The sequence below is a fragment of the Linepithema humile genome, chromosome 3 (assembly GCF_040581485.1).
Source record: "Linepithema humile isolate Giens D197 chromosome 3, Lhum_UNIL_v1.0, whole genome shotgun sequence".
Lineage (NCBI taxonomy): Eukaryota > Metazoa > Arthropoda > Insecta > Hymenoptera > Formicidae > Linepithema > Linepithema humile.
Genome location: NC_090130.1, coordinates 13,363,325 through 13,472,202, shown reverse-complemented (window position 1 = coordinate 13,472,202; position 108,878 = coordinate 13,363,325). Strand labels below are relative to the sequence as shown.

Here is a 108,878-nt window from a genome sequence, read left to right as displayed (position 1 = left end):
AACAATTAAATACTTCTCCTTATTTGTGTACAAAAAAATAATACTTTATAGTGAATTTGCTGTTTTTTTTTATGCTGTTTTATATATTGTTTTTCCGTAATCACTAACAAGCGCACAACTTTAAAGCGTAATATGCACTGACGGGATATGACAACGCGCTGCGCTATAAATGCGCTTGAAATGCGACTATAAAAGTGTAAAATAGAGAGGATGCCTTGGCAACAACTTTAGTAAACTTTGTTCTTTGATCAGAACATTTTTCCGAATACTTCATAACATGCTAATCTTTATTTCTAATTTTATTCGTTTTATCGATTACACAAGCGCGACACAAACGATGCGTTATGCATATACAGGGTGTCCCATTTAACTTGAGACAACTAAATATTTCGAAAAATAAGCATTGTACGAAAAAATGTCCCAAATAAACTTTTAATATTATCAAGGGGGACGTCTGCCTGTGTAAAAATTAACCCGCCCCCACCGCCTCTTGGGAGTGGGGCGGGTGGCAACTTTGAAATTTTAAATGGGAACCCTCATTTTTTATTGCAGATTCGGATTCCTTGGAAAAAAATACGTAAGTTTTGTCCGAGACATTTTTTCGAATCGTGATAGATGGCGCTGTAATCAGTGAAAATTAGTTTTTGCCATTTTCTCTCACCATCGGGGTGCTTTATTTCGGTGAGTCCCCTCGCCTCTCACTATTCAATTACAATAAATGCTCGAAATGATGATCTTCCATTTCGATGCATTTATTAACTCGAGCTTGGAATGCTTGTACACATGTAGAAAGTGTATCTGGCGTTATTTGTGCGCAAGTATATCTAATACGTTCCACCATGTTTTCTCGAGTATTTGGTGCTTCTGTATACACTTTTTCTTTAAGGTAACATAAAATTATTTCAACTTTCAAAATTATTTTAACTTTCTTTTCTAAAGATAAATAATCCATTATTTATTTGCTGAAATAAAGAACGCGTCCGTAAAAAAACAAGTAGCTAGCGTACCAAAACTATGAGGCATCTACATATGTAGTAAATTTCTGAAATACTGAAAATACTGAAAAGGAGAAACAAAATAAATGAAAGAAATTAAGTCAGAACAATTCTTCAATAACTGGATTCTTTAAATTTCAAGTCAAGTAAATTTCAGTAATATAACGATGAAATATAATGAAATGGCGATAAGAGCCGTTGGATGTTAGTGCTAAATTTTAATTTTTCTTAAAGAAATTAGTAAATTAGTCTACATGAGACAGTTAGATTGTACACCGATCTCAGATCGAGATACCTAAATACATATATATATATATATATATATATAGATAAATAGATACACATTGTATATATAGATACATATATATATGTATATGTATTTTACTTTATCTAATATGTAATTAAATATTTTTTTCATTTAAATGTCTTTGATCATTTAATTAAATAAGACCTCACGTTCCTCTATTCCTTAAAGATCGCACACGGTTCCGTTCCAGATAATTGAGATCGCTATCTCAGACCTAAAAGGGAACTACTGAACGGTATTCTGCAAAATTGAGTAAAATCGATCTCTCAGTTGTTGACCCGTTTTCAGAAACAAACAAACCGTTCGCCTCACAGAGTCAGATCCTTAAAAATTCTGGCCTGTGAGCCTGTGGTCGAGTCACGACGTAGTTATGACTCGACCACCCTTCCTCAGGTAAGGACGTAACATTATAATTTATAGTTTTCACATGCTTTTGCTCTTAATGGGTAAAAACATTGGCAATATATAGAGGCATTTAAAAATAAGAAAATATTTACATAATTTGCTATTCTTATTTTGTCTGTATATGTTTTTAAAGTTTGTTTATTAAAATCGAAAACATCTTGTATATAATAGCATCTATGAGAATTTTTTTACTTTCGAAAGATTCTTATTATCAAAACTTTTAATACATACAATACATACAGTATAGTACATACAGTAATACATACAGTATAGATTGTCTTTATTATTATAAATTATTAGTTATATCTTCTTCATTATTATAAATTATTAATTCGATTTAATGTAATTCTATTTTACAATTTAATGTAATAAAATTATATTTTTTGTTTAATTTACTATAAATTATAGCATTATATTTGTTTATATTTCCAAGATATTATAGGAACATCAATAGAATTATGATGCAATTTTATATTTCTGCAACATTACAATATTGCTGCAATCTATTTTGAATGTTCTGTGCTATATGGAATGTATCGAACACATACATATATGTATGTGTATTCTATTGTTTTTCTACCGACAGAACTTGTAGTAGACATTTGCAAAACTGCTCACACAATCATAGTTGTATGGAAATTCTTGTAACACTATATTGAACAAATGCTATTGCACGCCGCATTCTATAATAAATCACGATATTCCTTTGATAAAACAAGTGCCAAGTAGGTTCGTATCGCGGCCGCTATGCGTCGTAGTACAAATCCGATCGCCGCAGCATTGCAGCATCGACCGCTTTCCCCCTCCCTCCCCCAACCACACACACCTCTGCACCTTCGTGTGGCGCTCGCCTACCCGCACGCACCCTCTTACACCCCCTTATCGGAATCGAGTCGTCACTGGCGGTGGTGGCGGTGGCTTCGATCGACATCACCAACAGTTTTTCGCAGGACGCTTGTTGCTTCTGTACACAAGCTACGAAGGCAACAGAACTCACTCTGTTACATCTTTTCGTGCGCCTTAAAAATCATTCGGATGCCTGATTACGATTATTTGATTAGAATTATTTTACTTGCTTCATCATAACAGTGAATAAATTGCGAAAAGTGTTATCACACAGTGTGATCCTTGATATATATTTTATTGACTGGTAATTAAGGTACATTATGGATAAATATGAGCATCACTTAATGATTCTTATTGTTGAAAATTCGAATCTTTTGTAGTTTTTATGTATATATGTGATTAATTTATTTAAAATTTATTAAAATTGGTTTATTATAAATATCGTTTTATTCTGTGTAATCCAGATTTTTTTATGTATAGTAGTGTTATATATTATATTACTACATATTTTAATAAAATTATTTGATATAATTAGTACATGAACTGGATATACACGTTACAATCGTAACAGTTATGAATTACATATTTACTTAAAAATATGTAAATTGGAAAAAATAGTGGTTTTATTATTTTAGTGTCAAAGTTAAAATAGTTTTTCAATTATGAGCAATGAAAGTTTACAACTTAAATAAAAACTAATTGAGCTTAATAAGTTTCTGAATTTCTAATAAATAACTAATAAAATTTTCTTTTTTAGTTAATTTTAATTAAACCTTATTTAAAAATTTTTACTAGTAATAAAATTGCTAAGCATTAAATGGACAAATTAATAAAATAAAGTCATGATTTCTGCAACGTACTATTTCATAGCACATACGCGCGCGCGCGCGCGCGCGCGTGTGTGGGTGTGTGTGTGCGCGCGAACGTACTTCGTGTATATGTGTGTGTATATAAGTACCCATGTTTTATGTTTTGAGTATAATAAATAAATAAAATTATTAAAAAGCATATTTTATTATTTGTTTGTGTTTTTGCACTTTTATTTATCAAAATTTTTTAATCTGCAATGATAAAAATATTTTCGTATGCTAAAAATTACATAAATTATTATGTTTGTATTATTTAAATTATAATTATTTAATGATTAATAGTGATATTTCAAAGGTAGGAATTTTTTACATTACATGTAGTGCAGAAGAGATTACTCTCATTACCTACAGTTCACAAAAATATTTTTACATTAAGAAAATGCATGCAACTTAAACTTTGCATACGAAGATATAATAAAATAATAAATATAATATGTAATTGCGTATGAATATTTAACATCAATCTGTAAAAGTTTACAGTTTATTCAACTATTCATAATAAGCAAATGAAATTATTTAACAAATTAAGTAGTTTTATAATAAGTTTTGTTAATTACTGCTTAATTGTATGTTAGAATGCAGGAAAAAAAATAGATTAAAGAAATTTTCAGACTGTTGTATCAAAACTGTGTTCTTAGAGAACTGTATTATATAACAGAGTTATCTGTTTTGTACAAACATAGAACATAGAACTTTATTTGATACATAAAACATTCGTCTTTTCTATATTTAGATTACAGGTTTGGACTACTATGACAATCGCTTGATAAAGCCTACGTGTTACTTCAAAAGATGATGATTAACTGGCAGCAGCAACTTTGCAAAAGTGCAAACACATCACGAATTTTAAAGGCATTTTTGAAAAATTGTAACACGTTCATACCGTATCCATTGTAACTTGAAAAAATACATACCATAGGACGTTGTCCTGCGTATTCTGCGTATCCTACGAGCTTGGAATCTCTTTCCCGTAGGCTTCAAAAAAGCCGCAAGTTGTTAGTTCCTCCGATGAACGTGAGTTACTTACAACTTATGTCAAGGAGGTGTCTTGTAGAGGACCAGCAAGGTAAATATGAAGGCCGAAAAAAACAATGGATATCTACGATCCTCAACTATTGTCACTGAATCGTCGGCCGATTTGCCGATATCAAGATTAGTTGGTCAAGACTGCACTGCACCTACTATAAATCCTCTTCAGGTACATGAAATTTCTTGATAATTAAAATTTGACGTTCTTTGAGTATCACGTGTTTTTTAGGATCCTTATTTCAAAATAAACATACAATATCATTGAAAAGTTTTTGGACAAAATGAAAAAAATACGATATTGCAAAAAAACTAAAAATATACTCTTTTCTGTGGTATATAAGTTTATAACAAGTGTTTAAACTACAAAAAATTAATCAAAAAAAATTTCGTACCATTATACAGTTAGGAGCATCAAAAGTTATCCACTCGAGTACTTCTATCATTTTTCAAGTTTTCCCTTCTATCTACTAAAGGTCTTTTCTTATTCCCAACAATGCACTCGGCGTCCTCTCCTCGTGTTAGATGGAGATTAATAGATGGACGGGGGGACGTCAGCGAGAACATATTACTGATTGTGAAATTAAGAGAAGATCTTAAGCAGATAGAAGGGGACGGTTTGGAAAATAGTGAGAATACTTAAATGAATAGCTTTTGATGCTCCTTATTGTTTAAGTTAAAAATACTTATATATTTTTTTTTTTTTTGGAAATAGCTATCGCAAGCCTTTATCACAGCTTTATATTAGGTTGTTAACTAAGTTTTATGGACTTTTTTGTCAAAAATCTGTGTTAATATTTAATATTCAAGGAAATTTTTTAAATCAAAGTAATTGCCGCTGTTATCTATTATCTTTTGCATCTTTCTGGTAAAAGTTGAATGTCACGATGGAAAAAAGCCAGAGATTCTTGGCAGTAAAAAAGTCATTGGTCCATTTTTGGACCTGATTGGTTTTGAAAGCACTGTCCTGCCAATTTACGTTGCATCAATCGAAACAAATAATAATCCGAAGGCGCAACTGGTGAATAGGCTAAATGTGGAAGGACTTCCCACTGCAAGTAGCTTCCCATTCCAATAGCGTTTGTACGATGGTTGAAGCGATATAAGGCCAGGCGCACGGCTTATCACTCAAGTCAAACTCATTATTTTTGAATCATTTGAATCATTTCTCATACATGTCAGCAGATATAGTGTTGTCATCATAAACCTTACAAATTAATTTTTTCGTTTCAGCAGCAGTTTTCTTTAAATTAAAGAACATAAATATGCAGTGGCAAGTATGCACTTTATCTTGAATCACACTTAAATAATATTTACGATAGCAACAGCGACTTAAAATATATCTATTTTTATACAAGATAGCCAACTATTAAAAAAACAATGAAAACTCGCCACAAACAAATGCTATACTAAATATTAAATCTATCTACTTTCGATCCGCAGAACTTAGTTAAAACCTAATATATTCGAGTTAATCTAATATATCTATGTACAAGTTTCATCAAGGTGTCCTCAGAGATTGACTTCCAGACTTTCTGAAGGTCTTCCCATAGCTTGTTGACATTTGTTAAAAGACACTTGTTGAGTTTTTTCACTTTTTGATCGAGTTCTATAGAAGCTCTATAGAAATAGAGTTATGTAATTAGATCACTGAGGAGACCAGATCATATTTTGAATCACTTTTTCTTTCTCTTGCCGCGTCAGATAATTTCTATAGAGATAAGACAAATGTTTAGAAAAAAAATTGATTAGATAAAAATTTGTTTTTCAACAAAATAATGATTCTAAACATTTGCCTCATCTCTGTAGGAATTATCTAATGCATCAAGAAATTTTTATTTTATCCAAAAAACTTTCCGACGGTATTATATAAATTGTTTTATTTTAACTAATTTTATTTAGGTAACATATGGTCCACGCGGTGGAACTACTACATCTATTCTTCAACATTCGGCTAACAATAAGCCGCAGAGGCCAATTGGTGTGACACGTGCTACTTCAATCACACGAAGACGAAGTGGGACAGCAAGTAGACAACGTTTGCTCAGTGTATTGGCTATCACTCTGCTGGCCAGTTGTTTTATACTTCTATTATTGGCATTGAACATCACACGTGAATGCATTCGAGAACCCGGTAAGTTTTATCCTTTATTTATCTTTTTATTTTAATTTTCGAGGATTAGAAATATAGAAATTTGTGATTGTAATATCGGTATTATAGGAATACCAAAACTCCTCTATATTGTGTATACTGCTTCTGTATATTTTATTGAGTACCTAAATAATATTTTGATAACTGATAATGAATCTTAAAATCAAAAGAATCTGAAAATCGAAAATTATAACAATTCAAGAGTTTTGGTATTCGACATTGAAATTCAATATTCGATATTCAGAATCTAACAGTAAAAACAGTACTAGAATCAGTATTAGGCTAGAATCAAATACTAGTATATCATTGCAGCATTTTTATTTTCAGATTCAAATGTTTGTATGACGGAAGAATGTGTCAGAACAGGTATATTCTTTTAAATTATATATTAAATCTATTTATCTTTAGTATAAATCTATTAATCTTTAAGTTTATTTAGAGAGGGCTTTAACTACCTACATTCCTATTTGCCAACAACTTCGTTTGCCTACAACATTTTGTCGACAGCTTCGATTGCTAACATTCCCAATTGCCTACAAGCATTATTACGCACATGTAAATATTAAAAATACAAACGTACGTTTGCACACAAGACATTATTACACACATACACATTGCACACATGAAATAAGGAAATCGTATTAACACTTTGCACACAGGATATTATTGCGCACATACAGATTGCACACATGACTTTATGATATAAACTTCGTTTCGCATCTGAAGCACCGGGTGATGTGAGTTAGATCTCGCCTCGCGCGAAAAGTTGCAAACCCACGTGGAATCGTTGTGAAATCTAATTATAAACCTTTGAATACCGTGTGTTTGTTGATTTCTTTATTTCATGTGTGCAATAATACCATGTATGCAATGTGTATGTGCGCAATAATATCATGTGTGCAATGTGCATGTGCGCAATAATGTCATGTGTGCAAACGTACGTTTGTATTTTTAATTTTTGCATGTGCGCTTGTAGACAATCGGGAATGTCGGTAATTGAAGCTGTCGGCAAAATATTGTAGACAAACGAAGCCATTGGCAAACGGGACCCTCCCTACGGGGGTCATTTGAGAATTACTCGGAATGAAATATTGATGTGTAACTTGATAGTGTAACTGAAATTATTCCCAGCAAAGACAGATATATAATCATTACATTGTTCTAATATAACAGAATGTAACACGCTATATAACATGTATGCTGTAATGCACGCATATAATATACTGGTTAGTTGTAATTTTCCACTGACATGATATTGCAGTTATATCATATAGATATAACGCGGTACTAAAATGTAATATAATTGTTATATAACTGTTATTTCATTAGTTAACGTATAGTTACATCTTTATTAGATTAGAGTTAAGTTATTATCCTGTAATAAATGGAAATCCCTGGAAGGAATAATAGATCCATGAATTAATTCTAAGCAAAATTGAATGAAATCTTTTTGTGAATACATATTTCATTTAGTTTCGCTTAAAATTAATTCAAGGATCTGATATTCCTGAGAGTTGCATCTATTACAGAATAGTAACAGTTAAAATATGTTGTAATAAAAAAATTCAATCAAAATTTAAGATACTTTAATTACTTTAATACTTTATTAATACTTTTTTATGGGTTGCGGATCTTCCGTTAAATATCGCGTATTTTTCAAGCAAAAATCGCTAATTTTCAATTCCAGCCAGTAAATTCAGACATCCTGAAATAAATAAATAAAATTAATACAATAAATATCATAGAAAGAAAAGTCAATCGGTTAAAAATAAAGCGCCGCGATAAATTCGCTTCAAATTCTTTCATCATTGCCGGATTAGTTAGTATACTTCATATTAGGTTGCAATTTATTGAATTGGTGGAGATAATATTAATCTTTTTATTCATTCCATTCATTCCAATTACAAAGAAACATAAAATGTGCATTTACCAAGATTAATTGATAAAAATAGTGTCACAAATGTAACACGGCACAGTTCTTAAAATTATATAATAATATTATTACAATTCTTGTGTATGCGATAATAACTGTCAAAAACTTTGCAATGACTGATGTCCAGTAAACACTGTTATATTAATGTTATGTAAAAGCATTTGTTAATAAAATAGAATGTTTTAAGTAATATATATTAGTATTACCGGTAAATTATTGGTTAATTGTAATTTTCCACTCATAAATGTAACATGTAATATAACATATGTTAATTTCATTGATACTACGTAGTTATATTCCATATAGAATTGGTTCATATAGAATTGATCATAGAGTTAATAATTAAATAAATTAATTAAATTATATGTATTTAATTTATAAAACTTGCGATTTAATTTCTATAAAAATTCCGATTTTTGCTTCAAATAGGCAGTAAATGAACTATTTCCCATTTACCCACCCAATTTCAAATAATCTGTTTAATATTCTGAATCCCTTGTTGGGATTGTATCAGAAATTAAATTAACGAAGAAAAGATATACTTTGGATCTTATGTTAGTACCCGTCCTTTGTAGGCTTTATATGCATTTCATGGTAAAATCTTGAATACGAGTTAATTAAATCTGGCTTCGCTGCGTAGCGGCAACAAAAGGACACACAATATTATATTGTAATAATATTCTGTTACATTACTGTTGTAATGTTGCAAAATAATACGTGGTATATTACAGTTTTATCATATATAGGTAACTTGCGTTATATTTGTTACTTCCACGTTATATCACTGCAACAAACAGTGTTTATAAACAATAAACAACCTACAATATATTGTAGGCTGCTGCTCACAATTCACCATATAAACTGAGCGCAACAAAAAAAATCAATATAACATTAATATAATGACTGTTGTATAACATGTATATTTATCTGATATTGCTGCTATTTTAGCATAACAAGAAAATAATAAAATAATGCAACAGTTTTAAAAGTTATTTTGTGCCTACAAAAAATTATATAATTTTAACGTTAATAAAGTGTAACACTAGTTATATTACATATTACTTCCATGTTAATTACAGTTATATTCTGTGTTTTGCTGGGATTACTATGTTATGCTCCTAGTAGGAAATTACGTTTTTAGAATAAGAAATTATAACTAATCTGTGTATTACACGCAATGTATGTTATATTGCATATTACATTCTGTTATGTTAGGGCAATGTAATAGTTAATATCTGTGCTTGCTGGGTCCTTACTCGTATGTTTTTTTGGATGGGGTCTGGACAATCTTAACTGATGTGTGTATTGTCTTTAGTAGGTGAATATCGCGAGTGTGACTTGTGACTTGCTAGTCGAACAATTTGTTCGCTAGACAACAGGTCAACGTTGATTCAGTGTACATTCTTAAATAACTTTTTTTTTAGACAACAAAAAATGGTCTAATTTTATAAACCAATGTTGTAATCACCAATTTATAAACACTTGTCGTATACTAATATAAAATCAAGTAAAAATAATGAAAGGGTTTATTGGATATAGCGGCTAGTTTATTAGCAGCGATGGACCGTACCGCAGCGCCCTGCATCGATTTCTTTCAATACGCTTGTGGTACATGGAATCAATTGCACGTGATACCAGAAGACCGAAGCTCTATCAGTACTTTCGAAGTACTGTCTGATCAGCTACAAGTAATCTTGAAGCGCGTTCTCGAGGAACCGCCTAACGCGGATGACAATAATGCTACTCTCAAGGCGAAGATGTTCTACAGGTCGTGTATGGACATCCGTGGGTATAAATGATACACAGGATGCCCCGAACAACCATAATCTCTTTCCTTCTTTCTCTTTCAGTCATAGATATGATAAATCATATTTAATATTTAATTTCATAGATACATAGAAAAATAAACAATATAAATATAATAAATTGACTCCAAATTGCTGTGTATAAGATTTAGCTTGTATCTGATATAAATATATTACAAAAATGAAATTAACATAAAAACGCAGCTCGCATACGAGAGAGCAGGGATGCCCCTTTGAAGGAAATCTTAAAGCGTCTCGGTGGTTGGCCAGCAGTGGTAGGAACGTCCTGGAAGCCACCACCTTATCCACTGGAAGTTCTTTTGGGTCGTCTACGTGGCGAGTATAACGAGGGCGTATTGTTGGAGCAATGGGTTGGTCCGGACGATAAAAACTCCTCGACCAACATCCTCCAGGTGCGCCGCCAAAGTAAGACCCCGTCGACGGTCGACGGCTGTACAACACGCTTATTTTTACAAAAGAATTTGTATTTATTTGTATTTTATCTGTACTTTATTACTTTGTTAATTACAAAAAATGTTTATACAAATAGAAGCAAAATTTTTGGAAACTGTAAAAGAATCTATTGTAATAATGTTCTTATTTATCTATACAGTTAGACCAGATGCAGTTAGCATTGCCCAGCAGAGATTACTACTTGAAGAAGAACAGCGAGGCCGAACTAAAGGCTTATCACAATTACATGACAAGTGTCGCTGTTTTACTGGGAGCGAATCCTCATTCAGCGGCAGAAGAGTTTAATCGAGTGATTGTTTTAGAGAAACAACTAGCCAACGTACGATTTATTTATATTTAACGTAATCTTGTACTGCTTGTCTCATTTCCCGAATTGATTAAAAGCGAAACATATTTATTTCTCTTTTACTAATTAAAAATAATAATTACTAATTAAAAATTTATATTTTTTATTACAAGTCTGAAAAATTTTAAATGTAGGCGTAGATTTTCTCCATAATCCATTCCATTGGTGATTCTAGGCTTCATTACCGGAAGCGGACAGGCACGATACCTCGGCAATCTACCGGAAACTAACGTTGCGGGAACTGCAGCAAGAGGTACCGCAGCTGAAGTGGCTTATTTACTTACGCGAGTTTATCAGCGCACCGATAGATGAAGAAGAACCTGTCGTGGCATACGCGATGCCGTACTTTATGCAAATGGGTGGTATCATATCGAGGACGGATCGTAGGTGAAGAAAATGTTTTAAAAAATTATTTTAAGGCAATATCTATAATAAACTTTTAAATAAATTTGTTGTTTCAGAAAAATGAATAATTTTCTGTAATTTTTTATGAGTAAATCCAAATATAGTATCAAATATTTTTTTCGGAATAGCATTGCAAATATGACTAAAATTGTTATTTTCGGGATATATTTTTGTATTTTTTAAAAATGATGTTCTACGCACTTTTTAAGGCCGGTATTCAGTTCTGTATTGATATTTTTTGTATGTATAGTACTTTAATAACAGTAGAAAATATTTATTTTTTTAAATATTAAGTTAAATTCTTATATTTTTAGGTTTCTACGTTTTTGAATTCTTTATTTTCCAATTTCTCAGTTTCATGCTTCTAACTGTTTGCAGTTTCCATGCTTTATAATATTATAGATTTCAAAATCCTTACAATTTTTTGATAAAATTTTTGACTGAGTTTAATATTCACATATTTCTTGATTAAATTTTTTTACAGAACTTTACACAACTATATTGTATGGCGACTCGTTATGTCGATTATGCCTCACATGATTGATGAATATCAGCAAAAACGGATCGAATTTCGCAAAATTTTACTAGGCATTCTCAGTGAAAGGAATAGATGGTCACAATGCGTTGAGTGGACCAACAAGAAACTCGGAATGGCAGTAGGAGCTCTTTTTATACGTGACAATTTTAATCATGAAAGTAAAGTGAGTATTTTCAGTTCTAGAATTGGCTTTGTGATTGATAGAATTCTTAAACCAGAATGTCCGATGAGGTTTTCAGGAGACTGCTTTAGAAATGATCCGTACGATTCGTGAGGCTTTTAATGAATTATTGGCTGAAAATCGTTGGATGGATGATGAGACTCGGATGGTGGCAAAGAAAAAGGCCGATTCGATGAACGAGCGAATTGGATATCCTGAATTTTTAAAAGATCCTCTTGAGCTTTCTATGGAATATGTAATGGTAACTATATTGTACTTTATAATGTTATTTTATTTATTATATATGTATATTAGGGTGGTCCTTAAAAGGGGTCTGCTGGAATTTTATTCTTGGAGCCTTCTAAATCGGCTCCAAATAAATTTAAAAAATCCCCCCTAAGTTTCAGCCCTCTATCTCAACCCCTCCTGCAAAGAGGTCGAATTTCGCCATTTAAAATACATGTCTTATTACTATATTTTCATTATATATTTTTTCGAGAGACTAATTACTCGCGAAAAAATTCGTAATTGTGACATATTTAAGGACGTGAATGTTATGTATGTAAAAAAATATTAGTGTAATTTTAGGGGAAAACCACGTTGAATTACATGACCTAGATCTCACTTTTTTTCAAATTTGACGAAATATTGTATCGAAAAATGAACATATCCGTTACTTCGTGTTCTTTTATTGTGTTTATGTTTAAATAGGGCTGTAAAAATCATACGATTTACGATAGTTTATTTTTGTTTCATTTGCGATTTTTTCCTTCCTTTTTTTTATAATTACGAAGATATCGTGATATTGTACGAAAATAAGAAAAAAAAGAATCCGGATAAAATTACTGAAAACGCACTTGAAACGCTTTATTTACAGCCCTATTTGACATAAACACAATAAAAGAACACAAAGTAACGGATATGTTCATTTTTCGATACAATATTTCGTCAAATTTGAAAAAAGCAAGATCTAGGTCATGTAATTCAACGTGGTTTCCCCCTAAAATTACACTAATATTTTTTTACAAACATAAAATTCACGCCCTTAAATATGTCATAATTACAAATTTTTTTGCGAGTAATTAGTCCCTCGAAAAAATATATATTAAAAATATAGTAATAAGACATATATTTTAAATGGTGAAATTCGACTTCATTGCGGGAGGGGTTAGGATTGAGATAGAGGACTAAAACTTAGGGAAGATTTTTTTTTATTTATTTGGAGCCGATTTAGGGGGCTCCAAGAATAAAATTCCAGACCCCTTTTAAAGATCACCCTAATGTACATACTTATATATTTCATGCTTCCTCTGAGGAATAATCAAAATTTTTTCATTGTACATATTGAATTATTTCAGTTAAATATAACAGAAAATCACTTTCTGGGGAATATTCTTGCTGTACTTAAGTATGATGCTTATCACAATCTGCAAAAGTTGCGAAAACCAGTTGATAAGAATAAGTGGTCGACTGAACCAGCTGTGGTAAACGCTTTCTACAATCCCAACAAAAATGATATAGGTGAGGATTATCATTAATTACATTTATTAACAAAGTTAGACATTTTTTATTGGCTAGAAAAAAACATTAACTTTCTATAATTTTTTATATATTAAATCCGAATTTGGCTTTATAAAGTAATACATAAAGATTTTGAGAAAATCGAAGAAAAATATACCAAAAATAACGAATTTTACAATGTCATTCTAAAAAAATTAATTTTTTTTAAGAATAATTATTATCGAAAAATATTTTTTTTTTTTAAATAAAAAATGTAATAAAAAAATAAAATTAAAAAAATTATAAAAAAAGAAGTTTAAAGTAAACTACAATATTTCCACATGATACATTCTAAATAACGTTGAGTAAAATAATATTGCTTTTACAACTAAATGTTATATCTACCTCAATAAGCGACAATAAAACGACAAATACAGAGTGTCCTAATAAAATGTATACACATTTTATTACCATATATTTTAATCAGTAAAATAGACAGACGTTAACTTGTTGTGTTGGTTACCTTAAGAGGATCGCGGAATGCCTGACGAACTCTGATGCAATAGCGCCATCATTTCGATGGAACTAAAAATGACATTGACATTATGTCGGCGTTATGTCTATGTATACGTATCTGTTTGTGTTAATAACTCATTACACATTTGGTCTATGTATATACAGGGTGATTCAAAATAACCGTATGTCCTTAAAAAGGCATATTCCTGAGCGTATTCTGAGACAACTTTTCCTTTGGCAAAAGTTTGTGCAGAGCTTAATTTTCAAGTTATAAAAGAAAATAGTTAGCATATCGTGAGTCGAGTACAAAAAACAAGCAGGGGCGTCGCAACTCATCGTTACATGCGAGTGTTTACGTGAGGCGCCTGCTGCAATCAGCTGACACTCACGATACACAAATACGTATACGCATATCTCTCTCTCTCTCTCTCTCTCTCTCTCTCTCTCTCTCTCTCTCTCTCTCTCTCTCTCTCTCTCTCTCTCTCTCTCTCTCTCTCTCTCTCTCTCTCTCTCTCTCTCTCTCTCTCTCTCTCTCTCTCTCTCTCTCTCTCTCTCTCTCTCTCTCTCTCTCTCTCTCTCTCTCTCTCTCTCTCTCTCTCTCTCTCTCTCTCTCTCTCTCTCTCTCTCTCTCTCTCTCTCTCTCTCTCTCTCTCTCTCTCTCTCTCTCTCTCTCTCTCTCTCTCTCTCTCTCTCTCTCTCTCTCTCTCTCTCTCTCTCTCTCTCTCTCTCTCTCTCTCTCTCTCTCTCTCTCTCTCTCTCTCCCTCCCTCCCTCTCTCTCCCCCCCCTCCTTCTTTCCCTCTCTCCCCCCCCCCTTCTTCTCTCCCTCCCTCCCGCGATAAAACAGATCCATATTGAGTAAAAGTTTTTTCACTTTTTTATGGTTCACGTTTCACGTTTCCAAACACAACACATTTACATACTCTGTTCACTCACTTCATCGATAAAACGAGAAATTTATTTAATGATCATTACTAATCACTCGATGCGTGAAAATTACTCGAAAAAAGAAACACGTGTTTTTCGAGTAATTGTGTATCGTGAGTGTTAGCTGATTGTAGCAGGCGCCTCACGTAAAGACCCGTGTGTAGCGGTGAGTTGCAGCGCCCCTGCTTGTTTCTTGTACTCAACTCACGATATGCTAACTATTTTCTTTTATAATTTGAAAATTAAGCTCCGCACAAACTTTTGCCAAAGGAAAAGTTGTTTCAGAATACGCTCAGGAATATTTTCCTTTAAGGACATGCGGTTATTTTGAATCACCCTTATGTGAGATGGTTTGTAAACAAACAACGCTTGCATTTCATTCCTCAACCGAAATTCCGTCGCAAGGCTGCAATATAAATGTATGTACGAGACAAAATAGGCATGTACAAGGTATCAAGTAAACATAAACTAAATATGACAAAATAATATTTGAAAAATATACATACAAGGTAAGGAAAAAATACCGGGACCCCGAAATATCTCGAAAAATAAAAGTTTTATAGAAAACTATTTCCGATAAAAGTTGTAAAGTTTAAAAAGATCTACATAGGCCCGTTTCTACCAACTTTACCTAATCAGCAATTTAGCAAACCCTCAGTTAAACCTGAACCTGAGTTTAAATCAAAAGTAATACTGATTTGTTTCTACCACGATTATATCGAGGACGATTAACTAAACCTATACTATATGTCTAATAACTCTGAAATTATTTGAAGACAGAACGCTGATTGGTTTAATATTAGAGAACCTAGAACTAGGGTTTCCAGTCTAATAGTGATTCTTATCTTTAATCGAAAATATAAAACTATTGATATTATTGACTTTAAATTGCCTTCTATTATTGACTATTATTGAGTTTTTAAATCACGTTGCTGGAAACGGCCCAGTATAAGTTATTTTGTGCATATAAAATAATATTTTAACTTTAATGAGTAATATAAGTAATAAACGTAAACAAATGTTAAATTTTTCAACAGCAGAAAAAAATATTTTGATTGATTTAATTTTCAAATATAAAAATGTGATAGAAAACAAGAAGTCTGACATGGTAATTTAAAAAAAAAAAAAATATTAGAAAATAATAGAAAATTTGTTTAATAGTATATCCTCAACCAAATTTAGAACATCAGAGAGTTTAAAAAATTGCTGAGACAATTAAAAAAAAAACCAGAATATTTTTTGCCGATGAGAAAATTCGATTGTATAAATGTATAATGTACAAGTATAATGTAATATTTTTATCTTATGTTTTTTGTGGAATATTATTATCTGCTATATTATTATCTGCATATTATCTGCTATGAACATAATTTGAGTAATGCTAAATAGTTATATTATGTTACGTTTTACTTTTAATATTTTCCTAATTAATATTCAAATAATAATTCTGATAATATAATCTAATTGTTATTTAATCAAATATCAAAATATATTTCTTAATATAATTGTTATAAGAAATGATCCGATAGCATAAATACGTAGTATTAATAATAATTGCTTCATAGAAGATACTGCATTATTTCTAGGAAATATATATATATATAATTTAAACTTGTAATTATAATTATAAAATAATACTAAAGAACTTACTTATTTGTCAAAAATTCTAACTCTTTTCTAATATGTTCTAATATTAATTATACCAAATCTTTACTTAATCTAAATTGTATTTTAAATTCAACGTCATCTAATGTTTCAAAATAATTAACTCGCTCTTTAAATCTTTTTCTTCTTTGTTCAATTTGATCAATATTTTCATCATCAGAATCTGAGGACCACAAAAGATTAAAATACGCCATCATATCAACAAAATAATAATTATTATTTTTTACAATTATTTTTAACGTATCTGTAACGTCTCAAACACTGTCAATGAGTGTTGAGTGAGTTTTGACAAGATGATATCCAATAAAGGTCAGGATACATATTTGATGATATGATATATAGAAATAAAAATAGAGTATTGCTAGTAACATTTCTTAAAACCGGCGTTTAATTACTTTAAACGGTCGAGATCGACCGTTTAACTTAAACTCGGCTTACAGATATTTAAACGCCGTTAAATAATTGGTAAAAACCAATATTCAGATTAAGTTAAGATAACCAAATGTCACTAGGGTTTAATTTCTTAAACCACGTTGGTTGAAACGGCCGTTACTGATCTTATCAGTTTGACTTTAGGTGACGTCGCCAAGGTCAGGACCACGGTGTAAGAATATAAGGTGATTTCACGACCATTGTATTCTATCAAAAAATCTGTGATCAAGATGTCATAGTTAAGGCATGTCACACAAGATGTCACGTTGGTGCAAAATCCCAAGTAAAAAAGAATAGAAGATATGGATAGATGTGGATAGAAAAGGATAGATGATGAATTTCTAAAGCACATTTATATATAATTATAGTCCTAAATAATACAAATTTTTTAAAATAAAACTTTTAACATTGTGTATAAAAATATATATTACTGACAAAATATTTTTTTATTTTTTTATAACAAATTATTCTTAGTTAAATTTGCAGAAAAAGTAATTAATAATGTATTCCAGTCTTTATAGAAAATTAAGTTTCTTTAAGAAAATGAATATTTATAATTAAGTTCCGCAGGACAATAAAATTTATATATATATATATTTAAAGTCCCTCAACACGTAGCCACCTAGCGGTTCAATGTGAAACAATGACAGGAAAATCACAAAAATTTGTTACCGTGAAATCACCTTATATTCTTACACCGTGGTCAGAACAAGGTCACCTTGGATTTTTTAAATGGAACCCTCTATTTTTTATTGCATATTCCTGCAGTTGATCTCGAGAGTTTTTGAAAACATTATAATAAAGTTATTTTTCATTAAGAACTTTTCAAGTTAGGAGGATTGAAAGTTACAGTAGAGTGAGAAAGAAAGAAGCGCGTTGAGCGCGTTGCCTCATTGTCTTTTTCTCTATAAAGATAGATCAGTAGAAAGAACAGAAAGAGAACAAGCATCAACTTCAAAAAAAAGATAATGGATATTAAAATCTTATAGCGTTTTCGATTATACAGGATTTGAACGACCCAGGGTTGATCAATCACTATTTTACTATAAATGCAAGTCTTTCATTGGTGGAGAGGTTGCAATGACGTCATTAACCAACCCTGGGTCGTTCAAATCCTGTATAATCGAAAACGCTATTAGTCTGGAACACCAGAGGATGAAGGAACAAAAAAGAAGAATTGATAAACAGAAACGCAATTATGATAGTGTAATTACAGAAACCAAAAGTAAAAAAACAGACTATTTCAGAGTATCAGGGTATAATACGATTATAAATAGTAAATGTAAAGATCAGGTAGGCAGTGGAGGCATTACCTTGATAATAAATAAAAACCTTCAAATAGAAGTATTAAAAAATGCACAAATTAACCTAAATAACATTGAATTATTGGGAATTAAAATAAAAGGACTCCAAAAAACTATCAACATTATAGGAATATATATTATAGAAAGCCAGGGAGAGTAGAACAGAATGACACCTGGACAAAGATCATAGACAGCTACAATTTTATAGATAATGAAGCTGTAATAATAGCAGGGGATTTTAACTGACATAATCAAGTTTGGAACTGTGCGGATACTAACAAAAATGGAGAAACACTACTAGAAGACGAATCAAATAAAATCAATAAGGAGCGTAAAGAGCCACAATGCTAGTTCTTCGTGCGAAGGTTATAATATATTCGTTTAAAATTGTTTACATTAAACGTTTCTGCCTGGCATCAGGCCTTCTTTAGTGTACAATATAAGAATTAATAAAAAATAAAGTTCGCTCGCAATAATTACATAAAATAAGAGATGTGGAAGACGTATTTGCAATCCTTTTCAACCAAATTGTTGTTCAGTAATAAAATAGATAGGATTATATTAATTTCATGATGAAGAACTCGCCCACGTAAAAGGAACGAGGTGGAAACGTGAAGAACAGATAGTCTTTACATGTTGAACGTTAATATATTAGTGATACTACTAGAAAAAATGGAAGAGATGAATATGATTGTTATTAATAGAGACACTCTGTCGAGAATCGGAGAGGGAGGAGTCAAATCATCAAATTTAGACTTACTGTTTTCATCGGATAATATATACGAGTTTATATCGTATAAACAGAAAGAGGACTTAAGGGGCTCAGACCATTATCCAATTGTTTTTTGAAGATTTGAAGATTAATAGAACACCGTACATTAAACTAACAAATAGAATTTCTAGAAAAAGAACAAACTGGAAAAAATATTATGAATTGATCAAACATCAAGAAAACAAGCTCAAAATGCAAGAATATGACTAAGAATGAACAAGAGAAATATTCGATAATAATAGATATTATGAAAAATGCTATTAAAGAGGCTATTTATGGAAACAAATTAAATGGGAGAAAAAAAGAGATTAAAAACAAAAAAGCATTAAAAAAAATACCCAAGAAAAATAATAGAAAAGTTAGAAATCCAGTTGACTGGTGGGATGATGATTGTAACAGAATTATAGAAGAAAGGAAAGAGAAGTTAAAAGAACATATTAAAAGATAGGATTTACATAGTTTTATAGAATATAAAAGGACAAGAACCATAGGCTGAAAAACAATTAAATAGAAAAAAAGGAAAGATTTAAAAGATTCGTTGGTAGCCTTAATAAAGATTCTGACATTAATTATGTCTGGAATAAAATGATAGTAATAAAAAATAGTTTTAAAGCGGTTGATTGGCAGACAAAATAGAACTAAGACCATAGAAAAAGAAATAGATAAACTAGCACCTCCATGGGTAGACAGCAGGATAAATGATGATGAAGAAAATGATAACAAAGAATCTGTAACAGAAGAATTAAATAAACCTTTTATCTATGAAGAATTAATTCGTGCGTGTAATAAGGTGAAAGAAAAATTTGCACCGGGGATAGACCGAGTAGATTACAAGATGATTAAAGGATTAAGCACCAAATTTAAGAACGAACTTTTAGCACTATTCAATTACTGTTATTATAAGGGAACACAATTTAATAAATAGAAGCTACACCAAACATTATTTATTGACAAAGTGGACAAAGAAAAAATAAAATCAATAACATTATCATCTTGTATAGGCAAAATTATGGAGAGGATGGTCAACGAAAAATTAGTGTAATGGACGGAGAACGGTAAATTTGACAAAAACCAGAATGGATTTAGAAGACGACGTTCATGTACAGATAATACTGCCAGAATAATAGTTGAAATAGAAATAAGTATGATGGAAAATAAACATACTGTGGCTGCATTTGTAGACGTGACGGCAGCGTATGACAACGTAAGAAGAAATTTATTAATTGATAAACTGAAAAGAGAAAACTGCCCAAGAAAAATCAGAGGTTATATTAATGAATAGATGAAAGAAAGAAGGACTAAGTTTATAATTAATAAAGAAAAATCAACTGAACAATCATATATAAAGGATTCTCAAGGAGGAGTTATAAGCCTCACATTATATGCCTTATATGTACATGAAGGATATTATAACCGGAATTAGTCATAATATAAAGGTGCTACAGTATGCTGATGACATTGTTGTATATTCTACGGGAGATAACTATGAGAATTTGTTGAAAGAAATGGAAAATGCAATTAAAATACTTGGTAAAAACTTAAGTAAAATTGGATTAGACTTAGAACTTGACAAAACCAAAATAATAGACTTCAATAAAAAAGGTATAATAAATGTACAGAATAATTTAAAAATTGAAGGAAAAGAAATCAAGTTCTCAAGGTATGCAAATTTCTTAGGCGTGATTTTTAACAATCAACTCACTTTCAATAAGCAAATAGAGCAAATACAAGGTAAAGTGAATAAACGTATAAATATACTTAAATTTTTTAACAGAGTTTCTTGGGAAATAGAAATTAATTCAGCTATATTAATATACAAGAGTTTTGTAAAATCCATTATGGACTATGGTTTATTTATATATTATCCGAGGGACTGGAGAGGGGAGGATAAAGTAGAGAAATTACAACATAAAGAAATAAGAATATGTATGAGCTATAGAAACAGCACTCCAACTAATGATGGAGAAAGCCTAATTTATGAGAATGGAAGAGAGAGCAGGTCTGCTAGCAAGAAACTACTGATTAAAGATTTACAGTTATGATAATAAAGAGTCTTAAATATATATGAGGATCATTCTTTTATGATGCAGTTAATCCTTAGTCCCGACGGTTCTTTTCGGCACCTTTAATCCCGACTCATGGGTTGTTTGCGTCTTTGCGTTATTTGGATCAGTAAAAACGCTTTAAAAAATCTGAAAAAATTCATGGAGCTTCTTTCAACCTTCAACTTGAAGTCCCAATCATAATATTTCGATAAAAATTATTTTTTTAGGTAGGGGATATGGCGCGTTCCGTACCCGTTTTCAAAAATTACAGCACTTTGAAATTTCGCTTGGGTCGAAAACGACCCATAAGTCGGGACTAAGAGTTAAACAAACTGTACGTGTAGTGCTTGAGCAAAATAAGTATATTTCAATCAAACTTATAAAATATTTTTACATACTTGCACGTGATTTTCTTTCTCTATATCTAACAGCATAACTAGGGAAAAAAACGAAAACGAATCTAGAGTTATAGAAAACATAAAACATAGCAATAGAATGACATTATTCTTAACAAAGAGTTAGAAGGTATTATGAATAGATTAGAAATTTTGGAATGTAGATACAGGTTTATCAATCCCAAAAAAAAAATAACTATTTTAATTGAATCATGGAGGAACTTTAGAAAATAGAAATGAAATAGAACGGATTGGTAGATTTGAAGCTTATAGTAATAATTACTGGTCATTAACCGAACAATAATAGCCATAGATATAAGTATGGAAAGAAAGGAAGTAAAATGTAGTGATGAGGATTTATTAGATAAGTTTAAAAAGGAATATAAGTTAAGTGAAGATTTTATTATAATTTACACAGATGGGTCAAAACAGGAAAATAGTATAAGTACAGGTATAGGGATAGAAGGGTCAGATATAGCCTATAAAATCAATATTAATAATAAATGTTCTATTTTTACTGCCAAAGCGATAAGAATAGAAAAAGCAATGGGTTATATGCAATAAAATGAGATAAAAACTAATGTAATAATATTAACAGATTCATTAAGTATTTGTACAGCGTTGCGTAATAATAGTATTAATGTTTATCAGAATAAGTATATTTATAAAATAAAAGAAAGAGCATATTTCTGTACTAAAAATATGAAAAACAAGGAAGGAAGCAATATATTAAAGTAATTATAGGTTAAATCCCTAGTCATGTAGGTATAGCTGTGTGTGGTAATAAAATGGCAGATAAATTAGCAAAAGAAGTAACAGGCGAACAACTAAATGTTCTGATTTAACACCTCCGAACTTTTACCTATGGAGTACTTTAAAAAACACTGTACGTCATAAAACCAAGAACACTGTAGAACCTGAAACACGAAATTGAAAATGCCCGTGCTGTTATTCCGCTAGAAACAATACAGTGCATATGTTGTTCTGTTGCACATCGTTGACAGCAATGCACTGGTTCTGATGGTGATCATTTTGAACATTTGCAACTTTAAGATAACTAACACAACAACAAGTTAACGTCTGTTTATTTTACTTGTTAAAATATATAGTAATAAATGTATATACATTTTATTGGGACACTCTATATAATCTGGAAATGTTACATATAAGAAGTATATAAAGTAATAAAACAAAAGATCTATTTATATAAGTGTAGATATGTAAGAAATTATTCTTTAAATTATAAATTAACCTAGAAAAATCGAAGAAAACAAAAGAAAGATCTATGTTAAAATTAATATTTTCAAATAGTTTAAACAGGAATGCATCCGGAAGATATGCGACTGCTGTGCGCAATTCTTATTTTTCTCGCCTCTTACTATCGGTTTATCAATAACAGTATTAATAGTATTAATTGGTGCTGTTTTGTTGTGTTGGCGTTACAGTATTTCCTGCAGGAATTCTACAGCCGCTTTTTTACTCTCAACACTTTCCCAAGTCCTTAAATTACGGCGGTATCGGAGTAGTGATCGGTCATGAGATCACCCATGGCTTCGATGATAAGGGTCGTCAATTCGACAACGATGGCAACATGATGCAATGGTGGAATAACGCTACTATTAGGGCGTTTCGTGAAAGAGCACAATGTATTGTAGACCAGTATTCTAGATACAAATTACAGGAAGTAAATCTGTACATCAATGGTAGGATGACTCAAGGAGAAAATATTGCCGACAACGGTGGTCTCAAACAATCTTTCAGGGTAATGATAGAAATATGCTACGAGGCAATACACAACATGTCTGAAAAATGATGGCATTAATTTTTTTTATCTTTTGTGTAAGCATCATCTATTGATAATTAGACGCATTTTTAAGTTTCATACAAATTATAGCAGTTGAAATGCTTAAATACATTTTATTATGAAAATACAATGAAGCAACGAGTTACATATACAGGGTGACCCATTTTAATCTATCAACCCAAATATTTCCGTTCCCTTGCATTTTACAAGAAAATGTTTCAGACAAATGTTGTATGGTTTCAAGGGGGCCATAAAATGATTTCATTGGTTTGACCTTGGATAGTCGTTTAAAGGTCACACGAAGGTCACCTTCAATTTCTTAAATTGAAACCTCCATTTTTCATTACATATTCTTATAGCTTATTTTGAGAGCTTTCCAAAACACTATAATAAAGTTATTTTCCATTAAGTATTTGTCGCGTTATGAGGTTTAAAAGTTACAATACTGCCGGCATTAGAGATATTATCCGAGATGTACCACGTGGAGGTTGCACGGTCAGATTTACATCTCTTGTGTGTGTGTGTGTGCGTGTGCGTGTGCGTGTGCGTGCGTGCGTGTGTGTGTGCGCGCGCGCGCGCGCGTGTGTGTGTGTGTGGTGCGTATTTAAAAATAATTAAGTATTTTATTGAAGGTGTTCGAAGACACGTCCACCTTGTTGGATACATAAACGCAATCTTTTATGAAAATTGTTACGCACTCTATTAAGAACAGTTGGTGTTATGCTTCTGAACACGTTACGAATACGTTGTTGCATATTTTCAAGTCGGCTCAGTCTCGTACACTTTTTTTTTAACATATCTCCAGAGAAAAAAATCCAATGACGTCAGATCCGGAGATTTAAAAGGCCACTCCTGAGTTTGACTACCTAAACCAATCCATTGTCTTCCAAATACATTATTTAAATAGTCCCTGACGTCCATGCTCTGTGAGCGGGCGCTCTGTCTTGCATAAACCACATTCGATTACGTGTCTAAAGATCAACATTCTCTAAAAGAATCGGTAACTGATTTTGCAAAAAAAATAAATAACTTTGCGCATTAAGGTTTGCTTGAAAGAAATATAGACCAATAACATAATCTCCTACTATACCAGCCCACACATTAATAGACCATTGCCATTGTAATTCTTCATTCCGTTGCCAATGTGGATTTCCTTCAGAATAATAATGGCAGTTATGTCTGTTGACACCTCCAATCTTACTAAATGTGGCTTCATCAGAAAAAAGCATATAACGAAAGAATAACGGATCTCGTATTATTTGATTTTCAGCCCAATTACAAAATCTTACACGACGGATAAAATCCTCGATTTTCAATGCTTGAGTCAAAGTAATATGATACGGATATAATTTATAATTTCGCAAAATGCGATTCGCAGTTGATTGTGGTACACCATGTTGATGTTGAATTTTTCTCGTGGAAGTATACGGATCCATTTGAATAGCAGCAACAGTTACCAGCGTTTTCACTTTGTCAGCTCCAGTCTTTTGACGTTTTCTCTTTAAATCACCTCTTTCAGCTTTATGAACCGCATGTTTTATTGTCACTCGCGTTGGATGTCGTCTATCAGGAAATCTCTCAGCATATAATCTTTCCGCAGCTTTATAATTGCCTCTAGTCTCACCTATAATACGTATCATATCAACGATTTCATGTGGCGGATAGTCTGCCATATCACAGACCTTCTTAAAAAAACTTTCTACGTATTGAGAAAAATGCTATGGTATCAAGAGAAATCAATGTGACCTCTAAAAATGTTTGGTCACACAAAAGGACTCGACTAGTAGTTTGGAAAATTATTCCTTAAGTCAAACCACGTCTGATTTCTCTTGATACCATAGCATTTTTCTCAATACGTAGAAAGTTTTTTTAAGAAGGTCTGTGATATGGCAGACTATCCGCTCGCAGACTATCTCGGATAACGCTAATGCCGGCAGTATCGTAACTTTTAAACCTCATAACGCGACAAATATTTAATGGAAAATAACTTTATTATAGTGTTTTGGAAAGCTCTCAAAATAAGCTATAAGAATATGTAATGAAAAATAGAGGTTTCAATTTAAGAAATTGAAGGTGATCTTTGTGTGACCTTTAAACGACTATCCAAGGTCAAACCAATAAAATCATTTTATGGCCCCCTTGAAACCATACAACATTTGTCTGAAACATTTTCTTGTAAAATGCAAGGGAACGAAAATATTTGAGGTGATAGATTAAAATGGGTCACCCTGTATAATAATAACTTCCGTTTGAAACTCGATAAAACTGCAACGTAAACCTAAGAAATGTTAAAAAAGTTTATAGAAATGATCGTTTAACTTGTACATGAGTTTTTGATGTTTTGCAAAATCTAGAAATGACAGTAAAAAATCTAGAAAACGACGAACGGTCAGGACTTCTAAAAACAACTTCGATGAAAGATCTTGTGGAAAAGGTCCATCAAACTCGAATAACTATGCTATAATGTTGGCAAAGTAATACAGTGTTTTAGCAATTATGATTCACATTTTATAATTTCAACAAACGGAAGATCTATTCTCGATTTGTGAAGATCTGTTTGCATTTGCTAACAGAGTGCGTTTGTACGTGAATTTTTAATCAAAAAACAAATAGCAGTAATTATCTATTCATCATATTTACCTAATTTGACTTTTTGCTATTATTTTTTATTTTAAAAATTCAAAATTTGAACACTTAAAATGAAAGAGATTTGCTACGATGACATTCCAGCTATCTGAATAGTTGTGATAAGGATCCTCAATCCCTAAAGCAAACGTCTATCCATACATTAGTTGACCATGCCTAACGCTATATTGCTGAAAAATCATACGTTGAATAAAATGAGCGATTTTTATATATTTGAATTGATATAATGTCAATTTCGTTATTTTTCAGACATACTGTATAGTTTCAGAAATATATTAACAATAAGTTTCAAAAATTTCAAAATTTCAAAGATTTACATACTGCACGTTTTTAAAAAATCCGGCTATATGTTAATTCTAAAGAGAAATAGAGAAAATTGACAATGATTGACACATGGGATCAACAACCGTAAATATAATAATTCAAAGTTTGCTGTCGGAAAATCCTAATTATTGTATAATTTCGTATTCTTAAATATGTGAGACATCTTCTACTTTTATTTCTGCGAGTGTTACACTCCGACAACTGCGCTTCTGATACTTATTGTCTTCCATATTTGTTTATTTTTAAAGAATCACACTTTACATCATATTTAAAATTGCTGAAAAAATGGAAAAATTAAAAAATATAAAGTGCCAATCAGTTGTGGTCTCCCCTCTACAAGAATTATAAATTGAAATATTCTAAACACACATATTAACTTAATAATAATTTTTTTGCCTCAAACAGGCTTACAAAAAATGGGTTTCCATTCACGGCGAAGAGCCGTTGCTGCCAGGAGTGAATCTGACGCACGATCAACTGTTCTTTCTTAATTACGCACAAATTTGGTGCGGTTCTATGAGACCGGAGGATGCACTCACAAAGATCCGCAGCAGCGTGCATTCACCTGGACCGGTGCGGGTTTTGGGTCCCTTATCCAACAGCGAGGATTTCGCTAAAGCTTTTGCCTGCCCATTAGGCTCGCCAATGAATCCCAAGAAAAAATGTAGTGTTTGGTAGCTTGTTCAATGACATATTATATATATGTCACTTTATTGTAATTAAAATTGCGTAAACAGAAAAGATCGCAAAAGTTAAAAGTTCCGATTTTGGAATTAAAAACCCGCATTCTCTGCACATTCTAAATAACGCTAAACTGAATCGTTATCCTGAATTCAATAAAATATTTAACACACAGGACTTGAAAAAAATACATCAAAATATAAAAAAATCAAATTTAAATTTAAAATTGAAAAGAGAGATGTCCACATAATACTAAATAATGATAATACTAAATATACGATAAAAATATATGGTTAAAAATTATAAAATTATAAATGTATCATGTCCAAAAATCTGAAAAATCCGTGAATTGTCTCTTAATTATCCTTATTGTTAGCACAATACTGATATACTGTATGTTTTTATGTAATAAGCGAATAAAAATAAAAATAAAGTACAAATACAACATTTTCTTATTTTATAAAAGTATTTAATAAAGGTGCACAAATTGTGATATTAACTTACTAATACTGGCTCGGGGCGTTCGGTAATTGTTCCTGTTTTGTATGACTGCGTACTTACCAAATCAAAATTGTAATTAGTAAAGATAATAAAATTTAAATATAAAATTTACTATAAGTAATCATCAATAAATCGCGCTTTTAATCAATTTCCGATGTTAGCTTTTGGATATTTTATTCCGCAAACGTTTTTCCTTATTTTTAAATTATAATTTTTTTATCTATTAAAAACTTACTTTTTGCACCTTTATTTTATTAAAATTTATATCAACAGAAATGACACAAAAGAATACTGACTATAAAAAGGTATTAATATTTCAAAGATATTTTCATTTTTGTTGTTTTTGTTCTTCTTTTTTATATATTTTATATTATCATTATTTACAATACTATAGCCAACCAAAGTCGCAAATTTACATAATTTAAACTTCTATAAATGGTGACAAAACAAAATGAGATACATTTTGTTTAAATAAAAAAAATCATTGGTTGTCTAATTAAAAATTCTATGCGCTAAATAAAAAAACTGTAATGCGCAATGTATTGCGTTATTATAAAAATTTTTTACATTATACGCAAAGCTATAAATTTCTTAGATCTTGAATCCTTAATAAGTTCTTTTTTCCACTAAGTAATTTCTAATTAACTCAACTCATTAATTAGTTTAAAAACTACAATTCAGAGAATGGAAATCTTTTTAAATAATAAAAGATATAAGCAATGTTTCAGATCTCAATCTTTTGCATAATCCTTCTGTGATTCTCCTATCATTTTACGATCAACTATTTCACTCTGATATTTTATCTGTTCTAAATATAGATATTAAATATAGAGATTATTTGCAATGAAGAAGATATATTCAAGAAACAAACCTATCATTTTTTTATAAATCCAACTTCAGTTTCTCAAAGATGTTTCTTAAAGATTTCTTTGACATTTTAAATTCTTGAAATTTTAGATTTTTAACCAATTTTATTCTCACTGCGTCAGAATATTGTTGCGTAATTAGATTTTTTCTTTTTTAAAGTTATTGAATCGTTTGATTTTCAAACTTTTGCATCTGCAGAACTATATTATTTGCATGCAAATTTAGGCATTTTTGTTATCTGGCAAAAATAAGTAATTTTCTGTATATTTTTGTACATTGAATCCGAATCCAGTTTAATGAAATGTGTAATAGAGCGCAATAATAAAATTTTAGAAAAGTCTAAGAAAAATATGCCAAAAATAATAATTTTACTATATTTACAATGTTATTTTTAAAAAATAAATTTTTTCTTTAATAACCATTTACGTTATCTTAAAACGCTAATTTTTTTGTAATATAAGTAAGTAGAATGAAAAAATGATATAAAAAAATAATATCAAAAAATAGAAGTGTAATGTAGATCATCTTTACGTAATAACGCTCTTTGAATAACGTTAAGTAGAATTATGTAATGTTCTACACATACATAAATAATCTACTTTAATAGGTTCATAACACAAATACGTTTTGAAAATTTTACATAAAAAGCACATAAAATAACAAAAATAAAAATGTGTTAATACAGAAATATACATATCGTTTCTACAAAACAAAATTGCAAAAGAAAAATTATTTTTGAATAGTTTTGTATATATAGGACAGCGCTCGGAATTAGTTGCACATTTCGGGCCGATTTCCGAGACAACGCCTCCTGTTCCACCACTACCGCTCGGCCGCTGGCGGCCGAGCCGCCGATAGCTCTGGCTCAGGAGCGTTTTATATTAGAAATAGGCTGGATTGTTTAGGCATCTTTCGGGAAATCGTAACATTTTCTTCACTACATAAATAATGTTTATTTTTATTAATACATAATATATATATATTTAATTATTAATGAAAATAAACATTATTTATGTAGCAAAGAAAATATTACTATTTTCTGAGAGGTGCCTCAACAACCCAGCCTATTTCTTATATAAAACGCTCCTGCGCCAGAGCTATCGGCGGCTCGGCCGCCAGCGGCCGAGCGGTAGTGGGGGAACAGGAGGCGTCGTCTCGGGAATCGGCCCGAAATGTGCAACTAATTCCGAGCGCTGATATAGGAAAAGTAACTGCATACATTACGTACAATAATTAAGGGATCAAGAAAGTTACAAAAATGGCAATTTTTAAAGCATTGTAACTCCGCGAAAAATCATCATATTTTAATTCGGAAAAAGTATTATAAAGCTTGAAATTTCATCTTTCAAGTACTTTTTGTGGATTTTAATTATCCTTTTTTTTACAAAACGGCGTAATACAGTTTGATCCGTCAAAATGAAAATTTGTAATGTGACTTTGCAACGTTACACTTGGCATGAAAAAAATTGCTAAAAATTTCTGTTTATTGCATCTTGTAACGGGATCTTTTAGTTTGAGTGATTGTTGATCGTTATGCGATTTTTTTTGACCGATTTTTTATTTAAACAATTTCTATTATTTTTTTATTACTATAAGAATTATTGCGTTACTTTTTAAGCAAAAAAATGAGAAAATTTTTATAAATGAAAATATTGTTAACATTAGCTTTACCGAAAGCGCACATAGGTTGTACAATCGGTTTTACGTGGTGTGCTTTGGGTAAAGTAAATATCGATATTTTCATTAAAAACTTTTTATATTTTTTATTTAAAAAGTAGTTCAATAACTCTTATAATGGAAAAAATAATAGAAATGGTTTTTAAAAATTTTTTATTTATTTTTTGCGATAGAGCAGAAATTTTTCCTTTAGTTTTCAGCAATTTTTACTGATTCAAGTACGATGATCACATGAAAAAAATATTTAGCTTATAAACGTTATTGTTCATTATTGAGGTATAACTGGACCAAAACATTTTGTTTTAGTGATTTAGATTAATCCTTCCTTTACAACAATATACCGAGTTAAGAGTCGACAAGAATGACAGCCCGAGTCCGCACTGAATTTTGATGACCATGCACAGAAACTCCGGACAAAGACAGACACTTGCTTGTCTCTCCTGTAAATTCTCTTTAGACGTCTTGCGGCAGAAGATAGTAGCGTAGTCAAGCTAGCGAGTGCTTTCTTATCATACATTTCATATTTACGTATGCATATATGTGTATGTATGTATATAAATTGTTGAGAAATATTACGTGCATATTAATAACATATTGATTAATAATAATTCTAAAATATACAGAAGAATAGAATTTATTATCAATAAGATATAGGTGCTTGATAGAGTTGCGTTTTTACTTATTCTATCACATACAGAATGATCAAAGCATAACATTGATTGAAAAGATTCTTTTGCTACAATTTTAGAAGAAACAAATAAAAAGCTAAAATAATTATATATAAACATGAACATACACACGTAATAATGCAACTTGACTTTATTTTTGAGAAAATAATTATTAAATTTATGTGATTAAAGCATATTTTTTATAGTACTTAAAATCACACAAATGCTTCGTAAACGTTAAGAGCTTGATATATAATAAAATTCAATATAGATATAAATTTTAATTAATTTTGAGAATCAAGATTAATTTAATTTTTAAAAATTAAGGTTGTTTTTTTTTGCTTAATATATGATGCATGTATGTAACTACAAGTATGGTAAAAAGTACTCTTTCTCAATAAAGTTTAATATTTTTTCTCAAAAATAAAGTTACATTTTATTTCGCGTATGCTTTTTTATGTATATAAATATTCTATTTTTATCCCTTTTTATCCATTCATTTCTTCAAAATTTCAGCAAAAAATCTTTGTAATCTGTATTATATTTTGATTGTTCTCCATCCAGGGAGAAATACAGGTCGAAGAAACGTCTATTAGATGTCTATTAGACGTCAAGAGTAATGTTTTAGCAAGTAAAAGGCACTTGTATTTTCTCGATAATAAATTTCATTACCCTGTATATAATTACTTAATCATTATTATCAATTTGTAAATAATTTCAACATGTATACAGGATAATCATTTTAAGGGTGTCTAAAGTAAATTGCTATTACTTTGCAACGAATGCACAGAATGAAATGAATTAAACGTTATTTTGTAGAGAAAACTCGTCAATTTTATTCCATATAGTAATAAAAGTACAGAATAATTAAGTAATTAAAATAAACATAAAAAATGCTATAGAGGACCTACAAAGGCCCAGTTTCTTATGTAAATTGAGCCATCAGTGAACAGCATTGAGAAGGGCTAAGATTGTAGGACATCAAAAGAGGATTAAAAAGTTCCATAGGCACAACCTTGTAAAATGAGTTCCTTGAGTGCTAGAGCTGTCCAAAGTTCGCTATTATGACCATGTACCACTGATTTTGTCCGATTTCTCTATGTCCAGAGCACCTCCCCGCGGTGACGGCGATAACGGATTGTACCAAAGACATTGAAATAATATGTCTAGAATATATTTGATACAGTTCATTAATCTGGTTAAGTCCCTGGTCGCAATCTATGCCGTCAAGGAACGGCAAGGGGGTACCTAAGGTTCGTACGTTCGCCGGACTTCAATTTGGCAATTTAAACGTATTGTTTCGTACTTCGTGAATATCCCCCCCCCCCCACTCCCCAATCGATTAATATATGACTCATGACTGTTCATTCGAGATCCAAACTGGGCATAGTCCCTTATCTGGGCGCTTAATGATAAATATTTTCAAAGTATTGTTCATCGGAAAACACTGATAAGATAGAGTATTTGAAAATGCATTCAAGATATTTTCCCAGTCATGTTAAAAAGTGTATTTAACAGTTTTCAAAAACTTGAGTTTTTGTGCCAATTCCGATAAACACTTCGACAATATTTATTATTGAGCACCCAGACAGATTTATAACATTTTTTATTATGTTTATTTTAATTATTCTATATTTTTTTTCATACTATACGGAATAAAATTGACGGATTTTCTCTACAAAATAATGTTTAATTCATTTCATTCTATTCATTCATTGCAGAGTAAAGGTGTCTTTTCATCCTGACACTCAACGCTCAACTGCAGCGTTAGAAAGCATTATGTGACCAAAAACTGCTGCAACGGTTTAGTCACGTGATGTCTTCTAACGCTGAAATTGAGCGTCAAACGCCAGCGTGAAAAAGTACCTTTATAGTAATTTACTTTAGACAGACCCTAGACCCTTCCAATGATCACCCTATATAATATTTATCAACAATTCATATACATATATGCACATATATGCATATACAAATATGAAAAATACGATAAGCGGGCGCTTGCTAGTCTTGCTATGCTAGTTCGAGGTGATTATCTCTTCTTGTCAAGCAGCCATACAAATCGTTGAGATTTAGCGATTTTGTTGTTCCAAAACTGAGACGAAGAAGCAATACTTTCTCATTTTTTTTGTAATATATTCCTTATATAATTATACAGCGACATACAGAGCCCGATTTTGCGCGCGCGCAATTTGATTCTCAAAACTTTATAAAAAATAAGTGTGCGTTTTTAAGAAAGAAATTTTTTTGATGATTTTTCCAAAAAAGCGCTCTGTACGTCGCTCGGTATACTTTTCTTGAATATGAATCATTATTATTATGCGTTTCTCTCGTAATTGTGTCTGAAATATTGGAATAACTTCCATGTTTTACTTCTATTCTGACAGACGTGCTATTTCATTCTTGTCGACCCTTAAAGAAAAAACATGAAATATGCAATTTTTTACATATTTTTTTAACTTGATTTTTTTATTAAAAAAGTAGGACTAAGAAAAAAAACAACAGCATTCAAAAGAGTTAACTTTTAGTTTTCCAACGGTTTTTTGCAGAGTGCTGTACAATGATTTTTTCACGAGCCATTTTTTAATAAGCGATCAAAGTCTAAATAATTATTTTTGCTTCAATCTTCGATAACTCGGTCAAAAAAAAATCGTACAGCGATCAGCAACTACTCAAACTAAAGGGAAAAGACACCACTAAGATGCATTTAACAGAAATTCTCGGCGATGTTTTTCAAAGCCAAATGTAACATTAAAAGTCGCATTAAAAATGTTTATTTTGACGGATCAAGCTTTATCATGCCATTTTGTAAAAAAAAAAGAATTAAAATCTGATAAAAAGCATTTGAAAAAAGAAGTTTTAAGCTTTAAAATGCTTTTTTTTTAAATACGATGATTTTTCGCGGAGTTACAATGCTTTGAAAATTGCCTTCCCAAGTAGCACATGTTCGTTTCACAAATGTTGAAACGTTTCATAACGATTCTAAAAAACGTTTCTCATTGATAAAAATGTCAACCCGAAATACGTTAAGAGAAACGTTATTTTATTTATTTACTACGTTTATTTTTTCGACAAAAAACGTTTAAGAAACGAGCAAAAAAACGTTATTTTTCCGTCAAAAAACATTCCGTTTAAGAAATAATCAAAACAGAGTTTTTTTTTATCCGCAAAAAGTACTTTTTTTACGGAATTAATAAAATAATGCATTCATACATATGTATATGTGTATCCAAGTAGCACAAATATCTTAAAAACATCTGTAAGAAGGCCTAATGAAGGCCTAATATAGGTCGTAACGTTTGTCTTTTTAATATATGGTATAATATATTGCATGAATAACTAGCAACGACTCTTTTTGCCTTTTTCACCTAATATTAATTGATATTTTTATTAGAGCCTTAATATTATTATTGTATTTTAATATATATAACTCACCTTATTTGCCGCAGAAGTGCGAAGATATTTAGTATAAATTTTGGCGTTCGGCGTTTTGATACGAAATAGGTCAAGTCGTAAGTCATGTCATAACGGCTATAATCCAGTGATGCGATATTTTCTACCGGGCTCCCGGCTTCAGAGTTCCACAAGCGAAAAGTGCGTACATATGCTGCGCAAAGCGTTCAGCACATGTACGCGCTTCTCGCTTGTGTGGGGCTCGGAAGCCGGGAGCCCGGTAGGAAACATCGCATCACTGTTATGATCTATACATGAGAATCGATAATTCTAATCTCAACGCCCTCTTTAGTATTCGCACATTTGGAAATAGAAAATAACATGTAGTCTCTGTAGTGATTGTACGTATACATAATTTTGAATTAAAAACATTAATTTTTTTCTGTTTTTTAAAAACGTAAAAAAAACGTTTTTTAAATTATGGTTTCAAAAATGTTTCTGTTGAATGGTTTCAAAAACGTTTCTTATTGATGCTTAACGATTAAGAAATATTGGATACATTTAGGAAACGTATATGAAACGAACATGTGCTACCTGGGATTGTTTTTAAACAGTTTTTCTTGATCCCTTAATTGTTGCGCGTAATACATTTTTGGTATATTTTGTTTTGATTTTTTCATAATTTTGTTATTATACGTACATTTTGAAGTTCAATTCAAATTCAACGCATAAAAAAAACAGTAATAAACTATTCTTGTCCGTTAACTCTTATTTTTTTAATAATAAAACTATGCAGGACAATATAATTGTGAACATTTTATCAGATTTTTGCAAAAAGTATTTTTGCGCAATATATTAAATTAACTTTAAGATTAAAATGTGTATTTTGCAATTATTCCCACCAAAAAAATTAACTGTTGCACTTTTTTGTACTCTATACCATACACGAATCATGATCAAGATGATCATGATCGCTAATCTTTTCTTGTTTATGTACACCTTTATAACAACATCATCACCGTTGCAATTTTCCTCGTTTACATTTAAGGAAATCATTTTAAATAGATAATATCACATTGTAAGACATATTTTATAACGTAAACAAAATCACTTAATATATACACAACAATAATTTATATAACGATTTTATAAACTATCTCTATGTGTTTATTTGCGCAAGCACACACAACAGCCGATATAATAAATTAATTCGTTCTAGAACAACCGGTCGCAATCTAATTTATGCGCTTAACATCACTTATTGTTAGATACAGTGAGAATAATTAATTAATATTCGATTATCGATGTCAATGCTACTAGTATACTTAATAATATACACATCAGATATAATCAATTAACCCCTTAACACGGAAGTCCGAGTTAACTCGGACAAGCGGTACTAGCAAATTATGCAAGCCCGAGTTAACTTGGACAAGCGATACTGGCAGAATTGTACAAGTCTGAGTTAACTCGGGCATGAAAAATAATTACACTGAAGTTATTTATGTATATGTATCTGATGAGTACAGATACCAAACGTACAGCTCGTCAGGAATTTTGTTTAATTTTGTTTTACTCTGTTATCAGCAATGTAACAATATTGTTTTTAACCTAATATTTGTATCTTTTTGTCCCGAAAAGTGAAGTTATTATTATGCATAATTATATTAAATTATTAATTTCAATGGATAAAAAGATTATTTTTGCCATTTTGTTGCAAAAAAATCGTGCGTTGATGGGTTAATATTATTCCTATACCTTCATTGACATGCGTCATGAATTTAATTTATTTTTATAATTGTATCTTTTTTAAAGTTTCTGTTAAATTTAATTATTCATTGACACAAAGATATTGTTATAATAATTTGCGTAGTTTTTACATCTTTCTTTCTATTTTTCTATTTTCTCTCTCTATGCATTATTTGTCGCTATACAAGATACCCGAAAAAGAAAAATATGAGGAGTAATGAGGGTGTTTATATTTCCATTAGTTTGCTGGAAAATATTGGTCCATATTCACATTTTGATCTAGTATATCATTCAGCGCTAAATGTCAGTCAAGTATTAACTTGAAGTTTATTTAATTAATTGTAAATTGTAACATGATTGTCATTAAGCGCTAAATTCATAACTCATATTTCATAATAATATTGCGAGCTCTCATTCTCATATAGATTAATTATATAACTACTTAGATTAAAAAGAATAAGTAAGTAATAAAATTCTTCAGAATAATAATAAAGAATAACAAAGAAATTTTAAATTAAACTTATATGTGAGAAAAAACATCAATTAAAGATTATATTGACTTATACCAGTAAAGTCAGCACATTTCTTTATGGATAGAAGGCTATTAATATAAATCTTTTTGGAATATCTTGTATACTTCGTACTAAGGAATATATTTAATTTTTAAATAAGCCTGTTATTATTTATGGAAGATTAACAGTAATATGTTACAAGAAGAATGCAATCTACATGATTTATTCATTTATCATCGATCACTATTTTTATAAGACTTCATGCCCATTTGGTTCTGCCTTCATTTTTAAAATGCTTGATAATATTGTACATTTAATTCTTATCCATTCAGTTTTGCACATTTTATAAGCTAAATTAATATTATATTATTTTTACCTATAAATTTGCAATACTTAGTGTAAATAATTAAAAAAAAAAAAAAAAAACGGGAGATATTTTTTATAAAGTCATGAATTATAAATTTCTAATAAATTTATAGTTTCATATGCAATAAAGGATCTATTCAAGAGCGGAATTTTTTATTGAAAAACAATGATAATGATTGATGTAAGTAATGAATAAAAAGCAATATAAATAAAAAATGTTTTTACATTCAAAATACTATGTATAATATATACTGGGATATAATATTAAAGATTCTTCATTAACTTTCTGCATTCGTAGAAGAATCATAGTGTCTGAAAATATATAATGAGTAAAGAGCTGTATAAAGAAATCCAAGCATTTACTGTGCTATCAAAAATTTATATATGCAAACATCGCTGTATATGTGATGCGGAAGATTTAAATTTATTAGCAAATACTATCAAAACAAAATTTTTACAAAATATAAAGATAAACTTTTGTAAAAGAAATTTCTTGATATTTATTGTATCCGTAAGTTTTTAATTTCTGCAATTCACAGAATTGCAAATCTGCAATTTATTTAAATTGCTATAATTTTTCTACACTTTCGGACTTTAATTTTTTTCTTTTACATCTTATCATTATCTTAGATTTATAATTCTTTACATGATTTGACTGTTCAATTCATAAATCCTTGAATCCCTTCATTTTGAAATTCTTACTGCAAATTAATATTTTCAACATTTAAGCGCTTCTTGTGTTAGATTCTTAAATTTTTAATTTTGATCTCTGACTGTATTCTATTCAAGTTTTATATTGTTAAATCTTTAAATTTAATTCTTAGATTTTTAGTTACTCCAATGTTTTAGTGTTTTAATATTCTGTATTTTAATAAATTAATATAAATAATAAATAACAACGCAGGAAAATGATACAATTAGACAATAACATATTTACATATATATCTACCAGTTCTAAATCAAATATAGATATATTCTAAATATATTCCAGTTATTTCTGCATATTATTTTAGTACCAAATAAATATAACACATACTAAATCAGTTATTCAAATAAAATATGGACACATGCAAAATGCAGTAAAATAAAATTTAATCGAGAAATTAATCACATTTTGTGCATTGAGAAACTTATTTGATGAAAAATAAGCAATATAATGCTCTCTAATTTGAACATCTATAATTGTCGCCAAAATAGTCATTAAGATTTACAGATTTCAAAATTCTTAAATCATTAGATTTGTAACTTCTGCAGTCTTATACATATTTTTGTATACTTGAATAGAAATATCTATTAAAAAAATAAAAATAAAAAAATACTTTTACTGTGCAAAAACTACAACATTATTCTAAAGTAGTATATTAAATTTCTAGAAAAATAATATAAATTTTAGAATTTTCTACATTGTAGAAAATATAAAAAAAATGTATACAATCTAAATTTCACAAATTTAGAACAGTGAAAACTAAACTCTTATTTTAGTACAGAGTGCGTTTTATGTAAAATAAATTTTTTTTAATTTTAAGAAATAGAGTATGAACAACTACTAAACTGTGAATGATTGAAATAGCCATCACTATACGCACCTTAAACTCACACATTACATAGAAATATTTATAAATAATATTAACATTTTATAGAAACAACTGTATGCTATTAATTAATTTTCTTTGATCTAAAAGTATTCATTAACAAAAAGAGAAAAGAAAATATTTTCAACTTGGAACAAATACAAAAGTATAGCTCTCACAAACAAGTGGAATAATTTTTGTTATACTACATTTTAAATATGTCCACAGCATTCTTTTCCTTCTGCGCAATGGCACGCAGAAAATAATAATACAAAACAATGTAGCAACTGATAATGAAAGTTTTCTAAAAAGACAATGAGAATTAAATATAAGCGGGGGAGAGATTAAGAGTGAGGCGGGAAATAACATTGTTGCGTATTGTTGCGCGTGTGGTTCTTGAGCTCTTGATTATCTGGATAACCATAATACGACAATCATGGCAGACAACGACAGCGACGCCGTGCAGTCGTTCCGCTGCCATGCGCTGCTCGGCGGTTGGCCCACTTGAACTGGAGAACGTTTTTGTGGTCGAAAGGGCAGCAGGACTGCCACTAGCCTTATAGGACCTGTACAAATCATGAAAGTTATATTCAAGAAAAAGAGTACTTATGTAAAAAATATAAAAATGTTAGCTATAATTAATTTAAGTAAAAAGTTAATGTTACTTTGAATATTATCTAGCATGCATTTTTCTAGAAACTTAATTTTGCTTGGAACTGCATATTTTTGATAAATTCTGTCACATTTTATTTTTATAATGTATTTAACAAAATTGCAAATATAAAAATTAATATTATGAATCCGTTTCTCTTATTATTTTATAAAAAATATAAAAATATGTATAAAAATGTGTTTATAAAAAATGTAAAAATATAAAGTAATGTTGTCGAAAAATATTGTACGAGATATTTTAATCCCTCATCGGTAAAGCGCATTGTATAGTACGTTCCTGAAATTATTTTGAGATGAAAATTTTAATATCAAAATGTCAAGATTATAATAATTTTTAAATGAGAAGCATTTAAAGTTGATCAATCAAGTTGTTCCAAATTTGCGTGCCCAGGGATAGTACATTACACAGTAATAAAGGTATCTTCAGATATTGATTTGTTTTTATAAAGCAGCCGATCGTCCCGGATTAGGCGAAACACTCACAGATTTCGATAGTTTATTCCGCATAATAATGAGTTCCAGAAATGTCACACATTTTATATAATTTCTACCGCTTGTTGCTTACTTTTATAAAATTCGTGTACACTTTCACATATAATAGATAATAAACACCACTGTTACAAGAACTAAGACGTAGCTTATATGCGAACAATCCAGTGCGTGTGCTGCGTGCGCTGTTCTCTTTAATAAATAAAATGTACAACAGAAAAAATAAAAATAAAAATAAAGATGGATACGTTAAAATCTATTATTATATTAAAATTTAACATGAGATCTTGCAATAATTTTTATAATAACTTGTGAAATAATTCACAATTACTTAAACCAGCGCTCGGAATTAGTTGCATTTCGGGCCGATTCCCGAGACGACGCCTCCTGTTCCCCCACTACCGCCCAACCACTGGCGGCCAAGCCACCAATAGCTCTGGTTCAGGAGCGTTTTATATAAGAAATAAGCTGGATTATTGAGTCTAATTAAATATATATATATTATGTATTATTGAAAATAAACATTATTTATGTAGCGAAGAAAATGTTACGATTTCCTGAGAGATGCCTAAACAACCAGTCTATTTCTAATATAAAACGCTCCTGAGCCAGAGCTATCGGCGGCTCGGTCGCCAGCGGCCGGGCGGTAGTGGGGGAACAGGAGGCGTCGTCTCGGGAATCGGCCCGAAATGTGCAACTAATTCCGAGCGCTGACTTAAACAAATACATTCCATTGAAAAATACTAAAAATATGTTTACTATAATTTTGAATTATTCAATGTAACATAAGTGGAATAAATGTCTTTTTCTAATTAAAAATTTAGAATTTTTTATGCGGGTGGACTTTCGAAAAGCTATCACCCCCGATTTGGCTGATATTCAGCCTAAATATTTATTTTATCTAGTAAATAATATTCCTAAATGGATTTTTAGGCAAATGCCCCCTCTGCCCCCAGCCCCCCTCAAAGGTAAAACTGTTTTCGTTAATTATTTCAGAAAGTATTCATTGTACGGAAAAAGTTGTTAAACATAAAATAAAGCTCATAATAAGCTCTACAAATAAGGTCCTATACATATTTTACTTAACTCCAATATTTTAGTCATTATTATAAAAAAAAAACTTGTAAAAGCCCCCGTAGGAAGGGCGGAACACACTGCCTCCACACATACACTTTTTACGGGAAGCAAGGTTCCACGTGGGTTTACGAGTTTCTACGCAAAGCGAGATTCAATCCAAACCCTATGTGTATAGTTTTTTGATAGTGGAGCCTCTCGCAGGGGGGCGGAACACACTGCTTCCACACATACACTTTCTACGCCAAGCGAGGTTCCACGTGGATTTACGAGTTTCTACGCCAAGCGAGGTTCCACGTGGGTTTACGAGTTTCTACGCAAAGCGAGATTCAATCCAAACCCTATGTATGAACTGTATGAATTGTATTTATCAACATTGAATTGTATCGTTGTTTTGTATCAACACTTTCCGAGATATTTCGTGAAAACGGTGTTGATACTTAAAAAAAACTGATTTCACAGTTTTTTGATAATAACGACTAAAATATTGGAGTTAGGTAAAATGTATACGACCTTATTTGTAGAGCTTATTATGAGCTTCATTTTTTGTTTAACAACTTTTTTCCGTACAATAAATACTTTCTGAAATAATTAACAAAAACAGTTTTACCTTTGAGGGGGGCTGGGGGCGGAAGGGGCATTTGCGCCGAAAATCCATTTGGGAATATTATTTACTACATAAAATAAGTAATTCGCTAAAAATCAGCAAAATCGGGGGTGATAGCTTTTCGGAAATTTATCCTTTTATGCTAAAACTTTGTTTGTAAGAAATATAATTTGTGTCACTTGCATGTATTCTCGGTAATTCTAAGCTTTAATCATTAGCATATATCTATGAGATGTCTCGCATGTCTCCCATTAGCTTTATAGAAAATCTTCACATGTTTTGTATTGGCGTATTGTATTGTATTGTATCTTAGAAATCTGACTAGCCTTTACGCTTTTATTTTTGTACGTAAAATTATATCTATATTTAAAAGCAAATCGATACCTAAAAGTATGTGATGTAGCCTTATTAGTATGTGATGTACCATGCCTGAGCGCGCAAATTTGAACCAATGATTAATCAAAATCATGAAATGCTTTCCATTTAAAAACTATTATAGCCTCGATCAGGACCGCGCCAACCCGGGAGGTGCAAGGGGTACGCCACACCCGGGCGGCACAATAAAGAGGGCGGCAAATTTGTGAAATAAATTGCTAAATTAAAAACGAATATTAAATCAATATAATTTAGTTTATTTTATTTATCAATCCCAGAAAACTGAAAATACTTACAATCGTATCGTTCTTGTGTGTTGCCGACTATCAACATAAATATAACATCAATAGAAGATGAATTCATTAACTGTTTTAGAATATATTTTTGCAAATGATTTTATTGGTTTATTTCTAAATCTTGCAGTAGCTTTGCGCATATTTTTAACAATACCCGTAACAATGGCTACAAGAAAAAGATCTTTTTCTAAACTAAAAATAATAACAAATCAATCAAGATCGACCATGACACGGGAAAGGCTATCCAACGCAAGTATTAGTATTATAAATAAAATAACTGAATTAAATATAAATAATATAGTAAATAAATTCGCAACAAAAAAGCACGTAAAATTAAATTCATATAAAATTATAAAAAATGATACAGTTTTGTAAAATTTTTATGTTGTTCAAATTGTAAAATTATTCTTGTTGAGATTTTTGTGTTTTTTTACAATCTTGCGTTTTTATCTTATGTTTATGTAACATATCTTATATTTACATATCTATATATAGCTTTATGATGGAATTCTGCGCAATCTGTAAGAATTACAGAAAAATCTAGAAGTTATTTTAATACTTATCTAGATAAATGAAAATATTATCATAACATTTATATTTCATATTTAAATAATCAATTAATATATCTAATTAGATACAGAAATATATTCGAATTTTTTCCTCTAGTTTTATATATGATTTACTTGTAACTTTCACAGATTACACAGTATTCGCCCATTAATTTGATATTGATTAATATGATAAATATATAGTAAAAAGTCTAGTTTTCGTTTTTATTCGGTAATTCTGATTTGACACACAATAAATAAAATAATTTATATTTTCGACATTTAATGTGAATTGTTTTTGAGGGAGGACGACTGTGTAGAATTCGCACCCAGATGGCGAACAAGATCTATAGAGAGAAGGTTACCTCATGCGCAGAGGGACGAGCGGCAAGAGGGGCAAATGCAGAGAGGGACGAGCGGCAAGAAGGGCAAATGCAGAGAGGGACGAGCGGCAAGAAGGGCAAATGCAGAGAGGGGCGAGCGGCAAGAGGGACAATGATGATCTCATCGGTAAACAGAAGCTATCTCAGACCAAGATCTATAGAGAGAAGGTTACCTCATGCGCAAAGAGGGACAAGCAGCAAGAGGGGCAAATGCAGAGAGGGACGAGCGGCAAGAGGAGCAAATGCAGAGAGGGGCGAGCGGCAAGAGGGGCAATAATGATCTCATCGGCGAACAGAAGCTATCTCAAACAGCTACTGTTTGTCGATGAGATCATCATGCTCTCCCCTTTCTTCATCGCCCCTCGCCATCAAGCTGTTTCTAGCTCCCCCTTCCTTCATCGCTCCTCGCCGTCAAGCTGTTTCTAGCTCCCCCCTTACTTCATCGTCTCTCGCCCTCAACCGGTTTTACTGAGGTAACCTTCTCTCTATAGATCTTGATCTCAGACAGCTACTGTTTGTCGATGAGATCATCATGCTCTCCCCTTCCTTCATCGCCTCTCGCCATCAAGCTGTTTCTAGCTCCCCCCTTCCTTCATCGCTCCTCGCCATCAAGATGTTTCTAGCTCCCCCCTTACTTCATCGTCCCTCGCCCTCAACCGGTTTTACTGAGGTAACCTGCTCTCTATAGATCTTGGGTGGCGAATACCTTTGGCGCGCCCCCTGGCCTCGATATTTTGATATTAAGATTTTCGTCTCAAAATGATCTCAAGAATGTGCTAGCTATTATTGTACGATGCGCGACACACCCTGTACATATAAGGTGTCTGTAAAGGTAAGAACCAAATTTATACAGTTGTTAATGGGATCCAAGTAGGAAAAAGTTTATATCAACCTATGTCTGAAAATGCTTTATTAAAAAATTATAAGCGTTCAAAGATTCATAAGTAGAATTGTTCTGTATAACTTATTAGATGGAATTGTTGACTCAAAAACAAATAACTCAATTATTGTTTACATATTTTCACCTGTACATAATCTCTTTTCCTTTCTCATACATATTACAATAGATGTTTGAATGTTCTTCCTTCTGCGAGACTGCAAGCTTTTATTCGTCGAACTAATGATTACCGAACTCTTTTGATTGTGTAACACTAAACGCATGAAAGTCTAACAAGTCACGACTTCTGTCACAGAAGTGAAAAGGTCAAACACAAATTAAGACGTATAAATAATATTGAAAGCCATTTGTTTCTGAGTCAGCGATTCTATCTAATACGTTATAGAGGACAATTCTACTTATGAATCTTTAAACACTTATAACTTTTTAATAAAGCATTTTCGATTATAAGTTCATATAAACTTTTTTCATCTCCGGACCCTATTAATATACTGTATAAATTTGCTCCTAACATTTGTGGACACCCTGTATCAAAGTGTTCAAGAGGTCGCCAGGGGATTTTCTCTGAACTAATATGATATTGATGAAAATAGATGAAAAAATTTAAAAAAGCGATTACAAGTACGTAAAAGTGCAAACTTTAAGCTTTAAGAGAACACTGGAGTCATCTGTTTTACTGATAAAATGCAATATTTTTTTAAAAAATGCAGCTTTTTATTGATTGCATAAAATTATAAATCCTTTTGTAGAATTAAAGTGTACACAAAAAGGGAATTCACTCTGCTCGACTTTATTCCGAAAAAGAAAATTAATCTTTTTATTATAAAATTAATCTTTTTTTCATATACTCTTCGGACAACTTGTCGTTTAGAGCTATCAATTTTCAGTTTTTATAAAAGTTCTATAGTTTTAATACACTAAATAAGCAATGCAGCGCGATTTACGGATTGCATAATGTAATGTTATTGAATCGCTAAAATTGAACTTGGGAGTCTAATGTAAAAGTTGTATCCTTTTTACTATTTTTATGTACATATATCCGATATCGGTATAATGGACAAAAAAAGAAACAGCAAATAAGTTAGTTCCCGGATAATATCAGAGAGGCGCCGTACACATACGCAAATACTCGATTGTTGTGCGTATGAGCCGCATTCGTTGTCTGACATAACCTGACATAACCATATTGTAAGATTGACACTTTTCGTACTTAAATAATATTGAATAGATAATATTAGAAGTTAAAATTAAAGGATTGGAAAAAGATATTAATATTATTGGAATTTGCAGAAAACCGAGGAAAATAGAGCAGACTGGAGTGTAGAAAGAAATTATAAATAGCTTCAATTTTACAGATGAGGAAGTTATAAGACAGGAGATTTTAACGCACATAATCAAGTGTGGAACTGTACAAACACGGATAGAAACGGCGAAATTTTAGGAAGAAATGGAAGACAGGAACATAGTATTAATTAATAGGGATACCCTATCGAGAATAGGAGAAAAAGTTGAAGTTAGACCTTTAAATATAGACCTAATGTTTACTACGAATACGTAGCTAATATACGAGCTAATAACATACGAACAACAAGAAGACTCATGGGATTCATATCACTATCCCATAAATATTTAAGATGAATATAAACAGATCAACATATACTAAACGCACGAACAGGATCTCCAAAAAAAGAACGAATTGGAAAAAATACGTAGAACTCATTCAACAACAGGAAGATCAACTTAAAACGCAGGAATATTATCTCAAGACAGAACAAGAGAAATACTCGACTATTACAAACATCATGAAAGAAGCAATTAAAGTAGCAACATATGAAAGCAATACAAGAAAGTTTGAAAGAGAGGAAGAGAACACGAATAAGAAAAAAAAAAATACTTAACAGAAATCAAAGAAAACTTAGAAATCTTGTAGATTGGTGGGACGAAAAATGTGATAGAGCCATTGAAGAGAGAAAAGAAAAACTAAAGGAATATATTAAAAAGCAAGACATGCATAGCTATATAGAATATAAAAGGACGAGAGCTATAGCTAGAAAGATAATAAAACAAAAAAAGTTTTAAAAATTTTGTCAGTAATCTTAATAAAAATTCAAGTATTAATTATGTGTGGAATAAGATGAAGATAATAAAGAATAGCTTTAAAGTGGTACAATGGAATAAATGGCAAACAAAAGACAGGAGTAAGATCATTGAAAAAGAGATAGACAAAATAACTCCACCATGGGCATAGACAACAATATAGAAGAAAATGAAGAAAGTGAAATAGAAGAGAATGAAATGGGAGAATTAGATAGACCATTCATATATGAAGAATTAACGTGAACGTGCAATAGTATCAAGGAAAAATCAGCACCAGGACTAGATAAAATAGAATATAAAATGATTAAGGGGCTAAGCAATAGCTTCAAGAAAGAATTATTAACATTGTTTAACTATTGTTTTAATAAAGGAACTTAACTTAGAGAATGGAAAGCAAACCAAACAATCTTTATAGATAAAGCAGACAAAGAAAAAGTAAGACCGATCACATTATCTGCTTGTATGAGAAAGATTCTAGAAAAAATAGTTAATGAAAGACTTAGTATGATGCGCCAAGATAGTAACAAATATGATAAAAACCAAAATAGATAAAAAAGGATGATCATGCACGGATAATATGGCCAGAATAACGGCAGAAATTGAAATAGATATGATGGAAAAGAAAAGCACTATAGCTGCATTTTTAGATGTATCATCGGCATATGATAATATAAGAAGAGACATACTAATTGATAAAGTGAAGAGTGAAAAATGCTCAAGAAAAATAGTGCGATATAGATAGAAGGACGAAATTCATTATAAACAACAAAGAGGAATAAAACGATTAACGTATAAAGGTCCGCCTCAAGGAGTAATAAGCTCTACTCTGTATGCATTATACGAGGGCTGTTCCGGACCTCACATAGAAATGGCGCGAATAAGTTTAATATTTTAATGGTCTTTTACGCTCTCATCTTTTATTGGTTTAAGTTTAAATCAATAAACCATTGTTACTCTTCCATCTTCACCGAAACCTGCGACATGAAGTTTTTTACGCAGTCTTTTACGCAGTAACCAGTCTTCCAAATAAAAATCGGAAACTTTAAACATGTACAATTACGCGAAAAAATTTTTTTTATTTTAATTAACGAAATATTGTAATAAATTTTCATGATTAGTATTTAAATTTGCGTTGAGAATTGCGTACACTGAGGATAGCCTGATATACAGGCCGAAACGTCTGTTTATTTGTACTTCGAAAGAAATATGTTTTCATGCGATAACAATTAGCAGTGCCTCTTATTGCCTTTCTTTTAATATTGATAGTTTATCATATAAGCCTTAAAGAATTTTATTTAAGTTTAAAGTTTCAAGTCAATACGTTATTCAAGTATTTGTATGACTGTCCGCCAAAGTGAACACCTCAAGCAATTGTAAAACAATAAAAAAAATTGGAAATTAGCTCACACATCAGTCATTGCGATGGCCAAAATACACGAATTGAAGTTTGCTTCTCCACCTATCATACTCACCAGATTTAGCCCCACGACTTTTATTTGTTCCCAAACCTCAAAAAATGGCTCGGAAGAAAGAGATTTTCGAATAATAGTGAGGTAATCGATGCTGTAAATGCCTATTTTGAGGACTTCGACAAATTATTCTACTAAACTGGCATAACGGCCCTAGAACATCGTTGGGCAGTGTTAAATGGAGACTACATTGAGAAATAAATCCAAATTAGCCCACAAAAATGTTGTCTTATTTAGGCCCGAAACTTTTCAAACAGTCCTCGTACACTAAGGATATCACAAAAGGGATAAAACACAATATAAAAATGCTACAATATGCTAATGATATCGTAGTCTACACCACCACGTGACACTCAAGGGAATTTGGTAAGTGGACACTACGCGTAACAATCAAGAGAATTTGGTAAATGAACTGGAAAAGGCAGTCGAAATAATAGGTAAGAACCTAAAAGAAATAGGTTTGGACTTGACACCAGAGAAAACCAAGCTAGTGGATTTTAATAAACAAGGCAAAATAGATAATCGAAAGAAAATAAAAATTGAAGACAGAGAAATAAAATGCACCAGCTATGCGAAATTCCTGGGTATCAATTTCGATAACCAACTCATATTTAATAAACAAGTAGAACAGATACAAGACAAGGTAAACAAGACCATCAATATTCTAAAATTCCTGAACAGAGTATCTTGGGACATGGAAATAAATACAGCTATATTAGTTTACAAAAGCTTCATAAGATCTAACATAGATTACGGCTTGTTCGTATATTATCCGAGAGATTGGAGAGGAAAAGACAAAATAGAAAAACTCCAATACAAAGGAATAAAAATAGCAATGAGCTATAGGAATAGCACGCCATATGATAACGGAATCAAAACTTATGAGAATGGAAGAAAGAGCGGGTTTGTTAGCAAGGAACTACTGGACAAAAATATATAGCTATGGCAATAGGAAATTTGAAGGAATTATGAACAGATTAAAAATTCTAGAATGAGGACATAGATTTGTTAATCCCAGAGGAACGGTAAATGTTCTAGTAGAATCATGGAGAGATTTTAGAAAATATAAGAAAGAAACGGAACAGATAGGTAAATTTGAAATGTATAATAATTACTACCCACTAACAAAACAGATTATGGTAAATACTGATATAAGAATAAGAAGGAAAGAAACAAGATTTAGTGATGCAAAACTGCTAGATAAGTACAAAAGTAAATATAAATTAAGAAAGAATTTTCAGGTAATATATAGGGGCAGAGAAGAGAGATAGAGAGAGGGGAAGATGAAGGGAGGGGGAGGAGAAGGGAAAGCATGCTAATATTGATTTACTGTTTAGTATCTTTAACAGTCTTATTTTTGAAAAATTTTTTGGTATCTTGACCCAATTTCAAAATATTTTAAGTTCTCACTTAAAATAAATAACCTATACATTGCACCGACCTTCTATCCGTTTCTTGATTTTCTATCTCCCGACGCGCATGAGAAGGTGGCGTCGACACCGGCGTTAGGGCGGAAACGGGTGTCACCGTCGGTGTTGAAGTAGATGTGCCACTACGCAATGCAGAATCTTTTCGTCTAGAAGCGGGAGAAGCTGGTGCCGAGCCGACCGCTCCTGTATTCCTCAGCCAAGAGTTTTTGCCGCCACTATTTTCCGTTTCTGTGGGCGACAATAATAACCCAGGAGAAAGTAATACAACTGGTACTCGAGCAAATTGTTCCGTCGGTATCCGCATCTAAAAAAATCACAATATTGTTATACTAGCATTCAGAAAAATTAAAATACTAAAAAAACATTTAATGTTTCAGTTGATTGATTTAATAATAGAAATTTAAATAATGTTTTTTCGAAAAAAGTGCTCATTGACACTTTTACACAGAATGAGGCATTTAAATTGAGACTCCTTAAGAGGATGCTGAATTTACACTTTCTTACCGATCGAGTTTCAATTTTGTAATTAACACGGCATTTTTTATTGCTTCAATAGAATTACAAATCCTCTTATATGGTTAAAGTACATACTCTAATACATCGGCAAGCACTAGTTTTAAAACAAAAAAAAGAAAAAAATTTGGAAATTTTACCGACAAGCTATCAATGCATATAAATATTAATTTTTTATAAAAATTATACAGTTTGTACATGCAAAACGAGTGTGCTTGCCGAAAAAGAGTATATCAAAGATTAACAGGAAACCTTTCAAATTGAGTTCAGAGATGTAATTTTAAAATGCGTCGCGAATTACGATTATGCAAAGGATGCGAGCAATATAGACGATAATAAGATTAAAAAGAGCAGCAGATTAGTTCCCGGATTTTGGCATAGAGGCGCTATACAATAATATGCGAATATATACACGCACCACACATACGCGTACACAATACATTCATACTTAGATTATGACTTATGCCGATAATATCACTCTCATTTTTAGTTCCATCGAAATGATGGCGCTTTCGCGTCGGAGTTCATCAGGCACTCCAGCATCCTCTTAAGAGGATGCTAAAGTGACGGGCGAACTCCGACGCGAAAGCGCCATCATTTCGATGGTACTAAAAATGAAATGACATTATCGGCGTAGCCTACGCCGCGTAGGTCCGTGTGTACGCATTTGTTTGTAGTGGTAACTCACTACACTGACGTGTGGTCTGTGTACGTGTGTCATCGGAAGTTTGTAAACAAACGATGCTTGCGCTTGTTTCCTCGACTGAAATTTCGTCGCAAGGCTGCAATATACTGTCCGAGAAAACATAGGCGTATACAAGGTGTCAAATAAATATAAACTAAATATGACAAAATAATAAATAAAAATATACATAAAATACTATATATATATCACTGAAGAAAAATGTCACACACTTTTCTTATTTTTATCCTTATGTAGCAAATACAAAATAACTAATTAATCAATTAATTAATATATACATATACACATATATTAAATAAATAATTATCTTTATTTTATATTTTATATGATAATAACTGAAATAATTAGAGTATATATCATTTCAGTTATATAAAATACAAAATAAAGACAACTATATTCAATATATATATGTATGTATTGAATAATTAACTTATTTATTTATTTTGTATTAATTACATAAGAATAAAAATAGGGAAAGCATATAACATTTTTTTCCAATTAGATATATAATATTATACATACATTTTTCAAATAAAAGATTTTATCATATCTAATTTATATCTATTAGACACCTTGTATAAGTCTATTTCGTCTCGTATGTACATCATACAGCCATACGATAGAATTTTAATAGCGAGAAAAAAGATGAAATAACCTTATAGATTATTCGATAAAACAAAAACAGACCACAAGTGTAGTAAATTACTAACTAAAAGAAATACGTATTTCTTAAAATCTGCCAGTTCACGAATAAATCGTCTTTAGCTCTCTTTTTCTAAACGGTCAGCTGACGTTAGATCGCCTCTGACAATATTTATTAAAAATTGTTAGCTGACATTAGATCGCCTCTAACAATATTTCTTAAAATCTGTCAGTTCACGAATAAATCGTTTTTAGCTCTTTTTTTTCTAAACTGTCAGCTGACGTTAGATCGCCTCTGACAATATTTATTAAAAATTGTTAGCTAACGTTAGATCGCCTCTGACAATATTTCTTAAAATCTCAGTTCACGAATAAATCCTCTTTAGCTCTCTTTTTTCTAAACGGTCAGCTGACGTTGGATCGCCTCTGACAATATTTATTAAAAATTGTTAGCTGACGTTAGATCGCCTCTGACAATATTTCTTAAAATCTGCCAGTTCACGAATAAATCGTCTTTAGCTCTCTTTTTTCTAAACTGTCAGCTGACGTTGGATCGCCTCTGACAATATTTATTAAAAATTGTTAGCTGACGTTAGATTGCCTCTGATAATATTTCTTAAAATCTGCCAGTTCACGAATAAATCGTCTTTAGCTCTTTTTTTTCTAAACTGTCAGCTGACGTTGGATCGCCTCTGACTATATTTATTAAAAATTGTTAGCTGACGTTAGATCGTCTTTGGCTTTTGTAATTCTAAATTGCCAGTCCACGAGAAAACCGCCTCTGGCTTGTCTTATTCTGTATTGCCAGTCCACGAGAAAACCGCCTCTGGCTTGTCTTATTTTATATTGCCAGTCCACGAGAAAACCGCCTCTGGCTTGTCTTATTCTTTATTGTAAGATATTTTTATTACGTCATATACTTTATATATATATAATGTATATGTATTAAATGATATATGTCATTCGTCATATAAATAATATATAATATAAGTTATATGACATATACATTTATTATAACAATATACAAAATGATATTAATTTTTTACATAGATACTTTGATGTGAATATGTATAATATGGAGCACATAATACACATAATATATACACATAAAGCACATAAATAAAAGTATTTTACAGAAATTAGAATATGAATGTATGTAACTAAATAATGTGAATGTTTGCAAAAATGTTGCAAAATTTATGTGTAATACATACACTTTATCCTTCAGAGTGCCTTCAATCCATTTTTTTCAGCCGGGTTTCATAGCACATGACACAAACACAAACACACACACACACACACACAACTAACACACACATAACTAACCTGAAAGATTCTGTATATGACAGATAGCACTGAGAACTGTATAGCGCCTCTATCCCAAGATCTCGGAACTAATTTATAGCTCTTTTTTACCTTATTCTTTCTATATTGCACGTATGCTTTGCATAAATCTGGAAAAGTATGGCATTTTGAAAATAAGTCTCTAAGCTCTATTTTTTTGGTTTTCCATTATTGTTTCATACGCTCTTCTTCGGCACAGACCCTTGTTTTGCAGATTGAAGCAGTATAATTTTGATATAAAAGATATAATTCTTTGAGGTGACATTGTCGATAAATTTTCTAAAATTTTTTTTATTTTTTGGTCTAAATTTCACTATCTGCCGAAAGATTAGCATGTGTACTTTACTTACACCAAAGGATTTGTAATTCTATCAAAGGAATAAAAAATGCCATACTTTCCAGAAAATTGAAAATACCGGTCGATAAAGTAGGACTTAAGCATCCTCTTAAGGGGATCCTAAAGTGGTCTGTTTTACTTATTTTTTTCAAATACACTTAACTTTCTTTTGGCTGTGTAGAATAAAAAGTCCTTTTCTGTAAGTAAAGTACATATGCTAATACACTACGGATGGTCGATTTGAAAGGATTTTTCAAGCCACGCAACCAAAAAAAAACAAATTTTACGAAAAATAGAAGGTAAAACAGATACGTCTCTGTTTTACCTTCTATTTTTCATGTGTATTAGCATATGTACTTTACTTACAGAAAAGGACTTTTTATTCTACACAGCCAAAAGAAAGTTAAGTGTATTTAAAAAAAATAGGTAAAACAGACCACTTTAGGATCCTCTTAATATCTAAAAATTAAAGCAAAACAAAAGCAATCAAAAAATTGTTTCAGACAAAAGTTGTAAGACTTAAAAAAAAACCGAGTAATCGTACCATTGGTTTTTGACCCTCGAGTAAACGCGTTAAAGTTATTTCAAGGTATATTTGAATTGATTTTTTAAATAGAAACCTATATTTTTAATTGTATATTCTTATAGCTGACGTCGAGACATATTCAAAACACTGATTATAAATGTTTTTTCGTTTAGTTTCGGGTAGTTCTGGATCAATTTAATAAAGCTATGATAAATTTGAACAAATTTCAAATACTTATAGCGTGTTCATATGGAAGTGTAATATCGTGCGCGCGCGCGTGTTGTATGTGTGTGTACGAGCTTATATTCTTGTAGCAAAAAGGGTAACTTTTATTTAACTTAATATAATTTAGTTCAATTTATTTGATTAAATATTCGAAATAATGACTAACTTCGATACACTTTTGAATACGTTTAAAGAAAGAAAAATATATCATTAATGTGTGTACAGGGGTAAAAACTCTTATAAGATCTTTTATCTTCCTTTGCAACCTTGAATCTTTTAATTAGATTTTATGTACGTAATATATGTGAGAATTAATACCTTCGAGTAGCACTTCACGCAGACAGTCCTCTTGCACAAACGACAACGTTGCCCCCAAGGACCCAATAAACCGAAACGTGTTTTTAAACAAAGGAAACAGACACGTCTTTTCTCCACGTCCTCTTTCACGCGACCTTCCACAGGAAGTGACTCCAATTCGGCCTTCGTAAGTACGCTACGAATGTGCACGATTTCGTCCAATGTTAACGACAACCTCTCATCCAATAACATATCCCCTAGCGTCAGTTTCTGTGAAATGTGATTACACATGAATAAGTCTTCTTCCATATTTTTATGTCTAGTATAATGCTTAACTCTAAAGTTTAATTCTCAATTCACAAAGTTACTATCACCTTCTTATCAATAATTTTTCTACATTCTCTGCACAAATTCATAATATTGTCAATAAAAAAATTGGAATAAATTGAAATTATGCATGATAGAAAGATCGGAGAGATATTTGAAAATCATAAGAAGTACTAAAATTATAAGCAACACTTAGGTTGTAAGAAACATTTAGATCGTAAAAAGTATATAAAATAAGTAATTCTAAATTACACATTAAGAAAAATTAAGTAATAAAAAAATATTTATAAAGTTTAAATATAATGTACAATATGGGTAAAAGGAATGTGACCGAAATTTGTTTTAATTTATTGTGTTCCAAAAATTTAACAAAAAATGTACACATACTACAGGCAACAATATAATACACAATGACATCAGGATTCTTATCGGATCATCTTATTGAATTAATGATTTAAAATTTTAAAATCTCGGCTACAAATTTGATTCAGCATTCTAAGAAATCTTAAATATATAATCTTTACGTAAATTTTATTGTTATTTGATAAAAATCATCTTTGATAACAAAGTGTGTTAATGGTTAAAACATTAAGACTTGCTGTTACAGCTGTTCAGCAATGAAAACTGGAACGCCACGTGTGAACACGTTTCTGAGAATAGGAGAAGGTCCTAAAGAAGTAGGTAAAAGGGGACGGCTTGGAAAGTGATAGGTGTACCCCAGTGGTTAACTTTCATTGCTTGTCACTGTACAATCAGGAGGATTAAAAGCTATCCACTCGAGTATCGTCACCACTTTCCAAAAGCATTTATATTCTTTATTTTTCCATTTTTTCTTAGATGTTAGATGGATATTGCTTCCTCTCCCCTCTATCTACTAATCTCCATCCAAGAAAAAGTGAAAAAATAAAGAATGTAAATGCTTTTGGAAAGTGGTGGAAGTACTGGAGCGGATAGCTTTCAATGCTCTTGACTGTATATTTAAAAATTAGTAGTTGTATTCTAAATTAATTTATTCTTAAACAAATAAGAATGATATATCTGTATTTCTTACCTTATCAGTGTTATCTTCCCATTCTTCACTTTGAGCTTTATCCTCATGTGCGATCGTGTGCGCTCGCCGCGGTTGCCTCGGAGCTCGTGGCTGAGGACTAAGACTTGGACTGGGATTCAGACTAATATTAGGACTCGGATCTTGACTCAACATAGATTCCGTTAGGCCGGCATGCTGCCGACTTTGTGGCCTTGACTGTGGTAAAGATGTCGTTCCCGTGAGTGACATTAATGGTATAGTACACTTTGCAGCATGCCTCTTCATAGATGCTCTTCGAGAAGGACATTGCGTTGCCAAATCGTAAGCTGCAATCGATCAAGAAAGATTTCATATAAGAAGCAAAGTAAAACAATCTAAATCTGATTTTTGAATTGGACTATTTCGAAAAAAATAATTTAAATTTGATTAAGATAAAACGTTATTGAACCCAATAAAAAGTATGTTTGTTTTTTTCTTAGACTAATAAAAAAAGATCTCATTAATAATAACATTAATAATAAGAAAATAACTTTTTCATCAGATTAATAATGGATCGAATCTGCGTAAAAAATTTTATTTAAAAATTAAAAAAAAATGTTTTAACTATAAATAAATATATCGATTTTAAAAAGTTGTAAGAAAACAAAATACAATTAAAATAACAAAATATTTTAAGATAGCATAAATAAAATTTAAACAAAAATTTGTTTTAAATAACATTATAAATATGACAAAAACCATTTGTTAAATATATTTTTTACATATTTAAATATTTTTTTTTTATTTTCTAAAAATTTTGATAACACGCATTTTTTGAATTTAAAGTTGAATTTAGGGCATAACAAAACTGCAGAAAACTATTCATCCTTTCAAACAACAGATCCATGCAGAACAATCAATATTTGTAAACGAAAATTGTATAACGTGAATATTTACTTTATATTTATTAAATTTTAAGGAATTATAAAAAAAATAGTATTTATTCAGTTTTTTACCAAAAGTTGATTTTAACTTTCAATTTTATTTTGCTTGCTTGCTTGCTTGCTTGCTTGCTTGCTTGCTTGCTTGCTTGCTTGCTTGCTTGCTTGTTTGCTTGTTTGCTTGCTTGCTTGCTTGCTTGCTTACATGCGTGCGTGCGTGCGTACGTGTGTGTAATGTGAATCTTACTTGTATTACAAAATATAATATTATTATATAATCAATATAATATTATATTAAAAAGAATATTAGAGAAAAAAATTAAAACAAATAACTGGAGAAGAAAAAATGTAATATGACAATTATGACAAATGAAATAACAAGAAAGAAAATTCGAATATTATTCATAATAATTACATTCTAACTGAGCATCACAAAATCGATGGTACTCGTTCCTGGTTAAACGAAGTCCGCCCGTTTTCCGCCAAGGATTCGCAGATCCCGTCTCATCGTCATATCCCTGCTCGTCATCGTTTCGCACATTCTTTCGAGCCTCGAAGGTGTAATTCTTCAGCTGCCAACAATTGGAGGCTTCGCCTTCTTCTTCAAATCTTGCTTCCGCGAAGTCTTCGTCGTTGTAATCATAATCGTCGTCGTCGTCATCTTCTGCATCTAACTATTTAGAAAATAGTATTAGTAACAACATTCAACAAAATTATAAACGGCATTTAATCAAATGTAACAATATATAAAATTGAAAGCATTCCGATTTTTATTTTTTTCCATTGATTTAATTTTTTACATTTGATTAAAATAAAATTATAAGAAAAGAAAATTATAAGAAAAGCAATTTTTTCTAAAAAAAAATGTAAATAAATTTTTTAAATTACATGTATGTATAGGATACCTCGACAAGATCAATAATTTGGGGGAGGGTCCCGTTTGCCTACAAATTGATTGCCTATAGTATCAATTGCCGACATCTCGTTTGTCCACATTTCGTTTGCACACAAAATTTATTGCCTACAATACGATTGCCTACAAGCTCTATTGTACACAAATAAAAATAAGAGACAAACGTACGTTTGCACATACGACACTATTGCGCACAAGTCACATTGCACACATAATATTATTGCCTACAAGCTCCATTGCGCACAAATAAAAATTAAGAGACGAACGTACGTTTGCACACACGACACTATTGTGCACAGGTCACATTGCACATATAATATCATTGCCTACAGTACGATTGCTTACAAGCTCTATTGCGCATAAATAAAAAATTAAGCAAGGTCTACCCCCATCGCCCGGTGCTTTGGATGCAAAACTAGGATTATAATTATACGGTTTCACATGGGTTTGCAATTTTCCGCGCAAAGCAAGGTCTACTCTCATCGCCCGGTGCTTTGGATGCAAAACTAGGTCTATAATTATACGGTTCCACCGGGCGGTGGAGGTAGATTTTGCTTTGCGCGGAAAGTTGCAAACCCATGTGGAACCGTATAATTATACACGTAGACCTAGTTTTGCATCCAAAGCATCGGGCGATGGGGATAGACCTTGCTTTGTGCGGAAAGTTGCAAACCCATGTAAAACTGTATAATTATAGACCTAGTTTTGCATCCAAAGCACTGGGTGATGGGGGTAGACCTTGCTTAATTTTTTTATTTGTGCGCAATAGAGCTTGTAGGCAATCGTACTGTAAGCAATAAATTTTGTGTGCAAACGTACGTTCATCTCTTCATTTTTATTTATGCGCAATAGAGCTTGTAGGCAATCGTACTGTAGGCAATAATATTATGTGCAATGTGATTTGTGCGCAATAATGTCGTGTGTGCAAACGAGTTCGGCCTTTAATTTTTTAGTTGTGCACAAAACAGTTTGTGGGCAATCGATCTGTAGGCAATAATTTTTGTCTGCTAACGAAATGTGGACAAACGAGATGTCGGCAATCGATACTATAGGCAATCAATTTGTAGGCAAACGGGGCCTTCCTTAATTTGGCAATCAGAAATAGATCAGATAAAAATATCAGATTATATCTCTTAATAAATAAATAAATTTAGATTAAAATTTTTTCTTCTCCAACCAGTCATCCAGACCATTGAATTACCGGTTCATTTGATAATATCTTATTGTTAGATATATGGTATCTTAGAGTAGGATTTAAAAGAGTAGGATAAAAAAATCTTAGATTTTTTAATTTTAAAATATTTTTTTAGATTTCTCTATTTGTATTATTTTTTGTAAAAAAATTTTGCAAATTAAGTAAAACAAACAATTTTGAGAAAAACATAATTAATCTGAAGAAACGATTTAAAATTAAAAAATTCTATTTAGTTTAAGATAAAGATTGCCCCGTGACAGTACGGCAAGCAGTAACATTAATTTTGAGAAATTGAAGACTATTTATAAGAAAAATAAGAAAAAGAGATCATACAACTTTTAACAGAAAAGTTAAGCAACAATAAACCACGTGTCACTAAACACAAAAAAAATAATAGACAAAATTATTTAATTTCTTTCTGAAAAAATTTGATAATTTATTTTTATTACTTATTTTAATCCAGTTGATTTTATCCTATTTTTTAAATTTATTGCTATCAATAAAATAACAAATTATATTAATTATTCATTTTTTTTAAATATAACTATATACTTTTTCATACGTCAAAAAATATCAAAAATCATATATTTCTTACGATTATATTGTTGAAATTAAACGGTCAATAATGCTGTGTTTTTTAAATGTTCATATATCTGTCTTCTGCATGCTCATTATTTTTCATTAAAGTCTTAAATGTAGTTTTCAAGATAAAATTAAAAATATGACGTTAACCTTAGTATGGTGTATGCAATACATGTTAAACGTACTAATTATAATTGCAATTATCTCAGTTTCTGAACGGTAAATTCTTTTTTTCTTGCAAGACCACTTAGGTGTTACTTTAATAAAAATATAGTGAAAATTTGGATCAATTTGTAAGAAATTAATTTTATGAGACAACTACCTTAAGACAACAAAAAATTCACATATAAAATTGAAATATGTTATAATTTAAAAATTATATAATTCCAGACAGCACGCATGTCTTAAAGATATGTAAATATGTCTAAAAGATGACGTCTTTTGGATAACTTTCAGATATCTAAGACATGCGTGCTGTCTGAGATTATAAGTTAAAAAATCTTAGTTTGTGGCAAGGTTTTTCGATATGCTATTCAAAAATGTATCGCATTATTCTAATCTTCGATTAATATAAAAATGATTAAAAAATTATGAAAATCTACTAATTGTAAGTAGTGTAAAGTTATTAAATCAAACAAAATATACTAAATTATTTTAAAAAAATTTTTTTGGACCCTAAGTTTAAGATAGATATCTTTGCAAGAGTGCGTCGTATATATTAGATCTATAACTTGAAATCCGCCGTCTAGCGATAAATAGCTGTAACTTTGACAATCTGTAATGGCTGATGGCTGAACAAGGCATCATTTATAGTTTTGACATCTGTCAACAATATTCAATATATAAAAGTTTGTGTTTGTGACAACAACATAGTTTTTTACTGGAAAGAAAATGTCTGAATTTCAACCAAATAAGCATTATTGCGCGAAGCTTTGCTTTTCTGTTTCAATTTGAAGAAAACTGCTGCTGAATCTCATCGAATGCTTGTTGAAGCTTATAGGGAACTTGCTCTATCGGAAACAACTTGCAAGGAATGGTTTCGACGATTCAAACTTGGTGATTTTGACACGAATGATAAAGAACGTCCAGGACAGCAAAAAAAATTTGAAGATACAGAACTGCAAGCATTGGTGGATGAAGATCCATGTCAAACACAAAATCAATTTGCAAAAACGTTAGATGTTACTGAAGCAGCCATTTCCAAGCGTTTAAAAGCCATACAAGGAAGGAAAATGGATGCCATATGAACTGAAAGAAAGAGACATCGAAAGGCGAAAAACCATGAAATGAAAACCGAAATGCTGCTTGCCAGGCAAAAAAGAAAGGGGTTTTTGCATCGAATTGTGACTGGCGATGAAAAGTGGATCTATTTCGATAACCCCAAACGCCGAAAAACCATTTGCGACCCAGGCCAACCATCGACATCGACGCCAAAACGTAATATTCATGGTAAGAAGGCTATGCTCTGTATTTGGTGGGACCAGAAGGGTATATTATGAGATACTGAAACCTGGTCAAACAGTCACAGGGGATCTCTACCAACAACAAATAATTCGTTTGAGCCGAGCATTGCGCGAAAAACGACCAGAATATGAGACAAGACAGCATAAAGTGATCTTGCTTCATGACAACGCTTGACTTCACGTCACTAAGGCTGTCAAGGAAACATTGGAAGTACTTCGCTGGGAAGTGCTACCATACAGCTTATTCAGCAGACTGTGCCCCTTCCGACTATCACTTGTTTCAGACCGATGTGAACTTGGCGCCCAACTTTATTTAAAAAAAAAATCACTAATCTAGTTCGTTTGTACTTCGTTTGTACCTGTTTGTACCGCTTCTTATTTCGTTTGTACCTCAAAGGGTAAAAAAATACAAGGGGGTGAAAAAATGGCCAGCGCCCGATTACAAGATTTTTAAATTTCGTTTATGCCATTCAAAAGAGAATCGTTTGTACCCGTTTGTACCTCTTTTGATTTTGTTTGTACCTCAAAGGGTTCGAAGATACAGCGTTTTTCAGTTTCAGCCTAACCCTTCTATAGGGAACTTAGCCATTTTACAAGATATCGAGAAACGGCCAACGGCATTCGAAAGTTAATCGTTTGTACCCGTTTGTACCTCTTTTGTTTTTGTTTGTACCTCAAAGGGTTCGAAGATACAGCGTTTTTCAGTTTCAGCCTAACCCTTCTATAGGGAACTTAGCCATTTTACAAGATATCGAGAAACGGCCAACGGCATTCGAAAGAGAATCGTTTGTACCCGTTTGTACCTCTTTTGTTTTCGTTTGTACCTCAAAGGGTTCGAAGATACAGCGTTCTTCAGTTTCAGCCTAACCCTTCTATAGGGAACTTAGCCATTTTACAAGATATCGAGAAACGGTCAACGGCATTCGAAAGAGAATTGTTTGTACCCGTTTGTACCTCTTTTGTTTTCGTTTGTACCTCAAAGGGTTCGAAGATACAGCGTTCTTCAGTTTCAGCCTAACCCTTTTATAGGGAACTTAGCCATTTTACAAGATATCGAGAAACGACCAACGGCATTCGAAAGAGAATCGTTTGTATTCGTTTGTACCACTTTTGTTTTCGTTTGTACCTCAAAGGGTTCGAAGATACAGCGTTCTTCAGTTTCAGCCTAACCCTTTTATAGGGAACTTAGCCATTTTACAAGATATCGAGAAACGACCAACGGCATTCGAAAGAGAATTGTTTGTATTCGTTTGTACCACTTTTGTTTTCGTTTATACCTCAAAGGGTTCGAAGATACAGCGTTCTTCAGTTTCAGCCTAACCCTTTTATAGGGAACTTAGCCATTTTACAAGATATCGAGAAACGGCCAACGGCATTCGAAAGAGAATCGTTTGTACCCGTTTGTACCTCTTTTGTTTTCGTTTGTACCTCAAAGGGTTTGAAGATACAGCGTTCTTCAGTTTCAGCCTAACCCTTGTATAGGGAACTTAGCCATTTTACAAGATATCGAGAAACGGCCAACGGCATTCGAAAGAGAATCGTTTGTACATAAAATGTTAACATTAAAAAATATTATAAGTCCAAAAATTTATTTAACAGGTTTCGTTAATCTAGACATAAAACATTTTTCATTAATTTCTAAGTATTTTCATCCTAAGTGTATCAATAATTAAAATTATTCCACTATTATATTCATCTTTATTTATAGTATAACACAGTAACGTAATACAATATTTAAAGTAAACGATCAATATTCAAAATATTATTTTAAGTTAATTTTAAGTTGATTTCACACAAAGAAATTGATTACGTGTTATAAAAAATTTGAAACGCAGTTAACTTTAAGCGTGAAGGCACTAATAACCGCTTGTTTATGTTAAAACTGAAAAACGCTGTATCTCCGAACCCTTTGAGATACAAATGAAAACAAAAGAGGTACAAACGGATACAAACGATTCTCTTTTAAATGCCGTTGGCCGTTTCTCGATATCTTGTAAAATGGCTAAGTTCCCTATAAAAGGGTTAGGCTGAAACTGAAGAACGCTGTATCTTTGAACTCTTTGAGGTACAAACGAAAACAAAAGTGGTACAAACGAATACAAACGATTCTCTTTCGAATGCCGTTAGTCGTTTCTCGATATCTTGTAAAATGGCTAAGTTCCCTATAAAAGGGTTAGGCTGAAACTGAAGAACGCTGTATCTTCGAACCCTTTGAGGTACAAACGAAAACAAAAGTGGTACAAACGAATACAAACGATTCTCTTTCGAATGCCGTTGGTCGTTTCTCGATATCTTGTAAAATGGCTAAGTTCCCTATAAAAAGGTTAGGCTGAAACTGAAGAACGCTGTATCTTCGAACCCTTTGAGGTACAAACGAAAACAAAAGAGGTACAAACGGGTACAAACGATTCTCTTTCGAATGGCATAAACGAAATTTAAAAATCTTGTAATCGGGCGCTGGCCATTTTTTCACCCCCTTGTATTTTTTTACCTTTTGAGGTACAAACGAAATAAGAAGCGGTACAAACAGGTACAAACGAAGTACAAACGAACTAGATTAGTGATTTTTTTTTTTAAATAAAGTTGGGCGCCAAGTTCACATCGGTCTTGTTTCAGTCGATGGCACACGCACTTGCTGAGGAACACTTCAACTCTTATGAAAGCGTCGAAAAATGGGTCTCTGATTGGATAGCCTCTAAAGATGAGTCGTTCTTTTGCCGTGGAATCTGCTTATTGCCAGAAAGATGGAAAAAAGTCATATCTAACGATGGCCAATACTTTGATTAATGTATTTTTTTCATTTGTTTCTTAAATAAAGGCTTAATTTTTGCGAAAAAGACGGGTTTCAAGTTATAGACGTAATAAAAAGATGTCATATACAGAGTACCTGAGAGAGATTACGAAACCTCTCGTGGGCGGTTAAAACATAATAAACTGAACAAGAAAATCTTTTACCGTTTTGCAATTTTCGCAATAATTATTGAGATAATAATTAAAAAGCATTGACAAATAAGCACGCGTTTTGTGTAGCTAAATCATAGGATGTACGCTCTAGGCGTGACAGCGACGACGGTCACACAGCAACGAAAACTTTGATCGCTTGGCGAGGACAAAAGTAACATGCGAGCAGCGAGCGGGCAGAAACTTTACTTTTCGTTGCCGTGCGACACTTACCGCTGGCATGCCTACATTTCATAGTCTTGCCGTGCGAATTGCGCTCTCATTCGCCAATCCTTTTTAATAATTATCTCAATAATTACTGAAAAAATTGTATAACAGTAAAGGACTTTCTTGTTCAGTTTGCGTTTTATTCACTTACGAGAGGTTTTGTAATCTTTCTCGACACCCTGTATATATTTATATGGGATTATTTTTACTTAGTCTCTACTCATGCTGCTGAAGTTGCCCTTTACCCTGTATATTTTAATTTCCTCGAAAATTATTTGAAAATTACTTTTTAAACCTTGTATTTAAATCAAACTTTCATAAATGTTAATAAATAACTGTTATTATTTTAAATTAACTCTTATCACTTTAAATAAAGATAGAGAGCAAATAGCAATTCTGTATATGCTTCAGTTACATAATATGAAAATAAACCTTTAAATCGAAATCAACAGGTATCACTTTTTTGGGTCGTCTGACAGCATCCAGATTTCTCCCAGGTGGTTTTGGTACCATTGATGAATCATGTTCTTTGATATTTTCACCGTTCTGCATTATATCTAAAAAATCACAAACAATTTATTTCAAACGTAATAAGATATTCTAAATTAGTATTAAAAACGCAAGTTAAATTTATTAAAATTATTATTACCATATAATAAAATAAAAATAATAATGTTAACTATTATTTTTATTTTATTATATGATAATGGCGTGATGATTTCGGAATAAAAAAAAATTATGTAATAGATTTATTGAGACATAAATATGCAGAATGACAATGATTTTATGATCATTAAACGTTGAACTTTTTACGATCACAACCGCAGAAAGAGAAGATACGGATTAAGGATTAAAAGAATAGTGTCATATAACTAAAAAAAAATTGTGTATTTCAAACTTCTCAAATAAAAAAAAATAATTTACAACATTAACACAAATAGAAACACTTTTAAATATTAAATAAATAAAATTAGAAAAGTCGTGCCCAAAATAAGTTTCCAAAATATGGATACAGAAGGACACAAAATAAAAAGTAACCTAAAGTGGAATCATATTTCCACTATATCAACATCATTGATTATAAATAACTAAATAAATAATCATTAAATTTAGAAAATGTAACCTTTTAAAAATTTTTTTTTAAATATAGTGTTATTTGAAAAATTTAAATTGATCTTGATCCTGTGCGAGCATATGTGTGTATATGTTAATGTTTAGGAAATTTACTACATATCATACAATCAATAAAAAAAAGCAAAAAAAAAATCGCTACTATATCGCTAAATAATAATTAAAGATTGGTTTATTTCTTTAAGAAATTATATATATATACACTCACCCGCAAAAAAAACGGGCCACCAAACTTTAACACAATTTTTTAACATCTTTGAATAGCGATAACTCAGCAAAAAATCATCGTATTGGGATGAAAAAAATCGCAAATTAAAGCTTGAACATTCCTCTTAACAGACAAAAAAACCAAAATTGAGTTATGCAAAATGTTTTACAAAATGGCGAACCTTGAAGATAGACTTTAAGATATAAAAAAAAATTTTTTTTTTTAAACTATTGCAAAAAAGATTTAAGATTTAAAGTTTACACTTTAATTTCCTTTTTAAAATGTTTTCCACGATAATTTGTTTCTGAATTACAGATTTTACAAAAAAAAGTTGTCCATTTTATAACGTTTTTTTCAAAACGATATAACTTTATTAAAAAAGATCGTAGAAAATTTTTTAAAATATGGATTTGTTAAGAAAATGAGCTTAAAAATGCATACATTTTTGTATTTAGCAGTCGACTTTTTTGAGTAATGCAATAGTTTAAAAAAAAAATTTTTTTTTATTTCTTAAAGTCTATCTTCAAGGTTCGCCATTTTGTAAAACATTTTGCATAACTCAATTTTGTTTTTTTTTTTGGTTGTTAAGAGGAATGTTCAAGCTTTAATTTGCGATTTTTTTCATCCCAATACGATGATTTTTTGCTGAGTTATTGCTATTCAAAGATGTTAAAAAATTGTGCTAAAGTTTGGTGGCCCGTTTTTTTTTGCGGATGAGTGTATGTATATATATATATATATATTATTTTTATAAAGGTTGTCAAATATTTTAACTTAACTTTATGCAAAATTTATTCCATAAACTTCTCAAAAATAGTATTTATATCATGAAACTAGATAAATGCAACTGACAGATAAAGGTTTTGAATTATATCATTGTACAAATATTGATTTTTACACTTATTGTATGAAGATGAGGAATGATGTGATTACCTGTAACCATAATGCGCCTTCTAAACGACTTACGATTCCTATTGGAAGGTAAGACCCTGATGTCGGGTCGTTCTTTGGTGATTCTTTGTCGTGGATGCGGCACCGGCGGAATATCTTGTCGCTTGCGACTTGCTGTCGCCAAGACATTATTGCCGTCCCCAGTTGCCGATGTTGCCATTGTCGTCTTCTGATCCTCCGACTGCAACCATTGAGCTGCAACATCCTGCGCCGACTCTTGCTCCTGTTCCGGCCGCGACGGCGGCACTTCTCCAAGAACTATCATGTGAGATTCGCCGCTTGCGTCACCTGAAAAAATTCAGATTATAATTCACAAGATAATACTTATTCAATTTTCAGTTTCAATTCCCGAGACAATTAATCTTTTAATTTTTTATTTATTGTTCTTATAAATATAATTTTATCGATTATATTGTGCAATTTTTTATAAAGTAAAAGGTTTAGAAAGTGACAGTTTTATTAAAAAAACGGAACATTTCATTTTTATTAAATTATTTTTTTTTAGTGAGAATTATTTAAAGAGCTTAATCCTTTAATTACTGAAAAATAAATAAATCCTTAAATAATTCCGAAATTTTTAAATTTATAACTTAAAGCTTGAGTTAAACATCTTAGATGTACAAATTTTTAGATTTTTTTAATCCAAAAATTAACTTGTGGCCAAAGTTCTAATTACAAAAAATATTCCATATAATATTCTATATACAATATATGTGTACATGTATTCGTTCAATACAGACTGCCAATTTAAAGTTCTACAGCTAATTGATAGAATATCTTAATAAATTCTCTTGAACATGAGATTAAAACACCTTTTGTTCGTGCCCCACTTATAAAAGATTTCTATATATATACTGGGTGTCCCACCAAAAGTGGCCACCCCCTTTTATCTTTTAAATTAAAAGAGATAGACCATAACAAATATATATCAAATTAAATGGTTCAAACTGAACTCTATTGTGAGTATAATAGTTGCTTACAAAAGCTATTTGTGTTAACGGAGAGGTATGCATAATTTTTTTATAATAATGTGAATATTTTGATGCAAGAAAAGTTGTAGCGCTATTTGAAAAGAATACAACGATGTATGATTTAATATAAATATTTTACATATTATACAAGTTTTATCGGCTTGAAATATCGCGGGCGACGTCTACCTTTTCACTTTCGGTCCTGCGATATGGCCAACTTCTGACTCGTGCGTTAGAGATTGATGTATGTCAATTGAAATTGTAGCGCTGTTAATTATTAATTAATTATTAAAGTTGGCCATATCGCAGGGCCGAAAGTGAAAAGGTAGACGTCGCCCGCGATATTTCAAGCCGATAAAACTCGTATAATATGTAAAATATTTATATTAAATCATACATCGTTGTATTCTTTTCAAACAGTGCTACAATTTTTCTTACATCAAAATATCCACATTATTATAAAAAAATTATGCATACCTTTTCGTTCGTTAACACGAATAGCTTTTGTAAGCAACTATTATACTTACAATAGAGTTCAGTTTGAACCATTTAATTTGATATATATTTGTTATGGTCTATCTCTTTTCATTTAAAAGATAAAAGGGGGTGGCCACTTTTGGTGGGACATCCTGTATATATATATAATTTGTATAGAATGAACAATCAAATGTTCACATTTTCGACACTTTTTTCAAACCACAATAGCTCTCTCAAATTCAGATTTCATTAGATTATTCCTAAAAGTAGATTCGTGCGTTGAAAACATCAATCAATTATCTTACCGATTTCTGGACATTACGAGAACACGATGAATTTGAATAATATGAATTTCACTCAGAAGACGCGTATTAGTGCAACAATAATTGTTCGAAACAAGAGAAAATTCGCGAGGAAGAATTGATAACTACATTGGAGTACCACGATGACGTTTCGAGTAACGTCAGTTCACCTTTGCACGCTTTCAGTTATTGATCGCGTCTACATCATGTCTGGATATCCTCTCTTCCTTTCCCTCTTTCCCTGTTCTGCTCTGCTCTGCGCCCGTAGCGCCTCAAATCGTGATTCACCCTATTACGCTGAAGAACGTATCAAGTTTTCGAATTTGAATTTGCGAATCGAGAAATTTATATAACTTTATTAAATCAAGAAATTTATTAAATTTTTAACTATTAAAAAATAAAATTGTTTTATTACCAAAAATGATAACTAAAAAAAATTAAATTTACGTAAAGATTACTTTTTGTTTGCTCTTTTGGAACACTGTATTTAAATGTATTCAGCAGTTAAAATTTTAAAATATTTCTAATCATGAATTAACACGTGTAAATTAAAGATTTGATAACAAATTTTATATGAAACATTTTTATAAAAGAAATTATTTTAGAAATATTTACTTTAAAAATTAAAAAATGTAAATCTTATAATTTAAAAATAAAAAATAGAAAATTTCAAGTTAAACATAATTAAATTAAAAAATAATTGTTAAAATTTAATTTAAATGTCACACATAAATCAAAATTTTGGGACAAAAAATTTTGTTTTGTGAAAACTATCCTCTTGAATAAAAAAATTTTAATTTAATATTAGATTCAAATTCAGCGAGCCTAAAAACTTTCAAATACCACATATTTTGCAAACATCCTATAGTAAAAAATATTTTTTTAATAACGCATATGTGCTATTAACAATTAACAAGTTAAAATTTATATAAAAAATAAATTGCTTCCAAATAATAAAATTGATATATAAAATTAATCGCTTTCAAATAATAAAGAAGCTCTTAGACTTCGAGTGCACGGGCAATTTAAATCGCGCCACTGAGTAGCGCGATCGAGTAACATCTCCGATTTTTCATATATTTATATTAGATCTTGGTACACGAAAATCGGAGATGCTACTCGATCGCGCTACTCAGTGGCGCGATTTAAATCGCCCGTGTACTCGAAGCCTTAAGGTATCAAATAATTGAAGGATCCAAAGATTGTTAAAACATACAAATATTTAAAAAAGTACACAATTAACATTTTATGCAACGCCGACTTCTCACAAGTGCTTTACTTTTAACAATTGTTTTTATATCAGATTTATATCCACCGAAATAATAGGGGTTAAGTACATATTATAGATTTAATTTCAACTTGTACACGAACATTAGTGTTATGCTGCAATCATATCAATCAAAACATATTATGACCAATTCATGTATATGTAATTAACAACGGATAAAATATTTCCCAATAAATAAAAGCAACATACTTATTATAAGTTCTTTACGCTTCTCAATTTCTTTGTTGCAATTTCAAAAGTCTAGGGAAAAGGGGGCAGTCCCATTCTCTCCAGAAATTTCGGAAATAGTAATTAATCTAAATAAAAATAATTTTGATACACGCAGCAAAGAGCTCTGAGAAAGTTTGAAGTATTTTATAATTATTTGGTTTAGAATTATTACCCTATCATTAACTGGTCGACAATAAAAGACCTCATAATAGGAATTTAAAATTCAGAAGTAGAAGGAGCCATGGTCCCTCTAGAAAAATTTCCTAGTTAGGCTAATGCTCTTAAAATGTCTATTTAAGTGAACATGATTTGTCAGATTCGTGCTTATTTATTGTACGAGTTTAAACTTGAATTTAAAGCTTCAAAGGTTGACCGAAAAATTTACTCTGCATTTGAAGAGTATGCAAAAAAAACCGTTCGACATTGGTTTTAAAAATTTGCATCAGGGGGTTAAATCAGGGGTTAAATCAGGGGAAAATGGTCAGACATGTCTGAATAATGACGAATTGAAAGTAGCAGTTGGAGGCAAGTTCGAAATTAACGTATCAAGAGTTTGCAATTACATTCAATGTAAGTGATGAAACCATAAGATTATATTTACATCTGTTCTTAAACAATTCCAAGAAATATAACTATCGAAAAACGGCAAGAACTGTTTTGGTTATCTAATATATACATATTGCACACCCACAAGAAAAGTAACACAAGTCGAAATTTTTCGAATTTTGTTTTATGTGCAAATTGTGTTTTAAATACATCGGCTTTCAACCAGGAAAAATGATTGAAGTTGAATTCAAATATTCTGTATTCAAATATCGCGTGAGTCCGCTATGTTTAATACTACCGTAAATAATTAATTTAAAAATTATTGTTTAACCATAGACATGGGAAATTATTTTCCGTAAAATCAAGCTTGCTTCAGACGATTTATAATTTGCGACAGAATTTGAGATAAAAACCAATTCATATTATTAATAGAAAACATTATTAACGCAATTCCTTCTTTCCTCTCCTGAACAATTTAATATTTTTCACGTATTACTTTCCTTGCGGGTGTGCGATATGCAGAACTGTTTTGTATACATGTGATATATAATGTGATATATAATGTGGTATGATAATACATGTAATATATATATATTAGGTAATGAAAATAGTTCTTGCCATTTTTCAATAGTCATATTTCTCGGAATTGTTTAGGAACAGATGTAAATGTAAACTAATGATTTCACTTACATTGAATGCAATTGTAAGTTCTTGGCACAATAATTTCGAACTTGTCTCGATTGCTACTTTAATTCGTCATTATTCGTACACATCAACAGTGTACTCTAATAGAATATAAAAATTTAATAAGATAAAATCATTATCGTTAAAATAGCAACGTCATCTACTAATATATAAAATGCATGGACTTACAAGTTAATGTTTCTTCGATCTTGGGAACATTTTGTCTCAAACCAGAAGACCTCAAGGGTTTTGGAGGCTTTTTTATGCTCTCCATGAGCAATTCTCTCAGAGTGCATTCCTTCTGTAATGGTCGTAATCGTCTTTCCGAGGCCTGCATAGTAAAACATAATAGACTATTATTTTTTTCAAACTCTACAAACATTTTTATAAATTTTTAATATTTAGTTTAAATATATAAAAGTTTTTAAGTACTTGGATTTTGAATACAAGTCTTGCCTTTTTCAGAGGTGGTCGACTTCGAATAAACTCAAGGATAATAGCGTGCGCGTCTTTCCTCGATGGTGTAGGTGGCGTTTTTCTGAGATGATATCGTCTTTCCCTAATGTCATCCATTAGAATCTCATACGGAGTCATCTTGTAGTCTGGGCGATTTCCTTGTTCACGCGAGAATGAACGTGAACCCAAACTAGCTTCCACCTTTTTCAATTTCACTCCTCGCCTCAATTCACTGATGACTTGAACCCAAAATCTAGCCTGACAATATATTCAATTACACTTTGGTATTATTGTGTAACTCAATATTACTAATTTACTCGATAAATTTTCGCAACGAAACATAGAGTATATGTAGCATTATTTCACTCTCTCATAACTCTTATAAAAATGCGGATATTTTTATTATATATTTCAAATGCAATACTATAATATTAATAAACATACTTCTAACTTGTTTGTAAATTATTTTTCGTGTGAAATTAATCAATCGCGTTCTCCAAAGTAAATAAAATATTAATCTACTAAAATAAAGCTTTATTTGTTCTACATACATGGCTAGGAAACTCAGTTATTATATTTCATGCATTTATCATGCTCAACATTACACTGATTCTACTTATTTTTGGACAGGTACGCTTAAATTTAAATAATAATATAATAATGTAACAACAAAAATGAATAATTGTATTAAATGTTATTTATAGATAAACATACTTGTATAGCCCTCCAAATTCTAACGTCCGTCTATAAGAATAAATATAATTAACAATTAAGAGGTTGTTTGTACATTATACATAATTGTCATCACATGTTGTTTATCATTTGATTTTTATATTGGTTTTCCAGTAAGAAGACAGAGATAGATATTGTGTCACACAATTGAACATGATGCATGGATGCTTGATTAAATTAAATGCCTTTTAATTTTCTACATAGTTGCTAGTTTGTGCTAAAGTTTTTTTATTCTCATCCATAAACTCTAATTTATACTCGTTATTTTTGTCTAAGGTAACTATGTGTAAGTTAAATATATTATTAATTGATATTAAAATAGATTATTTTTCTATTACAAGTAAAATGTAACTTAAAAATTCAACTTTTGACATAACGATAAGTTTCCTAATAATTTATCAATTACATCTTAATTTAATAAATTAAATTTTTAACAACAAACCAAAGATTACAGAGAAAACAGCTGATTTTTTTGCTATATAAAATTTTAACGTAAGTTTTTTAAATTATTAAAATTTACAGCCATGATTAGTCAATAAATGTTAAGCTTTCGCGGATGTGTCGACTTACGTCACGTAATGGTATCACTAAAGAAGTTCGACACTATTGTATTATTACTGTATTGACTATATTTCTAAGGTAAATTATAAAGTATAAAATATATTTGATATAAGTACAAGTTACACGATATATTTTTCATAAAGAGAAATTCTAAATTTTTATAGAGAGAAAATCAATTAATAAATTATCAAAGAAATCCATGATAAGGAAAGCAACCTGAAACTTGCTTGTTGAACAATAGATTTTTTTTCTAAAAGAGATTTAAAGCAAAAAAATGTATTGTTCAACAAGCAAGTTTCAGGTTGCTTTCCTTGTTATGGATTTCTTTGATAATTTATTAATCGATTTTCTCTCTATAAAAATTTAGAATTTCTCTTTATGAAAAATATATCATGCAACTTATCTTGTACTTATATCAAATATATTTTATACTTTATAATTTACTGAGAGAACTTACCCAATCATTAAAATCCAGTGTGTCGATATTTTGCAGCGAAGTTGAGTTACGATCAATGTCATTTGAATTGAATAAATTTTGTGATTGCTTATCCACAACCACTTTTTCCAGAAACTGAGAAAGATTAAGAGCTTCCTTTACGAATACTTGTATCACATTCCGATAATAATTATCCACATTTTCGTGCGAAGTTTGCACGTGCCGTGCGCATATCTGAAAAATAAATAAAATTTCTGCAGATTTTTGACGAATTAACGAGTGTTAGATTATAGAATTAATGTAATTAAGAAATTAAAAATTACAATTTTTTTTAAATTTTAATTAGCATCTTCATAAAACTATTTTAATTATTTAGGAAAAATTAATCTCACACATTTTTAAATTACTTATAATTTATTTTTTATTCTTAATTATTACTTTCTTGCCAATTTAGAAATTATTGTTATGTTAAAAATTAGAAAAGAATCTAGCTAATACAAAAGAATCTCTAGCTAATACAAAATATTCGTGATTATCCCAAGTATAAGATCTGCGATAATAAAGTTTTAGAAATTAATTCATAAAATATTTTATTTTAAAAATTACAGACGTCACAGCTTATAGAAAAAAAGTCGCATGGTGAGTTTAAATGAAAAGAACGATGGTTCAGTATCATTGTAGATATCAAAAATTCTTTGATTTTTATTGCGGAATGTGCAAGAACATTGTCATGGAGCAGAATTCACCATAAGTCGATTTCGTGACGCGTTTACTTATATAAAGTTTTATAAGAATAAATCTGTATCGTCAATCAAATATTAAGTATTGAGCTATTATTTGTTTTCTCTCAAAATATTTAGAAAAATTTTGAATTAAATTAATATATCCTCAGGACATTCACCATACTCTTTCTGAATGTTTTTTTTTTTCCTGAGGATATTCTTATGCTATCCAGAAAAGAAAAATATAAATATACTCACTTGAAGAATGATTTTCAAGGTGCATATAGAATTGTCTGTGTATGATTTGATAATTTTAGGCATCATATAATCTTCCATATCAGTGTCACCCGAATCTCGTTCAATGCCTTCGTCATCAGTTTCCTGTAGACGTTCATCCATTTCGCCTTCAAATACTAAGAATACAATGTAAACAGTCTTTTATTCTTATTTAGGAGAAAAATTTGAATTCTTAACAACTTAAAATTCTATTTAAATGTATAATTGAATTTTGGTAAAAAAAGCATTGTAATCTATTCACCTTGGTTACAATTCGTCATCAATGTAATAAGAGCTTCTAAATCTGGTGATAATGCTATTTCCTCTCCTGCATTAGAGCCAAAATCTAAGGCCTTGAAAATTGCCATGCCTAATGAAAATATTGCCTATATAAAAAAAACAATTAAATTTAATAAACAATAAATGTTCTGCAAAATGTAATTAAATGTTTTATTATAAGTTGTATATTTACTTTTTCTTCGGAAACAAGAGATTGGTTGAAGCCTGTAATATCCCATCAATTATCTCCAATGTTGCAATATTAGTTTATAATTTTTTGATAAATTACCAAAACAATTACCTGCCGTGTTTTCAAGCCAGATATCTCCATCTTTGTGAAGTATAATTTGTGACAGTTCTGATATCTCATAGAATTTGTTTTCCATCGACTGTGATAAACTCTTAGCTATCTGATAGCACAATGCCCATGCTCGTTCTTGACTTATAGGGCTGTCAAACATTAATAGAATATCCTGAAGATTTAAACAACCATGTGAGTCTAGTTTACATTTAGGTCGTGCTGATGTATTTCCTTTTTTCTTCACTGTTGCTTGCGGCTCTTCTTTGAGTACAGTGGATCTTTTCTGATCACTGTCTAGACTCTTCTTAGAATTCGACATTGTGCAACTGTTTTCTATATACAGATATTAATTATGTAAATTTTGCAAAAACATTGATATCTCATTAGAAATTTGCTATTTTATGTCATATACACTTGTTAATATCTATTAAAATATATGACATTATAAACTTTTGTGTAATTGTTTACATTAAATAATAATATATGTTTATTCACAATTTTAAACAAGATGTTCACATTTTATATTAGAATTTTAAATTCATAAAAAATGTTGCTTTTAGCTTTAATCAAAATTATTGCCCTAGCTAACAAAGAAATATAAAAAATTGTTAATTATAAATAATTGGAGTAGTTATCTAAAATATGATTAAAGTATATGTAGAAAGTTTACAATATCGCGTATTTTAATTAAAGATTATCTGTAAACAAATTATAGCTATAATATTAATAATAAAAAGCAATATTACTCACATGTTAACATGGCTAGAAGAAAACTGATGTTTACATTTCAAGTATCGAAGTGTTTAGTCGAAAATTATCTTACTTCTTCGCATTATTCTGTGCCACTTATTCTTAAATTGTTAATTTTTTATCCTTTGTGCTTGCGATCGAACTGAATGAATTATAACAATAAATGACGTTACAAAGCACGCGCGCGCGTGTACACACAATACACTTTCTCTTTTCTTCACTCTATGGGCTTGTTCGTTTTAGCTGCACTGGGGCAGCTCTGGGTCTGCTCTAAACAAGATAATACAGGACAAACTATTTATCTGTCCTGTATTATCCTGTGTAGAGCAGACCCAGAGCAGCCCCAGTGTAGCTAAAACGAACAAGCCCAATCATTCATTCGTTCATCACTCACTTATTCGCTCACTGCCTCACTCACAATGACAGTTCGATATTTGACATTTTGAATCTCAAAATACTTCGAAATTTTGCCTTACATGATTGTTATCTTACATCACCGATCTTTTAATTCGCATCTTTACTGCTTACAAGATGGTAACAAATCCATGTCAAAAATTCTTAGTAGTGATTGGAACAAGCAATCGCACTTTGCACACTTTCAATATCGATATTTATTTTGTGTTTACGATTATGTTCCCAAGAAAATCGCAACAAGCGCAAAATCGCTCATCAGCTAAAACAATACATATTAACATTTTTTTTTATTGAGTGGATTCAGATCCGAAAGTGTTAATCACAATTTATCAGAAACTCGTGTTTGAGCAGAAAATCTTCGAATCTAGATTAGGTTAGTTCTAAGGTTTGTTCTTTATTGCCGAATTTTCTACACTATTCTACACTAGTCCTATATATCGCTACGCTCAGGCTGTGTTCCGAAATTCACTGCCAGTACTGAAAATCTATAATTTACGTTACGTATATTGTAGATTTTCAGTACTGGCAATGAATTTCGGAACGCAGCCTCAGAGAAGCGCGAGAAGCGCGATCGGTGTTACGAGCAAAGAGCTTATATAAGGTCTGTTCTTTATAGCTGAACTGGCTGCACTAGTTCAGAGTTTATCTTTTTCCCTCCACGTTGAAAGGAGAAAGATAAACTCTGAACTAGTGCAGCCAGTTCAGCTATAAAGAACAGACCTATAGGCTGCGTTCCGTAAAGCACATATGCGCGCATGTATCTATAGTATACGTAACGTATACTGTAGATACATGCGCGCATATGCTCTTTACGGAACGCAGCCATAGATAAGCCGAGAGCACAAGCTTTTACATAAAGCATAACGCATAAGCATAAGGAAATTGATTGGTCTATATATAAGCATAAGCAAATGCATAAGGAAATGGACCAATCAATTTCCTTATGCTTATGCGTTATGCTTTATGCAAAAGTCTGTGCTCCGGCCAATAGAATAGAAAAGTCAGCTAAGAACATAGACATAGGAATAAGGAGACAGAGCATAAAATCATAGACTTATATAAATAGACCCAGCGTTCTGTGAGAGGAGTTGTCCGCGTCTTCTAAAGGACAGAATGATACGCAGTAAGGTGCTGTCTCCGTCACTTGCTGGTCTGGAGGGGGAACGTCGACAACGTTGAGGGGAATTAAAAGGCGCGCGTACCGCATTTATACATGCGGTACGCGCGCCTTTTAATTCCCCTCAACGTTGTCGACGTTCCCCCTCCAGACCAGCAAGTGACGGAGACAGCACCTTACTGCGTATCATTCTGTCCTTTAGAAGACGCGGACAACTCCTCTCACAGAACGCTGGGGCCGGTATTCATAGTCCGTTCTTATATTCAAAATTGTCTTAAGTACAAACTTATATTCGCTCTCTTTGTCAGACACAATCTATGTGTGACGAAGAGAGCGAATATAAGTCCGTGCTTAAGACGATTTTGAATATAAGAACGGACTATGGGTTTGTTCGTTTTAGCTACACTGGGGCTGCTCTGGGTCTGCTCTACACAGGATAATACAGGACAGATAAATAGTTTGTCCTGTATTATCTTGTTTAGAGCAGACCCAGAGCTGCCCCAGTGCAGCTAAAACGAACAAGCCTTATGAATACCGCCCTGGGTCTATTTATATAAGTCTATGCATAAAATCTTACTTTAGGCGAGGGGAGTGAAGTCAGTTCCGCGGTGCGGGGAATAGCAGTCACGTGATACTTTGGTGCCACATTGGCATTAGTTGTAGCATAAATACGGCACCAAAGTACCATGTGATTGTAGTCCCCGCTCCCCGAAAGCGACTTCACCCCCCGCGGCTTACACTCCGTCTCCTTATTCCTATGTCTATGGCTAAGAACAAAGAATAGAAACGTTAGACAATAGAAAGAGAAAGAATATGGGAGGGCCATCTTTATCTTTGTCTAATGTTGCGCGCGCATCGAACTTCGAAAGCTGAGTGGGGAGACGCGTTGTTTTGAGTTTTGAGGAGAAGTTTCTTTAGTAAACGCTGTGATCTGTGATAGAGAGATATTATCATTTTGCTCGTTCTTACAGAAGACAAAGATGTCTTCGCACGATAAATTTCTGTCTTATTTCATTATTATTTTCAACGTGGCTTACGCAACATTTATAAAATTATAACAAATTATGACGAAAGCGTGTGTTGTATGTAAAAAACAACTCATTCCCTTCGATAGATCTCGAAGTTTTCACAAGCAAGTATGAGAAAAATGTTTACGATATAATGTAGTATCAGTAATTAAATATTATTGATAAATTTATTATTATTCTAAGTAGTTATGATATAACCAAAATATCACTTAACCTAAAATTCATGTGAAAATGCAAAGTATTATTTTATCTTTAATTCCGAATTACAAATTTCTTGATAATATTGAGTTAAAAAAGAAATGGATGGAAGCTATTAGTGTGACAACAATTTCAAGTTCAGCCAGACTGTGTAGTGATCACTTCCATAATGATTTGTTTCAACAGATTGATGGATATACAACTTTGAGACGGTTAACATCAACTGCTGTTCCTTTTGATCAAAACGACAATCAATTATCTTTACAAATCAACAATGTACCTACTCAAGTACTTGGCGATGTAATTAATTATCAAGATATGACAAGTGCTGAAAATACATCATTTTCAACAAATACAGTTACTAGTGGCTTTAAGACACATATGGCTGCTTTATGCTTCGGTCTTAATCTTAATCTTAGTCTTATGGCCGGAGCACAGACTTTTGCATAAAGCATAACGCATAAGCATAAGGAAATTGATTGGTCCATTTCCTTATGCATTTGCTTATGCTTATATATAGACCAATCAATTTCCTTATGCTTATGCGTTATGCTTTATGTAAAAGCTTGTGCTCTCGGCTTTAGTCTTAACTTAATCTTAAGGACTCGTTTATGCTTCCCTGGAAATTCGGACTACGCATGTGCAAATGTAACAAAACCTAACCTAACCTAACCACAAATTGTAATAGATCCCGGTGCTGCAAATTATAATGAATGTTAAAATGAATCGTCAGCGGCAAAAAACTTTAATGTTTGGAATGGCACTTTTGTTATCAAGTGCCTATGCAGCATGTGTATTATTAAAAAATAAAAAAATAAATAAAAGAAAACCACGGAGATACGCTGTTCGGCCACTGAATCGAAAAAGACAGGAAACTGGTCATTTCTTTTCTTTAATGAAAGATATGCTGAATATTGAATACGATCAGGAACAATTTTTTAAATATACACGGATCGAAAACCATTATTTCGCGTGGTTTCGTGCTGCGTCGGACGTCAGACTTACCTCATTGGCCCGGCCTTAGGACATTAGAGACTAAAGTTAAAAGATGGGATCTTTCCAAGATTAAGATTAAGACTAAGATTAAGACTAGGGAAGTATAAACGCCCTTATGGCATTCTACGTTATCAACTCTTAAGATTAATAGCGTTTTCGATTATACAGGATTTGAACGACCCAGGGTTGATCAATCACTATTTTACTATAAATGCAAGTCTTTCATTGGTGGAGAGGTTGCAATGACGTCATTAACCAACCCTGGGTCGTTCAAATCCTGTATAATCGAAAACGCTATAAGATTAAGACCGAAGCATAAATCGGCCAATAATCATTTAAGTTCCAGAAACAGTATTAAGAGGATGCTGAAGTGACGGGCGAACTCCGACGCGAAAGCGCCATCATTTCGATGGTACTAAAAATGAAATGACATTATCGGCGCAGCCTACGGACCTATGCCGCGTAGGTCCGTGTGTACGCATTTGTTTGTAGTGGTGACTCACTACACTGACGTGTGGTCTGTGTACGTGTGTCATCGGAAGTTTGTAAACAAACGATGCTTGCGCTTGTTTCCTCGACTGAAATTTCGTCGCAAAGCTGCAATATAATGTCCGAGAAAACATAAGCGTATACAAGGTGTCAAATAAATACAAACTAAATATGACAAAATAATAAATAAAAAATATACATATAATACTATATATATCATTGAAGAAAAATGTCATATACTTTTCTTACTTTTATCCTTATGTAGTAAATACTAAATAACTAATTAATCAATTAATTAATATATACATATACACATATATTCAATAAATATTTATCTTTATTTTGTATTTTATATGATAATGACTAAAATAATGAAAGTATATATTATTTCAGTTATATAAAATACAAAATAAAGATAACTATATTCAATATGTATATGTATGTATTCAATAATTAATTAACTTATTTATTTATTTTGTATTTATTACATAAGAATAAAAATAGGAAAAGCATATAACATATTTTTCCAATTAGATATATAGTATTATACATACATTTTTCAAATAAAATATTTTATCATATCTAACTTATATCTATTAGACACCTTGTATAAGTCTATTTTGTCTCGTATGTACATCATTCAGCCATACGATAGAATTTCAATTGCGAGAAAAAAGGTTAAATGACCTTATAAATTATCTGATAAAATATAAACAGACCACACGTGCAGTAAATTGCTAACTAAAATAAATACGTATTTCTTCAAATCTGTCAGCTGACGTTAGATCGCCTATGACAATATTTCTTAAAATCTGCCAGTTCACGAATAAATTGTCTTTAGCTCTCTTTTTTCTAAACTGTCAGCTGACGTTAGATCGCCTCTGACTATATTTATTAAAAATTGTCAGCTCACAATAGATCGCCTCTGACAATATTTCTTACAATTTGCCAGTTCACGAATAAATCGTCTTTAGCTCTCTTTTTTCTAAACTGTCAGCTGACGTTAGATCGTCTGTGACAATATTTATTTAAAATTGTCAGCTCACGATAGATCGCCTCTGACAATATTTCTTACAATTTGCCAGTTCACGAATAAATCGCCTTTAGCTCTCTTTCTTCTAAACTGTCAGCTGACGTTAGATCGCCTCTGACTATATTTATTTAAAATTGTCAGCTCACGAAAGATCGCCTCTGGCTTGTCTTATTCTATATTGCCAGTCCACGACAAAGCCGCCTCTGGCTTGAAGACAAGAATAAGAATTTTCTTCTAATGCCAGTCCACGAGAAAACCGCCTCTGGCTTGTCTTATTCTATATTGCCAGTCCACGAGAAAACCGCCTTTGGCTTGTCTTATTCTATATTGCCAGTCCACGACAAAGCCGCCTCTGGCTTGAAGACAAGAATAAGAATTTTCTTCTAATGCCAGTCCACGAGAAAACCGCCTCTGGCTTGTCTTATTCTATATTGCCAGTCCACGAGAAAACCGCCTTTGGCTTGTCTTATTCTATATTGCCAGTCCACGAGGAAACAGCCTCTGGCTTGAAGACAAGAATAAGAATTTTCTAATGCCAGTCCACGAGAGAACCGCCTCTGGCTTGTCTTATTCTATATTGCCAGTCCACGAGAAAACCGCCTCTGGCTTGTCTTATTCTATATTGCCAGTCCACGAGGAAACCGCCTCTGGCTTGAAGACAAAAATAAGAATTTTCTAATGCCAGTCCACGAGAAAACCGCCTCTGGCTTGTCTTATTCTATATTGCCAGTCCACGAGAAAACCGCCTCTGGCTTGTCTTATTCTATATTGCCAGTCCACGAGGAAACCGCCTCTGGCTTGAAGACAAGAATAAGAGTTTTCTAATGCCAGTCCACGAGAAAACCGCCTCTGGCTTGTCTTATTATATATTGCCAGTCCACGAGGAAACCGCCTCTGGCTTGTCTTATTCTTTATTGTAAGATACTTTTATTACGTCATATGCTTTATGTATATATATATATATATAATGTATATTATATGCTCCACATTATCTATATTTATATCAAAATATTTTTCTAAGAAATTGACATCATTTTGTATACTCTTTTTACAATAAATGTATATGATATATGCCATATTTTTTATTTCTAAAGTATGAAATATAAAGATATTTTTATTTTTTTGTGTCTATTATTTGTAAAAAAATCTTGATAAAAGAAACAACATTAATTTTGCGACTTGCAATAATCTGTTTCATTATATGCTTCTTTTAAATACTTACAATTAGCCTTATTTTATGTGATTAACTTGGTATTTAAAATACGTATCAAAATCGAAAATGTATTTCTATTACAGTAGAAACGAAACATTCTTGTCTTACAACAGAGAGAAATGGCAAAATATAATATTGTCTAAAGTACAGTCCAATAAAAACGGTTAAAATTGAACATTTTATAAAACCACTGTGATTCATGAAAAATCAGAATTATTTTTTCAAAAATATAGACATATTTCGACTGTGTGTTTTAAACTGCACTACACATTCAAAATTCACAGAATAAATTTATTTCTGCAAAGTTGTGTATAATGTCAGTGGAAAAGTGATTTATTTGTTATTACATATACATGATATTTTCCCATTCCTCTCTGGTGTAAGACTACAATGTTTTTTTTCTACTGAACTAGAAATTAATTTTATATTTTGATGTGTATTTTAGATACCAAGGAAAACGCATAAAATAAGGCTAGTTGTAAGTATTTAAAAGAAGTATATATTGAAACAGATAATTGCAAGTCACAAAATTAATGTTTTTTTTATCAAGATTTTTTTACAAATGATACATACAAGAAACTAAAAATACCTTTATATTTCATGCTTTATAAATAAGTTATATGACATATACATTTATTATAAAAATATATACAATATACAAAATGATATTAACTTTTTACATAGATACTTTGATGTGAATATACATAATATGGAGCACATAATATACATAATATATACACATAAAGCACATGAATAAAAGTATTTTGTAGAAATTGGAATATGAATGTATGTAATTAAATAATATAAATGTTTGCAAAAATGTTGCAAAATTTATGTATAATACATACACTTTTTTATCCTTCAGAGTGCCTTCAACCCATTTTTTTCAGCCGGGTTTCGTAGCACATAACACAAACACACACACACGCACAACTAACACACACATAACTAACCTGAAAGATTCTGTATATGACAGATAGCACTGAGAACTGTATAGCGCCTCTATCCCAAGATCTCGGAACTAATCTATAGCTCTTTTTTACCTTATTCTTTCTATATTGCACACATGCTTTACATAAATCTGGAAAAGGGTGGCGTTTTGAAAATAAGTCTCTAAGCTCTATTTTTTTGGTTTTCCATTATTGTTTCATACGCTCTTCTTCGGCACATGGTCTTGTTTTGCAAATTGAAGCAGTATAATTTTGATATAAAAGATATAATTCTTTGAGGTGACATTGTCTGTAAATTTTCAAAAATTTTTTTTATTTTTTGGTTTAAATTTGACCAACTGCCGAAAGATTAGCATATGTACTTTATTTACACCAAAGGATTTGTAATTCTATTAAAGCAATAAAAAACGCCACCCTTTTTAGAAAATTGAAGTTTCGGTCGGTAACAATATGACTTCAGCATCCTCTTAAGAGGAACTTCAATTTTCTAAAAAGGGTGGCGTTTTTTATTGCTTTAATAGAATTACAAATCCTTTGGTGTAAATAAAGTACATATGCTAATCTTTCGGCAGTTGGTCAAATTTAAACCAAAAAATAAAAAAAATTTTTGAAAATTTACAGACAATGTCACCTCAAAGAATTATATCTTTTATATCAAAATTATACTGCTTCAATTTGCAAAACAAGACCATGTGCCGAAGAAGAGCGTATGAAACAATAATGGAAAACCAAAAAAATAGAGCTTAGAGACTTATTTTCAAAACGCCACCCTTTTCCAGATTTATGTAAAGCATGGTGCAATATAGAAAGAATAAGGTAAAAAAGAGCTATAGATTAGTTCCGAGATTTTGGGATAGAGGCGCTATACAGTTCTCAGTGCTATCTGTCATATACAGAATCTTTTAGGTTAGTTATGTGTGTGTTAGTTGTGCGTGTGTGTGTGTTTGTGTTATGTGCTACGAAACCCGGCTGAAAAAAATGGGTTGAAGGCACTCTGAAGGATAAAAAAGTGTATGTATTATACATAAATTTTGCAACATTTTTGCAAACATTTATATTATTTAATTACATACATTCATATTCTAATTTCTACAAAATACTTTTATTCATGTGCTTTATGTGTATATATTATGTATATTATGTGCTCCATATTATGTATATTCACATCAAAGTATCTATGTAAAAAGTTAATATCATTTTGTATATTGTATATATTTTTATAATAAATGTATATGTCATATAACTTATTTATAAAGCATGAAATATAAAGGTATTTTTAGTTTCTTGTATGTATCATTTGTAAAAAAATCTTGATAAAAAAAACATTAATTTTGTGACTTGCAATTATCTGTTTCAATATATACTTCTTTTAAATACTTACAACTAGCCTTATTTTATGCGTTTTCCTTGGTATCTAAAATACACATCAAAATATAAAATTAATTTCTAGTTCAGTAGAAAAAAAACATTGTAGTCTTACACCAGAAAGGAATGGTAAAATATCATGTATATGTAATAACAAATAAATCACTTTTCCACTGACATTATACACAACTTTGCAGAAATAAATTTATTCTGTGAATTTTGAATGTGTAGTGCAGTTTAAAACACACAGTCGAAATATATCTATATTTTTGAAATAATAATTCTGATTTTTCATGAATCACAGTGGTTTTATAAAATGTTCAATTTTAACCGTTTTTATTGGACTGTACTTTAGACAATATTATATTTTGCCATTTCTCTCTGTTGTAAGACAAGAATGTTTCTTTTCTACTGTAATAGAAATACATTTTCGATTTTGATACGTATTTTAAATACCAAGTTAATCACATAAAATAAGGCTAATTGTAAGTATTTAAAAGAAGCATATAATGAAACAGATTATTGCAAGTCGCAAAATTAATGTTGTTTCTTTTATCAAGATTTTTTTACAAATGATAGACACAAAAAAATAAAAATATCTTTATATTTCATGCTTTAGAAATAAAAAATATGGCATATATCATATACATTTATTGTAAAAAGAGTATACAAAATGATGTCAATTTCTTAGAAAAATATTTTGATATAAATATAGATAATGTGGAGCATATAATATACATTATATATATATATATATATATATATATATACATAAAGCATATGACGTAATAAAAGTATTTTACAATAAAGAATAAGACAAGCCAGAGGTGGTTTCCTCGTGGACTGGCAATATAAAATAAGACAAGCCAGAGGCGGTTTTCTCGTGGACTGGCAATATAGAATAAGACAAGCCAGAGGCGGTTTTCTCGTGGACTGGCATTAGAAGAAAATTCTTATTCTTGTCTTCAAGCCAGAGGCGGCTTTGTCGTGGACTGGCAATATAGAATAAGACAAGCCAGAGGCGATCTTTCGTGAGCTGACAATTTTAAATAAATATAGTCAGAGGCAATCTAACGTCAGCTGACAGTTTAGAAGAAAGAGAGCTAAAGGCGATCTATCGTGAGCTGACAATTTTAAATAAATATTGTCACAGACGATCTAACGTCAGCTGACAGTTTAGAAAACAGAGAGCTAAAGGCGATTTATTCGTGAACTGGCAAATTGTAAGAAATATTGTCAGAGGCGATCTATCGTGAGCTGACAATTTTTAATAAATATTGTCACAGGCGATCTAACGTCAGCTGACAGTTTAGAAAAAAGAGAGCTAAAGACGATTTATTCGTAAACTGGCAAATTGTAAGAAATATTGTCAGAGGCGATCTATCGTGAGCTGACAATTTTAAATAAATATTGTCACAGGCGATCTAACGTCAGCTGACAGTTTAGAAAAAAGAGAGCTAAAGATGATTTATTCGTAAACTGGCAAATTGTAAGAAATATTGTCAGAGGCGATCTATCGTGAGCTGACAATTTTTAATAAATATTGTCACAGGCGATCTAACGTCAGCTGACAGTTTAGAAAAAAGAGAGCTAAAGACGATTTATTCGTGAACTGGCAGATTTTAAGAAATATTGTCATAGGCGATCTAACGTCAGCTGACAGATTTGAAGAAATACGTATTTATTTTAGTTAGCAATTTACTGCACGTGTGGTCTGTTTATATTTTATCAGATAATTTATAAGGTCATTTAACCTTTTTTCTCGCAAATGAAATTCTATCGTATGGCTGAATGATGTACATACGAGACAAAATAGACTTATACAAGGTGTCTAATAGATATAAGTTAGATATGATAAAATATTTTATTTGAAAAATGTATGTATAATACTATATATCTAATTGGAAAAATATGTTATATGCTTTTCCTATTTTTATTCTTATGTAATAAATACAAAATAAATAAATAAGTTAATTAATTATTGAATACATACATATACATATTGAATATAGTTATCTTTATTTTGTATTTTATATAACTGAAATAATATATACTTTCATTATTTCAGTCATTATCATATAAAATACAAAATAAAGATAACTATTTATTGAATATATGTGTATATGTATATATTAATTAATTGATTAATTAGTTATTTAGTATTTACTACATAAGGATAAAAGTAAGAAAAGTATATGACATTTTTCTTCAATGATATATATAGTATTATATGTATATTTTTCATTTATTATTTTGTCATATTTAGTTTGTATTTATTTGACACCTTGTATAGGCTTATGTTTTCTCGGACATTATATTGCAGCCTTGCGACGAAATTTCAGTCGAGGAAACAAGCGCAAGCATCGTTTGTTTACAAACTTCCGATGACACACGTACACAGACCACACGTCAGTGTAGTGAGTCACCACTACAAACAAATGCGTACACACGGACCTACGCGGCATAGGTCCGTAGGCTGTGCCGATAATGTCATTTCATTTTTAGTACCATCGAAATGATGGCGCTTTCGCGTCGGAGTTCGCCTGTCACTTCAGCATCCTCTTAAAAGGTACATTAGAACTTTTATTTAAAATAATTTTTATATTGCAAAATAGCTTAATATCTTATAAAATAATTGTACTATTAATTGTATGTATTAATGTATGTTTAGAAAATCATCTGTTGTCAACATTTCCCCAACAAAAAAATTTTGTTTTATGGTCGGAAATCAGTCAGAGTCTTTTTCAAGAGAGGACTTTACTTCAAATAAAGCATGGGAGCGGTTTGTAAGGGTTATGACTTATGAACAATCTAAGAAATCTGCTTTCCATATGAAGATGATTAGAACAGAAAAAAAATTAATTATATGAAAGAAATGATTAAAACTATGAAGGAGAAACAGTTTTTTGAAACTGCTGAATATTTACAGGTTCATTCGTAATTATGTATATATAGTATAAATTGTAATCAATTTATTATGAACAAATTCATGTAATTTTTTTACTATAATAATTAAATTGTACTTACATTTAAATAATTTTTTTTATACATTATAAAACGATTGCGATTAGTTTAAAATATTTAAAATTGTTTTAATTATTATTTTTTTTTATTAGAAATTACCTCAACACTTACAAGAGTTGATATTTCGTATGAAAGAAAATAAAGTTACAGCTTCGTTTCCTGCTCAGTTAAAAAATTTTGCTAGAACCTTACATTTTTACTCTCCAGCTGCTTACGAATTTGTAAGACGCAGCTATCTTAAATGTTTGCCTTGCGTTGAAACAATCATTGATTGTCTTCAAAAAATTATAAACCAGGTATTTCTGATGAACTAATAAAACACGTGTCAAACATGGTAAAGCAAGAATTTCAGAAAGGTAAGAAACTTATTTTCAACCTTACGTTTGATGAGATGAACATTCATAAATGGAAACATTGGGATAAAAAAGCTCACAAATGGAAAGGTGTTGTCGATTTAGATGGACAGATGGATGAAGTTAACAATAATAATGAACTTAAGATAGCTACTAAAGCATTGGTTTTTATGTTAGTCAGCATTAATGGGTCGTTTAAAACACCCATTGCACATTATTTAATTAACTCTTTAACAGGCAAAGAAAAGGCAGTACTTTTAAAAGATCTATTGAACTATAAAACTTAGCCAAAATGATATTGAAGTAGTTAGTATTACTTTTGATGGTGATAAAACACATGCAAAAGCATGTGAAGTATTAGGCGCTAATTTTAATTACAGAGATAAGAGCAATTTTAAGCCTTATTTTGAACACCCAAATACTTTAAGACCTGTCTACGTGTTTTTCGATCCGTGTCATGCGCTCAAGTTAGTGAGAAATTATTTTGCGTTAAAAGGACCTATAATATATGATAAAAAAGAAATTGTTAATTGGACGTATATTAAAAAATTACACAACAAGCAAATTAGTGAAGGCTTGCACTGTGCATGCAAGATACGAGATAGGCATATTTATTTTCATAATGAGAAAATGAAAGTGTCACTGGCGGCACAAGTATTGAGTTCAAGCGTATCAATTGCATTACGTTCTCTTGAATTTAAAGTTAAAGATAAAAAATTTGAAAAAGTTTCGTCTACAGCGAAATTTTGTAAAACATTTAATGATATTTTCGATCTATTAAATGTGAAAAACGAATTTTGTAAGACGCCAGGACGAAAAGGTATTACCAAAGATGTTTCACCTGAATTAAAAACAAAAATTGAAGAATATATTCAGTATATTGAAAAATTAGAAATAGATGTGCCTGTCACGATTATAAAAAAAAAAAAAAACGTAACAATAAAAAAAGAAAATTCTATAGTGTGTGACCAAGTAATAAAAAATATTGTTCGTAAATCAGTCCTTGAAAACGAATCTGTTAAAACGGGATTTCTTGGATTTATTATTTGTTTAAAAAACGTATATAGTCTTTGTATAGATTTGATAGAAAATAATATTGTTCAATTTGTCTTAACTTATAAATTATCTCAAGACCATGTTGAAATGTTTTTTGCATTAATAAGAAGAATGAATGGTTATAATAATAATCCAACAGCAGTACAATATCAATCTGCTTACACCAAATTATTGGCTAATAATATGAATGTTTTAGTGCCTGCTTCAGCGAATTGTACCCCACAAGACAATTCATTAATAATTTCAGACGTAACAAACATTGTCAAAATAAAAAAAAACAATAAAGAATAATCAATATGAAACTATTTCAAAAAATAATAAAGAAACTCATAATAAAAAAAAAGAAAGAGTCTCACAACAAAAACAAAATAGTAATTTTTCAGTTTATGATTTTTTGGAAAGTAATTATAGTATATTTAATCACAATTATTGCGGAAATGCAGGCTGGTATGTTTCTGATTATCTTGAAGAAATCGTGAAGCATACAGCTGGTTCAATAGTATATTCATTAAAGAAAAAAATAATTTGCGAAATTTGTAGAGACATGTTAGAAGGAGGTGATAGTGTCAAATCTAAATTGACAATTTTAAAAAATCGCGGTGGTTTGCATTTCCCCTGCAAAGATGTAATTTTCATCTGTATGAGTGCTGAGAAAATAATACGTCAACATATTCATTTATTATTAACTAAAGATATAAATTACAAGCTTGTAACAGAAACACTAAAAATACTCCTTAATACAATTTTAGATAATAATAATCACATTTTAGATCAAGAGCCTTTGTATGATCATCGACATCAATGATTCTTCTTATTATACAAAAATATATCGATATTTGCTTGACACATGAAAGTAAATGTTCCAAAGATGATTCTAAAAGAATCAGAATGCGTAATAATAAGCTAACGATTTTCAGTTGTCAATAATAAATAATACATATATTAACTAATTTATAAGCGTTATGTTATATAAATAAAAAACATTTTATATAGAAAATATTGTTATTATTAATATAAACAATTTCCTCTTCTTCTCTATTTATATCGTTCTCCTGAAATCTTCATCTCCCCACTTAACTCTAAAAATCAACAGCACATGCGCGATTGAACAAGGATGCTGATGGGCCTTTCATTTTCTGTCTCTTTCTATCGGCTCACTCATTTTTAGCTAGCTCCCCTACTCTATCTATAGGTGTTTACGATAATTCAAGTTCGAGTTAGTTTCACTAGGACCGAAAAATGAGATAGACATAACCATCTAGAACCTTTATGATTTATGACAACTCGACGCTGTCTTGTATTGCTTGAGTTAAATTAATTGAATTTGTTGAGTTTATAGAGCAAATTTTATTGTAATAAAAAAATGTCAACTGCAAATCAGTCTATGAAAGAAACAAATAATGTTGGTATGTATGTTGGTATACCTCTTTAATAGATATAATTATATATATATGTATATAATTATATTTATTAAACTCAACAAATTCAATGAATTTAACTCAAGCAATACAAGACAGCGTCGAGTTGTCATGAATCATAAAGGTTCTAGATGGTTATGTATATCTCATTTTTCGGTCCTAGTGAAACTAACTCGAACTTGAATTATCGTAAACACCCTATATAAGCCACGGACTAAGGAATAGAAGGACGGAGCACAAGCTGTACCGGGGGAGCACGTTTGCGGCGGGGGGGGGGGGCCGCCATATTCGTTTAGTAATCACCACACATAGAACTCACTATTTGCGTATGTGTGAGAAATGAAAGTCAGATCCTGCGCAGAATAAACAAAATAGGAAATAGAAATAGGAATAATTATTAAATATTAGAAATAAGAAATTGGAATTATTTATTTAAAAAATAAAAAAAATAGAAAAAATTAATGCATGAATTAAGAAATAAGAATTGGATTAATATATATTAATTAATATATTTTATTCTCTTGTTAGATGTAAAATAATTTCTCTTTTTAATATTAAATGATTATTGCTATTTCTAATATTTTGTCTACTGTATGCAGAGCCTCAGAGTAATAAAAGTTAAAGTATTTTATAAAATTTATAGTACAACAATAATAAAACCGCCTAATCTCTTTACGCTTGTCACTCGTTATGTCTAGTGACACCACTACACGAGTGTAACCATGTCACAGACACAGAATCTCTGTGTGAGAATCGCTACATCAATATGGTGGAAAGCAGTCCCCCCCGCACGCTTGAATTACCATCCCCTCTCGCCTAAACTAGGGGCGGTATTCATAGTCCGTTCTTATATTCAAAATTGTCTTAAGCACGGACTTATATTCGCTCTCTTCGTCACACATAGATTGTGTCTGACGAAGAGAGCGAATATAAGTTCGTGCTTAAGACGATCTTGAATATAAGAACGGACTATGAATACCGGCCTATGGCCGGTATTCATAGTCCGTTCTTATATTCAAGATCGTCTTAAGTATAAACTTATATTCGCTCTCTTCGTCAGACACAATCTATGTGTGACGAAGAGAGCGAATATAAGTCCGTGCTTAAGACGATTTTGAATATAAGAACGGACTATGAATACCGCCCTATGACTTTAGACTTGGTCCCTCTATTCCTTAGTCTGTGATATAAGCTCTTTGATTACGAGTAGTGATTGGCTATCGCAAACCGCAGCCATTTAAAAAACCAGGCTGTTCTGAAATTCACTGCCAGTACTAAAAATCTATGTAAGGAGCTGGTGAAAACCGTAAGGTGTATAGTTTCTTTTCTTTAATGTCAAAATTTATTAGAACATACTTTATTTCCAACTACAAATACACCGCAGTAAATACAATGGCATAACACGTGCATCACACGTTAACGCTTGGACGGCTTGATTCCATTGAAATATATACTATACTGGAACGAGCACGCCTTTGTTCTCGACCGGTTAGATGGAGATAGCTGTTCGGACCCGGATCTCTCTATCTAACCAACAGTTTTGGTCACGTGTTCAGCTACTATTAGTCGAGAGTAGACGAGATAGAAATCCGGTACCGAGTCACTGCCTTGTCTGACCGTTTTGTCGAATGGAGGGGGTAGCCTGTGCTCGTTCCAGTCATGGACATAGGAATATAGGGACAGAGCATGTCGCTGCGGGGGGGAAGCCATTGCGGGACGATGCGACGAGGTAAAGTGTGCCTACATTTGATTGGCTGTTAGTTTGTGCAAGCGCAGTAATGTAAAATAACACATGTTTTGCGAAGGTATGGTTAGGTTAAAAGTTTTAAGCAAAATTTGTGTCAACAATGGTGCAGTGTTTGCTACAATCGTGCAAAAATAGATCTGATTGTCAAAATTGGAAACAAGGAAATAGAAAAAATGTGAAGATAACATTCCACAAGTATATTAATTAAAAATTTCTCACATTTAAAGTAATATATATATTTTATTTTAAGAGTATATATTGCTAAAAGCATTGTTTTTTAGGTTTCCAAAAAATCCTACAACTCGAGCAATGTGGTTAGAAAGTTTGGGAATAAATTTATCATCTATCCCAAATACAGCTCGCATTTGCTCTGCTCATTTTGATGAAAAATTCTTTGATAAGACATGTTCGATAACTCAACTTAAGCCAAATGCATTGCCGAATGTATAAATAATAACAAAAATTTATTTTTTATTTATGATATATGTACAATATTTTATTTATATATTTATGAATATTCTTATATTTCAGAGAACACTTGCAATACAACAACTTTCTTCGAATTCTACTGTAGTAGAACAATCTACACATGATAAAAATCAAATTTCTTCTTCAAATTTTGTGGCAAAATCTAATATTGAAAATTCTGCCAGTATTACAAACGATAATATACATGATACAACAGATCATTTGTTAGAACCAATAGTTCCAACAGAATCAATCAATGAATTACCAAATATATTTCCATGTAAGAATAATTTTTATTAATTATGATGCATTATTATATAGCTATTTTTAAAGAAAATAGACTGATAATTTCAGTATATCATACTTATTTAAATCTATATAACTATATTTATTATTATTTTAGCACAATCTTTAATATCTAAAATAGATAAAGCGACAATGGTATCACCAAAACGCATCTATAATTCTCCAGAAAAATCCAGATTACGAAGAAAAATAAGATTTTTGGAAGCAGAACATGCGAAGAAAATCTCTTATAATTTGTATTCTTATAATTTTTATGATATCCTTTTAACTACTGACTAATAATTTCGTTGCAATAAACTATTTTAAAAAATTCACTATTATAATATTATTATTCCCTTCTAAATTAAGAAAATATAAAAATATAGTCATTTATTCTTTTTCACAATTAAAGCCTTAATTCAGATTGCTTATGTTGCATGCAGTCTGAATAAGTTTGACGGTATTGAGCATGCGCAAAACCATAACCAATCAAATTCAGGCACACTATCATGGCGGACCCCCCCGCATTTTCGCTTTACTCCCCTTGCCCATTTCTTATGTTTGTGCTCTGTCCCTATATTCCTATGTCCATGGTTCCAGTATGGTATATAGTTTAATGCTCGATTCAGACTCCCTTGTCCGAAGTCACGCTCATGCAGCCCTACTCACATCGCCTTAGCACGATCACGTGAGCCAATGAGAACATAGGAACATTGCCGTTGGCGGAAATCTACCGGATTGGTCTGGGAAAACCCATGTGGCCAATGACGGCTCATGACTTACAAGTACACCTAAGGCATAGGGAGTTTTTCATCAAGGCATTTAGGCGACACACATCGACACGGTGTCAGACACGGTGCTTTCCAACAATAACACGCCACGGCACGGTTCGACACGGCAGAAGAGCATAGTCGAACACAGAGTCTAGTTCATGGCTGCCAATTTTTGGGATGGTATTCTAGAGAATTTTTATTTTATCCATCTGCAAAATATATTTATACTCATCGCGATCGTAAACAATAATTAATGATGGTTATGTTTGATTTGTACGTACTTTAAATATGCCAATATGCTCTTGGTACGCCAATTTTTCAATTAAATGAACTTACTAGATATCATGGGAAGACATAAGCAGACTCTAGCAGTCTAGTTCAGAACTAAACGTATTCCATCAAGTATCCAAGCACGGTGTTTGACTCACAAAGTGTCGATCTGTGTCTCCTAGATGGAAAGCTCCCATTATGAACATGAGTATTCTCGTCTGCGCCATTTTTATCCCATTTCCCCACTCCTTGCCCTCTCGCCCCTTTGTCGCTGAGCTGAAAAGTTTATGATGATTAGGTTATGTCTTCTCAAGATCTATAGAGAGAAGGTTACCTCAGTAAAACCGATTGAGGGCGAGGGACGATGAAGGAAGGGGAGAGCATGATGATCTCATCGACAAACAGTAGCTGTCTGAGATAGCTTCTGTTCGCCGATGAAATCATCATCATTGCCCCTCTTGCCGCTCGCCCCTCTCTGCATTTGCCTTTCTTGCCGCTCGTCCCTCTCTGCATTTGCCTCTCTTGCCGCTCGTCCCTCTTTGCGCATGAGGTAACCTTCAATCTATAGGGGCGGAATTCATAGACCGGTATTCATAGGCCGGTATTCATAGTCCGTTCTTATATTTAAGATTGTCTTAAGCACGGACTTATATTCGCTCTCTTCGTCACACATAGATTGTGTCTGACAAAGAGAGCGAATATAAGTTCGTGCTTAAGACGATCTTGAATATAAGAACGGACTATGAATACCGCCCATAGTCCGTTCTTATATTCAAGATCGTCTTAAGTACAAAGTTATATTCGCTCTCTTCGTCAGACACAATCTATGTGTGACGAAGAGAGCGAATATAAGTCCGTGCTTAAGACGATTTTGAATATAAGAACGGACTATGAATACCGCCCATAGACGTTGCTCGAAATATGTCTTAAGCACACTCTTTACCAAGACAGTCTTAAGATCTGAGATCGTCTTAAAACAGCTTCAGATGCATAGATAAATCTTGAAAACACGAGTTCGAGCTTAAGGGCGGTATTCATAGTCCGTTCTTATATTTAAAATCGTCTTAAGCACGGACTTATATTCGCTCTCTTCGTCACACATAGATTGTGTCTGACGAAGAGAGCGAATATAAGTTCGTTCTTAAGACGATCTTGAATATAAGAACGGACTATGAATACCGCCCTAAGATCGTCTTGATTAAGTTCATGCTTAAGCATATGACTTCGGAAATGTTCGGAATTCTGAAAAATTTGACCAATGACATTAAAGATCTACAAGAAAATAAATACGTAAATAAAGAAACGTGTATTTCAGTGAGTTGACAGAAGTGCATTGTCCAGATTCTAATAAAAGGTAAATTTATTAGCTAAATCAAAAATAGAGTAAAAATTGATGAAAATTATAAGGTTATTATGTAATATTACTATTATACGCTACTTACTTAAATTTATTTAAACGGAAAAAAACTTAATTTTATAAACTTAATATTATTGTAACGTAGCCAAAAATTCTTTGCGTTTTTTAATTATTAAAAAATAATTTTTTTAGGTAGACAATGTCCAAAAGATCTGTATATTTCGAGTTGGAAAAACAAGTATTTCTTGAGATACTAAAAAAATACAAACATGTCATTGAATCAAAAGGTACCAATTCTTCCACATTAAAACAGAAATCAGAGGCTTGGTCGATTATCCAGGAAGAATATAATAACTCTTCCTTAATTTCTACTAAGGTATTAAATTTATTTTATTATTTTAACATCAGTTTTATAAATTCTTTTTAACCCTTAATCCCGACTGTTCTTTTCGGCACCTTTAATCCCGACTCATGGGTCGTTTGCGTCTTTGCGTTATTTGGATCAGTAAAAACGCTTTAAAAAATCTGAAAAAATTCATGGAGCTTCTTTCAACCTTCAACTTGAAGTCCCAATCATAATATTTTGATAAAAATTATTTTTTTATATAGTTTGTTATTAAGAAATAGAGGTACGTAAGGGAAAATCACTTGTTCACTTAAAAAATCATAACTTTAAGCCAAATGAAGATATCAACAAAAATAAAAAAAGAAATTAAAGGTAGAAAAAACACCTTTCATAAAAAAAATAGTACAAAAAATTGTATTAAAAAAAAATGCTTAATTTTTGAACCTCAAAATGGCAAAAATTTGGATACTAAAATTGCGTGTAAAAATGACTAAAATCGCGTGTAAAAATGATTTTAATGAATAAATTTGTTGTAAAGTGGGTAAAAATTAATAACAGAACAATGTTTTAGTGTGTGATGATACGTTTAATTGTGATAACAAGATATACAGCATGAAATGCGTATATCATATATATATATGATATACGATATATATATATATATATCGTATATATATATCGTATATATATATCGTATATATGAGTCGTCAGATCCAAAATACAGGACATTTTCCCAAGGCCGCAGAATATTCAGAACTTCTTCTGACGTTCTCGATGCCATTTTTTCAAAAAACTACATAAAAAAATTTTTTCAATTTTTTTTTGTGTATGCAGACCTTTTTTTTTACGATTTTTTGATGATATTAAACGCATGAAAACGAAAAGTAGAAAAAATTTATCTGCTGATTTGGGCAACGTAATCCCGACTCATGGGTCGTTTGCGTCCGCGATGAGATTGTTATGCTCACTGTGACGACCTGAGGGGGACTGGCGCGCTGCTATTCCGTAGGCGGGTCCTCGGGGGGCATAACTTTTTTTAGGTACGGGATATGGCGCGTTTCGTACCCGTTTTCAAAAATTACAGCACTTTGAAATTTCGCTTGGGTCGAAAACGACCCATGAGTCGGGATTAAGGGTTAATATAGACAAAATATTTTATATTATTGAGAGACGTACAACAATTAAAAAGTATTGGTCTAATATAAAACAACAAAACAAAAACATATTAACAGCTGAAAGACAATCAAGGTTTCTCACAGGAGGAGGACCAGAAAAAAAATTTGATAAAGTTGATATAAATGTTTTAGACATTGTTCCCGATTTAATGACAACAGCACCAACTATTTCTTCGAGTAACTTTTCTATACAGGAGTCTGAAGGTATTTATATATAAACTATCCTTAAATGATATATTGTATATATATATACAGGGTGTCCCATTATAAAACATCTACGCAAATTACTCCAAAGATAAGAATGATAGCAAAAAATGACCTTAACAAACGTTGTAGGATTAAAAGGGGGCCAACTGAGGGTGACCTTGACTTTGACCTCGCAGTTGATTTTCAAGGTTACCCTCAGTTGGCCCCCTTTTAATCCTACAACGTTTGTTAAGGTCATTTTTTGCTATCACCTTTATCTTCGGAGTAATTTGCGTGGATGTTTTATAATGGGACACCCTGTATATATGTATATATATATATATATATATATATATATATATATATATATATATATATATATACAGGGTGTCCCATTTAACTTGAGACAACTAAATATTTCGAAAAATAAGCATTGTACGAAAAAATGTCCCAAATAAACTTTTAATATTATCAAGGGGGACGTCTGCCTGTGTAAAAATTAACCCACCCCCACCGCCCCTTGAGGATGGGGCGGGTGGCAACTTTGAAATTTCAAATGGGAACCCTCATTTTTTATTGCAGATTTGGATTCCTTGGAAAAAAATGCGTAAGTTTTGTCTGAGACATTTTTTTGAATCGTGATAGATGGCGCTGTAATCAGTGAAAATTAGTTTTTGCCATTTTCTCTCACCATCAGGGTGCTTTATTTCGGTGAGTCCCCTCGCCTCTCACTATTCAATTACAATAAATGCTTGAAATGATGACCTTCCATTTCGATGCATTTATTAACTCGAGCTTGGAATGCTTGTACACATGTAGAAAGTGTATCTGGCGTTATTTGTGCGCAAGCATATCTAATACGTTCCACCATGTTTTCTCGAGTATTTGGTACTTCTGTATACACTTTTTCTTTAAGGTAACATAAAATTATTTCAGCTTTCAAAATTATTTCAAAATTATTTCAACTTTCTCCTCTAAAGATAAATAATCCATTATTTATTTGCTGAAATAAAGGACGCGTCCGTAAAAAAACAAGTAGCTAGCGTACGTATTACTAAAATTTACTTGACTTGAAATTTAAAGAATCCAGTTATTGAAGAATTGTTCTGACTTAATTTCTTTCATTTATTTTGTTTCTCCTTTTCAGTATTTTCAGTATTTCAGAAATTTACTACATATGTAGATGCCTCATAGTTTTGGTACGCTAGCTACTTGTTTTTTTACGGACGCGTTCTTTATTTCAGCAAATAAATAATGAATTATTTATCTTTAGAGGAGAAAGTTGAAATAATTTTGATTTATGGTGAGTCTGGAAGAAATATCGACGAAACTGTTACCCTCTATGCTGACCGTTTCCCTGATAGGCCACGATCACGTGCTACTTTTTTTCGTTTGGTTAAACAATTTACTACCGAAGGAAATGTAACAGCTAAAAAAAACCCGTAGAGCGACTGCCACGGGGGAGAACAATCAAATTGCTGTGCTAGCTGCAGTAGCCCATAACTCCTATGTCAGTCTTCGAGAGGTATCTCGTAATTTAGGAATTTCTCGTACTAGTGTTTCGAGAATCCTGAAGCATCACAAATTCCATCCCTATCATATCTCAATGCATCAGGAACTTCATGGCGATGATTTTAATAATCGAGTGGTGTTTTACAATTGGGCACTCACACAAATACAAAGAGACCCACAATTCTTTTATCGAGTAATGTTCTCCGACGAATCAACTTTCACGAACCATGGCAATGTTAATCGTCACAACATGCATTACTGGAGTGTGGAAAACCCACACTGGTTACATGAAGTTGAGCATCAGCGTCCTTGGTCCGTTAACGTTTGGTGCGGAATCATAGGTGACAAACTAATCGGTCCCGTATTTATTGAAGGTATATTGAACGGAGAAAAATACCGTAACTTATTGCAAGATGAACTACCGATTCTGTTGGAAGATGTACCTCTTGAAGTGCGACAGAACATGTGGTTCCAGCATGATGGTTGTCCAGCACATTATTCAGCAATAGTACGAGAAGTGTTAAATCGTAATTACAATGATTGCTGGATCGGTAGAGGTGGTCCGGTAAATTGGCCTGCCAGATCGCCAGACCTTACGTCACCAGATTTCTTTTTATGGGGTTACCTTAAAGAAAAAGTGTATACAGAAGTACCAAATACTCGAGAAAACATGGTGGAACGTATTAGATATGCTTGCGCACAAATAACGCCAGATACACTTTCTACATTTGTACAAGCATTCCAAGCTCGAGTTAATAGAAATAGAATGTATCAAAATGGAAGTCATTATTTCGAGCATTTATTGTAATTGAATAGTGAGAGGCGAAGGGACTCACCGAAATAAAGCACCCCGATGGTGAGAGAAAATGGCAAAAACTAATTTTCACTGATTACAGCGCTATCTATCACGATTAAAAAAAATGTCTCGGACAAAACTTACGTATTTTTTTCCAAGGAATCCGAATCTGTAATAAAAAATGGGGGTTTCCATTTAAAATTTCAAAGTTGCCACCCGCCCCACCCCCAAGGGGCGGTGGGGGCGGGTTAATTTGTACACAGGCAGACGTCCCCCTTGATAATATTAAAAGTTTATTTGGGACATTTTTTCGTACAATGCTTATTTTTCGAAATATTTAGTTGTCTCAAGTTAAATGGGACATCCTGTATATATATATATATATATATATATATATATATATCTATCTAAAAAAATTATATTTGACAAAAAACGATTAAATTGATTATTACAGATCGACAAAGAGAAGTTTTGAAAGCAATTCAGCAGAATTCTTTGAATAAAATTGATCACATTACTAATAGAGAGTACAGGGAAACACAACAAAAATTATTAACTACATCTAATAAACCAGTATCTGACATTAGCAAGTCAAATAATTAATTTAAACTAATAACATTCTTTTTAACAAATATATAAATAAAATTATTATTATTAATTTTATATTTTTTATTTTAGTAAGTGAGGAAGTAAATGACAATATGGAAATTGAATGTGCATCAAATGTTGCAGTATCTACAGAAAAATGGTCCAGTAATGAATCTGGTAAGACAATATCAAATATTTATAATTAAAAGTTGTTCATATTTTTAACATACTAAAAATCATATTTTAGATATATATATTGTCGAAAAAGAAAATACAATTTTAGATTTCAAAAAAAACAAACGTATAAAAGTCAAATCATGTCCCAATTCAAAGAAGCAAAAAATTGAAAGAACGACATTAATATGCGAAAAAGAAATAGAATTGGCAAACATAAAAATTAATCATGAAATCGAAATATGCAAGCTTAAATAGGAAAGAGAAGAGTTTATCAATCAAATTACAATTAAAAAGTTGTCTTTAGAAAAAAAAGAATTGCAAGAAAGAGTCAAATTAGCAAAATTCCGTGCTCAGAAAGAAATGTAAGAACTGACTTGCCTTTCAGTTAAAAAAATAATTTTAAAACTTTTTTTTAATTTTAGGGGAGAACATTATATCTTTGATGATCAGCAGGAAGATGATCAGCAGGAATAAACTTTATATAGGTAGATTTCCACCAAGAGACACAAGCGACACAAAAGTATTATTCTCTCTGTTGCTCATTGAATATCGAACAAAGACAGAGTGATACTTGTGTCGATTTGTGTCAACTTGTGTCCTTTGCTGGAAAACATACATAATAAGTTTTAACTATTAAGTCTGATTAATATATGAAAGATATACATTTCAACTATTAAGTCTGATAAATATATGAAAAATATACGTTTTAATTATTAAGTCTGATTAATATATAAAAGATATACGTTCCCGCTGAACATAAAACATACATGTAACATTACATTTGGGCAAATATTTTGCCTATTTGGAACATTCCATAACAAATGTTTGCACAACGTTTCGTTAATGTTGTTAAGTAATATTATCTTTGTAACATCTATACTATGTAGTTAAAACGTTACATTTTAACAATTTAAATGATTATTTGTGACGTTATAAATAGGATGTTTCTAAACGTTTCAAATATGTTTTAATTATAACGTTTAGCTTATAACATTAAATGATGTTACAGAAACATTATTTTTGTAACATCGGTAAAATATATATTTCTTAATGTTTTATTAACGTTTCATATGAAACGTTCAGTTAATCCATCAAATAACATGCTAGAAACGTTACAAATGTGACGTTGCTGAAACATTCTCTCTGAAATGCTTTATGGCCGTTTTCTATGAAACATTTGATAGCGATATAAAAAAATATCACGTTATATACGCGATGTTTCTAAAATGTTCTATTCGGCAATGTTCCATCAATGTTAAATAACATTTTTATTACATATATATTATAAAATAACATTCTTTATCGGCATATAAAATTACAGAAACATACTTTCTCAGATAATTTTTAAAAATGATATTAATTATTTAATTATAATATTCTTAACGTTAGAATTAAATAGAGAAATATTTTGTAACTAGCTTAGTAGGCTAGGTCTGGTTTTGGTCTTCGGCCGGTATTCATAGGGCGGTATTCATAGTCCGTTCTTATATTCAAAATCGTCTTAAGCACGGACTTATATTCGCTCTCTTCGTCACACATAGATTGTGTCTGACGAAGAGAGCGAATATAAGTTTGTACTTAAGACGATCTTGAATATAAGAACGGACTATGAATATCGGCCATAGTCCGTTCTTATATTCGAGATCGTCTTAAGCACGGACTTATATTTGCTCTCTTCGTCACACATAGATTGTGTCTGACGAAGAGAGCGAATATAAGTTCGTGCTTAAGACGATCTTGAATATAAGAACGGACTATGAATATCGGCATTCGATTATTTCGAGTATATTCGCCAGCTTTATCCGCGGCGCATCACGCCGGTGTACTTACACCGTGGTCCGCTCTTCAGTTGTTTCCTTTTCTATCTTTCTTTGTAGCATTAATTAGCAAGTGCGTGTTTTATTATATTTAGTAATTATATCTGTAGATTAAATAATATGGATGACCTAAACTCTATGGAGAATATATCAAAGGTAAGTTAACTTTCGTGTAATAATTTATGACAATTACGATTACCTAATATAATATATATTTTACGCATAACCTGAAAAATCATTGTCTCGATATACACGCCGTGTGATACATGTGGTGCGTGCAGTAGTCGTGAATTTCTATTTCTCAATTTTTTTATATATTTGAGAATTTGCATAGTGTGACAAAATGCCAAAAATACAAAAGTGTTTTGTCACGAAGAGACACATGCGAAGAGTGGTAAAAAAAGAAATGATAGACATATTACGTTCAGCAATGGAATCAAAGAATTCAATAGATAGCTTAGGAGAAAATATTAATAGTGATCAGTATTGTACAACTAAAGAAGTTTTCCAATATGAAAATCATGAAAATAATATTGAAGAAACTGTAGAAAACGAGAATCATAATTTTGATAAAGAAGTTTTACAGAATGAGAATCATGATGATATTATAGAAGATCTTGAACCGTTAAAATATATAGATGACACATTTGATGAAATTGATATGAATGCACCTTCATCCTTTAATTATCCAGGCGAAACTTCTAAAGTTATTGATGATGTGATAATAATTGAAGCTGTGAAGCAATGGTTTTTAGAATTTAGACATTTACTTAGTCAAAATGCAATGGATAAACTGTTAGCCATCCTGCGAATACCAATTCCACAGTTTCCTAAAGATTCGCGAACTCTTTTACAAACACCAACTTCATGTCCGTATAAAATAAAAAATGTGTTTCCAGGTTTTTATTGTCATATTGGTATACAAACCGAATTACGTAAAATACTGAATAATAGCTCAAGTATGGATAAAATTTAAAAAAAAAATTCTGAAGTAGTATTACCAATAGACATAAATATTGATGGATTGCCATTATCAAACAGCTCAAAAAGTCAATTTTGGCCAATTCTTTTATCAATAGATGTCGACGAAATCAGTAAGAATTTGAGGAGGCCCTTTGCGGTTGGAATATATCATGGATACAAAAAACCGTACGATGTAGATGAATTTTTAAATGATTTCATAACAGAGTTTCAAATGTTAGGAACACAAGGATTTGAGATAAATCAAAAAATTATAAAATTAAAAATTAGCAAACTTATTTGCGATGCTCCTGCCAAATCATTTGTGTTATGTATAAAAGGTCATACAGGTTATTCCAGCTGTACAAAATGCATTCAAGAGGGAACATATATTAAAGGAAGAATAGCATTTTTAGAAAAAAATTCTCAATTAAGAACTGATAATAGTTTTAGAAATAAAGTTCATGAAGAATTTCATAAAGGTATAAGTCCTTTTGAAAGGTTAAATGTTGGTTTAATTTCACAAGTTCCACTTGATGGTATGCATCTTGTGTATCTAGGAGTAACAAAACGAATAATAATGTTTTGGATGCGAGGGGCAAAATGTTTTCGCTTATCTGACACCGATAAAAATTATGTAAATGACCAATTGGTACTACTGAAAAAATACACACCTAAAGACTTTGTACGTTTACCAAGAAATTTGGAGGACATAGAGTATTTCAAAGCAACTGAGCTAAGACAATTTTTATTATACACTGGACCAGTCATTTTAAAACATATTTCTAATAAAAATGCATATATACATTTCATGAGTTTATCATGTGCTATAAGAATTTTGTGTAGTTCTACATTATATGTAACATATAATAATTATGCCCTGCAGCTTCTAGAATATTTTGTAGATAAGTACTCAACAATTTATGGGGATAAATATATCAGTCATAATGTGCATGGCCTTTTACAGTAAATTTAAATAAAGTTCAAGAAAAATGTTTAAAATTTCCTTACAATGATGGGTTTATCATAATGCCATTGCTTCACACTCAAGACTAATAAAAATTATCATATACTATAACTAATATCTAATAATCTTTAACAATTATGTAAATAATGTAAGAATATGTTTATTAATGATATTGTTATACAATTCATATACAACATATGAGGTCTGGTAAAACTGTTTGACGAATCTTTTTATAATAATAATATCCGTTCCATAATAGTTAATCTACTTACCGAACTTTTTGATCAGATCTCATATACATTGAATGTTAAACATTCCATTTATTTTCATTATTTATTGTAGATTTGGTCTGTGGTGCAATTTATTGAAAATAACATGGACGAGCAATCATTTAATGCAATCGAGGTTGTTCCTTCATCATGGGTGCATTTAGAAGATACAATTGAAAAGTGTCTATGGCCTGACAAAAATGCTCGAAAATTCATCAAAAAACAAACTGTTCCAAAAAATAATTGGGAAAAATACACGATTACAGTTCTATTACGAACTGGTAAAAACAAAAATTTTCAATAATATTTTCAAAACATTTATTACAACTTATAAATAATTTTTATATTTTTTCTTAATATAGAATCATATCAAAATGCAATAGATTTCGTTAAGAAAAAAACGAAAACGGACACAGATACGTCCTGCTCCCAATTAGGTCGTGGAAAACGCAAGCGAAAGAAGAACAGTGTAACTGATGATTACGACTCTTGTAGTGACTATGATTCAAATCTTACACCGCCTCCATCAATAACTGTGCATGTTAATGATGTGGATTTGGAAACTAACGAGTTCAGAGGTACGATTGTAATATGATTATATATAGAGTCCTATTAAAATTTTTTACAGCGACTGTTACATGATACATCAAAAGTATATTAAAATGCTTATAAAGTTTATTATTATAGTAATATTGAAATACAACGTAACGTTCTTGATATTTTTTGAAATTAAATATTATTTTAATGATTAATAGTTACAGTTCAAGATAAATTATACGTTAATTTATTATGTTTTTGTGCAAATTTTAAAAGTTCTTTTTACGGTTTTATTCCATGCTAAAAATGGGATTTTTTACGTGTTAATGATACTCTTCATAATTAAAATTACATATTTTGGACATGTAAGTAATAATAAGTGACATTTATTTGTATATGTTAAAAGTGAATATTAAATTAAAATTCTTTATTAATAACAATAAAAAATAAAGAAAGATTTTGCAGCATATAACATACGCATATAACGCGGTGTCCGTTGGCATATATATATGAAATAGATCTATGTATATTTTGTTATTATATTCATGTATTATAATATTTAACATTAGAATCGACAAATGAGTCCAACTCTCGTAAAAAAAGTGATGATCAGAATGGAACGAAATTTATTGATCCGCACAGAAACAATATTATGACGACAGATCACGAAGCGATTGAAAATCTTAATCCTAATGAAAATCGAAGTACTGAGCTTTTCAAAGACAATTCCGAATATCAAAGGACAAATATTGAAAAAAACATCAGTCAAGGTAATATATTTGACAATTCTATATACACTCATTGGAAACTATTTAAAATGACACGCTTAGGACGTTCAACATTTTTCAGAGAGTTGTTACCTCAGTTTTACACACAACTGAGATGTATATAAATACGATTTGCTTAAATATGAAACTTCTTGTCGTGCAACTTGCATTATGCAAAAATGTAGTTACAATTTTTTAACTTTAAATTTGTCTAAAGATATATATTGGGACCAGTAAGCTTATCACGTAAACCTCTCTGCAGGCTAATTCATTTATATATCATATCAATTTATATTCCTCTCTCTGGTGCTATTAAAATGTTCGTCAGATTTAATGATTTTGAGTATATATAATTAAAAGCTTAAAGTTTAAATAAAAATGTTTTACGACTTCAACATAATCACTTTATAAATTTTTATATCAAATGAAATGTATAATTTGAACTATACATTGACTTACGCATATCAAAAATAGACTTGTTCATTATTTGAGATTAGATATTAGATTCGACTGTAATTATCATATTCGACATATTTTTTTTTTTTTGAATAATAAAACCATTACACTTATAAGGCATTATCCCAATATACTTATTATCTTACAATACTAAAATCTTCAATTTTTTGTAGTTCAACAATCCAATATAGAAGAAATAATGGACATTTCGCAACCAAATAATATTATTATTGAAAATTTATCACCAATACATGCAGGTAATTTAGTAATATTCATTCTTGTCATTTACATAATATTAATTATCGTAAATAAAATATAAATGTACATTTTAGATAATCATAACATTTTACTAATTTTGGAAAACGTAATATCTATAAGAAGAATGCTTGAACAACAAAACGATTTTCTAATACGTATGGAAAATAAAAATGACCGTGGTACTGCGCTTGCAGCTACTGGGATTAATCGAAAAATCGCGGAATCTATTATTCCTGTACGCCCATTTAAAAAATACAATGAACTAATTGCTTTCGACGAAATTTTAAATACGAATGAAGAAGGAAAAAAACAAATGGTAAAATATTTTATGATTATGATTAAATTTTTATATAACTTTCTTAATTATTTCCTAACTCTTTTCAAACTTTTTTTTCATTTTAGGAAACATTTTTTTATTTATTGGGGGGTGCATCCCCACGAGATGAAGTAAAAGCGGGTTTAGAAAAAATATTTTCTAATCGTTTAGCGAAAAAATGTTCCTGGTTGGGACGGAAAGGAAATTTCCCGATAAACAAGTTAATTGTAATAGACGTTTTAAAAAGTTCGTATAAATTTATAAGTGATTTAATTGTTATATTCACTATATAAAATAATTTTTAATTGCAATATTATCACAATATTTATCCTACATATTCAGATTCAACCAGAAGACATTTTCCATACGTAACAGAAAAGAATTTTCAGGATTACGTGTCTGTTTGGTTTCGGCACGCAGTAACTCGATATGAAAGAGAAAAGGTAACTCGAACTACATAATATTTATCTTTACATAATATTTATTTTTACGTCCAACATAATTTACTTAAGATTTTTTACTATATTTCTTACAGGCAAAGGCGGCACGTTAATTGCCAAAAACAATGGAATATGATTATATCTAAAACAAAGAAAAAATACCAAAATTAGGGATATAAGTATTATAGATTTTATAGATTTTATGTTTCTTCAAAATAATTATTATACTATTATCTAAATATGTGTGTGTGTGTGCGTGCGTGTGTGTGTGTGTGTGAGAGAGAGATGAGTTTTACTTATTATTTCTATAAAAAATTTATATTTTCTAACTAAATAAAAATATATAAACTAAATTATTATGACTTGATAAGTTATTATATATATTAGTCCACGTTATTTCAAAATAACGAATTTGCTCTTTATGTTTTGAGAAAACCGTTATTCAAAGTTTAACCTTACAGCAAAACATATTATCAGATTATTCTGAAAAATACATCTTATAATTTTCTTATATATAAATTAAACCCATTCAAAAATGTGCCTATTCTAAACCCATTTAAAAGTGTCTCATTAGCAATAAGACACTTTTAAGTTTAATATTATATAATATATATAATTATATAGATTAATCATTCACACATCTTCAAGCATTTAAGTAATATTTTAGTGAAGAACGTACACATATGAGAAAATGCTCTGAGAGGTGTAATTTTTGCACATTTGCGGTTCTGACATAACGAGGACGTTATATATGTATATACAAATGGTACGTATATGTAGCCGAAGAAATATATTTGCTAATAAATTTTCTCTCATTTTTTAAAGAATAGAGATTTAATATAGTTTAATATAGTATTCATTAAAAAGATGGAAAGAATATTTTCTGGCAAATTATAATATACTTTTCGCATACATTATTAAAAATTTAGAATTAGAGCATTTCCTGGTGCGAATCCCCATGTACTCTCATGAAGACCTATCCAAATTTACCATGGGAAATTCTATATATGGAGTTTCCCATGGTAAATTTAGAAAGGTCTTTATGGGAGTACACGGGAATTCGCAACAGGGTTTGTAACATTTCAGATATGTTTCAAAAGAAACGTTGCTAGTATGTTTCATATATATTATAAGTAACGTTTCATTAACATTGTAAAAATGTTACAATGAAAAAAAAAAAAAAAAACGTTTCATATAGAACATCGCAAATGATAAATATTGTCCATACCTGAAACGTTACTAAGATGTTACCTAAACATAAATTCGAATGTTCTTCTAACATTATATAGATGTTACAAGAATGTTGCTGGTATGTTACAAATGGAATGCTTCAAATAGGACGTCACTAAAATAGTTTATTTACCATCACAAGAATGTTCCCAAATGTCACAAATGAAACATCTTAAACGAACTGTAAATGTGGCAGGACATTTATGGTTACTGAGATGTTTTTGGGATGTTTCTGAAATATTACTCGGAACGTCACACTGCCAAAATGTGATATTACAGGAATGTTCCTGCAACGTAATTTTGTTTAGTGGGTTATTACGTTGCATTATTTTTGTTATTTTATTTACTTAATTTTATTATATAATTATATTTTTTGTTTCAAAAGTTATATGTTATGACAAAGTTTAATGCAACAAATAATTTAGTTAATGAAAGAGTAATTTTTTTTGTATCAGTATTATATATAAATACATATATTATTAACAAATATGTAATAAACAATAGAAGTGCAATAAAGTGACAAAATAAAATTAATAATTTACTGTTTACCGTTTTATTACTATATAAATTTTTTAAATATATTTATTATCAAAATTTATTTAGAAATCATCAGTAATGGATCTTTGACTTTTCAATGACATCCTGGTTATAAGTAATGCTATCAAGACATTTAAAGAAATTTTGAAATAAACAAATACAATCTAATATAACATTTGAATAATGTAATTAATTAGATTATATAAAAAATGTAAAAACTGTGTGAATACAGAAATATAAAATTAAAAATTAATATTATTACATTAAAATTAATAAAATAATTCTCGAACTACGTTCTGTCTTACAATAAAACCATCTCCAGGCTGAGGTTCATTGTAATAGAGTTCTTCATTATTTTTAATTATTACATCATCGGGTTCTTCTTCCTCAAGAAGAACATCTTTAAATCGTAGTGATAAATTATGTAAAACAGCACAAGCTAAAATAACTCCAGTGCACGTTACAAGTTTTAAAGCTAAACCTTTAGATAGACAAGGAAATCTTCTCTTCTATACTCCAAATGTTCGCTCAACAACTATTCGCGTTCATGAATGAATTTCATTATATCTGCAATAAAAATTTTTTAGTAATAAATAAGATAAATTTTATTTTATTTATTTAACAAAATATTTTAAGATTTCTAATAGTTCTTTATTTCTTTGACGTCATTAATCATGAGGACTGTGGAAAGAATTAAAAACTTAAAAATTTATTTTACTTCTGTTACCTCTCTTCTTCTTCGTTTTGTGAATTTCTAAATGGCGTCAGAAGAAATGTAAGAAAAGGATATCCAGAATCTCCAACTAACATTTCTGTAAGTTCACGTTGTTGATATCTCATGAAAATTCTAGAATTTTGGAAAATTCTGCTGTCACGCTGACTTCCTGGCCATTCTGGGATAAGGTCCAAAATTTCCATTTGTGGTACTACAATGGCCTTATAACACATATATACATAAATAACACTATAAAAAACAAAAATAAATAAAATAATAAATAGTTTTCATTAATTTACCTGCACGTTTGAAGAAAAATATCCCTTTCTATTTCTATACATTTCAGCTAATCGTCCAAAGTTATTACTGTGTAATCTGATATGAGTGCAATCTATTGCACCATCAATACAAGGAAGTCCAATACCTGCATATCCGTATCCTAATTGTTTAAACAATCTTTTTTTTTTTTTTTTTTGGTATGGCAGGGAAAATCCTTTATGGATACTCATGGGTTTCGGGGGGAGACCCGTGGGTTATGTGGAAATCTCCTGGGGATAAAGTCTCCAGGCATACCCACTAAAACCCCTGCCGGTAGCTTTCCTAGACCGTAGAGAGGGAGGGTGAGGCATCACTAGAGGTATTCTTCTCACCCCCCCCCCTCAGGTCTGACCGCATTGCGGTCTCTTCACGGAGGGGGAGGGGGAACTTTGCCCCCCCCCTTCATGGTTTCCGTCTCTACCGGGGAAGGCCGGGGTAGCCCGGCCTTCCCCTGCCCTTCCGTGTTTTGGTGGGGGGCTGAGGTCAGTCGGGAGCCCCCGCTCCCGGCTGACCCCCCGCCGGAAAGAGGGGTAAGTTCCCCCTCCCGGCCTTTCCATGTTGGGAAGGCCTTGTGTAGCCCCT

The 108,878-nt window shown here is 31.1% G+C and overlaps 4 protein-coding genes and 3 long non-coding RNA genes across 18 annotated transcripts; 6 read left to right on the top strand and 1 right to left on the bottom strand.

The window, feature by feature from the left end:
* Positions 1-2,587: 2,587 nt before the first annotated feature.
* Nep1 (Neprilysin 1) lies at positions 2,588-27,715 on the top strand. 2 transcript variants are annotated; one of them, XM_012369068.2, is made up of 13 exons: positions 2,588-2,857; positions 4,156-4,620; positions 6,351-6,582; positions 6,928-6,966; positions 10,073-10,318; positions 10,543-10,751; positions 10,952-11,131; positions 11,334-11,545; positions 12,048-12,264; positions 12,341-12,523; positions 13,620-13,782; positions 23,261-23,577; positions 26,995-27,715. In XM_012369068.2, the coding sequence occupies exons 2-13, from the start codon at positions 4,495-4,497 to the stop codon at positions 27,265-27,267; spliced, it is 2,397 nt and encodes a 798-aa protein (XP_012224491.1). In that variant the 5' UTR covers positions 2,588-2,857; positions 4,156-4,494; the 3' UTR covers positions 27,268-27,715. The 2 variants fall into 2 exon arrangements, with proteins under 2 accessions (XP_012224491.1, XP_067208192.1); XM_067352091.1 differs by having other exon boundaries at positions 2,588-2,866.
* Positions 27,716-34,879: 7,164 nt separating this feature from the next.
* Positions 34,880-81,730, bottom strand: spir (spire type actin nucleation factor). 8 transcript variants are annotated; one of them, XM_067352086.1, is made up of 18 exons: positions 81,712-81,729; positions 74,376-74,517; positions 73,626-73,958; positions 73,518-73,549; positions 73,308-73,431; positions 73,028-73,182; positions 72,069-72,281; positions 71,033-71,062; positions 70,319-70,576; positions 70,052-70,193; positions 65,367-65,672; positions 63,527-63,651; positions 56,189-56,447; positions 54,875-55,179; positions 53,518-53,766; positions 48,921-49,213; positions 42,085-42,111; positions 34,880-39,137 (listed from the first exon to the last, which is right to left on the bottom strand). In XM_067352086.1, the coding sequence occupies exons 3-18, from the start codon at positions 73,942-73,944 to the stop codon at positions 38,894-38,896; spliced, it is 3,081 nt and encodes a 1,026-aa protein (XP_067208187.1). In that variant the 5' UTR covers positions 73,945-73,958; positions 74,376-74,517; positions 81,712-81,729; the 3' UTR covers positions 34,880-38,893. The 8 variants fall into 8 exon arrangements, with proteins under 8 accessions (XP_067208187.1, XP_012224482.2, XP_012224481.2 ...); XM_012369059.2 differs by lacking the exon at positions 81,712-81,729 and adding an exon at positions 74,770-75,237; XM_012369058.2 differs by lacking the exon at positions 81,712-81,729 and adding an exon at positions 74,852-75,237.
* On the top strand, positions 44,896-46,693 carry LOC136998830 (uncharacterized). Its single transcript, XR_010889367.1, has 2 exons — positions 44,896-45,101; positions 45,204-46,693. It is a non-coding gene; the product is annotated as an uncharacterized lncRNA (long non-coding RNA).
* On the top strand, positions 75,382-77,968 carry LOC136998831 (uncharacterized). Its single transcript, XR_010889368.1, has 2 exons — positions 75,382-77,042; positions 77,319-77,968. It is a non-coding gene; the product is annotated as an uncharacterized lncRNA (long non-coding RNA).
* Positions 81,731-90,034: 8,304 nt separating the features above from the next.
* Positions 90,035-91,910, top strand: LOC136998829 (uncharacterized). The gene is made up of 4 exons (XR_010889366.1): positions 90,035-90,971; positions 91,058-91,220; positions 91,308-91,524; positions 91,648-91,910. It is a non-coding gene; the product is annotated as an uncharacterized lncRNA (long non-coding RNA).
* A 5,033-nt stretch (positions 91,911-96,943) lies between these two features.
* LOC136998956 (uncharacterized) lies at positions 96,944-97,956 on the top strand. The gene has a single exon (XM_067352342.1). It carries the CDS (start codon positions 97,243-97,245, stop codon positions 97,954-97,956), a length of 714 nt encoding a protein of 237 aa, XP_067208443.1. The 5' UTR covers positions 96,944-97,242.
* Positions 97,957-98,354: 398 nt separating this feature from the next.
* LOC136998828 (uncharacterized) lies at positions 98,355-105,849 on the top strand. Of its 4 annotated transcripts, XM_067352093.1 has the most exons (11): positions 98,355-98,709; positions 99,132-99,194; positions 100,637-100,682; positions 102,796-103,003; positions 103,085-103,300; positions 103,829-104,029; positions 104,656-104,739; positions 104,815-105,056; positions 105,143-105,302; positions 105,399-105,499; positions 105,592-105,849. In XM_067352093.1, exons 3-11 carry the CDS (start codon positions 100,647-100,649, stop codon positions 105,607-105,609), a joined length of 1,266 nt encoding a protein of 421 aa, XP_067208194.1. In that variant the 5' UTR covers positions 98,355-98,709; positions 99,132-99,194; positions 100,637-100,646; the 3' UTR covers positions 105,610-105,849. The 4 variants fall into 4 exon arrangements, with proteins under 4 accessions (XP_067208194.1, XP_067208195.1, XP_067208193.1 ...); XM_067352094.1 differs by having other exon boundaries at positions 98,355-99,194; XM_067352092.1 differs by lacking the exons at positions 98,355-98,709; positions 99,132-99,194 and having other exon boundaries at positions 99,201-100,682.
* Positions 105,850-108,878: the final 3,029 nt, after the last annotated feature.

Excerpts from the sequence above, each read along its gene's own strand:
- Nep1 (XM_012369068.2), top strand. The coding sequence starts at position 4,495 with ATGAAGGCCGAAAAAAACAATGGATATCTACGATCCTCAACTATTGTC. Across the intron at positions 10,319-10,542 it reads CAGGTCGTGTATGGACATCC|CTCGCATACGAGAGAGCAGG; the intron begins GTGGGTATAAAT and ends ATAAAAACGCAG. Across the intron at positions 12,265-12,340 it reads ATTTTAATCATGAAAGTAAA|GAGACTGCTTTAGAAATGAT; the intron begins GTGAGTATTTTC and ends TGAGGTTTTCAG.
- spir (XM_067352087.1), bottom strand. The coding sequence starts at position 73,944 with ATGTCGAATTCTAAGAAGAGTCTAGACAGTGATCAGAAAAGATCCACT. Across the intron at positions 70,194-70,318 it reads GTCGACCACCTCTGAAAAAG|GCCTCGGAAAGACGATTACG; the intron begins GCAAGACTTGTA and ends TTTACTATGCAG. Across the intron at positions 55,180-56,188 it reads TTGTGATGCTCAGTTAGAAT|CTTACGATTTGGCAACGCAA; the intron begins GTAATTATTATG and ends GATCGATTGCAG.
- LOC136998956 (XM_067352342.1), top strand. The coding sequence starts at position 97,243 with ATGCATCAGGAACTTCATGGCGATGATTTTAATAATCGAGTGGTGTTT.
- LOC136998828 (XM_067352093.1), top strand. The coding sequence starts at position 100,647 with ATGGATGACCTAAACTCTATGGAGAATATATCAAAG. Across the intron at positions 104,740-104,814 it reads TTTATCACCAATACATGCAG|ATAATCATAACATTTTACTA; the intron begins GTAATTTAGTAA and ends TGTACATTTTAG. Across the intron at positions 105,057-105,142 it reads AAGAAGGAAAAAAACAAATG|GAAACATTTTTTTATTTATT; the intron begins GTAAAATATTTT and ends TTTTCATTTTAG.